The sequence below is a fragment of the Mesoplodon mirus genome (genome assembly GCF_964341445.2).
Source record: "Mesoplodon mirus genome assembly, chromosome: 7".
NCBI lineage: Eukaryota > Metazoa > Chordata > Mammalia > Artiodactyla > Ziphiidae > Mesoplodon > Mesoplodon mirus.
The window spans coordinates 43,221,406-43,365,584 of NC_138983.1; the positions used below are offsets into that span (position 1 = coordinate 43,221,406).

The 144,179-nt window shown below is 39.1% G+C and overlaps 1 protein-coding gene across 1 annotated transcript; it reads left to right on the forward strand.

Annotated features, from left to right (window-relative positions):
• Nucleotides 1–23,446: 23,446 nt before the first annotated feature.
• On the forward strand, nucleotides 23,447–86,242 carry RAB38 (RAB38, member RAS oncogene family). The gene is made up of 3 exons (XM_082628476.1): nucleotides 23,447–23,801; nucleotides 46,831–47,111; nucleotides 85,366–86,242. Exons 1-3 carry the CDS (start codon nucleotides 23,600–23,602, stop codon nucleotides 85,516–85,518), a joined length of 636 nt encoding a protein of 211 aa, XP_082484602.1. The 5' UTR covers nucleotides 23,447–23,599; the 3' UTR covers nucleotides 85,519–86,242.
• The last annotated feature ends 57,937 nt before the right edge of the window (nucleotides 86,243–144,179 follow it).

A 144,179-nucleotide genomic window follows, 5' to 3' on the forward strand; every position in this document is an offset into this window, starting at 1 on the left:
CTTACAAACTGTGTTAATTATGAAATTAAGCTATCCTTTTCTGTGCTTCTTCATTGTAAAAATGTGGATAATACCGTTATTTCAAGGTTAGATTAACAGCTAAATGGTACAGATTTAGTGAAAATGCTTGGCACAGAGTAGGAGTATAATGAACCCTCCCTTTTTTCCTCTTTTTTTTCTTTCTTCTCTCTCACCTTCCCTCTATTTTCTTTTACCTTCTCTTCCTAATTTTCTGTTTTCCTTCCTTCTTTTCCAACACCCTAATTTCCTAACTACCTTTTGCAGGTAAACATGCTAATGGCTAAATTTCCATCCTCCAAGATTAAACTGAAATCCCAACAGATACTCCTCAGCACAAATACTCTGGATTATATGCCCTTTAAATATCTAATCAAGACTATAAATAGAAATATCCCTTATGAAATCTGTACTTCCTTTCCTTCCTAGACTACTGCATGGATAGTTTTTTCTTCTGACTCTAAAAGTAACACATCACTGGCCAAATGGGATGATGTCTATTGCTACTTCCCAGGCATATCATGGGAGGGTTACTGTAGAGAGCAAACAGACATCCAAAATAATAATCACAAAGGGCTAAAAACTAAAAAAAATGGCAGCGCAAAACATTTTAATGGAAGACAGAAAAGCATGAGGATTTAGTAAAGTTTCTAAAACTGTTTATTTATCTAATTGACCATACTTGATAAAAAAATTACTATTTGGATCTATTTCATTTTAACAAATAATTATAATAGGTGAATAATGAAAACAAATAGGTTTGATTCTATTGCTGTATTTTCATCTTGAAACACAGTATTCATTTTAGTGCTCTAGAAATTGAGTATATCATATATTATCATATATTACATGTAGCATTTTATAAAGGATATTTTTGTGTAATTTGTTTGTTGAATATCACCCCAAATTCAATCTTTAACTAAAAAAAACCTTTCAGTCTTTATTAAAATGTGTGAAATGCTTTGATGCATTCAAGATAAAGAGTGCTAAGTACTAAGTATAATTAGATGTAGAAAATTTGCATGTGCTAAAAATTATGTTCAAACACCACATTGATTTTTTGTAAAATTCACATTTGGATGAACTCCGAAAATATATGAAAGATAATTTATATAGCTCAAGAAGACTATTTTTATTACTCCCTATTTAATTTTGAAAAAAAAAAGCAGAGGTTTTATTATCTTTTGAAAACGAAGTGATATTTTCTTAACATGTCATTTCCTGTGATACATCTCTTCCTATGTAATATGTTAAAAATAAGAAAAAAACTCATTAAGACTCTAGTGATGTTATATTTAACAAGCTCTATTTGGGTTGAAAAGTGATAATTTGCTAAGCTTCATCTTAGATACACTTTTAAGGGACAGTGATCTGATTGTTTGGAAAAAATGTATTTCATAAAGTTTGAAATGAAGGAAATCACCATTATGTAAACAAGTAGAATTAAGAAATCAAGGTATATATATAATATTGTTATAACTGTATTTATATATCTACATATTACATATACATTCCAAAAATAGAAATTAATAATAAAATAACATGCAATATAATGTTGGCAGTGATTGTGTTAGATGATGAAATTATGGCTGATTTATTTTTTCTACTTTCTATATTTGCCAAACTTCCTGAAAAATGCACCTATATGAATGTATAATAGAAAAAGAAAAATAGCTACTATTTGTCTCAGAGAGTGGTGAATGAAAATTCAACATTTAATATATGTATTAGCAGAAGCATTTATGATTTTCTAGTAACTCTCCAAAAATAAATTTTCTTTTTGGTAATTATATTTTGTTCCTTCAAAAAGTGGACAATAGTATGTTACAGATTTGTGAAGAGAAGTTCAGAAAATTATTACTATTAAGCAATAATAGTTCATATATTTTGAGCACCTACTAATTTAATGCATTAAAGTAGTACTCAGAACAACCATATAAACTAGCACTATTTTTTTTTTTTTTTTTTTTTTTTTTTTCTGTACGCGGGCCTCTCACTGCTGTGGCCTCTCCCGTTGCGGAGCACAGGCTCCGGACACACAGGCTCCGCGGCCGTGGCTCGCGGGCCCAGCCGCTCCGCGGCATGTGGGATCTTCCGGGATCGGGGCACGAACCCGTGTCCCCTGCATCGGCAGGCGGACTCTCAACCACTGCGCCACCAGGGAAGCCCAAACTAGCACTATTTTTATCTCCATTTTACAGGGGAAGAAACTGAGGCACAAAGAAGTTAAGTGTCTTGCCCATGGTCACATAGCTAATAAATGGCAGCAGCAGAATGAACCCAGGTGGTTTGGCTCCCGGGTCAAACTGAACCAGTATCCTCTGCCTGCACGTACCAAATGTCTGTTCTGTGCTCTGAAATTTTGATTTTGCATCATTGCTTGATGGAAAGGATGGATACTTCAGATCTAGACGGTTCTGGGTTTAAATCCCAGTTCAAGTATTTACATGTACTATATTTTTGGAAAAGGGATCTAACCTCTCAACCTGGGTTTCTTCATAAATAAATGTCAATAATGGTACTAGTCAGCCATAAAAAAAGAATGGGCTTGAATTACATACTGGATACAGACATGAAAAAATCTCCAAGACACATTGTTAAGTGACTTCCCCACGATTATACAGGTAGTGAGCGGTAGAGCCACAGTTCAAACTTAGGTCTGCTTGAGGCAAAAGCAGCATGTGTTTTAGACTTACAGAGGGGCTGGGAAATCAATTCTAGTTGGCAGAGTTCAGTGATGCTTTCTTAGAGGAAGTTGACTTCTTTTTGTCTTTTAGGTTTACAGTATGAGCTATAGAGTTCTTTTAGCCCTATAGCGTAAGCCTTATATTTAGTTTTACAGTAGAGTATTGGTATTCAGTCTTATAGCAGAGTTCTTTTCCTCTTATAGCATGGGCAATAGGAGTACTAAGAAGTTATAACTTATTTTTGTATAGAGATCTCTTCAATTTCCTAAACGATTGCTTAGTCATTTATCTGATTTGATTTTTACAGCCAGGGAGGATGATAATATTCATCACATTTTACTGCTAAAGAATCTGAGGCTCCAAGAGATCCAATGAGAGCTCAAGGTCACACTCCAAGTGAGTTATAGAGCTGAGACTAGACCCAGTAATTTGTCTTTTTCAGTGGAATTTGAAGAAACATGAATGCAAAGTTGAGAGTTACCGCTGGCCTCCCAACTTAGTATGCCCCAGGGATCTGTTATATATGTTTCCTTCTCTCAGCCGAAATGACCATTACTTTCCTTGCTGGGACCCATAAATATAACCTTTTTAATAATGCTTGTCAGCCCAGTGTTCCAAATCTTGTTTTTCCTAGTTCTGCTAACTTCTCTGTATAATAAATGCCAGGCAGCACTAGCTAATTAGCAAACAGCAGACAATGCACATTGATACATAACTCTTATTCTTCCAAGGCCCCTATTTACTGCCAGTGACTTGTGACCTCACTGTGAACCCAGATGCCATAAAGCTACCACTGTGATTGGGGTTAGAATACATGTAATCTTCTTAGCCTTAGTTGAAACTGTGAAAATCCCTTTCATCTTCAATTATTATTTATTTGGCCCATTACTCTAGAGGGCAAGGGGCTGTCTAATCCCCCAGGCTGAGCCTCAGGAGTCGGTTTTAGTAGGAAAGAATGCCAGCCTTGCATACCAGGAGCTTGGAAGACTGGGCCATGGAGCAGCGAGGCCATGACCCCGATAGGGCAGGAGATGGGGAAGCTTCAGGGCCTTGCTTGTCTGATGGATATTTTCCAAGGGAGCTCCTTTAAAAATGACTCAAGAAAAGTTCCTGGCAATGTAAAATTTTCCTAAATGGAAGAGAATTAACAAAATGTAAAACCTTTTATTAAAATAACAATGATACATAAACTGAGGTGCTAAGAGTGACCAAGGAGGCACTGGCTCAGGGGATTCAGCTGATTGAAATACTGCCTTCCCAAAGGATCTCAAGTCGGCAAAGCCAAGGTGTGCTCATTGAAGATGCACAGACTCTATCCCAGAACAGCTGAGAATGTTGGAAGATGTGTTTAGCAAGACCATATGCCCAGATTGAATTACCTCGGAGGAACTCAGCTTTAATGAGTCAGTGGTAAAGGCTTGGCTGAAGTACTGTTTCATCAAATGGAGGAAGCTGCAGCAAAAAAACCTAACACTTGTCCTATGGGGCCTGGAGTTTTAGATATATATGGCCCTGATCTTCCTGAGACTTCTGGAGGTCCTCGTGCCATTTTATTTTTGGAATTTATCATGGAATTATCAGCTTCAAGAAATCTAACAGGCAAGTCTGGGGGGCCTCTGATCCTCCTTGTGTTCCCTAGAGCATAAGCCAATTTGTGCAACAGTATGCCTTACCTGGTGAAGATGATCCCAGCTGTCTAGATAAGCATCTCTTCTCCAAGGCTCACTGGCTGAAGGAGGCTGCCACCAGTCAGTATGACTTCTGACTCAGGAAACCTGCTGCTGACAAAGATCTGGAATCTAGACGCTGATCAACAGAAAGATATTTGCAAACAACTTTACTGGTTAGACTTAGTCTAAACAAACCAAAGCTAAGAGTTTGTTGTTGTTGTTGTTTGGTAAGAACAACAAAAACAAACTCCCACCTTTCCTCATTGTCACATTTTCTGTATTTCCTTTGAGTTCTTCCTAACCCAACTTTCTGAAATAAAGATGGTCATTTGATGCGGTGGGGGGGGGGGGCAAGGGATTATTGGGGAACAGCAGAAACAAGTCACTTTTTCCTGCCTCCCAGCTTTCCCCAAGTTAAGTTTACTTCAACAAAAGGGTCTTCCAACAATAATACAATTTAAGAATTCCTGCTCCCCACAGGCCATCTATTACCTGTTTCACAAAACACCTAGGTTATTGCTGAGGCCTGGGCATGTTAGGGCTTGTGCGTCTATATGCAACCTACAATTCCAGTGCTGTTTAAACACTTCCATTGTGGTGCACTGGTGGGTGGGAAGTGCTGGATAGTAAATTTTCCAATAATTCTTAGGAAGCTGACATGAGATTGTTATGAGAAAACAACTTAATTGATCAAGCTGTATATTTATGTTTTAGGAAGCTGTAACATTCCTTTAAAAAGTAGATAAATAGATCTAAACATCTCTTGGAAATCGACTAATAAAACACTCTCAGTGGAAGACTTGGAAAAGCAAGCTGAGGAAATCTTCCAGAAAGTAGAATGAGACAAAAAGAACAAAACAGTAATTGTAAAAAGTCTTAATAATGCTGGTCTAGAGTTAGATTAGTTAGAAAAAGGCAGAAAAAATTTCTAAGAAATAATGTAACAATGCTTCTGGAAAATCACGTGCATGAGTATCTAGGTGTCAGAAATTACTTAGTGACTTAAACAAAGTATATTATGTAAAATTTCAAAATGCCAAAAGTAAATAAAAATAAGTAGTAAATCCTAAAAGATTTCCAAAATAATTGTACATTAATTTTCACCAATTTTTAAGTCAGTATATGTATATTGTAGAGAATTTAGAAAAGCATAAAGAACAAAAATCACCAATAAGTCTATCATTCATATTTCATTAAGTTTCCTTCCAGCTATATGTATAATCATGCACATATGTTTGCAAAATAAGGATGAATATATATATGTATATATGTATATATATATATATTTGTTTCATATGTAATTTTATACTTTGCTTTTTCCAAAATAATGTTATATTCTAAACATTACATGGCTCTAAATATTCTTCATAAACATGACATTTAATGGGTGTAAATATTAAATTTTATGGATATGACATTGTCTTTTAACCAATTTTCTATTCATTGGTACTCAGATTGCTGCTAAAAATAGTGCTGCTTTAAATAGCTAGTGCATAAGTCTTTGAAAGACTGATTATTTCTTTAGGATGGATTCTTACAAGCAGAGTAACTGTTTAAATGGCATTAACTATTCGTTGGATAATTATGCCTATATTTAGGACTCAATGCATATGGCCAGGTTATCTTTGAGAAGGTCTGAACAATTTAGAGGAGATATTCAAAGGGGGTTGCAGGGGTGTGCGGTGAAGTGACCAGGTTGACTTGGGAGTTAGTAGCAGAGTCACAAATGGAACACAGTCCTTAAAACTTCCAGTCCAGCAGACTTTGGACCCCTGCCCCCTTCCCATTGCTTTCTGTAGAAGCTGACAGCAATGCTCAAGTTCCTTGTAGAAAAAGACAGGCAGCATATAGCACCCAGGACTCAGAGTGTTTGGCAGTAATATGACATGGTTTCACGTCGTTCCTATTTTCCATTCTCATTAAAACATTTACTGAGAGTCTGTGCCAGTCAGGTTGTAAATGAAAGTGAGTTCTGGCTGCTCGCCGCTCAAAAGCCAATAAAGAGGCCAGGTTGGTTGACTCCTGACGAGGACCTTCAAGATGGTGGAGGAGTAAGACGTGGCGATCACCTTCCTCCCCACAGATACATCAGAAATACATCTACATGTGGAACAACTCCTACAGAACACCTACTGAATGCTGGCAGAAGACCTCAAACTTCCCAAAAGACAAGAAACTCCCCCACGTACCTGGGGAGGCAAAAGAAAAAAGAAGAAACAGAGACAAAAGAATAACGATGGGACCTGCATCTCTGGGAGGGAGCTGTGAAGGAGGAAAAGTTTCCACACACTAAGAAGCCTCTTCACTGGCAGAGTGGGGGTCAGGAAGCTTCAAGCCATGGAGGAGAGCTCAGCAACAGGGGTGCAGAGGGCAAAGCAGAGAGATTCCCGCACAGAGGATCAGTGCCGACCGGCACTCACCAGCCCAAGAGGCTTGTCTGCTCACCCACAAGGGCACGTGGGACAGGGAGCTGAGGCTGGGGCTTTGGAGGTCAGATCTCACAGAGAGGACTGGGATTGGCTGTGTGAACACAGCCTGAAGGGGGCTAGTGTGCCACAGCTAGCCGGGAGGGAGTCCAGGAAAAACTCTGGAACTGCCTAAGAGGCAAGAGACAAGTGTTTCAGGGTGCATGAGGAGAGGAGATACAGAACACCGCCTAAATGAGTTTCAGAGATGGGGTGCGAGCCATGGTTATCAGTGCAGACACCAGAACCGGGCATGAAATGCTAAGGATGCTCCTGCAGCCACCAAGAATCCTGTGTGCAAGCACTGGTCACTATCCACACCTGCTGTCCCAGGATCCTGTGCAGCCCGCCACTGCCAGGGTCCCGTGATCCAGGGATGACTTCCCCAGGAAAACACATGGTGAGCCTCAGGCTGTTGCAACGTCATGCTGGCCTCTGCTGCCACAGGTTCACCCTGCATTCCGTACCCCGCCCTCCCCCCAGCCTGAGTGAGCCAGAGCCCCCTAATAAGCTGCTCTTTTAACCCCCTTCTGTCTGGGCTAAGAACAGACACCAGAGGGCGACCTACATGCAGAGGCGGGGCCAAATCCAAAGCTGAACCCCGGCAGCTGTGCGAACAAAGAAGAGAGAAAGAGAAATTTCTCCGTGCAGCCTAAGGAGCAACTGATTAAATCTCCACAATCAACTTGAGGTACCCTGCATCAGTGGAATACGTGAATACACAACGGATCATCCCAAAATTCAGGCTGTGGACTTTCGGAGCAACTGTAGACTTGGGGTTTGCTGAATGCAACAGACTAGTTTCTGATTTTTATGTTTCTCTTAGTATAGTTTTTAGCACTTGTTATCATTGGTGGATTTGTTTATTGGTTTGGTTGCTCTCTTCTTTTTTTTTAGTTACTTTATATTTTTATTTTAATAACTATTTTGTTTTATTCCTTTTTTTCCTCCCTCCCTTTTCTTCTGAGCCGTGTGGTTGACAGGCTTTTGGTGCTCTGGCCGGGTGTCAGGCCTGAGCTTCTGAGGTGGGAGGGCTGAGTTAAGGACATTTCACCACCAGAGACCTCCCAGCTCCACGTAATATCAATCAATGAGAGCTCGTCCAGAGATCTCCATCTCAATGGTAAGACCGAGCTCCACTTAACAATGAGCAAGCTCCAGTGCTGTACGCCCTATGCCAAACAACTAGCAAGACAGGAACACAACCCCACCCATTAGCAGAGAGGCTGCCTAAAATCATAATAAGTTCACAACACCCCAAACACACCACCAGACGTGGTCCTGCCCACCAGAAAGACAAGATCCAGCCTCATCCACCAGAACACAGGCACTAGTCCCCTCCACCAGGAAGCCTGCAAAACCTACTGAACCAATCTTAGCCACTGGGGAGAGACACCAAAAACAACGGGAACTGTGAACCTGCAGTCCAAGAAAAGGAGACCCCAAACAGAAAGTTAAGCAAAATGAGAAGATAGAGAAATCCACAGCAGATGAAGGAGCAAAGTAAAAAACCCACCAGATGAAACAAATGAAGTGGAAATAAGCAGTCTACCTGAAAAAGAATTCAAAGTAATGATAGTAAAGATGATCCAAAATCTTGGAAATAGAATGGAGAAAATACAAGAAACGTTTAACAAAGACCTAGAAGAACTAAAGAGCAAATAAACAATGATGAACAACACAATAAATGAAATTTAAAATTCTCTAGAAGGAATCAATAGCAGAATAACTGAGGCAGAAGAAAAGATAAGTGACCTTAAAGATAAAATAATGGAAATAACTACTGCAGAGCAGGATAAAGAGAAAAGAATGAAAACAATTGACAGCAGTCTCAGAGACATCTGGGACAACATTAAATGCACCAACATTTGAATTATAGGGGTCCCAGAAGAAGAAGAGAGAAAGAAAGGGACTGAGAAAATATTTGAAGAGATTACAGTTGAAAACTTCCCTTATATGGGAAAGGAAATAGTCAATCAAGTCCAGGAAGCACAGAGAGTCCCATATAGGATAAATCCAAGGAGAAACTTGCCAAGACACATATTAATCAAACTATCAAAAATTAAATACAAAGAAAAAATATTAAAATCAGCAAGGGAAAAGCAACAAATAGCATACAAGGGAATCCCCATAAGGTTAACAGCTGATCTTTCAGCAGAAACTCTGCAAGCCAGAAGGGAGTGGCAGGACATATTTAAAGTGATGAAAGGGAAAAACCTATAACCAAGATTACTCTACCCATCAAGGATCTCATTCAGATTCGATGGTGAAATTAAAACCTTTACAGATAAGCAAAAGCTAAGAGAATTCAGCACCACCAAACCAGCTTTACAACAAATGCTAAAGGAACTTCCTAAGGCAGGAAACACAAGAGAAGGAAAAGACTTACAATAACAAACCCAAAACAATTAAGAAAATGGTAATAGGAACATACATATCGATAATTACCTTAACTGTAAATGGATTAAATGCTCCAACCAAAAGACATAAACCAGCTGAATGGATACAAAAATAGCACCCATACATATGCTGTCTACAAGAGACCCACTTCAGACCTAGAGACACATGCAGAGTGAAAGTGAGGGGATGGAAAAAGATATTCCATGCAAATGGAAATCAAAAGAAAGCTGGAGTAGCAATTCTCATATCAGACCAAATGGACTTTAAAAGAAAGACCATTACAAGAGACAAAGAGGGACACTACATAATGATCAAGGGATCAATCCAAGAAAAAGATATAACAATTGTAAATATTTATGCACCCAACATAGGAGCACCCCAATACATCAGGCAAATGCTAACAGCCATAAAAGGGGAAATTGACAGTAACACAATGACAGTAGGGGACTTTAACACCCCATTTTCACCAATGGACAGAACATCCAAAATGTAAATAAATAAGGAAACACAAGCTTTAAATGACACATTAGACCAGATGGACTTAATTGACATTTATAGGACACTCCATCCAAAAACAACAGAATACACTTTCTTCTCAAGTGGTCATGGAACATTCTCCAGGATAGACCGTATCTTGGGTCACAAATCAACCCTTGGTAAATTTAAGAAAATTGAAATCATATCAAGTATCTTTTCTTACCACAATGCTATTAGACTAGATATCAATTACAGGAAAAATCTGTAAAAAATAAAAACACATGGAGGCTAAACAGTACACTACTAAAGAACCAAGAGATCACTGAAGAATTCAAAGAGATAATCAAAAAATACCTAGAAACAAATGACATTGAAAACACAATGACCCTATGGGATAAACCTATGGGATGCAGCAAAAGCAGTCCTAAGAGGGAAGATTATAGCCATACAATCCTACCTCAAGAAACAAGAAACATCTCAAATAAACAACCTAACCTTACACCTAAAGCAATTAGAGAAAGAAGAACAAAAAACCCCGAAATCAGCAGAAGGAAAGAAATCATAAAAATCAGTTCAGAAATAAATGAAAAAGAAATGAGGGACACAATATCAAAGATCAATACAACTGAAAGTGGTTCTTTGAGAAGATAAAATTGATAAACCATTTGCTAGACTAATCACGAGAAAAGGGAAAAGATTCAAATCAACAGAATTAGAAATGAAAGAGGAGAAGTAACAACTGACACTGCAGAAATACAAAGGATCATGAGAGATTACTACAACCAACTATATGCCAATAAAATGGACAACCTGGAGGAAATGGACACATTTCTTAGAAAAGCACAACCTTCTGAGACGGAACCAGAAAGAAATAGAAAATATAAACAGACCAATCACAAGCACTGAAATTCAGACTGTGATTAAACATCTTCCAACAAACAAAAGCCCTGGACCAGATGGCTTCACAGGTGAATTCTATCAAACATTTAGAGAAGAGCTAACACCTATCCTTCTGAAACTCTTCCAAAATACAGCAGAGGGAGGAACACTCCCCAACTCATTCTATGAGGCCACCATCACCCTGATACCAAAACCAGACAAAGATGTCACAAAGAAAGAAAACTACAGGCCAATATCACCAATGAACATAGATGCAAAAATCCTCAACAAAATACTAGCAAACAGAATCCAATAGCACATTAAAAGGATCATACACCATGATCAAGTGGGATTTATCCCAGTAATACAAGGGTTTTTCAATATATGGAAATCAATCAATGTGATACACCATATTAACAAATTCAAGGATAAAAACCATATGATCATCTCAATAGATGCAGAAAACACTTTTGTCAAAATTCAACACATTTATGATAAAAACCCTCCAGAAAGTAGGCATAGAGGGAACTTACCTCAACATAATAAAGGCCATATATGACAAACCCACAGCAAACATCATTCTCAATGGTGAAAAACTGAAACCATTTCCTCTAAGATCAGGAACAAGACAAGGTTGCCCACTCTCACCACTATTATTTAACATAGTTTTGGAAGTTTTAGCTATAGCAGTCAGGGAAGAAAAAGAAATAAAAGGAATCCAAATCGTAAAAGAAGAAGTAAAACTGTCACTGTTTGCAGATGACATGATACTATACATGGAGAATCCTAAAGATGCTACCAGAAGACTACTAGCGCTAATCAATGAATTTGGTAAAGTAGCAGGATAAAAAATTAATGCATAGAAATCTCTTGCATTCCTATACACCAATGATGAAAAATCTGAAAGAGAAATTAAGGAAACATTCCCATTTACCATTGCAACAAAAAGAATAAAATACCTAGGAATAAACCTACGTAAGGATCAAAAGACCTCTATGCACAAAACTATAAGACACTGATGAAAGAAATTAAAGATGATACCAACAGATGGAGAGATATACCATGTTCTTGGATTGGAAAATCAACATTGTGAAAATGACTCTACTACCCAAAGCAATCTACAGATTCAATGCAATCCCTATCAAACTACCAATGGCATCTTTCACAGAACTAGAACAAAAAAATTGACAGTTTGTATGAAAATACAAGCTACCCCGAATTGCCAAAGCAATCATGAGAAAGAAAAATGGAGCTGGAGGAATCAGGCTCCCTGGCTTCACACTATACTACAAAGCTATAGTAATCAAGACAGTATGGTACTGGCACAAAAAGAGAAATATAGATCAATGGAACAGGATAGAAAGCCCAGAGATAAACCCATGCACATATGGTCACCTTATTTTTGATAAAGGGGGCAAGAATATACAATGGCAAAAAGACAGCCTCTTCAATAAGTGGTGCTGGGAAAACTGGACAGCTACATGTAAAAGAATGAAATTAGAACCCTCCCTAACACCATACACAAAAATAAACTCAAAATGGATTAGAGACCTAAATTTAAGGCCAGTCACTATAAAACTCTTAGAGGAAAACATAGGCAGAACACTCTATGACATAAATCACAGCAAGATCCTTTTTGACCCACCTCCTAGAGAAATGAATATATATATAAAAAAAAGAAATGGGACCTAATGAAACTTAAAACTTTTGCACAGCAAAGGAAACCATAAATGGGATAAAAATACAACCCTCAGAATGGGAGAAAATATTTGCAAATAAAGCTACTGACACAGGATTAATCTCCAAAATTTATAAGCAGGTCATGCAGCTCAATATCATAAAACAAAAAACCCAATCCAAAAATGGTCAGAAGACCTAAATAAACATTTCTCCAAAGAAGATATACAGATTGCTAACAAACACATGAATGGATGCTTAATATCACTAACCATTTGAGCAATGCAAATTAAAACTACAATGAGGTATCACCTGACACTGGTCAGAAAGGCCATCATCAAAATATCTACAAACAATAAATGCTGGAGAGGGTGTGGAGAAAAGGGAACCATCTTGCACTGTTGGTGGGAATGTAAATTGATACAGCCACTATGGAGAACACTGTGGAGTTTCCTTAAAAAACTAAAAATAGAACTACCATACGACCCAGCAATCCCACTACTGGGCAGATACCCTGAGAAAAGCATAATTCAAAAAGAGTCATGTACCACAATGTTCATTGCAGCACTATTTACAATAGCCAGGTCATGGAAGCAACCTAAGTGTCCATCGAGAGATGAATGGATAAAGAAGATGTGGCACATACATACAATGGATTATTACTCAGCCATTAAAAGAAACGAAACTGAGTTTTTTGTAGTGAGGTCTATGGACCTAGAGTCTGTCATACAGAGTGAAGTAAGTCAGAAAGAGAAAAACAAATACCATATGCTAACACATATATATGGAATCTAAAAAATAAAAATAAAAAAGTTCTGAAGAACCTAGGGGCAGGACAGGAATAAAGACGCAGATGTAGAAAATGGACTTGAGGACATGGGGAGGGGGAAGGGTAAGCTGGGACGAAGTGAGAGAGTGGCATGGACATATATACACTACCAGATATACACTATACATATATACACTACTAGATAGCTAGTGGGAAGCAGCCGCATAGCACAGGGAAATCAGCTGGATGCTTTGTGACTACCTAGTTTGCCTTACTTTGGATGCCAGCAACCGGCAGGGAGGGTGGACGCCTGTCCAAAGGCCAACTCCCCCCGCCATTGACAATCAGGGGGCAAGAGCTTTTATAGACAGAGGGAGGGGGCTACATGCAGAAACAATACAGTCAGCTCTGACAGTCATCTTGAACCTGGTCATCAGTGGTCTGACCAGCGTCATCTTGATTGTTTTAGGTACAGTTAATATTCAGTTCCAGGGTCGGTTTGTTTCCATTTCTCTGAGAGCAATTCTCGGAATTGTGGCAGCTTATGTCATGGCTACAGCCTGGTCATCATGTAGTTAACTTCTTCCACCTTCTGGGGGTTTCCGTGTCTGTAAGACAGCTCACAGGATATGGCTCAGAATATTACCTATAGCAGTTAAGGAGGAACTAAAGGTCCTTGACTTTGCTTAATGACTAAAGTATTTTTATTTGGTTTCCTTTGGCTGTTTTCCTTCGTTTCTTCATTTTCTCACTTCTCTGATTAAACTTATTCTTTGGTTAAAGTTTTTCCACAAAAGCAGGCTGAGGACTTGGGGTTGGGGGGAAGGACCATAGGGTCCTGCTCTGTTTCAAGGACATTTAATGCAGCCTAGCCTGAATGACAGAATGTGTCTTGAGCCCACAGGTAGGGCATGGCAGGGGTTGTGCCAGGTGCTGGTAAGGAATCGAATTGACAGGATATAGACTGGGAAGAAATCTACAAAAAAAGTGCATACAGGACATAGACAGTGAGAGGGCATATACATAAACTGCTATTACAGTGAGAGGGCATATATATAAACTGCTATTACTTGGGAGGGAGATGACCTCTTCCTGTCTAACTCAAGGAGATTTATCATTTAGGATTTGCTTTCACTGCATAGAACAGAAAACGCAACTCACCAAAGGGTTATACCTCATTGTAGTTTTGATTTGCATTTCTCTAATAATTAGTGATGTTGAGCATTTTTTCATGTGCTTTTTGGCCATCTGTCTGTCTTCTTTGGAGAAATGTCTATTTAGGTCTTCTGCCCATTTTTTGATTGGGTTGTTGTTTTTTGGATATTGAGCTGCATGGGCTGTTTGTGTATTTTGGAGATTAATCCCTTGTCGGTCACTTTGTTTGTAAATATTTTCTCCCATTCTGTTGGTTGTCTTTTCGTTTGTTTGTGGTTTCCTTTTCTGTGCAAAAGCTTTTGAGTTTAATTAGGTCCCATTTGTTTATTTTTGTTTTTATTTTCATTACTCTAGGAGGTGGGTCGAAAAAGATATTGCTGCGATTTATGTCAGAGAGTGTTCTGCTTATGTTTTCCTCTACGAGTTTTATATACAGACTTACATGTGGGTCTTTAATCCACTTTGAGTTTATTTTTGTGTATGGTGTTAGGGAGTTTTCTAATTTCATTCTTTTACATGTAGCTGTCCAGTTTTCCCAGTACCACTTATTGAAGAAACTGTCTTTTCCCCATTGCATATTCTTGCCTCCTTGTCATAGGTTAGTTGACCATAGGTGTGGGTTTATCTCTGGGCTTTCTATCCTGTTCCATTGATCTATTTCTGCTTTTGTGCCAGTACCATATTCAGAATGGCCATCATCAAAAAATCTGCAAACAATAAATGCTGAAGAGGGTATGGAGAAAAGGGAACCCTCCTACAGTGTTGGTGGGAATGTAAATTGATACAGCAGCTATGGAGAAGAGTATGGGGGTTCCTTAAAAAACTAAAAATAGAACTACCATGTGGTCCAGGAATCCCACTCCTGGGCATATACCCTGAGAAAACCATAATTCGAAAATATACATGCACCCCAATGTGCATTGCAACACTATTTACAATAGCCAGGACAAGGAAGCAACTTAAATGTCCATCGACAAAGGAATGGATAAAGAAGATGTGGTACATATATATGATGCAATATTACTCAGCCATAAAAAAGAGTGAAATAATGCCATTTGCAGCAACATGGATGGACCTAGAGATTATCATACTAATTGAAGTAAGTCTGACAGAAAAGGACAAATATCATATGATATCGCTTATATGTGGAATCTTTAAAAATGGTACAAATGAACTTATTTACAAAAAGAAATAGAGTTACAGATGTAGAAAACAATCTTATGGTTACTGGGGGGGAAAGGGGGAGTGGGATGAAATGGGAGATATACACACTACTATATATATAAAATAGATAACTAATAAGGACCTACTGTATAGCACAGGGAACTCTACTCAATACTCTGTAATGGCCTATATAAGAAAAGAATCTAAAAAAGAGTGGATGTATGTATATGTGTAACTGATTCACTTTGCTGTACAGCAGAAAGTAACATAACAGCGTAAATCAAGTATACGCCAATAAAAATAGTAAAAGAAAGAAACAAAGGGTTAAATAAGATAGAATGTATTCCTCTCACACATAAAATAAGTTCAGAGGTTGTGAGTGGAGGAGTGCCCCACTGAAGTACTTTATTTTTAATGACGATTGAGCTGGGAATGGTGACAGGTCCAAATAGGGAAAATAGAGTGAGGGAGATATCCTTAGGAAACAGCTACTTGATGAGATGTCAAGAAGGACTGAAATGAACAGGACAGGATGAATGCAAGAGATTCTGGAGGGAAGAATCAGAGAATTGGTGTCTGAGTGGAAAAGTAGGGCACAAGCAGGAAGGGGAAAAAATGACATCAAGGTTTGGGAGGGCCACTTTGGGGGAAGATAAGTTTCCTTTCAGGCATATGGACCTTGTGGGGAAGGCTTTGATCAGTTTCTTGAGAGCTAAGACTGGGTTGCTGTGGCAGTCACTCCAGGACAGTGTAGGGACCATGTGTGAGGTTCTGGAGTGTCAGCCTGATTATGCCGCCCGTGAAATGGTGCTTTGGTTCTCTTGGGAAGGCACACCTCTCAGCACTGATAAGATAAGTGGGATCAGGATGAGAAAATGTTGGCTGGAAAATTACCGAAACCTAAAACACTGATACTCTGTATCAACTGGAGAGACCTAGAAAAAAATCGTTATGATGATTGCTGGGAATCCTCCTCTAAGACCCATTCAGTGCACATTCTTTTTTTTTTTTTTTTAAGTTTTGTTTTCTTCTTTTGAAAACAATAATGTTACCTGTAAAAATAAAATGAGAAATATAGAAAGGTAGGAAAATATATAATAAAACAACGCAGTAATTTTATCATCCAGAGATCATCTCTGACAACATGTTGGTGTATGATTTTCTATATCTTTATGTGTGTATGTGTGTGTGTGTATGTTTATATAATGGAAATTATGTATTTTATGCCAAACTGGGTATATATTTTGTAATATTTTTTCCAATTTTAAAATACTGTGAAAAAACATTGTGAATATCTTCCCAGGTAACTCAATATTTTTCTTAAACATCATTTATAAAGGTTGTATAATATGCCATCACATATTTAAAACATTGTAATATTTAACCTGATACATATTTAGAAAGTGCCTGTTTTTTTCCAATGATAACCAACATTGTAATATGCATTCATGAAGTTAAATTTTTATAAATCTCTCTGTAATGATTGATTATCATAAATTCCTACAGATAGAATTTTTAGGTCAAGGGGCACATACATTTTTAAGGTTTTTGATACATATAACCAAATTTCTCTCTAACAGTTTTTGTTCAGTTATAATCCCACCAGGATCATGATAGTGTCCATTTCTTTGCATCCTCATCGATATTAGATATTTTTAGTATTAAAACATATTTGTCAGTTTGAAAAGTGAAAAATATCTCATTATTGTTTAACTCTTCTACTCTGTTCCTGTGAAAAATATTGTTTATGTTATTATTGGCTTTTTGTGTGGTCATTTGTTTATTTGTAGCCTGTTCCTTTATCTATTTGGATATTTTAAAATATTTTACAAGAGCTTTTTTTTTATATATATAGTGTATACCCTTTTTGCCTGTCTTAAATGTCAGACATTTAAGCAGACAAAAATCTTCCCCATTTTGCATTTGCTATTTGTCTTGCTTCTGGTGATTTTATATATGTGTGTGTGTGTGTGTGTGTGTGTGTATCTAAAATGCTTTTCCTTTTTATGATTTCTTCCTTTTGCATAATGCTTAAAAATCCTTTGCCCGCAATAATATTGAATGGATATTCACCTCTATCTTCTAATAGTACTTTTAGGGAGTAGAAGAAATGCACTAAGGGATCTGAGATAGAATCAGAAGACACAGTCTGCTGGGATGTGTGGCAATAAGGAAGCAGGAGTCAAGTATGACTGAGTTTCCAGGCTTGGTAGACTTTGGAGAGGGTGGGACCAATGACTAAAACCAGGAATACAGGAAAAGGAACAAGTCTGTTAGGGTAGATAATGACTTCAGCTTTGCACATGTTACATTTGAGATGTCCTCCAGAAAGCCTGGTAGAAATGCCCAAAAGGCAGCTGGAACAAGGGTATGAAATGCATGAGTGAGGCTGGGGTCTTAAGTACAAATATAGAAATCATCAGCAGACACTTGATAGTTGAACAGCATTTTCTTTTCAGTGCATATCCTGGGCCAAACACTATGCAGGGCACTTCACTGCATTACTTCCTTTAGGCTTCTGACAATTTTAGGAGGTAGAAATTATTATCCTCATTTTATACACGAGGGGACAGGCTTATAGAAGTTAGATTACTTGACTAAGGTATTACACCTGGTTAGTGGTGGGCCTCAAATGTGAAATCAAATAAGATGGTCTGATTGCTGAGTTTAATCTCTAGCCCGGTTTTCTCTCCTGTCACAGGAGTGGATGAACTCAAGCAGGCAAAGTTGGAGTCCCAAGGGTGGAGAATTGCCCTCTGGAGTGGTGGGCAGCAAGGAAGGGGAGAAGCCAGTGAAGGGATCTGAGAAGGAGATGGAGAGATGGAGGGCCAGGTGCGCACATGCTGACTGACACTCTAACCAGAATGCCCACAGTTTGGTGACAGGGGCTTATATTTTATGTATTCCTGTAGATAAATGAGACCCCACTCCTGACCCTGACCCTCAAAAAATCTGTCATAGTGCTTTATGCTGAAAATATTTCTTGATTGGACCCTGATGGTGTGTCAGTAACTTTCCTGAGTTATCCTCTGAGCGAGAGATCGTACTAGTCGCTGTGTCCCCACTTGTTATGAATGAGGGGCTCATTCACAGGAGAATCTCAGTATTATTAAGCTATTGACTTCTCCGAGAGTAACAGGGGTAGACTCCTAGGTTTATACCCTCTACACATGCTGGGTAAGGTCACTCCCACGAATGAATAGCATGCCACTTTTTACTTGTGCTGCCCTTTTGCCTGAGTTGTTGAATGAGTGTGAGATATATCCTTGTAACTTTGAATCATACATTTTTCTTTTCCTCCTTTATTAGATATTTCCCTACATACTTAGGACTTTGTAAAATATACAGGTAACCCCTTTTCCTTACAGCCTGAATATTTTTAGCAGTTTAGCAGAAACAAAGCTGGGCCTGGATTTTATCACATGCAAAAGGAATGTGTTAGAGTAGGAAAAGCATAGATTTAGGAATTAGGAGTTATAATTTTCATTCTGTCACTTTTGGGCAAATTAGTTAAACTCGTTGAGCCCCATTTCCTTTATTATAAAGTGGGGATTTATACTAACAGAGTGATTGTGAGGTTTAAATAAATTAGCCAAGATAAGTGGCTCGGCACCCAATACAAGGAAATTGAAACTCTGAGTTCATACGGAATCATTTTGCTCCATGTTCTTCTCAAATGCTTGCCTTTTGCCCATTCCATAGCTCATTTCCACTCATTCATGTTAGGTGGGTTAGGAGGAAAATGAGTCCTAACTCACCATGTCTGTCCAATGCAAATCTAATGTGTGCAGCTACGGTACATAAATTTAGTTGTTGATAAATCTATTGCTGGAAATGATTTAGGGCATAGTCTGGTTTTCTTGGTTTAGACTAATGGAGGGTTCAGAAACTCACTTGCAACCATTTTCTGATGATAATCAATAAATATCCTATTACAGCTTTTCTTTCTGGTGAAAAAGTCCAACATCAAAATTCTTGTAGACTGAAATGTACTCATTTCAAGCACTTCCCGTACAGAATCCAATTTGGCCTCTTTCCAAATAATCTAAAAAGTGTTGTGTACTTCCAGACAACAGCTGCACCTCTGAATCAATACTGGATGTAACTCCCATGGCAAGTTAGCACGGGCTTTAGACAAGCCTACTAGATGAAAGGGGAACTCTTTGAAGATAACAGAGAAATGAGCCTCAGCCTTAACTTGGCAGAACTATTTATTAAAATAGTGATTTAGGAGATTTTTCAAATGCCACTCTTAGTTGTAGATCTCATTTGAGAAGTCTAACCCTCTGCTTCAGGTATGAACATTCTTTAGGACAGCCCTGGCTTGTTCCTGTGGTTTGGTGTAATTATTAATAGTGCCCCCTTTCACTTTCAAGAATCTTGGTTTGGATGATAAAAATTTACGGTCTCCTCTCACAGGCCTTTTCAGAGTAAAGGCCATCTTTTTGAAGACTGCATTAATCTAAGAAAAATTACCTTACCTGTCCTACAACAGAGTATTTGGCACTCTGTCTTACAGTCATGTAAGTAATTCTTCAGAACAATAATTAAGAACTACAAAAGCTAATGAATAACTCCTTACGGCTCTCATTGCTGAAAGCAAATAAGGTAACTTCCTAGGGGCTCACCTTACACAGCTGGTCTGGGAGGGAAACATGAGGATTTCAAGTTTATGTTTGCAAAGCCATTTCCAATGATTTAAATTAGTTTTTCCACTTAATATGTGTGAGTATATGTCCCCACACTGGACAAAAAGGAAACGGAGTCTTAGAGAAATCCGACTCTGTGCTGTCTGGAATACCATTCATCCTTGAATTGTGAGCCTTTGTGGTCTCATTCCCCCTTTAGAGACTTGGGTCACCTGCCTTCCTGTTCTTCAGGAGAGGGTGTGCTGTGGTTTAGCAATCTGAGGGTAGCAAGATTGTCAAAACACCCCTGGAGATGCTTTTAGAGTTACTGCGGAAAGCAGGTTTCCATGGTGCAGGGCGGCTGCTGGGAGGAGTAGCCACATGGCACAATCCCAGGTCCTTTCTCTGGAGAGAAGGAGGCCCGCCTTGTCAGGATAAAGCTGGGCATCCTTGAGGACAGTCTGAGGCAGATGGAGTCGCAGGCTGAGACAAATGGGTTCTTATGAAGCCTCATAATCTGGGAGTACAGGGAGGATAGGAAGACAAGGATGGTCTACCTGTTAGCTAATGCCCTTTTCATCTAAAGAAGCTCTAGCCTGAATCTAGTTTATATTCTATTCCCACTTACCTGCCTTCCTGTTTGCAACCTAGTTCTGAGTAAAGGAAATAAGTTCAAAGCAAAGCAAGGGAGCACAGAAAGGTTTGCCCTCCAAAAACATGAGCTTGGAGAGCCCTTATCTTGGGGGGAAAATATACAGCAGCTGAGGAGAGAAGAGAGCCATGAAAACAGAAAGGAACTATGGTATAATGTTTGCTTTGAAATGGCCCTTCCACAGCCTTTCTCCCAAATCTCCTTAAGTGGGGCTGCTGGGGGGATGGAGTGCTGGATAGAAAACTCCACCTCTCGGGTAATGGTGCCATGGTGGAGGTAGTTAGAAGGCTGGGGTATCACTCTTGCCGGAAGATGTCTAGAAGACCCAGAATTCTGAAATTTTAGAGTCAGAAGTACTCCCCAGAGATCTTGCAACCCAACTCCCTCATTTTACTTAGGGTCTTTCAGGATTTTACTGAACTGCTAGCCTGGGGTGCTCACCAAGCTGCTTTAGTCTACAATATTTAAGAATTATAAACCGAGAGTCATTTCTTCCCACTGTGAAGCACTGTCAGGAGACCTAAATGAGTGACTCTGGAAACGAACTGCAGTACTTCCTGCCTAGCCAGGGAGCTCACTCACCATGCTTGGTGACTGTCCCCAGAGAGGCAGTGAAGGAAAGCTGAAACTTTAGGACCTGGTCCTTAATTTTGCATTCTTTTGCTTAAAGAGTCCCCTCCCCTCAAGTGTATAAGCTTCAGGTCCCAGAAAATCTGAATTTTGGTCTGCCTGCCCCACACAGTAAATCTAAACATCTGATGCTCCAACAGGCTCCTGATCAGAAGACGAGACCAGGTGAGTGAGGATGACTCAGCTGGACTGGCTGGGAAAACATGCTGAGGCCTGTGAAGAAGTTGGATCAGGCACAGTGTTGAGAGTTGGCTCACATGATGTCTCCAACTTCCACCCCCTCCTTGCTTCGACCACCATTAGCTTCTTTGCTTTTCTTTCTTTCTTTCTCTTTCTTTCTTTCTTTCTTTCTTTCTTTCTTTCTTTCTTTCTTTCTTTCTTTCTTCTTTTTTTTGTTAACTTGTGAAAGCTTTACTGTTTTAAATTAATTTTTAAATACAGACCCAATCTCTAATCAACGTACAATGAATGACCTAGTTTTTCCATTTTGGGGGGTCAATTTTGTTAGTTGTGTTTTTCAAGGAATTGCCCATGTTGCTTAAATTTCCAAATTTATTCACAGAAAGCTGTTCATAATATATTTTCATTATTTTTTTATGTCTATAAGAACTGATACTGACAATTAGTGTTTTCTCAAATTAGTTCTTGATCGGTAGTACTAGGTGTTTGTCAATTTGTTGTTTTTTTACAAGGAACCACCTTTTGGCTTTGATGATTTTCTTTTTTTATTTGCTTTTAATGCCATTGTTTTGTACTCTCATCTTTATTTTTTATTTTATTCTACTGTTAAAAATACTAGCTTCTTGTCCAGACCAAACTTGTCTTTCAGATCTACAGAACCAGGATTTTAGATCTGGTGGGGTCTTATTTTGCCATCACCCCTAATTTTTTGCAGGCTCTCAAAATGGCTTAGGCACCTCAGGTTCCTGATCCGCCCACCCGCCCCCATTCGTGAAGCCTCGGTGTTGGCCAATGCTTTAAGTAGGCAGACTACGTGGTCCACTTATTAGATATAACCTGCCTGGTGTGTCCCTGTGTGGGTAGAAATCAACTAATATATTACAAATTGTGTTTATTTTTCAGTTGTCTTGTCTGTCCCTACTCACAAGAAGGTAAAGCTTTTGAGACTAGGAATCTCTGTCTGTGTTATTCCTTATCATCCCAAGCACAAATATATATCTGTTAAAAGAGTAAATGGGAAAAAAACCAAAACAAAACTCTTTCATACTGAAAGATTTAAGTCTGAATCTGGCTTTCTCCTCACTAGCTGTTTGACCCTAGGTACGTTACTTAAAATGTCTAGGCCTTGGTTTCCTCATTTGTAAAATGGGAAGAGTAACGGTATCTATTTCTAAGACTGCTGGGTCGATTAGGTGACATATGTATAAAACCTGGCACATAGCAAGTGCTGGATAGATGCTTGCTAGTATTATTACCATGTAGAATAATCTGACTAGTTGTTTAAATTGTCTTTCAACGCTGCTCAGAGCTTTTAGGATAGGAGAGGTGGAGGCTAAAAGCATGGATGCCTTCAGCATTTACAGCCCAATTATCCTCCTGGTTAGACGATTACTAGTTGAATAGGTGTGAAGGTGCTCAGTGTTCACACTCCCAGGCTGCTGATAGGTCAGGATTACCATTACCAGATTGCCAAGGAAGAAAGGAGGCTGGGGCAGCTCAAATGACTTGCACAAGGTCACTCACCTCGAAAACCAGGACGTGCCGGACCCAAATCCAGCTCTTATGCCTCTTGAAATTGTATTATCTGCTGCCTTGCCTCCACGCTCTCTCTGCCATATGGGATGGTGGCGGGGCCCATGACCTCAAGATCCCTGTGTTCAGCCAGGCTTTTTACTACAGTCTCGGCAATTCACTTAATTTTTTTGACGCTCTCGCTTGCAAAACTTGGAAAATAAAAACCACACCTCCAAGCTTTGTGGCCAAGGTCACAGGCAAGAAAAGCACTTCGGAAAGATCACAGGCGAGAAAAGCACTTCGGAAACTGTAAAGTGCTGTACGAATAACCTCTGAAAAAGGCATTTGCCTTGAGGCCCCCTAACTTATCGGGCCCGGGAGTCGCTCGGGTCTCCACCCCTCTCCAAGGCCGCGCAGCGCGGAGTAGGAAGGAGGATTAACCCCTGGGCTCCTGTCTGGGCGTTTCTCCAGGCGGCCGCGGAGGAGTTCCGCCCCTCGCCCCGTCCAGTCCCGCCCCGCCGCCTCCGCTCTCTCTTGCCCGCACTCGCGCTCCGCTTGTCTCTCCCGCCCAAGGCCCGGCTGCGCTTCCACGGCCCGCACTGCAAAGCAAGGCGCGGCTGGCGGGCCGCCAGGATGCAGGTCCCGCACAAGGAGCACCTGTACAAGCTGCTGGTGATCGGCGACCTGGGCGTGGGCAAGACCAGCATCATCAAGCGCTACGTGCACCAGAACTTCTCCTCGCACTACCGGGCCACCATCGGCGTGGACTTCGCGCTCAAGGTGCTCCACTGGGACCCGGAGACCGTGGTTCGCCTGCAGCTCTGGGACATCGCAGGTGAGCAGCGGGGGAGGGGATCGGGGGCGGGAGCGCTTCGCAGCGGGTTTCCATTAAGGGGGCAGCGGCTTGCGGCCAAGTGGGAGACCCAGATCTCCTGGGCGCTGCGCCGCAAGAGACTTTTCCCGGTGGGCTGGAAACTTGGTGTCAAAGAAAACAGTTTCTCTCTCGCGCGCAGAAATTTCAAGTGCATTCACTGGAGCTTTGGGGCTGTTACTTTATCTCCCTCCCACAGCCTCCCCTGGGATCTCTCGCCCCAGCGCGGGCCTCCCGGGGGACCCAGAGGGAGACTACCGGGAGTTGCATTCAATTCTTGGTCTCCAGCTCATTTTCCGGGCACGGGCAGTCCCTCCGGTGACGCGGCCCAGAGTGTCCTGCCCGCTCTTCTGTGCTCAGGCCTCGACGGGAAGCCCCTAGACCGGTTCACAGCGGGAACCAGGAGAGTTCCAGGCTAGAGGAGTCTCCCAATTCCTGTTTCCAGTCGCTCACTGCATTCCAACTTTTGCTACCCCCCTTTTCTACCGTTCAATCAAGCAAGTTGGAGGTTCTCTGCTTTGAGAAAGCCGAGGAACTTTCTGTGTATGTACTGGGGGTAACGTATTATTTCTCTCTCTCTTTCTTTCTGTCTCTCTCTGTCTCTCCGTCTCTGTGTCTGTCTGTCTGTCCCTCTCTCTCTCTCTGGCTCTCTGTCGTCTATGAAAAGGAGACTGAGTATATATTTTAGGGCCATTTTTGTTTAAGGGTCTATGACATTAGCCACAGATTTCTTGATTTGTCCCTAAAGTTTTCACTGAGAGGTCTGGAAAATGAGAAGCATCTTTACAATGTTTGAAATCAGAATTTGATTCCTAGGGTTTGTACCAGAAGTTAGGCCTTCAGTCTAAGCTTGGGGTATAAAGAGTGAGTCCTTGGATGGAGGCTGTTGGCATCCTGGGCATGTCCAACCCTTCATTACAGTTACTGGCCCTGCCACTCACTTAACCTGCTCAGTGGCTCCAGAGAAGTCCCTTCAGCTCAGCTGCATCCCTGTTAAGTTGGAGAGTGGTTGGACAATGACAGCTCAGGACCCGTCCTGCTCAGAAGTTTTAAGGTCTTCTGAGATTCCCTGTGAACCCCTTCAAATAATCCACTTCACTTCTGCCTATTTCATAGTCTGTGGCACTAGGAACCTTTATAAGTGCTGGACCCAAACTGGCCACTTCTCTTGCAGAAAACAGGTTCATTTTAGCTGGTGCATTTGACTGGAAACTCTTTATCATGGCCTGAAGCGAGAACAAATGTGGAAAATTTTCGAAAGGGTGTTTCTCGTGTTGGGGACTCCAGTGCCTCTTTAATCATGAGCTGCCAGGTCTTATGATAAAACTCTTGGCATCTGAACAGATTCATGCCTTTGGTGTCATTTTTAGCAGCTCTAGTAGCACAGGGGTTATCAGAGACCAGAAGATGTCATTGGCCACTATCTGATTGGGCTTTATACCTAGAAAATCCTGTATGCGTCTGTGCACTTTGTTGCTACTTGTTTCAGTGTCTGACAACTCTTCCGGCTGCATCAAAGTCGCTAGGACCCAGGTTTAGAATTAGCTTACTGTTTGAAGGGGATGTATGTATTTTTATGTGAAAAGCAAATAATGATGTGACCTCAGACATGTTACATAATGTTTGTGGGTCTCAGTGTCCTCACCTAACAGGGACAATAGTAGGTGTAGAGATGAAGAGCCTAAATTCCAGAGTCGAACTGCTTCTGTCTGGATCCCTGTTTTACCCCATATGTCCTGGGCGATATTCGGCAAGTTCCCTAACTTCCTGGTCTCAGTTTCCTTGTCTGTAAATAGATAGAATGCTTTCTCTCAACAAAGGAGCAAACAAGAGATGAACAACCAGCAAATGCTAGCTAAACCCATTTGTACTTACTACTTAGGAGAGCTGCATGGATTGTTGTTACACTAGCTACCAATTTTTGGGAACATGTATAAATGCTAGGCAAGAAGGACATGATATAAACATGCTAATTAAACCTTATTAAATGATAATTCCTAGTAAATGATGAGCACATATAATCTATTCCAAACATCCAGCACTAATTTTCAGCTTTATCCATATTACAACATGCTGTCTTGAGCAATTTCATTCCCAAGCTTAGAAATACCTCCTGAGCCATGAGTCAGTTCTGAAGTTGCCACAGAGGCTATAGTCGCAGAAGTCTGTATAAGTAGGAAATCTGAGGAGCCTTGGAAAGTTGGTCCTATAGATACAGTGGTGTACACCATCTCTGTAGGGAAGCTTCATTTTCCCGGAGCTCTGATGTTCAGTGCTAACCTGTCTTTGGCAGCCTCCAGCTCAAAGGCCCTGTGGGCTGAGTTAGAAGTTGGGCAGCAGGCAAAGCTGGTTGGGGGAAAGTTGGGCCCTTGTGGGAAAGGGTGACTGGAGCGCAGTACTGACATGTTTCAAGCTGCATAGCTGGTCCTGTGAGGAGTGAGTTCATATGGAATCCAGCCTCAACTTCCCAGCCAGACTTCAGTCAGCTAAGTGTATCTTATAGCATCTTCAGATCAGCCGGTCTGTCCAACCTTGGGGAATGCTTCTCTGTCTCCTTTGTGCTCACTTCTGGCGTGTGTCTGAAAAGAACAGGTCGTGAAAGCTGGGGGACTCGCTTTGAGATTGCCGGGGGTGTGGATGAGGTAGAGGGGACATGCCCTGTCTTGATAGGGTATCACATCCATCTGCTAGAGAGGGAAGTTTTGCTCAATTAGACTTTTAATATCCATTTGGTTAAATGCCACGTAGGGTCCTATTTGTCCAGCTAATTCCCATGATGTGTGTCTTGCGGCCACTTAGGCGGGCCAGTCTGCTCTTGAAAAATCTCCAAAAAGTACCTTTCAGGGCTTGTGAAGTAGACCTTTTTTTTTTTTTAACATCTTTATTGGAGTATAATTGCTTTACAATGGTGTGTTAGTTTCTGCTTTATAACAAAGTGAATCAGCTATACATATACATATATCCCCATATCCCCTCCCTCTTGCATCTCCCTCCCACCCTCCCTATCCCACCCCTCTAGGTGGTCACAAAGCACTGAACTGATCTCCCTGTGCTATGCGGCAGCTTCCCACTAACTATCTGTTTTACATTCGGTAGTATATATAAGCCCATGCCACTGTCTCACTTCGTCCAAGTTTACCCTTCCCCCTCCCCAAGGGCTTGTGAAGTAGACCTTTAAACCAGCGGGATGAATCCCACAAACCCCGTAGGGGACAGCAGTTGCCCTGTATCCCAGTGATTCTACCGTAGAGGAGCAGCTGAGTTAGCTCTGGGTTCAGAAACTCTTGATAGAGTCAGAGAAGTTAAGTCACTTTGCCCAAGGCCACCCAGCTAATAAGTGGAAGAGCTGGCTTTGAAGCAGGTCTGTCTGATTTGGAATCAAGCCATGCTCTTTATAACCAAAGGCCTGTGAGCGCCTGGTGCAGAGGTGGCCCACTGGGGTGATGCTTTCTTCCTTTTTAATGGCACTGCTTCTTTAGTAGATAGATTATCCTTGCCTTCTCTCTCCTATTTCTAACATGTTTTTGGATGTTAATCAGTACCACTGTGCAGAGAGTGGAAGGAACTGGAATGAAAATCTATTTCTGAAAATTTGATTCTTGGTTATAGGGTTTTTTCTCTTTATAGAATTATCAAAAAAAAAAAAAAAGAAAGAAAAGAAAAGTTCACACTTGAGACTCTCCCTTCCTACTCCTCTCCAAATCCTGATGCTATGGTTACTCCAATAGCACTTTCAGAGAGAGCTACACAATTTTGTCTAGAACTCTTCATGTGCTTTGGGAACTGGCTACAGGAATTAGGACAGTGATAGTAATAGTAGCTAACATCTTTTAGGCATTTATTCTTACAATTGTCTGTGCATATTTAATTTTTAATTTTCCAGTAAAATAGTTGGTTAAGTGGTAGTACTAGAATTTAAAACTTGGCCATTGAATCCAGCACCCAGGTTCCTAACAGCTTTGCTCTACTTCCCACAATTTAAAAATAGAATATTTTAGAATACTAATAAATATATTATTATTTATTCTATCCATAAATTGTGGATATTCTAAAACTGTAATACTTGACATTGGGCAAATCATGAAACCTTGCTGGATCTGAGTTGCTCCATCTTTAAAATGGCAATTGTTTCATTTTCCTGTGATATCACATATTCATGCTGTGTTATCTCTTGCAGTCTCTATCAGCTTTAATCCTGTGCCCAGTTAGTATGTGGCAGCTTATTCCAACTTCTTTACTTACTAGCTTTGTGACTTGTGCAAGTTACTTAACTTCTATTCCTTGGTTTCCTGTCAAAAAACTGGAGACAACAGCAGAACCTGTATCTTAGCGTTACAAGAATGAAATGAGTTAATTCATATAAAGCTGTGCCCGACACATTCAGAATTTTAGCTATTACTCTTGTTGTTTTAATCGTTATTACAAACTACTTTCACATACATTTTTCTGCTTGGTCTTCCCAACGTTGCTGAGGATATTGACAGAGCAGGTAGTGTTAAGCCTATTTTATATGAGATCAAGAATCAGAGACCCAGGGTCACAAGAGCACGCACGTGGCAGAGGAGAATAGGAACAGCAGGTCTGTTTAACTTCATCTTTTATGCATATATATGAGAGAAATGACCAGGTCTGTTGGTCATCAGAAAACCCAATTCTAGACTTAACAAATACAGTAGAAAATAAATTAAGTTGGCATGTAATTTAGAGAATGCTTCTTCCCCATATGAAAGTTTCACTGCAAGACTCTCCTAAATAACAAATTCCCCTATATAGCTAAAACAAGATCCAGAAAAATATTTCCCTGCAGGGTACATCTATACTAACTTTCCCGACCTAAGCTGTGTGACAAAGAAGCATTGGAGGACATTAATTATCCAACAGGCAGAGTGACAGCGGTGGGTAGCCCGGGTCTAGAGTCAGGAGACGCTGACTGCCCACACCAGTGGCTGTGAGATTCATCTGGGTCACACTGGTGTGTTGTTTTAGTGTTTGTAAAGTGCTTCCACATTGTGAAATTCAACTGAGGGAAGGGTTTGGACTTGAGCCTCTCTTCAATATCTCTTTCTAAAAGACTAACTCTCCAGGAAGTTTTAGAAGAAGGGTTTTAAATATCCACGTAATTAGATCTAAAAATGTAGAAAGAGCTAAATTTGGCAACCACTGTGTCAGGCCGAAAAGTAAAAATGCATGGCAAGTCTGGGCCACTTTCTGGTGGGCACTTTATTGCCTTGTTTCTAGCCTGGCTAATTATAGATTTTCTAAATACCATGTGGATTAACATGCTATGTGCTTACAAGTAAATAGTATGTACACTGAACAAAACAGTGAACTTTCAAAGTGAGGTGAATGATGGGTGGGCAACATACCTCAGGGCTTCTTGCAGGGAGGTCATTAGAATCTCCACGTGTCACAGACACTTGGGCATTAGGCCTGAGGGACAAGTCCCCTCATCTAGGCTTTAGAGGACTAGTTCCTCTAGACAAGAGGGCACATAGCAGCCTGACCAAGGAAAGCTAAGTCATTTGAGAGAAGGAGGGAATGCAGGGAGCACCTCCTATGTGTGTGGTTGGTTTCTTGAGCAGACGTGTATATTAAATGCCTGGTATGTGTTAGGTGCTGTGCTAGGTGAGGGGAAAACAAAGAAGGCTAAAGAACTGAACAAGACTTGATTCCTGACCTCAAAAAGTTCACGGTTTAGTGGGCATGACAGCACAAAAGCAAATCATTGTAACGGTGAGTAAGGTGTATTGATATAGGTCACTCCAAAATACTCTGGTGATGCAGACGGGGTCCTGTCCACACCACATCCATCCATCCTCTGAGCAGGCTGAACAAAGCCTCTAGCTAGTGTGATATTTCCTGTGTTCTTACCTAGCACCAGTTACTCCCTGTGAGGGACTTCAGGGCCACACGACTTGAGACAGAAGTTCATCCTCTGGCCCTTTTTAATTCTGTCTCCTTCTCCTGGGGAGCTCATGCATTCCCGAGGCTTTAAACTCTATGCTTATAACTACAAAATTGTGCTTATGACCTTGCCTTCTCACAAGCTTCAGACCTACAGTTTCATCTTCCTGCTGGTCATTGCCTTTATGATATCTCATATATATTGCAAGATCAATATGTCATAGCCAAGTTGCATTAAAAAAACAAGATTGTTGGCTTTTTCTCTTAATAAAGTAATATATGCTCAATGTAGCAAAAATGGAAAGTGCAAAAGAAAACAACAAAGGAATACAAGCAGAGAATATCTACCATCACACCATCACCCCTTTTAGTGAAAGTAGTAAATGATGCTATTTGTAAACCTCAACTAGACATATCTCTCCACATACTGGTCTTCCTAGTTTATGTGAACTATACTATGTTTTACCCAGTCACTAAGACATGAAACCTCTGCCATCTTTTCTCCTTCTCTTTTGAGCCACACATGCTATCAATCTCCATGTCAGTTGGTGATTATGCCTCTCCTGTCACGGCCTTAGACCAGGGACGGCACTATTATTATATACCTGTCTTGCTGTCATAGCCACCTGGCTAGTTCTAGTCTCTTCCTCCTCCAGTTCTTATGTGTGCTAAGGTCAAGTTTATCTTCCCAGAACATCACTTTGGTGGCTCCCTATTGCCAATAGATTATAAACATCATGGTGAAAAGAATTAAAGTGGTTGGGATGAGGTGACTGGAGGGATGATGACTAGAAGGAAGACAGATTCTAAGTTATAGAGCTATAGAGGGAGGAGTTCATGGGCTCCTAGAAAGAAGAAGTAAGTGGAATCCTTGAGGCCTGCCCAGGTCAAAAGGAAACCCAGGATCTGTTTCATTCTGGCTTTGTCAGAACACAGGTACTCTCACTGAGGGTCAAAATGGTACTTAAATATTTTGTTCTATTTTACTGCATTTCATTTAAAATTATTTTTATTTTTTATTTATTTTAATTTTTTTAACATCTTTATTGGAGTATAATTGCTTTACAATGCTGTGTTAGTTTCTGCTTTATAACAAAGTGAATCAGCTATATGTATACATATGTCCCCATATCCCCTCCCTCTTGCGTCTCCCTCCCACCCCTCTAGGTGGCCACAAAACACCAAACTGACCTTCCTGTGAGATGAAGCTGCTTCCCACTAGCTATCTATTTTACATTTGGTAGTATATATATGTCCATGCCACTCTCTCACTTTGTCCCAGCTTACCCTTCCCCCTCCCCGTGTCCTCAAGTCCATTCTCTACGTCTTACATCTTTATTCCTGTCCTGCCCCTAAGTTCTTCAGAACCTTTTTTTTTTTTTTTTTAGATTCCATATATATGTGTTAGCATACGGTATTTGTTTTTCTCTTTCTGACTTACTTCACTCTGTATGACAGTCTCTAGGGCCACCCACCTCGCTACAAATAACTCAATTTTGTTTCTTTTTATGGCTGAATAATATTCCATTGTATATATGTGCTTCATGTTCTTTATCCATTCATCTGTCGATGGACACTTAGGTTGCTTCCATGTCCTGGCTATTGTAAATAGTGCTGCAATGAACACTGTGGTACATGACTCTTTTTGAATTATGCTTTTCTCAGGGTATATGCCCAGTAGTGGGATTGCTGGGTCATATGGTAATTCTATTTTTAGTTTTTTAAGGAAGCTCCATACTGTTTTCCAAAGTGGCTGTATCAATTTACATTCCCACCAACAGTGCAAGAGGGTTCCCTTTTCTCCACACCCTCTCCAGCATTTATTGTTTGTAGATTTTTTGATGATGGCCATTCTGACTGGTGTGAGGTGATACCTCATTGTAGTTTTGATTTGCATTTCTCTAATGATTAGTGATGCTGAGCATCCTTTCATGTGTTTGTTGGCAATCTGTATATCTTCTTTGGATAAATGTTTATTTAGGTCTTCTGCCCATTTTTGGATTGGGTTGTTTGTTTTTTTGATATTGAGCTGTATGAGCTGCTTGTATAATTTTGAGATTAATCCTTTGTTAGTTGGTTCGTTTGCAAATATTTTCTCCCCTTCTTAGAGTTGTCTAAAAGTCATTTTAAAACCTCAGGATTTGAGAGTTGTAAGATCTTGCCTGGGAAAATTTATTCATTCACTTGATAAGCATAGGGTTTTAGGGGGGAATGAAATGGACATTGGTATGGAATCTGATATTCTGGTGGAGCATAAAGATATTTAAAGATAATCATGGAGATAATTATTGACTGTTTTGATAAGTGCCCTGAAGGAGAAATGTCAGGTGCTAAAGAAGGTCAAAACATGGCATCTGCCATAGCCATGGTATGGAGGTGAGGAGACGTGGTGAGGGCTGTGGGTAGTCCGGCACTGCCGGAGATTACAATGTAAGGAGAGAGGTGGTGAGAGGGAACAGCAGTCAAATTAGGAGAGGATGTATTTGCTAAGCCAATGGTTAAGAGTGATAGTTCCTTACATTTATCAATTTATCAAAGTAAACTTTGCAGTTTAAACAGCACAATGATTCTGCCAAATGGGTCATATTATTTCCAGTTTTATAGGTGAGGAAACTGGGCCAAGGGTAAGTAGAACATGGTGCCTGGTACATTATAGTTGCTCAGTAAAAGTGGTTTGGTGTTAAATAGCCAGTGGGGTTGGACATTAGAGTCATTGCTCACCTGAAAACATTTTGAAGAGAGTTGTCTTGTGGTAGGTTTAGGGCCCGATTGCTCCCTCTTCTGAGAATTCGCTTTGGGAAGCCCTGCTTTCAAACCATTGAGAACCCTTTTTATTTTTTTACTCTTTTTGATTCTGGGATGGATATTCCCAGATGGGTATGGTGGCTCCTGGGGTGGAATTCGGGTTTATTCTATCAAGGGAAGATCCTCATCTTCTAGATGGGTGTACTAGAGTAGTCTCCATAAACTTGGCAAAGTCAAGTCTGAGACTCTAGCCTGGGGTTACAAATTATTGAGTTCCACTATTTTTTTTCAGCTGTTCAAGAGCTTCGTTGAGAAGTTATGTTATCTTAAACTATTCATTGAAAATAACTCAGGTTTTAAATTTCACCATTCCCCACTCCCTTTAGTTTTCTATTCTCACATATTAATCAAATCCTGTCTTTTCTACCTTGACAAATAACTCTATCTTATCCCTCCTTTCAGTAGCCATGTCTTCTTCACAACTTATCTGAACTACTGTAGCATCATCCTGATGTTCATCCCTTCCTCAGGCTTTCCCACCCATCAGCTTGTAATCTACAGAGGTGAGGCTTCTTAGCATGGCATCATTCTCCAGTTAGGTGTTCTCCAGTTTGGCATCCTTCAGTGGATCCTCATCACTTTCGGTATGAAAGACTAAACATTTTAGCATGAAATTCATGGCCTTTCATGATCCAGCCTGTGTCACCCATTCTCATCTCTCATATGTATGATTCTTGACCATTCTGGATATCGTATAGTGCCTTCAGTTCAACTACCTTTCCCTTTATACTGTGGCTCATACAATTGCCTCTGGCTAACTACACTTTCCCTCTTCTTTACTTAGATAGCTTCTATGGGTCCTCTGTCACTTACCAATCTCATCTCCTTCAGGAAGTCTCTTTTGAGTCCCTGTGACTGAGGGAGATACTGTTTATCTGCTCTCATAATATACCATGCTTACTTCAGATTAGAAGTCCTCTACTACTGCATTGGAATGCTTTTTCCTTCCAGCTGTAACCCTAGTACTTGGTACTAGAGGGTGCTTAATGAGTATTTGTTCAATAAAAATTTTCCATCAACTATTTCATCATTGCTCTAAAAATTTCTTTAATAAACAAAAGAAACTTTTTGTTTATGAACAAAATTAAAGTTTTTTCATGCTTGAAAGACTTTGTAATTTTATGAACATTTACATATGAAAAATGCATACATTTTAGAATTGATAAATATGGTGATCACTTTTCTTAAGTTGGCATGCATTTTATTTTTCACCATAAAAACTGGAGAGTGACCTTAAAGACCATTCTTTAAAACTGTGCTTCTTCATTTAACAAAATCTTCATAATACGGAGTAAAATGTCATTCATTTGGAGGTCAAATGACAAAACTTCTTCTTTATGATTTTTGGATAGATTAGATGAAGTAATATAGGTAATTTTCACAGAGTTAAAACCTTGAGGGTTCATCAAACCAAATCCTTCATTTTACAGATGAGGAAGCTATGCTCTGCAAGGGGGCTCGTATTAGTTTCTCAGGCTCAGAGAACTAGTTAGTGGTAGAACTAGAACCAGAATACAGGCTTCTCTGGTTTATTAATGATGGGATATGAAGAATTAAAAACTTCTTTTTTAACACCAGATGTCTTGCTGTTGTCTCAAGTCCTGGGGCACAAAAAAAATGAACTTAGCATTCATCCAGCTATGGGAGTTCATGCCATAAAGAAGAGAGGATGGTGGTATGGAATTGGGGTGAACCAAAGTCACCCACAGTTTGGCTTCAAATGACATGCCTAATATAATTTCCCCCAGTCCTCCCTTATGAGTCTTCCAGTGTGGCCATTTGGACTCCTTGCTCTTCCTTACTCACACCCCGTGTTTGTTGCCTCTGTGCCTTTGCTCCTGCCCTTCTTGCTAGTTCACATGCCCTTCCCTTTATTTCAACATATCCCAAACCTACTTGATGTCTAAGACCCACCTGAAAGGGCAACTCCTCTACAAAGATTTCCTGAATTCTCTCCTTCCAGTGGTAACCTCTTCCTCCCTTGAATCCGACACAACTTTACTCCCTTCTGACACGTCTCCCTTTAGCAATTCATTAGAGTTATGTTGTACTTCTCCAGATATCCTTTCCAATTTTTAGCAGAGCTTGACACAATTACCTGTTACACAATTTAATGAAATGACTGTGGAGTTAGCAAAGAAGTAGAAAAGGAGAAAGTACTATGGAGGAGGAGAACGAAGCAAAAGCAGGTTTTGGATGCAAAGGGAGGAGAGTTCAGAAAGAGGATAGTCAATCATTTCAAATGTCTGGGAGAAATCAGAATTATTACTTTTTGCCCCAAGTCGCTATTTTTTGTAGTCTGTTTTTTGTTATCCTGATACATGATTTAACCTTTCTTCCTCATCAGCCTTACATACATCTGCTCTCTCAGGAAGAACAATGGAAAACTTAGCTTCTTGTGTACTCCTTAGCCTATTGGAAACCAAGAAATTACCTACGGTGTGAGGGATTCAAAGACATTTCAATCTAATTTGTAGGGTGAAGTCAAAAACAAATTGATTTAAATTACTTGTTGGGAGGACTGTTTTCCCCCTGCAATATAACGTGTTATTAATAGCCACCATTTATTGGGTGTTTGTTAGACATGGTGCCGTGCATTTTTATGTATCATTTTATTTACTGCTCACAAGGAACTGATCTGTAGGTACTGTTACTAACCCTATCATAAAGAGGGGAGAGCTATGCTTATACAGGCTAGAAAACAGATAAACGCTCAAAACTTTTCAAAAGTCACACAGAAGGTAAGAGATGGTGCTAGGATATGAACTGAGATTTGTCTAGTTACAAATTCTATTTTGTAACCACTCCACTCTACTATTTCCTACTGTGTAATATAACAATGCAATAGTTTTCGCATATCATGGATTAAGTTGCATTTTGAAGATGCACATTATTTATTTTAAAGGAATATTTATTATTATTTTTAACCTTTCTACTTTGGACAGGGCTAAGAATTGGATGAGCTGAGTTCTTTGCACACATCCTTGCTTAGACTATGTCGTTGGTTTGGCTTAATAAGAACCATACTAATATACTGCTTGAGACAGGAAAACCACAGTGCCTAAGGGACACAGTCTCTAGTTTGAGAATTAAAGATAAGAATGGCTATGATGCTTGATGTTATTGGAATAAAAATTAAGTCTTGTACGGTGGTAGAGGGGTGTGTGTGTGTGTGTGTGTGTGTGTGTGTGTTTTAAACTTAAAGAAAACAATCCTCCAGACTAGACTTGGGAGAGGTTCTCAAACTTCCACAGTTCACAGATCCTTTGGCGTCAAAGTAATTTTTCATGGTGCCTCTAAGACAACAGAAATACTTAAAAGCTCTGTTTTTTAAATAGTTAGCACCAAACAATTTAATAAGTATTATAGTTTAATAACTTAATAGCCCTTTGGAAAAAATAGAAGACATAAATTAAAAGAAAATGATTTTTATTTCACTTTTAATAACTATATTTATTATTGGCATATGCATTGCTTTGGACCATGGAATAGTATCTCAAAGCTTTGAGTCAGAGTGGACACCACCACCCTCATTTCCTGTTTCTCATTAATTTTCACATGACTCTTGCTTTTTATCCCACAAACTGAAAAAATCCCAGCTTCAAAAAGATATGATCACATCAAAGGGAATGTAGTACAATCTGATGTTAAAATTGTGAACTGCCTCTAGCTAGTAGTTCCTGAGGTGTCTGATTGATCTTGAGCACCACTGTGCTTGCCTTAAAATTTAAAATCATCTTGTTGCAACCCTGTGAGTTCACTGAGGCACCCCCAAAGCACCTGGGCACACATTTGGGGAATTTTACCTCTGAAGGAATCAGGAAATTCTTTAAGAGTGAAACCCTTAGAGTCCAGGGTCCCTTGTGAGTTATTTATAAAAGTATCTTTAAAGGTTACTTAGAGGTGATGTCTCAAATGGTAAGTAATTCAAAGATAGCTTTTTATTTAATACATTTGAGCTTGTAATTCAGTGGATGTATTTTTAGGTTGTTTGCTAGGTGTTTGTTTAAGTTGTAATTGGTTTAATTAAAAACATGAGATGCTGATCCTTCTATCTTGATTCTTGCCAATGTCTCTTCTGTGACGTGGTTTCATTCCCTCCCTCCATCCAATATTGCACACTGCATTACTACATGATCTTGTTTCTTCTTTATCCAAGTGAGTTATTTCATTTAAACTGAGTAGTGTCAGACCCTAGTCAAAAATAATTCTGAAAAAAAATCTGAGGTACTGGGATACTCATTTTCACACACACACGCACACACGCACACACACACAGAGCTTTACATTTAAATATAAATTTAGAATTTAATGAGAATATTTTCAAAGTTTAATTTAAAAATAGATCACTATAACCCAGCCACCCTTGCTATCTATAATGCTATTGCTTATGGACCCTAAGAAACCAATCATTACTTTTTATGCCATCCTATTCTCTTGCACACTCTAGCTAAATTCAATACACTGCATCTGGCTTTACCTTCTTGTTAAATAGAGACAAGACTTGCCTATAAGATGTGACAACCAGTAGTAAGATGAAAAGAGAGACACTGTTTATAGGGGAACTAAAGAAATTGTGGAGAGGCGGTTCTGAACTGGGGACAGATATTTTTCAGAGGGGATTTTAAGAATGAGCAGGAGTTTAGTAGGCATGGAAAGTAAATGAGCTGGATTAGAGATCTTGCTTTATTCAGTCCACTCCTCTCCCTGCTGGGGCTCCCTCTCACAAATAAGAAATTAATGTTAATTGCTACTTTATTATGTAAAGAGTACTGGTATTACCAGTTCCATTTTATTTCGCAAGACCATTGTGAGCACCGACAAAGAAGCTCTCAGAGTGCACGTGCTAGGGAGAGATAGGGGACAGTTTTGGAGGAATTCAACAGTGGGCTCAAGGAGTCTACAGTGTAACCGGGGACATGGTCTGCGGAGGTTTGCAGAACGTAAAAAGCAGTACGAGGCAGGGCCTGATTGAATGGGTGAGCAAGTGATACATTCAGTCAGCACTGTGTGAGTATAGGGGAGGAAAGAATTGAGCCTGGGGCCAAGTAGTCAGAAAACGCTACAAGAAGGTAGGGTTTTGTACAACCTTGAAGAATAGGTAGGATTTAGTTAGGCAGAGAATCAGAGGTAGGGTATGTTCCAGTGAGGATGGGAGTGCCATGGAATAAGTGGGAATGAAAGCAAGAGGCAGAACTTAGCAGAGACTAGCAAGGCATAGTTTGGGGCAGGACCCTGACCTCAGTCTGAGGATTAGCCTTTAACTTGTAGATCGAGGTGTGTGCAACGTTAAAAATCCCATAGGAGCCCAGAGGGTAAAATAAATGAACTCTTTTCTCTACCTGGCCAACATTTGTTTATCTTTCAAGGTCCTCTCTGAAAAATCTGTTCTCACTTCTGGACCACACAGGCTACTGCTCCCTGTTTCCCTAGGAAATGGGCACAAAACTTCCCCTTAATCCTGGCTCCCGTTTTGTTTTTCCACAAAACATCACATCCAGCTAGAGGGATGTATTAGGAGTGAGGCCAAGTGTGTTAAAGAGTATTTTGATGCAAAGAAACAATCATGGGATCCTACGTAACCATCTATAAGAGACTTAGCATAAGAAAAATGGATCAATAGCAATGATTTATTTTAAAATAAAACTATATAAATTTCGTTGAATTCTAAATTTTTTTTTTTTTTTTTTTTTTTTTTTTTTTTTTGCGGTACGCGGGCCTCTCACTGTTGTGGCCTCTCCCGTTGCGGAGCACAGGCTCCAGACGCGCAGGCCCAGCAGCCATGGCTCATGGGCCCAGCCGCTCTGCGTCATGTGGGATCTTCCTGGACGGGGTCATGAACCCGTGTCCCCTGCCTTGGCAGGCGGACTCTCAACCACTGCGCCACCAGGGAAGCCCAAATTCTAAATATTTTGTTAGAATTATTTTAATAAAATGGATACAGATACATAAATTTAAATTTAGAGCAGTTTTTTGTGGTATCTAACAATGTCAAAGGAATAGTATCTCAGCCAGCTTTTTTTCTTTAACATTGAGTGTTTGGTATTAATCAGCACAAATGAACTTGACAACATTATTCATATAATGCAGACCCTGGATTTCTGAATATTCTGAGTTTTTAAGACATTCCAATATTTGTATTTATCCTCCAATTTATAACTGTTGGGAAATAGCTCAAATTGCTTTAAATCTTGTGTGGGTCACATAACATGTTAGCCGCCTAACCTCCAAATTTTGGCATCTATTTTAGGCAGTAGTGAGTTTAAGTAGGCAAATGATAGGGTAAAAAGAGGGCTTTGGATGGTGAATCTGGCAGAGGTGTACAGAAATTAAAATACAAAGTAAATCTCCAGTCCTGACCCCCCGCCCTGGAACTTCAGACTCCTATATCCAGCTGCCTATTCGATGTATCTATGTAACAGACATCTCAAACCTAACATGTCAAAGTCCCAATCTACTTCCACAAAACCTGTGTCTCCAAAAGCTTACTCCATCTCAGCTAATGGCAACTCCATACTTTCAAAAATTCAGGTCAAAAGCTTGTGGGTCATGCTTGAATCATCTCATAATTTATAGCCCACCTCTCTTCTCTATCTCCAAATATATCTAGAAAACAACCAATCTAGACCATCTTCACCACTACCACTTTGGTCCACATCATTATCTCTTGCCTGGATTATGGTTTCCCTACTTCCGACCTTGACTGAGTCATTCCTCAATGCAGCAGCCACAGTTATCCACCTGATTCTGTCAGTTCATGTTTCTCATGTGCTCACAATCGTTCAGTGCTTTCTTCTTTCATCCAGAATAAAAGGCAGCATCAGTATAATAGCCTGAAACCATCTACAGTCTGGATCCTGTGATCTGCCTGCCTCATCACAGGCTACTCTTCCCCTTGCTCAGCCCTCTCCAGCCAACAGTCTCCTTGCTGTTCTCCACATGCTGGCCAGACACGTCTGTGCCTCTGCTTGCCGTTCCCTTTGTCTAAAGCCCTCTTCTCCTAAACATCCATATGACTTGTTCCTTTACCTCTTTTTAGTCTTTACTCAAATGATACCTTCTTAGTGAGTCTTCCATCCATCCTGCTTAACTTTACCCTTGCCTCCAGCATACCCGTTTCTCCTTTGCTGCTTTATTTTTCTCCATAGTACTTTTTTTTTTTTTTTTTTTTTTTTTTTGTGCGGTATGTGGGCCTCTCACTGTTGTGGCCTCTCCCGTTGCGGAGCACAGGCTCTGGACGCACAGGCTCAGCGGCCATGGCTCATGGGCCCAGTCGCTCCGGAGCATGCGGGATCTTCCCGGACCAGGGCACGAACCTGTGTCCCCTGCATCGGCAGGCAGAGTCTCAACCACTGCACCACCAGGGAAGCCCTCTCCATAGTACTTTTTACCAGATAATGTAGTATTATATGTATCTTACTTTTTTGTTTACTGTTGATCTCTTTTTACTAGAATGTAAGCTTCATGAGGGCAACGATTTTTAATTGTTTTTTCTTAGTTGCTGATTTTTTCTAGTTGCATGTTTCTAGTGTCTGGAAATTAATTGGAGTTCAAAATTTTTTGTTAGATGAATGAAAGAAATGAGGTGAGATGAGACAAACTTAAAGTGATTTCACTGGGAGTGGAAAGTGATGATTGCTAGTGACATAGCAGAGGATGACTTTTAAAGACTTGTTAAGCCTGCCAGTAATCATTGGGAGGGAGTAAAGAATTAGGGGTTATTTCTTCACTCAGCAAAGAGGTCTTACTGAATACTTACTGGGCACACAGGGCAGTGTTTGTCATGGGGCTGCAGAAACTTGGTCTGGCTAGGGAGAGAGGTTGGCAGTTTTGTAGGGGAAGATTACACAAGGTTAATTCTAAAATAGAAGCCTAGATGACTTGGAAAAATGGTGATCGATTGACACTTTTCTGTTGCTGGTTTGGTGGAGCAAAGAAGTGAGGAGAGAAGATGAAAAAGTTTCAGAACCACTGCCAGAGGGTCAGATGGGCACTTAAAAAATGGAGAAAACTTTTCTGACCAGGTTGTCAGCCTGACTCTGATCCTAGTTTGTGGGTTTCCCTGAGCCTTCAAAACCAGCTTATGCCCCTATAAGTTCAGTGGCCATTTGATCATCATAGCAATTGGATAGTTTTTTTTCCTTCAGATCCTTGTTCAAAACTCATATTTACTTTTGGTTTTATTTTCCTGCTTTTCAGACCATTACTGTCTAGAAAGAAAGAGCATGCCTTGGTGGTACTTTTAGCTCTACTGATTGTGCCATGACCCCAGAAATATATGTTTAGAATAAGCTGATTCCAAGAGATTATTTCTTAAGAGGATGAGAATGATTACAAAAACATAACATTCCAGTCTGAAACTCGTTGCAACAGATATGCACATACCCTTGTTAGAATAATGTTAATTTTCTCCATCAGTGAACATCTACTGATTATTTGCTGAAAACAAGAGCAGAATATAAAGTGCATCAGTATGTGGCATTGGCTTATGAATACAAGACAACGCTGTATTTTAGAGGAAGGAGGAATCTTAATTTCAGTTTATTTCTACTATAGTGTCGTGAGCTATACCATATCCAAAAAGTGGAGACATAGGCCGCAGATTTACAACCTTAAAATGTGACCAACCTGTTTTCCAGGTTTTTCCAATGCCAAGTTGGAGAGAGAAGCCTGAAGACACAGCATGATAAGAGTGAATGGAATAGGATAAAGAAAATGCTATGGGATTGTGAAAAAGGGAGCCATGGTTCCAGCTGGCAGGATGTGTGAGGTTTCAGGGCACAATGATAGGCTGCATAGGATTTGATTGAAGGTGAGAGGGGAGATGGGGAGGCAATTCAGGCTTTGGGAACAGAGCTGCAAAAAGGCAAGAAAAGCCAGGGAGTAATGCAGGATGTGTTTCTGGAAGGACACGTAGTCCAGTGTAGCTTGCCTGTGGAACACTCTGAAGGAAGGGACAGGAGAGGAGTTTGGAAGGGTGGTTGGAGCCACAGGCTCCAAATGTGTAGTCTTCATAGAAATGTAATGTGAGCGTCATTGGAGGGCTAAAAGGGCAGAGCATCATGGTAATATTTATATTTTGAAAGTGGATTCTGATAGAAATAGAAGTCTTAAGACTTCACGTAGGGAGGGCTTTAAAAAACAGTTTCCTGGGGCTTCCCTGGTGGCACAGTGGTTGGGAGTCCGCCTGCCGATGCAGGGGGCGCGGGTTCGTGCCCCGGTCCGGGAGGATCCCACGTGCTGCGGAGCGGCTGGGCCTGTGAGCCATGGCCGCTGGGCCTGCGCGTCCGGAGCCCGTGCCCCGCGATGGGAGGGGCCACGACAGTGAGAGGCCCGTGTACCGCAAAAAAAAAAAAAAAAAAAAAACAGTTTCCTGGGTCCCACACAAAACCAGTACAATAAGAATCTCTGAGGAGGATGCCCTGGGAATGGGTGGTCTGTAAATAGCTCAGATGATTTCTTTTCCCCCCCAAGCTCTGTTGAGATATAATTGACATATAACTTTGTGTAAGTTTAAGGTGTACAACATGATGACTTGATATATGTCTATATTGTGAAATCATTACCACAGTGAGGTTAGTTAACACCTTTATCACCTAATTACCTAATTACCTTTTTGTATGTGTGTTTGGTGAGAACATATAAGACTTAGTCTTTCAGCAACTTTCTATTATGTAATACAGTATTGTTGACTATAGTCACCATGCTGTACATCAGATCCCCAGAATTTATTCATCTTACATCTGGAAGTTTATACCCTTTGACCAACATCTCCACATTTCTCCCATCCCCTAGCCTCTGGCAACCACTGTTCTACTCTCTGTTTTAATGAATTTTGACTGTTTACGGCTTTTTTAGATTCCTCACATAAGTGAGCTTGTACAGTATTTTTCTTCCTCTGACTTATTTCCTTAACATAATGCTCTCATAGCATTTGCCCATGTTGTTGCAAAAGGCAGGATTTCCTTCTTTTTTTATGACTGAATAACATTCTTTTGTACATGTATATAGTTGGTCCTCCGTATCTGCAGATTCCACATCTGCAGATACAGAGGGTGGGTGTACTAGGTCATTTTATGAGGGACTTTAGCACCCTAGGATTTTCGTATCTTTAGTGGGTCCTGGAACCAATCCCCTGTGAATACTGAGAGATGACCACAACACATTTTCTTTATCCATTCATCTGTCGATGGACATTTAGGTTGTTTCTATGTCTTGGCTATTGTCACTAATGCTGCAAAGAACATAGGTGTGCAGATATCTCTTCAAGGCAGTGATTTCAGTTCCTTTATATATACCCAGCAGGTGATTTCTTATGCTGCCTGAATGGCAACTGTCTAAAAACCTGTGTTATATTTACATTTATTTTAAGGGAAAGGGAGTGACAAAAATTGAGATGCTGAGAGCCCCAATTAGGAGCTTTCAGCGGTCCAGATGAGGAGCAATGAGGGCCTGAAGTGGATCAGTGGCAGTGCTGATGGAGAGGAGGGGGCAAAGTCAAGAACCCCTTTTGAAATGGAAGTGTCGATAGGATGTTGGAGACCCTTTGGATATGGGGATGAGGAGGGAGTTGGAAGATGACTTGAAGGTACCACTCTGGGTGGCTGTGTGGATGGTGATGTTGTGAACCAGCGTGGGGAACACAGGAGGAATGGGAGGTAGAGAGCTGGATGCCTACATACTGGGGAGGTTGATCAAAGGGGGTTGTCAGAGGTAATAATGAATTTAGTTTATGTATCCATTCCAGTTCCTTATTTTTACCAATGAGGAAACGAGGCTCAGAATGGTGAAGTGGCTAATCTGAGGTCACAGAGCTAGTTGGTTAATAGAAAACCCTCTTGTTGTTTTTATGCCATCTAGAAGGTACACTGCTTGGTTATGCCCGCTGAGAGCATCTGGATAATACTAATTATCAAGTGAAAAATATTAAATACACACTATGGCTATGTTGCTGGTGTATGCTTTTAGCTGAGTCCATGACACCAAATGGGCCACTTCATGCAGTTGGAACAGAGGACCAGATGTTGATTTAATGGTGGTATCATAGGGGTAGAAGGCATGAAAACAGAAAGGGGCTGTAGGGATCGGCCAGAATAACTTCATTTTACGGATGAGAAAACTGAGTCTCGGGGAGAGAAATATAGTTGTCTAAGACTGCACTGGTAACGAGGCATTAAAATGAAGATGCCCTGTCTTCTGACCCATCAATTTAGTGCCTTCTGTGGGAGGTTATCCAAATTATTACCACAAGCTTTGTGCTAACGTTTGTGAGGCAGTTGATTGCTCCGTCGTTTAATATCCCTTGAGGCTGAGAACTGAATCACTAGCCACATCTACATGGCTATGGAGTGTGTGCTTAGAGACTACAAGAAATGGGGACTTACATGGTGACCTGGATCATTTTTGGTCCATGCATCCAGTATAACACTTCCTAGTTTAGAAGTTCCTCAAGGACAAAAATTCTGTATCTGCAGCACAAAGCACAGAACCTGGATCATATTATTCAGGAAATGTGTGTCGAATCAGTGATTTAACTCCAATGGTATTTTTTTGAACTACAGTCTTTTTTTTTTTTTTTTAAGTAAATCACCTATGATAGTTTCATCAGGTCTGTACTTTGTCCATATGTAGGCACTCACGAAGAGTCACATGGTTCTCATTCTTTTCTTAAGAAACAGCAGACAGGGCTGTCAGCTGACAAAGGCAGGATAAAATGAGTGCTGGAAAGGCCCTGGGCTGAATGTGACCTCTTGCTAGAATGCCAAAAATACAAACTTTCCAAGTCTCCTGGCCCAGTGACCTCAATATACAAAGGTCTTTTCTTTCTAGAAACAAGCTTTTTTCTTCCTGTTTCTGATCTGACACACATACCCTCACAAACTCAAACACACACACACAATCCCTATGAAGGTATAAGCCTATAGTGTGCTTTTTTGCATAGTCTTAAAAATGACCTTTTGCCATATATTGGAAATGTAAAATCTTTCTTCTTGAGGGCTGCCTTACTCTACTATGAAAACCCCTGGACAAGCAGATTATTGAATAACCCATGACTTTGCCCTTCATCTGATTAGTTCCCTGAAAGGGATCATAAGACATCCTTAAAAAGCCTAGAGGCCTTCAGAGTTCTGAATGATAACAGAGGGCCTTTTTCCCCTATCTTCCTGAAATGTCATGGCCACCCTGATCAGTATCAAAGGAAATCACTGTATGCATAAGGAACTAAAAAAAAAAAAAATGAAATTAAGAACTCATTGGAAAAAATGAAAGTTCATCTGTGGGTTTTTTGTCATATGAGGAGTATTATACCACTTTCTTTCATTGACTAGATGACTGTGGGAAATTTTTTAAAATGCTGGTATAACCCATGTAAGAAATATTTTCGGATGGACATGAGCTGGCCCTGACAAAGTGTTCTTCTTTCCAGTGATACATGCTTGAGCACACAGGCTCACTCACTAGGATAGGAAGCCTTGACCTTCATGCATTTTCATGAAGTGCTTACGGATCAGTTTCTCTTACAATCCACAATGCTAATGCCAGTGTGAACATGACCTACAAAAGAATTTGATAACTTGAATTAAAACTCACTGTCACAAAACCTTGAACACAAACTTAAGTGTAAAGCGTTCTTAAATGTTTGTTGACCTATATGTTCTTAGATACATGCCAGTTTCAGCATTTTATTTTTTTAAGATAAGTTGGCTTATTCAATACACATTTAACTTTGTTTTAATTTCTAAAACTTCATAAGACTCTGAACACAAAGAAATTCCCAAATCAGAATTTAAAAACTTTGGTCATACACTTCGGGAGTTTTGGGTTCAGAAAATATAAACCCAGTCTTCAACAGCTCCTATCTTCAGCAACTATTAGTGGATAGATTTATAAGCAATAGGATTGTGTTCGTTTTGGTTGATCAGCTCAAATTCCTGTAATTTTCTTTCATAAACTCTGGTCTAGAACTCTGATTTCACTACCTTTGTCATATCGTCTTTCATAATTTTTAATATGCTGAAGAAAGGGAGGGAAAACTCAAGTACCAACGAGTAGTAAGGGACTGTGCTGGATGTTTCACATGTGTTAATTTAGTTCATCCACATAACAACCCTGTGAGGTGCATATTATTACTGCCATTTTGCAGATGAGGAAAGCTAAACTTAGTGTGTTTAAGAAATTTGCCAGCATTCATTTAGAAAATTAAGAATCAGGGCAAAACTGATTCTAGCTGATTGGTCTAAGACTAATCCATTTATTTATTTCTTTGTTTGTTTATTTCTATGTCAGGGTACTTTCCTTATCCCATAGACTGTAGACTAGTTAAGGGTAAAGGCCCTCAAGTTCACTGTTGTAATCCTAGCATGTAGCTCAGAGACTGGCATTGATGCATAAATATCTGTTATCTGTTCAGTTGAGTTGAATGGGACACTCCTGGTATATAAACCTGGGGGATAGATAGTATAAGACTATGGCTCAGTGGTTAAGTGTATTCAATGTTGGTAAATGACTATGGGCTCTGGATTCAAAAAGCTCAGATTTGAATTGTAACTTCTTAAGCTTACCATCTGTATAGTTTGAACAAGTTACTTAGCCATATTGTTCTCAAATTTGTCACTTTAAAATGGGCCTAATAATTGTACCTTAATGATAATTTATGGGAATCACATCACTGATGGTTAGTGAATATACAATAAATGCTAGCTATTACTGTTATTCTTGATTGACGTTGACTGTGGATGCCTTTGTAACATACTAATCTATCGTCCCACTAAAATGTAAGCTCCACGATGGTAGGGATTTTCATGTTTTAATCATTGTATCCCAAGTATTTAGAACAATGTTGTCCAATAGAACATTCTATGATAATGGAAATGTTCTATCTTGGAGTGTCTAATACTGTAGCCACTAACCACATGTGGTTATTGAACACTTGAAATGTAGCTAGCTAGTGTGACTGAGGAACTGAATTTTAAATTTTATTTAGTTTTAATTAATTTAAACTGAAATAGCCACATGTGGCTAGTGGGATACTGTATTAGCACAGTTCTGGAATGTTACATGGTACACAGACATTTCAATAAATACTTATTAAATGAATGAATCCCCTCAGGACTCAAAGATCAAAAACAGAGCTGCCTGACGGCATATTTAGTGCATTCTTTAAAGATAAGCAATGAAGCACTTTACTGAGTGGTCTGCTCATATGAGGTCTTATTGGGTTCCCATGTATGATTCAGTTTACAACTGTAATGTGTTTTTGATTTCTATTTCTTTTTGGTGATAGGTCAAGAAAGATTTGGAAACATGACGAGGGTCTATTACCGAGAAGCTATGGGTGCATTTATTGTCTTCGATGTCACCAGGCCAGCTACATTTGAAGCAGTGACAAAGTGGAAAAATGATTTGGACTCAAAGTTAAGTCTCCCTAATGGCAAACCAGTGTCAGTGGTTTTGTTGGCCAACAAATGTGACCAGGGGAAAGATGTGCTCATGAACAATGGCCTCAAGATGGACCAGTTCTGCAAGGAGCATGGTTTCGTAGGATGGTTTGAAACATCAGCAAAGGTAATGTGACCTTAAAGGATAAACTTATTGTAGGCATGATTCACAAAGAAAATGGCATATAATCATCGTCATTATCATCATGTTAATAGTATGTGTTCGTTTAGTGATTTATAGTTCCCAAACTGCTTTAAGCTCTTTCTCATTTCAAGGGGATGAGTGGAACTATTATCCACAATTTAAGATGACAGTGGCTAAGGCAGCAAAGCAACTTGTGCCTGATCACATTGCTAATGTTTAATAACCGTGTTCATTTATTGAGGGCTTAATTTGTGTCAGGCATGCTTTTTGTGCATTTTCTCATTTGGTCCTCACAGCAACCCTGTTAGGTGAGTGTGGTTTTAGAGTCAGTGAAAGAAATGGGCCTCACATTCAGTGTCACTGCTTCATTCAAGTATGAATTAGTTTACCCCAGCAACACTTATTATGTTCTTCTGTATGCTGGGGATTGTGCTTGGCCCTAGAAATGAAAAGACAGCAAGAACACAGAACTAGCACATTGGGAATGCCAGAAGAGTGGGGTGAGAGAGTAAATGGCAAATTCCAATGTGAAGAACATAGTGTGGCTTGGTACTGCTCACTCTCCTGGGTGGTAGAGGAGTAGCAGGAAGTGGGGCAGTGTCAGGGCTGGAAGATGCAGAATCCAGTGCGGCACGGTGAGGGGTTTTACACTTCCCATTAGGCCCTATGCTGTGATCTGACGTGTCGGGGGCACAATTTTTTCTCTACTCCGTTTTGTCTCTGTTTATATTTTTGTATCTCAGTATCAGAGAGAAAAATAGTATCATCATGAATGTTGAAAAACTTTTTAAAAAGCATGAATTAAAAGTAAATGGTTTACTACATTTTTCTGTGCACATATAAATATATATGCACATTTTACATTATTAAGATTGCATTCTGCATAGCTTTATATCACTATTTTTCCATTTTTATTTATTTGTGGAACACACATATTGAATACTTGTGGAGCACAGGCACTGCGCTAGTTGTCTGGGATTCAGCTGTGAATAAGATAGGCATTGTCTCTGCACTTATGGAAGTTCACCCTTAGGCCTTGTTGTGAACATTTGTGCACATCACTAGAGAATGGCTGGAAAATATAGCTTGAATGGACATCATTCAAATAGGCTGGGGAGGAGCCTCTGACTGGTTTTACAGAGGGTAGAATGGTCAGATTTGCCCTGGGGACTATGGAAAGGTAGATTGGAGGCAAGTAAACCTGGAGACAGAGCCGCATGGTAGTTATTGTATTCCTACGGGAAAATGACAAAGCCTTGAATTAAGGTAATGGCTTTAGAGATTACAAAGAAAAACCTGATATGAGAATATCACTAAAGTGTAAACACCAGCAGGAGTAAGCAGCCACTTGGGGTGGGAGGTGATGGAGAAGGAGGAAAAGGTGGTGGTGCCTCTTTATTTTGTCATAGTTGGGATGTTCCTTTGTTTCAGCTGTTTCATGGAGAGTCTCAGTGCCTGCCTTCTCTCAGTGCTGTCTCTAAATTGGCCTTATGTTTAGATATTTTTACTTCTCCGTTCCTTGTTTTCCTTCTTGAGGCCCCAGTGTGCTTGTATGTTTTTCCCCTTCTTTCCTTTTAAAATCCTTTGTTTCCCCTCTTTTTTTAGGATTTTTTTTCCTTTGATTCAGAACACAGTATCTGTCATTTTCTACTTCTTGGCTGTCATTGAACTTTTTGGTTTGTTTGTTTGAAGAATTTATTGTTGTAAAGAGAGATTGGTCAAGCAACATTCGCAGATATGATTCAGTTATAGAAATTTAAGAAATATTCCATTTTTAAGAGACTGATTCTTGGATGTTAGTCCGGCTTTTTAAAAAATTCCAAAATGTGGGTGAATTCATCCATTCACCTATTCCTTAGCTCCATACTTTGAAGCCTCCAGGCACAGGGGTAAAAGAGTAGAATTTTGGAGAACTCCTTTTCTTAATTGGTTATCTTACATCTGGAGGGCAGTCTATATTGAATGACATTTATTTTTTATTTTTTCTTGGAGTTTCGTTGATTTACAATGTTGTATTAGTTTCTGCTGTACCACAAAGTGAATCAGTTATACATATACATATATCCACTCTTTGTTAGGTTCTATTCCTATATAGGTCATTACTGAGTACTGAGTAGAATTCTCTGTGCTATATAGTAGGTTCTTATTAGTTATCTATTTTATATATAGTATATAAATAGTATATATAGTGTGTATATGTCAATCCCAATCTCCCAGTTTATCCCCTCCCTTCCCCCTTGGTAACCATAAGTTTGTTTTCTACATCTGTGATTCTATTTCTGCTTTGTAAATAGGTTCATTTGTACCATTTTTTTTTAGAGTCTGCATATAACCAATATTGTATGACATTTGTCTTTCTCTGTCTGACTTCACTCAGTATGACAATCTCTAGGTCCATCCATTGAATGACTCATATTTATATGAGGAGGGGAGTCTTCCATCATTCATTCATTCATTCATTCATTCAACAAATGTTATGGAACACCTGTTATGTACCAGGCACTGGGAATAGAGAAACTTACAAAACAGACAGAATCCTGACTTCATGTATAACAGTAACAACAAAACATAAGTAAAATTGGGGGGTGGGTGGGCAGGGGTGGGCTGATGGATAGCCAGTAAGTGCTAACAGGAAAATAAAAGGAAGGAAGACACCTATACATTTGTGGGGAGGGTTGAAATTGCTTGTGGGACAAAGGACGTTCTGGACTTTTTCTTTCACCTCACTCTGACATTCCTTGCACAACAATTACAGTGTCAAACTCTGCTTAAGGGCATGATGTTCATTAACTTAAGGCCTGGCTGACCCGCCATGTACTTAGATACTGGATTTCTAATCCTTTAAATCCCTGCAAGTGTAAACTTTGAAGAGAAGCTTTGTATGGAGAGAGGGTGGAGGGAATTCCACAAGGCACTGAACTGCTAATACGACCAAGAGGGTACAAGGCCTCATTGTGAAAGGTAGAACCCACATTTCTCTTTCCTCCAAACATACTGCTGTTGAAATTGTCCTTCTGAATGTCTTAATAATGAAAATGGCTTCCCGGTGCCAAGTTAGTATTCAAAGTTGACACCTAGACACGCAGGAACAATACTGCAGCGTTGACAAGCTGGAGTGTCAAATGATTCAAAAAGTCTTTTTTTGAAAAAAGATCTCTGATAAAGCTCTACTTACTTTCTGAGGATAGTATTCCAGCATGTACAAAACAGAGGTCCAGATCAAACCGTCTGTCTGAAGCTAAGATGGCAGCATTTGGAGACAGCTACCAATTCATTTGTTGATTACCTTTGGGATCAGGGAACATTTCCCATAAAGATCTTTCTCTTAGAAAGTGAATCTCCTAACAACGAAAGTCCTCTTGAGTGACATCATAGTCAGTCTGGTGATAAACATCTGATTTCCTTTTTTTTACGTTTCCAAAACTTCTAATGAGCCAAAGTCCACAACGTCTGGCTTTGTCCTCATGGCCACATCCTGGAGAAATCCTGTGGGTATATCAGCTCAGCCATACCTGAAGCTGAAACTAGCAGGGTGTTGAAGGAGTTTGTCACTGAGACCAGCCTCCTTCTTGCTGCTGACCCCACTGCCAAGGGAAATTTACCCTCTTGCTCTTCAATCTTCTAAAGAAACTTTCCACAAGAATTTTCCTGCCTGTGCTGTTGCTGGAATAATCATGGTAGCCTCTGGCTGTGAATTAAGAGAGAAAAAATAAAAAATAAATGTATGCTAGCATCTCTGATTTTTCACATCATCTCTTCAAATATTAAAAACCAAAGGAAAGAAAAGAAAAAGAGTCTCTCTTAAGTCAGATTTTCTTTAGTTTTCAACCTTTGCATTCTTTCCTTTTCTTAGCCGTGTTTAGTTGAATTCTGCCTGGGGATTCACTAGGGCCAGGAAGTATATAACTGGGGTCATCATATGTCCCATTTTATGGAGCATTCCTTGTTTATGCCTGTGGTCCTAGCATAATTATTAATAACCCCCCCATTTCTGGTCCGTAATTTAATTTACATGGTCAGCCTGTAGATCAGTATCTCTGATACGTCTATCTCACTGTCCTCATCATATTTAACTCTAATAATGGCTCTTTTATGCATTCCTGTGCCCAAGCTCAGTCTTTATAATATGTTTTGGCAGATTTGTCTATTTAGAATGAGGGCCCTGGTCTGCTCTTGTTGGTGCATTCCCAAGATTGAGAATCCTGTCTTTTGGGTCCATCTCAATGGCTGATGGGGCCCTGAGACCTTCTGGCCCATTTACCTGGTGCTCTCTTGGTGCCCATTGCCTGAATCTCCACTAGCTACTTCCTTTGGATTCACTCTATGGCCACATCCAACTACCTTTTAGAGTTGTTGTGAGATTAAGTGACAGAATGTACGTGGGGTCTCTGATGTGTTACATCTGATCCCACCATACACACATACCACATTATCTCTGTCACCTGTCCCCACAGCCCATCTGCCAGTCTGGGTGTCCCCATCTGTACCTGGCTCTGGTGCACACAATACATGCACTCAGAGGAAGGGTCTGTTTCTATATCTCAGCCCTTCCCAGGCTGCTCCATCTTGTTCTTATGCTGTGGTTCCCATGTGGTTGTGTTCAGAAACAGGACACCAGGAAAATGCCAGTGTAGATGGGAAGTAATGGGGCAAGTAGGATCTACCCAAGCAGTGATGAGAACAACAATCACAGAGAGAACTGCAGTGCCCTCTAGTCATGCAGCCTCCACCTCATGCCTTACTCCAGGCAGATTTCCTTGTCTGTTTCTACCCTATTTATAGTGACTTTTAGGCCCACCTCAGAATGTTCTAAGATCAATGGGTGCCCTAGAAGACACTTTCTAACATTAAACTCCATTGAAGTTTAGTCTCTTCCCTGGAGCTAAAAAGAAAGATGTTGATGTGTGTCCTGCTAAGGGAAGGAATATACCCACTAGTGTTCTCTGTAAGAAGTTATAGTTTTTTAGAGGGAGGAGTAGGTGTTTCACAGTGTAGTGGACATTTGTCATGTGTTTTGGGTTTCCAGTAACTGTTAAACACATTTGCTATCTTTGGGGAACTTCTAGCCATGGGAGGCTCACCTCCCCAGGAAGAGTCCATAAAACTTTCTTCCTCTGCTTTATTTGCAGCTAGGGCACAGGCATATGACCTAGATTCCATAGATCATACTGATTCAGAAGTGAGCAACTAGAGGAAGAGGGTGCAATGCAGAACCCATTTTTTTTCTGGGGAGGTTGGTGGCAGAAAAGACCTCCATCCTTGGGAGATAGCAGAGTTTGCTGAGTCCTATGCTTGACACAGAAACAGGATCACTGCTGGCCCCAGGAACAGTTGCATTCAAGTTGAATTCCTTGGAGCTTTGCAGATTACAGGACCTAGTGCTCAGTGGTAGCTGGCAGCAGTGTCCTCATCACGCCTGTTCTATGTAGGATCTGAGTTTCTGGAAGCTTAGGCTCCATCCGGTTTCTCTAGACTACTGTTTCTGTAGCCTACTGAGTAATTCTGCAAGCTACCCAACATCCCTTGAATAAATGACTTCATGTTTAGCCAGCATCGGCTTCTGAATCTTGCGACTGAGAATCTGGATTAATATACATGGTCAAATGCATTTAAGAAATCCAGCTTCACTGTCCCCCTTGCTGTAGGACTTCTCAGGCCTTTGATATCCTATGTGCATACTGAATCTCCAGTAATAAAAATGGCTATGTTTCTTGCTGTTTGCTGTACGTTAACTTTATGTACAGATTTTTACGTGTATGAACTCATTCAGTCCTTAGCGTGATCCTATAGAATAGGTTATTATTATTGTTACCATTTAAAAAAAAAGTTGAGACTTAGGTGATTTCCCTAAAACCATAGAGTTACTACCTTATTTCTTTGATTCTAACTTATGCTTTTTGTTCCTTCCTATGTTAACATTTCAGAATCAAGGTATGTCCTCTAGTCAGTGTGTATCTCTAAAATGATGGTGTGTCATACATATAATAGTTTTTTTCACTATCTCCTCCAAAAGGGGACTATACCATGCAGCAGTTTGTAAATGTTTTTGGCCACATAGAACACTTAACAAACTAATAGAACACGCTTAGGAAATACTGGCCTAGAATTATCTTTTAAAGGGAAAGTCTTCTGTCTTCCATTGTTTAGTGAGCTTTTTCCATTATTATTATTATTTTTAAATTGCTATGAAAGCTAAAATATGCAACAGTTAAGTAGCTAGTTTTCTAGAAGCTGCTTGAATGGTAGGATCACACATCATTTCTTCTTATAGGCTTTTAGAAAAAATATATAATGCATTTATACAAACTGGAAATGCATAGATAATTGCACTTGAGTATGGGTAGACAGTTATTCTAAGTCCTTTTTTAATCATTTTTTTAAAATCTTTTTATTTTTAATTTGGGTAGTAGGCCATTTCTGGTTATTCCCAATTTTTAAATGTCAATCCATGAAAAAATTCTTGATAGTCACTGGTGCATTCATTGATTCAACACAATTTGTATTGAATGACTATTCAGGTCTGTGCTGTGAACAATGTGTATTAAGCCTTTTCTGGATTCAGAGAATACTATTAGGTGCCTGTTCCTCTTAAAATGCCAGAATTCCCTAAGGGAAGTAGATAGGCCACGTTTTAGGCATCCATCTCCAAAGACTTTAGATGGGGTTGTAGGATGTGCCTCCCCTGACTTAACTGGGACACAGCACATTTAACCTTATTTTTTTAGCTGATCTGCGTAGAGCTAGTTGTACTTAGGAACATAAAAGGAAGGGCCCAATCTAAAAATGCAAAACCAGAGCAGAGTTAGAAGGTATCATTAAAGGAAATGATGGCAATGGTTAATAGTCATGAGCATTTCATATAATGACCACTAGTGTGTAGTACAGCTGTTTGAATCATCGTTTTTGACAGATTCTTAATGCCCTGCATGAAAAATGGAATCATTTCTTGAAATTGAGAGTAGCTTAGGTACAAGAGTCTCAAATTCAAGCAACTTACCTGCTTAGGAATCAGTATAAATTAAGAATAACATTTTAATTTTTATCTTTAGCTAATTGGTTCTCCAGAGGTCTTCTAGGTCTATGCTAATAATTTGCTAGATAATATGAGATCCAATTATGACTAAGACATTGTAGGAAAATAGAAACAGACCCTCAGAGGCTATAACCACAGCTTGGTGTGCAGGAGGCAGGAGTTGCATTTGTCATCCTCTCCTGCATGGTTCACATTTTCATTACCTACAGCCCAGGTCCTTCCTGTTTCGTGCTTAGACAACTTTAAATAGTCTCCAGACCTCGTTCATGGTAGTCTGTACAGCATGGTGCTAAAAACTCAACCTATCCAAGGAATCACTTTGATTTCATCACAGTCTAGTTCAAGAATCTTCTGTAAGCTCTACTTCTTGATTCAGATTTAGACACATAAGAATGTAAATGGATACAGCCACTATGGAGAACAGTTTGGAGGTTCCTTAAAAAACTAAAAACAGAACTACCATATTACCCAACAATCCCACTACTGGGCATATACCCAGAGAAAACCATAATTCAAAAGGAGACATGTACCACAATGTTCATCGCAGCTCTATTTACAGTAGCCAGGACATGGAAGCAACCGAAGTGTCCATCAACGGATGAATGGATAAAGAAGATGTGGCACATATATACAATGGAATATTACTCAGCCATAGAAATGAAATTGAACTATTTGTAGTGAGGTGGATGGACCTAGAATCTGTTATACAGAATGAAGCAAGTCAGAAAGAGAAAAACAAATACCATATGGTGACACATATGGAATCTAAAAAAAAAAAAAATGGTACTGATGAACCTAGGGGTAGGACAGGAATAAAGACGCAGACGTAGAGAATGGACTTGAGGACACAGGGAGGGGGAAGGGTAAGCTGGGACAAAGTGAGAGAGTAGCATTGACATATATACACTACGAATTGTAAAATAGATACCTAGTGGGAAGCAGCCGCATAGCACGGGAGATCAGCTCAGTGCTTTGTGACCACCTAGAGGGGTGGGATAGGGAGGGTGGGAGGGAGACGCAAGAGGGAGGGGATATGGAGATATATGTATACGTATAGCTGATTCACTTTGTTATACAGCAGAAACTAACGCACCATTGTAAAGCAATTATACTCCAATAGAGATGTTAAAAAAAACAAAACAAATTTAGACATCTGAAAACAGGAGTTAGCAAGCTATTACCTGTGGACCAAATGTGGCCTGCCCTTATTTCATAAATAAAGTGTTGTCAGAACACAGCCATGCTCATTGGTGCACATGTTATCTTTGGGTGCTTTTCCATTACATCTGCAGAGTTGAGTAGTTGCAACAGAGGCCCGATGGCTTTCAAAGCCTGAACTCTTTACCATCTGATCTGGCCATCTACTCATTAAAGTTTGCCACTGATGTCTTACAATAGCATTTAGCTTCTCTTTTGTGCTTGTGGCTTTACATGCAATAGCTCATCCTTGAAACAGTCTTGTAAGTACTTTTATTAGTCGTGTTTTACAGATGAGGGGATTAAAGTTTAAATTGGAGAACATAAATGACTAGCTAAAGATCTCATAGTTGGTAGGTAGTAAAGTTGGGATTTCAAGCTAGGTGTGCTCATAGTACACCCAGCCACCACACTGCACTATCGTATAGCCTTTTCCAATCTGGTCTAATTATACAATAACTATTTATGGAGGAACTGATACACGGTTGACCAGGGATTGGGATAGATAGATAGATAGATAGTTAAGGTAAAATGTAGCCTGGTCTCTGAAAGTTTAAAGTCTAATGACACATACAGAGACATGTAAATAGGTCTTCCAGGAAATGTAACAAAGTAGAGCAATTCACCTGGAATTATTGAAAGGACTGAATAATGAAGGGGCCTTTTCTCACATGTACATTGCCAGTCACTTGCCTTTCCCTCATCTCTGCGCTTTTGTCCTGATATTCCCTTTGTATGGACTGTACAAGGCAGAGGCAGTTGCCATTCTTTGTTCATATTGTTTTGTCCAAACACATCCAGCTCTGGGTGTGAGACAGGAAGGGGAGAAACACCCCTGGATTTAACAATAGGGAGTCTTTAGTAATTAATCATCGGTGGGCTCAAAGATAAGACACTTTACTTTCCAAATATCTTCTACCTTACAGAGATTCATGAGAACAAGCCTACAAGGAATCTTTGTTTTCAGGCAGGATCAAGACAGAGCTCATCCCTCCTCCAGAAAAGACCAGGCCCAATAAGGCACAGGCATATTTTTGTTAAATGATTGTTTTTAGTATTATTTAATTGTGATTCTTAACAGGGGTGATCTTGTCAATGACTAGAACTATTTTTGGTTGTCCTAACTGATCGGGGAGAGGAGGGTGCTACTCACATCAAGTGGGTAGAGGCCAGGGATGCTGCTAAACATCCTACAGTGCACAGTACACAGCCTCCCAACTCCCACCCCTGCAAAGAATGATTTGGCCCAAGACGTCAATAGTACTGAGGCTGCGAAACCCCAGATGTCATGCTTTATGTTAGAATTTTCTAAATCCTCTAAGGAAAAGGCACTAACTGAATAAAAGTTCCTGTTAGTTAGTTGGCAGTTTTAAGAAAAATCAAGTAGGGTGGTCTTTTGAGTTTTGTATGTTTACCAAGTATGCAATTGTATGAAAAAAGTTAGGAGTTAATTCTTGCCAAATGATGACTGCTGTTAGATTGTGGGATTGTGGGTGATTTTATTTTCATGTTTCTGGTTTCCATGTTTAAAAACATGTGATTATATTGCTTTTACAATGACAGAGATAAAATTATAAATAAAGACATAGACAAATAATAAAAAAGAAACTGTTGAGTCTTTGGGTTCAGGCTACTCTAGTCTATTATGGATTCTCTGCCCGAGGATTTGATGCTAAGGGACATGGTCTGACACAAGGCAGAGTTTTGCCTTCTCTGTTCCCCACCCACCTAATACTTTAATCTCTGAATTTTAGCATTTCCAGTACTCATCTCCATGCCTTTTCACATGCAGTTCCTTCTGCCTTGATCCTTCTTTGGTCTTCGCCTTAGGAAATTCCAGATTTTCCACATCTTTGTTCTCTTCCTACCCACACCATATAGCCTCTGCAGATTTCCTTAAGGGACTTCCTCTCTCCCACCTACATGTCTGGGGCACCAGTTAGATAGCTAACTGTTGGGCCAGCTTACATGTTGTGGCTCAGCCCTCTCTTCTGATAGATGGGCATTGCTTAGAGAGACGAGGCAGGGTGAGTCGCTCTGAGTGCTTGTGTCTTTCTGGTTCCAGAAAAACAACCCTGTCCTCAGCTGGACCCAGGCTCTAGCATCACCATGGATTTCTGAACCTGAGAAAGGCCCTGAGAAGCACGGAGGGGCACTTTGGCAGAGTATGGCGAGTGTGGGCTTGGATGCCATGTAGATAGGGGTCAGGCTTTTGCCTCAGACCCAAAGCTATGTGGCTTTGGGCCAAACCCTTAATCATGCTGAGCTTCCATTTCTCATATCAAAAATGGAGATAATACTTTATGGGGTTGTTATAAGAATCAGTGCTAATAAGCGTGAAATACCTGGAAGATTAGTATGCAATAAATGACTGGCCTTTCTAAAGAAAATACACATGCATGCAAAAATTGCTCTCAGTTTCAGGGGCTTCCCAGACAATCCTGCCCACTGAAGCATGGACCCTGTTCTAGAGCCAGCCCATGTGCCTTCAATTGCTTAATTCCTCTCTAATGGTATCTTTAGAAAAATGTGTTAGAATTAGGGGATTCCTGGAGAAAAAGTTCTATTCAGGTAGAGCAGGAATTCTTTGTTGGGGTAGAGTGTCAGAACCTGGATGAAGGGACCAGGGAGCCTTTTCTCCTCAGATTTTTGCAAAATGTCTCTGTCAATGGTACACTGGCTTTCCACCAATCCCCTTTGAGGATCACTGTGTGTGATGAGAGATGTTGCCCCTGGGAATGTGTTGCTCTTCTGCATGGTCTGGAAACAGGAACCAAAAGCAGGAAAAATGATGAGCTTAGTTAGAGGAAATTGGAGACTGAAGGGAGGGAGGTATAAGCTCTATTCTAAAGGACAGAAGAAGAGTTCAGAAGGACTTGATGAGTTTCCTGGTGCCTATAAGAAAGGGAGCCAAAATTAGAGGCAGGGAGAGTCTGAAATCTTTGTAAGATTTCCATGTTTGCACTTTATTTTTTATTTTTTATTTTTGGCCGTGTTGGGGCTTCGTTTCTGTGCGAGGGCTTTCTCTAGTTGCGGCGAGCGGGGGCCACTCTTCATCGCAGTGCGCGGGCCTCTCACTATCGTGGCCTCTCTTGTTGCAGAGCACAGGCTCCAGATGCGCAGGCTCAGTAGTTGTGGCTCACGGGCCTAGTTGCTCCGCGGCATGTGGGATCTTCCCAGACCAGGGCTCGAACCCGTGTCCCCTGCATTGGCAGGCAGATTCTCAATGACTGCGCCACCAGGGAAGCCCCCATGTTTGCATTTTTAAAAAATCGTGTTCTAGCTCCCCATCATAATTATTTCTGTAAAAATCTTTTAAGTAAAAAAGGCCTATCTTTCAGAATTTCAAAGACGGGAGGATGCTCCTGAGGTTCTATCCTATCTTGAGCTTAATCTGCAGCAGAGGTGAGCTGTATGGAAAAGTGTAGGTGAAGGAGGATGGAAAAAGCTAGTAGAATCCTGGTGCCTTTGGGAATGAAAATATTGCCTGGGTGCAGTGGAGTGCAGATCATGACGGAATATGGTCTCTGGTCTTCACTACTAGACCACGGTTCCCATTCCCAGACTCAGGGAATGATTAAATACAATCAGACTCTGCTTCTGGAGTCAGATTTCTTCCTGGATCTCTACCTGCAGCCGTGACTTCTTTCCCAAACTTCAGACTTCCATGTCCCTCTGGATCTCTCCCTGGATCTCACCTAGACAGCTCTTCAAATCCAATATGTTGGAAACTGAATTTATTAGCTCTTCTGCAAATCAGATCATCTGGTTAGGAGAACTTACATCCACCCAGACATCCAAGGCATATACCCATAGAAACAGGTTACTTATCCTTCAGAAACCCCAAGTTCCTGAGCAGAGAAACCCCCATAGTGAGGCTCTTCTCTGCCTCTCCAGGTCTATCCCTGGCTACTTCATCCTTCCGTTCATGCCCTAGTGATACCACACTGCATCAAGTTCACATCTCGGAATTCCCCCTTCCTGGAACATGCTTCCTACACTTATTCACCTGTCTTTCACTCTTCCCCTGTCTTTCACTCTTCCTTCAGAACTAGGCTCAAGCATCATCTGTTACTGGCTCTCAGGTAGTCTCTCCTATCTCTTGCCACATATGTTAAACTTCTTTCTTTATGGACCTGGTCCCTGCGCTGCACTGTGAAATCCTCCTGGTTACCCACCAGCACGTTGGCTTGTACATGGTGGGTGATCACATGGTCAGTGTTTATTGGATGGAACAGAATGGTTTGCGGCACTGCTTTTCAAGCACTTATTCAGAAGATTCCTTTACTGTATTATACTTTTCCCTGCCCCTTGTGAGTTATTTCTGTCCTTAGAGAACTGTGCAGAAGCAGAAAAATTAATTTACTGCTGTATTTCCCAGGAGGACTCCACATTATGTAACTTCTTTTATCCAGAAAGCTCTCTAGACACTTTGCACAGCAGGGAGATTACAGTGCCCCACAGTGTGAAGCGGGAAGTAGAAAAGAAAAATGAAGATGAAGGAATCAGTCCCCCTTAGTGCCTTGGGCCCAAACTGGGAACTGCAGGATTCTTTGCGTGGTGATTCCACATAGCATGCTGCAAGAATCTGCCATCAGCCTGTAGATTTTATTAGCCAGCTTATTCCTCCTTCACACCCGAGGACCAGAATTTAGTGGTTTCCTCCTCATTGAAATTCTCATAATCTTGTTTTACATGTACCTCTTGTTTCAGCTACTGTCATTTGAGCTGCACACAATATCATATTTGTCCTTTTTTTAAACTAATAAACAGAGTTCCAGAGAGGCTTTTCAATGATTTTCATTGCAGAAATGAGGCCTAGACTTCAGATCTAGTCTAGAACTCTGTACAATGATGGGATTCTTCAACAGAGCTGTACATCAGGAACACCTGAGGAGCTTGTTAAATGCATTTCAGATGCCTCGGCCCTACTCTCGGAGATGTCTGGAGGGGCATAGATTGTATGTTTTTGCAAAACAGTCCTTTGGTGATTTTGATGTGCACACTGGTTAAGATGCGTTGTGTTAGACTTTGTTCACTCACTCACTCATTCATTCATTTATTCATTCCTGGTGTATTCCTTGAATACCTACTGTGTATTCAGGTAGGCACTTTGCTAAGCACTGAGGCACTGGTGTTAAAGGGCACAGTTTCTTCTCATTAAGAAGTTCTCAGTCTCCTGGAATAAAACCCATAAAAACAAATAATTACAATACAGTAGGAAGTTCCATTAAAACTGGTGGATTCGCTATATGACCCAGCAATCCCACTACTGGGCATATACCCTGAGAAAACCACAATTCAAAAAGAGTCATGTACCACAATGTTCATTGCAGCACTGTTTACAATAGCCAGGACATGGAAGCAACCTAAGTGTCCGTCAACAGATGAATGGATAAAGAAGATGTGGCACATATATACAATGGAATATTACTCAGCCATAAAAAGAAACAAAATTGAGTTATTTGTAGTGAGTTAGATGGACTTAGAGTCTGTCATACAGAGTGAAGTAAGTCAGAAAGAGAAAAACGAATACCGTATGCTAACACATGTATATGGAATCTAAAAAAGAAAAATAATGGTACTGGAGAACCTAGGGGCAGGACAGAAATAAAGTCACAGACAATGGACTTGAGGACACGGGGAGGGGGAAGGGTAAGCTGAGACGAAAGTGAGAGAGTGGCATGGACTTATATACACTACCAAATGTAAAATAGCTAGCTAATGGGAAGCACCCGCATAGCACAGGGAGATCAGCTTGGTGCTTTGTGGCCCCCTAGAGGGGTGGGTTAGGGAGGGTGGGAGGGAGATGAAAGAGGGAGGGGATATGGGGATGTATGTATATGTACAGCTGATTCACTTTGTTATACAACAGCAACTAACACAGCAATGTAAAGCAATTATACTGCAATAAAGATGTTAAAAAAAACAAAACTGGTGGATTCTATAAGAGCTGTGAGAGCACTTGAAGGAGAAGGTGTTACCTCTACCTGAGAATGAGGCAACTTCCTTGATATTTGATCTGAGTCACCCAGGCTAAGAGAATCCCCAGAGGAAGATCCAAGGGGACCACTGGGAGGAGCTCCTTTTTAACAGGTTTGTGCAGAGGTGCATATGGAAGCCACCTTCAGGAATCTGTGGGTGTCTTAAAATGCAAGGACGAGGCTTTTCATCTTTTTAAAACTTTTTTTTTAAGGTAGAGTTTATTAATTAATTTATTTATTTTTGCTGTGTTGGGTCTTCGTTTCTGTGCAGACTCCAAACGCGCAGGCTCAGTAGTTGTGGCTCATGGGCCCAGTTGCTCCGCGGCATGTGGGATCCTCCCAGACCAGGGCTCGAACCCGTGTCCCCTGCATTGGCAGGCAGATTCTCAACCACTGCGCCACCAGGGAAGCCCAATGAGCTGAGTAGTTGCAACTACTCAGAGTTGAGTAGTTGCGACAGAGGCCCGATGGCTTTCAAAGCCTGAACTCTTTACTTTTACTTTTTTTATTGAAATATAGTTGATTTACAGTGTTGTACTATTTACAATAGCCAAGGCATGGAAGCAACCTAAGTGTCCATCAAGGGATGAATGGATAAAGAAGATGTGGTATATATATGCAATGGAATATCACTCAGCCATAAAAAGAATGAAATAATGCCATTTGCAGCAACATGGATGGACCTAAAGATGATCATACTAAGTGAAGTGAGCCAGACAGATAAAAACAAATATCATCTTTATCCTAAGATATCTAAGTAAGAACATGTCACTCTTGCAGTTACCTAGCTTTATTAGTCATCAGAAAATTGTCAATACAAGACCACAGAGACTTACTATTAAGAATAATAGTAAAAATGTATATTTATGAAATACATTCTTACTCTTCTTACCAGGCCTTGTTTTAAGTGCTTTATTGAAGCATTTCACTTACTTCCCCCAAACCATCGTGAACTAGGTGCTGTTATTATGTCCATTTTACAAATTAAGGAGCTGAGGCTTAGAGAAGTTAAATGATTTATGCAAGATCATATGGTTAGCAAGTGGCAGAGCCAGAATTAGAACCCAGGTCCCTCTGTTTGAAGTTCCTGTTATTTTTTCACTCCCATATGTCTACATAATAGTCTAATATTGCTATTCCTTGATGTGATACATTTAGACATACCCACTGATAACCCACTATACTAAATGAGGATTTACCTTTCTTACTTGACTGCTAACTCTCATCCCATTTTACCAGTAGATTTCTATCACTGCTTGTAGTTGAATTATAATGAAAATCATAGTATGTATCATGAGATAGGAAAACATTATTCACTCCCATAATTTGCCATCTTTCTTCCTTAGGGTTTTTGGAAAAATGTCCACCATATTATTTATTCTATCGAGACTACTTTTGTCCTGGTGGCCTCCATTCCAGAGTCCTCTATTTTCTTCATCCAATTTGACTGCCCTGGAGCCCCAACCCAGCTGTAATCCTGGGACTTTTCTTTGTCATTCTCCTGAGTAGGATAGCTTGCTGCCTGCGTCCCAGTTTTATATTCTTGTTTTACTGGAACATAACTTCCTGCAGCTGCTTAGGAAGAGCTGAATGGGCATTTCTGAGTCCTTGATATCTTCAGGAATGTGTATTTAACCCTCACACAATTTTAACTGTTTATATGGGTATAGAATTCTAGGTTGAAAATGATTTCCCCTATGCCTTGAAGACATTGCTCCATTGTAGTATAGCATTTAGCATTGTGCTTTAGACGCTTCAGACCATTCTGGTTCTTAAAGCTTTGTATGTATGCTATTTTATTTTTTATGGCAGTTTTGGGGATTATCTCTTTACCTCTGGTTATTTCTTTGGTAGTTTTCCCCCCTTCCTATTTTTTTTTTGTTTGTTTGTTGTTGTTGTTCTTTCTTTATGGAACTCCTAGTTTGGTGTAACTTTTTGAATTGAGTCTGTGAACCTACTGCACTTTTTTTCTCATATTTTCAGCAGTTTTTATTTTATTCTTTATATATTTTGACTTAATTCATATTATTTTAGTATAATTTTTTATTTCAGCAATCATAGTTTTAATTTGGAAGAGATTTCCTATTTGCTGATTGTTCTTTTTTGTAGCATCCTATTCTTAGTTAAGGATGTAATAGCTTCCTGTATTTGTGAAGATACCAATTAGTTTCTTAACTTTTTTTTGGTTTGTTTCTCATATTACCTATTTCATTAGTTATTTTTCAGCCCATTTTGTTCTTCTCTTTTATGTTGATTGTTCCCCTTAAACATCTGCTGATTCTTGGAAGAGCATTCATGTTTAGAAACAAGACCATCAAAAGCAGATACCAAGCTCTGTGTGTATAAGTAGGCTTGTTGATTAGAGGCTACGTTGATTACTGACTAGTCGGTTTCACTTTAGGTTAGTAGTCACTGGGGACTCCTAGATGTCAGCTCTCAGAGGTTTTTTCTCAACAGAACTCTTTTCTCTGCTAAGGGTGAAGATGCAAGAGTTCTGTGAGGGGAAAAGTAATAGCCCAGCTGCCATATTGACAGACTTTTAATTAATTCCTTTTTCAATCCCATACCACCCACATGGGGAAATTAGTTGGTATGTCTTTAGTCTCAAGTCTTTTCTCTTTGGTTTATTCAGAAGTTAAACCAGTATTTGAATTGGGGTGTCGATGACTAGCTGCTGGTATTCTACATGGAAGTATGGGGAAGGGATGTGGTTGACATTTCCCATTCTGACCTTCAACTAGTCCTCCTGATTTCAGCCACTCCCAATATTTGAGTCTTGGGACTCTTTTGGATTCTGTGGGAATTATTGAACTCTCTGATTGTTCATATCTCTCTCTACATACCTTATAGACCATGCTATGTACATCCTAGTAAATCTATTACTCTCCATCACTTTCAGATTTCTAAATGTGTTGAAATCTCTTGAATGCTGGTGCACATTTCCTCATTCTTTTAATTCCTGGGATTCTATTTGAAATATTTTGCTTCTTTGAACTCATTTTTTCAGAATTTTTGTAAAGAAAGTAAATAAATATATTCCCTCAGTCTGCTGTCTTTAACTGGAAGGTGCCCATGGTCTTTGACCTTTTGCTAATTGTTTATTTCTGACTCAATCTCAGACATTGTATAATTTAATTCATGACAGTTTCTTTTAAAATTAAGGTTATTTTATCTTCATTTTAAATGTGGAAACTGAAGTACATCAGGATTTAAGTCACTTACCCAAAGGAGTACCAGAGCTAGGATTTAAACTCAGGTCTGATTGATTCTGGATCTAGCTGGTGCTTTCTATCCCAGCTTTCTCCTTCTAAAAGAAAAACCATGGCAAAGGCTCTGTCTCCTCTCTCAAAACCATTGTCAGAACCTTCTGGAAGGGGTTGCTTCCTTGTTTCAGGAGGGGTTTTGTTAATGAGACATGTTTGCTTTCTCCCTTCTTGTGCTTCTTCATTTTCTTCAGTGTTGATTTTGTTTGTCCTTGTTTTGTGGTCCTTCACCTACTTTGATGTCTCTTGTGTGCCATCTCTGAAGCACCCTTAGATTTGTGGGCAGCAGCCCTGCCTTTCCAAGGCCTTGTTTCACCTTTGTCTGCTTCACTGACTAGTGAGGTATTGATTTCTTGGGAGAACTTGATGGGATTGGCGGGTGGGAATCAATAGCCCATTAGACATAAGTGGAAAGTAACAGCAGCCGCTCCTCAGCACTCTGCTCACTGACCTAACGTACTGGGGTGCTGGTCAAAGATAAGGTTAGCTTGACGTGTCCAGGGGTATTCTGAAGTGATTAGATTGTTCTAGGAACAATGTAGCAAAGCCACTGACAGAAAAATCAAGAGCTTTAAATCCATGTCCTTGAACTAAATGAAGTGGAATCATTTTTGAGAATAAATTTGCCTGTCACAGGTTGCTTCAGGGGAAGGAAGTTCTGTTGAGAACTTTTCTAATTCTTGGGTCACTTTGAATTTTCTAGTGTAGGCACAATCTTTGTGAATCATAAGGCAAGTCATTTAGCTTTCATGTTCTTTAGGGTTTCCAAAATGAAAGAGAAGGTGGGTGTCAGCAGTGGATGCCTAGCATTACCTATACAGTGTGTTTCTGAAATATTGTGTGTAAATCCTGTTTTGAAATGCAACCTCAAGGGGCTCATTATGGCAGCTCTCCCTGGGTGAGTCCCTTTGAAGAGGAAGAGTTCCTTTGGAAAGAGAATTATCACTATCTGTTTTATCGGGTTATAAGTGTAGTTCTTATGTTTCAGATTTTTGTAAAGAAGGACATACACAAGCAGTAAATTCAAATTAGCAAACTCTGAAGAGGTCTTGTGTTACCACTGTCATAGAAACCCATACTCAATTCCCCAATTATCGTGTCATTATGTCTTCTACATTGCATGGAAACACAGGAAAATTAGATTTGGAGAGTACTTCCAAATCATCTTGTGTAACTCCGTATTTTATTGTTTCATTTATTCATTCTTTAAAGAATCACTGAGTAACTCTCCTCCATGTGACAGACACTGTGTTAGGCAGAAGGGCTCTACCTAGACAAAAAAGATAAAATCCCTGCCTTCTTGGAGCCTGCGTTGTAGTGGTGGACACAAGTAATAGAAAGATAAGTAAGTGCAATGTATAGTTTGTCTGGTGGAGCTCAGTGCTAGGGAGATCATTAATGCAGGGAAGGAGTCTAGAGCTTAAGTGGCATAAATGCATCAGATTGTAGGGAGGAATTCACAGAGAGGAGAGCAATTTTAGACAGGTGACCAGGGAAGGTTTCACTCAGGTATTTTTAAAATTAAAGATTAGAAAGAGGGACAGTATTGAGTCATATAGATTCCTGGGAAGGGAGTGGTCCAGGAAGAGGGTATAGCACAGGTAGAGGCACTGTGGCTGTGCTTTACGAGGATGACAGAGATGAGGTAAGAGGTGATGGGGTCCTGTTCAGTCTTTAGAACATTGTAACAACTTTGGGTTTTGCTCTGAATCAGAAGGGAAGATGTTGGGTGTGATCAGAGATATGATGTGATTTAAACAGTCATTCTGGTGGCTATATTGAGCTTGGATTATAGTGGGAAAGGTTGGAAGCAGGAGATTAGCTAGGACTCTGTTGCATATCTAGAGAAGAAAAACCGTGGGAAGTAGTCTAACCCTACATGTATTTTTGAACATACAGCAGACAGGGTTAACTGACAATTTGGATGAAGGTTATGAGAGAAAGAGAAGATCTGGGGATGGCTCCACAGTTTTTGTCCTGAGCAACTGGAAAAGTTGAGTTGCCACTTTCTGAGCTAGGGGTCCTGAGATGTGGATGGGTCCATGGGGAGAGAGATCAAGACTCAGTTTTGTGTATGTTAAAATCTGGAAGACATCTAAAAGCAGATGTCAAGTAGATAGTTGTATATGATTCTGTAGTTTAATAGAAAAGTCCAGGCGGCAGGTAAGAGGACAAACGACTGATCTCTGGGCACTCCCAACATTTAGACAAGAAAATAAAGCCACAGAGAGAGGAAGGTGTAGAGAGAATACATACTTCAAAAAAGAGAGTGGAGTCTTCTCAGTGTAGTACAATCCTAATAAGATTACGTTTAATTAGCCTGAGTTTTCATCTTCTTTTCCTGTGCTACTCTTCTGAGTTAGTACAGTGGGAAGATGTTGGACAAGGAAAAAAAAAAAACAACCAAAAAACAGATTGCACAGCAATGGTGCGCTCTCTGTACATATATCGTCAAAAATTAGATTTATTCACTGTGTTTCTGATAGTTAGTTGGTCTGAAAATCAAAGTAGGCAAGTAAGATGACTAAGTGATTGTCTCCCTCTCTGCTGTCAACAGTGCACTTCCTTTCAGGTATCTAAGATATGATTGGAGCATGGATTTCACTAGGTTTTAGACTGGTTGGAGTTATTCAAATCTAAAATCTAGATTTAAGTTTCAGGTCTATGAAAGGGCCAGAATATTTAGCAACCTTGTAAATTAAATTCATCATGTAGATGGAAACTCTGCTGTTGTTATTTGCCAAGAATGTTCAAAATGATAATATTTAACATTTGTAGAGCACTTTCAACTTTAGAATGTTTCCAGCATCTACTTATTTGGCTTTTGCAAATGCCCAGCACAGAATGATTTTTCACTCTTTTGTAAGCCTTCTCTTTGTTAAGAGCTCCTGCCTGGTGTTCATGTGAAATGGCTTTAAGAACACTTACCATCTGGTTCTCCTACCTGGATATTCTGTAATCTGTCCATATGCATTTTTTTAATGTAGTGTCCAGATCTGTTGACAACATACCAGACGTAGAAGCATGGTATAATAAGGCTTTAACTTACCTTGCCTAAGTCACATTTCTATTTTAGATAGTATTGTACTGTACTAATTTCTTTGAACAGCTGGATCAAACTGTTGACACATGATGCACTCATGGACATCTAAAAGTCCCCCCTTTTCTTGCAAATAATAGACTGTCAGATAGGGTCTTAAGCATTTAAGCTATTGATAATTTGAACCCAAGTGTAGGATTTTATATGAATGTCTATTAAATTTTATGCTGAGGCTTCAATCTATGATTCCAGTTTCACTTTTAATCTATTATTTTGCTTATCAAAGTAAAGTATGAATTTCAGGAAGGGTTATGTCCATCTAAATTTGAAAGGGACTCTAAGAACAATGACAGCTGGCTGTTGGCTGGGGGTTGCTTTTAGGTTCTAGAGGCTGACCTCAGTTCCTAGCCACGTGGCCTTTTCACAGCATGGCAGGAGAATCTCTCTACAGTTGGCTACGGTGGAGCCTTATATAAGGTAACGTAATCAAGGGAGTGATGATTCCATCATGTTTCAGGTCCCATCTACACTCAGTGGTCATGTACCCCAGGAGGTAGAAATCTCGGGGACAGCTTAGACTTCTGCCTGCTGTAATGGTTTCTAGGCAGTAATAAGTTTTCTGGAAAGACTGAGAGCAAAAGGCACGTAACAACTCTGTCTGCCCTCCCCCTGTTTTTTGAAGTTCAGAAAATAAGTTTTACTAGAAGCCCCACCCAGTTGACTTCCGCTTATATTTCTTCAGCCACAACTACCCTTAGCACAAGGAAGCCAGGAAAATCAAATTTTGGTTACCTACAGACAATCAGGATTCTGTTAGAAAGGAAGAGGAAATGTTGCATATTATGTAAATAGAATAGCCAGGGCAGGAATGGAAATGCCAAATGGAGAAAAACAAATCTTGTCTAGATTAGGAGAAATGGAAGTTAATGAAAAAAATCACAAAAAAGCTCCCACACAGGATTAATCACTGTTAACATTATCATATTTCTTAACCACATCATATTATATGCAACTTTTAAATTTATCATGAGAACTTTTTCATGGTAAATTCTTTGTAAATATAATTTAATAACTGAATAATATTCCATCTTAAGAATATACCATAATAACTCTTATAATTAATCCCCAGTAATTAACCCTATCTTTGGGTAGCTTTAAACTTTCACTATTATAAATAATGTCATGATACATACTTTTTACATAAAATAGTTTATACATTTAAGATTATTTTATTAGGCTTTATTCTTAGTAGAATTACTGGATCAAAGGGAATGGACATTTTTATGGTTCTTACTACATACATAACTTCATATCTTCTTTCCAAAACGATGAGCTAACTTATACTTGCCAACAATGAATAGAAGTGTTTCTATGAAAACACTCTAAAATCCCAATTTCATCATCGTGTCAGTCTGTTTCTTATCTTTATATCAAAGAAAATTTTGCTAAGTATGCCTTTTTTGACTTCCTCCAAACTTCTGATAAAAAAAATGAGGTTACTTCTTCATGAGGTCAGAGGTTTGAGCTATGTGCCAGTACCTTAGAAACTATTCTTGTTTAATGTAATTAAATAATTAGTAGTCCTCAGGCACCATGTGAGACAATTAAATTTACCCATTTTACTTTGGAGCCAACATATAGCCACCTTGTCCACAGGACATTATGGGGGCATTATACTAAACCTAAGATGCGAAAGGCAGTGTTCTGATCATTCAATCTGAAATCTTTCTTACAGGAAAAAACGAAGTTAGTTTGCTGTGTTAGCTCTGCCTTCTCTAGGTCATCTGTTTGCCTCACACCACATCATTCAAGCATTAGTCTTTCCCTTTGTGATAATACTTTGCTCTGAATAAACCCCAATACTGTCTTCTTCTGCCTTTAGCACGTTCTGCAGGCATGCCCTTAGACTTGGTTTGAGCTTCCTGACCCAATTTGGGTGAGTTCAGACCACCCTTGAATCTGTTCTGAGTTCACTTCCCTTCTCCTTCTAGCTTTTAGACATGTTATTTTTAAACCTGATCTTACCTGAGATATTCCTGTAGTCAAACTGTTTTCTTAAGATCTCTTTCCTATTTCTTTTTCATTGGGTTACTCATGATTGTATAGTTAGAATTTCTGTTTTTGAGCTTCCTGTCCTTTTTTTCTAGATTCAATCTTATGGATAGTTTTTCATCTGTGAGGAAAACCTACATAACTTTCCATTCCTTCTTATATATTTCTATTTTACAGTTCATGAAGTATTTATAGATGTTCTCTTTCCTTCCTGTTGTATGGGTAAAATAAAGATATTAGGACTTCCTACACTATTCATGGTTCAAAATTAATCACTCTCATTTTCTTTGTTCTGCACCTTTGAATGTGAATATTAAAAAATACATACTCCTTATGAAGAACTTTAACAAGAATTATAAAATAGAAGATTAAAATGATCTGTAATCAAACCACCAATTGATTTCACTTTTTAGCATTTTGTCTGTTTCCTTTCTAATCAGAAATGTGTATATATTAAAAAGAATTCCATCCTATTCCTTTTAAGCCATATTTACCCTTAAAGTGTCAACCCATAGAATTGGCTTATTAGCTACAGACCTATAGCTACATATACATAATGCCAGTGGGAGGAGGAAGAAAAAAAAGTAAAAGGTACTCAGGTCAGCAAAAAGAGCTAAATTGTCTTCAGAATAATATTTTATGATGCAAGAAAGCATGTAATACATCTTAAGTAGTTCTCAGGAACAAAGTCAATATTTTTAAAGTTTACATTTGAACCAGAAACATCCTTTATCTGGAAAAGTTATTGTCCTTTTGAATCTATTTAATTCAGTAGAATTCTATTAAAAAAATAGAAAATCAGAACTGAGGTTAAGTTTTAAGCTCTGAGAAGCCTCTTTTGTTCCCTTTTATTTCCAGAAAAAATTATTAAGCAACTACTTTATGCCTTTCTGAAGAGGTACTTCTTGTTAGGTCATTTATGGTTCAACTTTGCATTTCTCTTTTTGTATGTCCAATATAAGAGCCTCAATTGTCCACTTATTCTGCATATGTTGAAGTTATCAGATGCCACTAGATATATATCTGTTTGATAAGGCACAACTTTGTGGAAAAATATTTTTCTATTCCTTTTATAAATCATTGCTTGTACCTGTCTAAAATGTTAATGCATATATCTGCATTGTTGTAGATGATTGCAAATGTCCATAAAATGATAATAGTAAATACCACTGAGGGTTTCCTGATTTTTGCAATGATTCCGCCCTGGCCAGTTTTCTGCTCTTACTCCCACCATTCCCCTTCAGCTCTCCCTAAAGGTTGTCCGAATGTAAGTTTCCATCTCCTACGTATTCTGTCTCTGAAATCACAGAAATTGGCCAATAGTGTCTACATGACCTAAATGGGGTCCCTTCTAGTATTGCTTCTCTCCTGGACTCAAGAGTTGCTTTAGTCTCAAGCTTGAACACGTGACTGAAGCCAAACTTATTAGCGTTCTTCCCCAGGATTCCTCCAACTGAGTTTGACGGTAGGAGGCCATTTCTCTTGGGTGGCAAAGCTGTGAGGATGTAAGCCCAGAGGCTGCTGGCAGCTATCTTCCTTTTTATATGCAGAAAGCTGCTGGGCAGATAGAGAAAATGAACCTGACCTGATGGTGCTTCAGAGTCTAATTTCATTTCCTAGGTTCTTGGTGTGGCCTTAATCTTTTAGCAATTCTGTTACTACTGGGAGCTACCCTTCAGAGGATCTAGGCAATTCAATGAGTTTCTGATTTTTGCAATCAAAAACTTATGGCTAATCATGTAGATGGAGCATACTCGTTCTAGTAAATGACTAGTTAAATAAATGCCTCATATTTAAGCTTTCAATGTGAGAAACCTTTCTTATTAAAAGAGCATTATTCTCAGGACTCTCATGAGTTTAACTACATTAGTCAAGAGCTGGAGATAGTCTCAAGAGTCACCTTCAGTCCTGTTTGGAAAAAGGCAGAGTATAAATTCTATCCTTCTGCTCCTGATGAAACTGAGTCAGAGAGAAGACTTGATCTGTTTATAATGACTGAGCTAATTTGTAGCAACATCAAGGCTAGGACTCAGGTCCCTTAATTCTCTGTGTAAAGCTGTCCTGAGTTTAAGGGAACTGCCCTATAATAGATTTCCCTATAATAGAGCAGCTTACAATGTGTGTTTTGTGATTTTTAATTGGTATTAGTCCATTTTTCTTTCCCTTTTACCAGCCAGTTCATTCATAAGTTACTTGTTGAGCACGTACATGCCAACAGGCCCTGTATCAACAGCTGGTAATATTCCAAGTGCATAAAAGTGCCACTTCTGATTTCAAGAATTTTACTGTCTGGTGAGAAGGTAAATTTCTAGAAATCATTGCCATCATGCATGATTAAAGTTACTATAGGAAATGGCTATGGAAGCACCTAAGAGAGCTTCCCAACCCTACCCAGCTCAGGTTGGGGTGGAGCATTGGTCAGAGAAGACTCGCCTGAGGGGATAATCTCAGGACCTTGTCATTACCAACCAGGCTCTTTGGTTACAACTTGGTTATGAGCATGATCTCACTCTGCTCTGTTAAAGTCATGTTAAAAAAACAAAAGAAAACAAAACAAAAAAAACACATGTACTTCATTTCAGGCGAGGCTCAGAAAAATGGAAAAAGGCAAAAATAGAGGTAGCAGTACCTAGGTAAGGAGTAAAGAAATCCACAAGTATGAGACTAAATCAGTTAATAAGTGTCTCTCTCCACCCACCCCCACAACTGCCATCCACACCACTCCCATTTATCCTACCACTGCTCCGATCAAAAGTTGCCAAACTGTGCAAAGAGGAACACCAGCCCTGTGAGAAAGAGCATGAGATCAGTGTTCTGTGATCAGATAAGTTTATGAAACACTGCACACTCATTCTCTGCTTGGAGATGGGAGGGGGAAAGGGGAAGAGCTTGCTTCTCGCCAAGCCTCCCCACCCAACATGAACCTGCCTTTTCTTGACTCACGTGTTACTGTTGCAGGTCTTTCTCTTCTGCTCCCAGTTCTGCCCTGTTGCTTTGGTTTCCCTCATGTCCAACCCCCATGATGCTAAAGTTCCTCTCCATTTAATGCAAGAAGTTCCATCACGTACCGCATTCTGCGACTGTCTAGGATTCTGAGATAAAGAAACGTTTTGATAAAGAAACATCTTGAATTATTTTTAATTCAAGAAACATTTTGAATTATTTTTAACTGTGATAAAGAAACATTTTGAATTATTTTTAACTTAACATTCCTAAAATTATTTAACCATAGATGCTTTTCTTTTTTTCCTGTACTACCTTATGAAACTTCAGAACCTGCTATGAGATATCGTACTCTAACAAAGAAGGATGTTTGTCCCTCCAAACATTCCCATATAAAACTTTAATAATATGCAATGTTGTTTTATTTCCTGAGTGTTGTATTTTCTTTTCAGGGCCTATCGTATGCCTACACTATTGCTGAGTGCTTTTAAATATCTCATCTCATTTTATACACATTCACAACAACCTTGTGAAGTTGGCATTATTTTTATCACAGATTATAGGTAAAGAAACTGAGGCTCAGAGAGAGGTTATGGTGACTTCCCTGAGGTTACCCAGTTAGGACTGGCAGAGCTAGGATAGTTCTGAGTCTTTCTATTGCAACTTTCCTCTTCAATAAAGAAATATACAAACAGTAAAATTTCAAATTGACTAACAGATTCTAAAACTGGGGAATGTACCTGAGTTTCATCCAAAAATTCAAAGCAGGATTCAAATGAAATCCCAGTGAATCAGGTAGATGTCAGCAGCTGAATACCTCCAAGTGAGATGTGTTTGCTCTGGATGGGCAGAAGAGCACATTGAGGGGATGGCCTGAGGCTTAGTTCGGCTGGAACCTAGCCAAGTAAGGACAGCCAATGGAGATAAGGGAGGAGAGTTAAGTTGTGGCCGTGCTGGTTGGCCCTCAGTGTAGTGGTCTGCATTGATTCTGAGTAGGCAAGGTGAGGCAGCAAAGTTTTTTGAGCTGGGAGTGGGGATGAGGTATGGCCATCACTACACTTTAATGAGAGTAGTCAGGAGACAGTTTGGCAGGAATATGGAGGACTATTGCCATGGGAAGAAAATGGAGGCATGTGATCAGAGAAGAGATCACACAGGGCCTGACTCAAGGTGAAATGTCAGAGTGATTGTGAGAAAGGAGGATGTCACCATCATCATCTTGAAGCAGAGGTGGAAAAGGTCTGAGCTAATAAGATAATCACAGCATGGCGGACTCCACAGTGTATGAAAACGCAGAGTGTAAAGACTTTGATGAAAAGTGCCTGGTCCAGGGAAAGTGCTCAATGATTATTTGCTGAATAATGAATTATTTCATTTAGTTACATGATATTTCAATATTACACGATAGGAACTTCAGATTGATGTATCTCCTCTTTTTTTTCCTATTACAAGTTTGTAGAATGAAGAAAAGTATAGTGTTATTCCATATCAGGGAGAAGAAAATTATTTACCACGTGCTAACTACTGCTTCAGGGAGGTTGCCCAGGCTAAGAATGACTTGATATGTGACTGTGGAATTTAAGAGTTAGACAACAGGTGTTAGTAGGGAGGAGAAGACATAGATTCTAGGGTTGGGGCCAGAGTTCTGGTAGCTAGCTAGCATCATGACATTCTAAATACAAAAAGGTGATTAAAAGATGAATTTGTTTAGTTTTATCAACACATTCAATTTTACTCATAGTTCTTGTTTCTATATGTTTGCACCCAAGATATCATTATAACGGTGGCAGAATGTTGCCTACCATATTAGTAAACAAAGGATGTTGCAGCCATCAAACCATCACATTACAGCTGCCCGGACGGTGAGCCCTGAGGGACTTCAGGATAGAAAAAGGACACCCCCCATCTAGCAGTCAGACACTGCAGCCGCCCCTGACTGTCCACCCTGAGGAGACTCAGGATGAGAAAGCACAGGATACTGGCCCCAGATAGCTGAGATGCATATCAAAGGAATGATTTCAGTGAGCCCAGACACTTGCATCTTCCCATACATAGAAAAATGCTAAATTCCTTACCTTGAGATATCTGGTTTTCTTTAACTAACAGTAATCTTTTGATGGTCTGACTACTTGATCTTTGTTGCAAAAATTCCCATGTATCCAGGCTCCTCCTTTACCTCTTCAGAACAGTGCCTCTGAGCTATCCAAGAGGCTGTGTCCCAGGCTTAAGTTTTGTCCACAAATACAACATAATTCTCAACTTTTTGGTCAACAGTACTATCTGGAAAAGCAATGATTTCAAACTCTCTACTAAAAAGTTAGTTGAGGGCTTGGAAAAAGGATCATATATAAAGAAAAAAAACCAACGAAGTCGTTAAGCTAGAATTGACCTTTCATTCAGTTTCATAAAGTTCTTAAGAGGAAAAGATGATATTAAAATAATTATGTATAATATAATCATAAAAATACATAATGTTACTCAGCTTCTACTTTTGCCCCAAATGAGATATTTCTAATCTTGGTAATTCTGTCAAGTGGGTGTTATTCTCCCTAAATTGTAGGTGAGGCCCAGAAAAATTAAGCATTTGTCTAAGTTCATCTAATTATTAAAAAGCACAGGTCACCTAAAATCATTTTTGAAGCAACAAGATATGAAGAATTATTTTTAAAAGAGTGAAATCAATACTCCAACATAAGTCCACTCAATTGCAAAGCCTTTAGCAGTTCAGCTCAATTTTTATAAACTGGTTCAGTCAGTCTTCCTTCGTTTTACCTAAAAAGAATGGTGTCAAATCATAGCTAGAAAACAAGATAAGAACAGGCAGTTTGACTTGTGAAGTAAATTCTGTTGTGAATATGTTTTCCATTTCACTCCCTACAGAAATCACCCACATCTGAAATTATTATTATTATCATTATTTTTTTTTTTTTTTTTTTTTTTGCAGTACGCGGGCCTCTCACTGTTGTGGCCTCTCCCGTTGTGGAGCACAGGCTCCAGACGTGCAAGCCCAGCGGCCATGGCTCACGGGCCCAGCTGCTCCGCGGCATGTGGGATCCTCCCGGACCGGGGCACAAACCCGTGTCCCCTGCATCGGCAGGCGGACTCCCAACCACTGCGCCACCAGGGAAGCCCTGAAATTATTTTTAGGTTGAAACCTGAACTTGTTACTCTTCTGAGGGCCTCATTGATTGGTTCATCCATCCATTCATTCATTCATTTGTTCATTTGTTCATTCATTTACCCAGTATATTCCAGGTGCCTACTGCATGCAGGCACTGCGCTAGACACTAGGCCACAGCAGTAAGACCCCCAGTAGCCCCCTGTGCTGTGAAGATACAGACAAACAAGCTGTTACATATTGACCAGTGATAGATTCCCGAATAGAGTGGTGCTTTTGTCGCAGTCTGGGGGAGTTAGAGGCAACTTCTTATGAGAGGTGATCACTGAAGAATGACATAAAGGGAGAAGGTGAAGAGAAGCAGACACAAGAAGGGAGCATGTATTCATCTGAGGATGTATATGTAATGTCTAGGTGCTTCATCTGTGTGTAACATTTAATTCTAACACGTACCCTGTGAAGTGTAGTTGTCATTAACCTCATTTTACAGATTAAGCAGGTTAAGTCTCAGGATTTGGACTTGCCCTTGGTCCTGCAGTAAGTGGCAACCGAGTTTCAAAGCTTGACTCCAAAGCTCACTCTCTTTACATTACTTCCTGGGACAGCAATGTTCTAGTCTCAGTTCTTGGATTTGGCACATAGAGGTGTCAGAATGAAAACATTTATCACAGTAGAAATGAATTGTAAAGCATACTTTCTTCTCATAGTTAGCATTCTATAAATATGACTTTGAATTAAGTCCAGCCATTACTGTGGCTAAGTAACTTATCCTATATGTGTTTCAGTTTTCTCATCTGTAAAATAGGTTAATAGTATACCCACCTCCCATGGTGTACTAAGGTTAATGAGATTATTTATATATGAAGTGTACATGCATAGGACCTGAGTGAAATTTCCATGGTAAGTGTACAGTAAATGTCAGCAATTATTACTATTAACATTTTGTGTCTAGTGGGCCATTTATCTTCTCAAACTGATGAATGAGAAAGTATTTTGACTGAAGGCTTTTGGCTTTATTAATAGGGTTTATTAAATCAGGCTAAATGATAGTTTTTACGCTTATGTTTATTCTTTACTCTCTTTTTGAGATGAGACTTCAGTCTTCATTTCTTCAGCAAACATTTATAGAGAGGAGTATGACACAGTAGGATAAGACCAGGGGCTCTGGGCTTGAGTCTTGCTTTGTCATTTAAGAGTTCTGGAACTTTCCGGGGTCATAGTAGTGGCTGAGCATGGGCTAGAGAATCAGGTTCCAAAAGTTTGACTTGCTGGCTGTGTAGCCCTGGGAAAAAATTTTAACCTTTCTATACCTCAGTTTCTTCACCTGAGTTTTCATGAGGATTGACTTAGTTAATACAGTTAAAGTACTTAAAAGGTACCTGGCCTATAAAAAGTTATCAACAGGTATCAGCTAATTTTGGTAACATTGTTTAGAGTTCTCTTATTACACTAGGCTCTGTACTGGGAACCAGGAAAACCAACATAATGACAACAGGCAGTTATGAGTCAATGGTAAGTGCCAGGTGGGTACAAAGTGCCAGGGAGCACTGAAGATACATTTCCGAGTGCTGAGAGATGGCTACTCAGAAGAGATAATGTTTCTAGAAGCAAAGCATTGTGCAAGCAGCAAGAACTAAGAGGTAGCCTATGCGATGCTAGGCAAGTCACTTTCCTTCTCTGTTGCCTTAATTTCCTGATGCATCAAAGATAGCAGGTTGAATTAGTAATGTCTAATTTCCCTCCCTCTTTAATATTGGGTGGTTCTCTCTAAGTTTGGAGATGCTCTACGGCTGAAGTGGGGTTCCAGATGCTGCTAGAGTGGTGAGGAGGAGATAAGGGAAGAGAGGTTTAAGGTAGGTGGCCCTGGGACTGTAGAGAAGAGGGGGAAAAGAGGGTGTGAGATGGACTTTGACATCTAGTGTGTAAAGGACAGGGGCTGAGCTAGGGCAATGGTGGGGATGGGGGAGGCATTGTCAGAGCGACACAGTCTTTGGAGTTGATTTTGTGAACTTTCCTCTTCCTTCCCATATCTCCATGCTGACAATGGGACTCTATCCTGCATTGAAATCAGAGACAATATGGCTCCATCTGTCCTTCCTAGTGCCCATTAGATAGACTGAAGTCTGGTAGCTTTCAGATAATAGGACAGGATTAGGACCTGGTTTGTCTGAATCACACTCTCCATGTCTGTCTTCCTTTCATGGAGAAGTGTGACAAAGTGCAAAACCATGGGCTCTGGATTTAGGTAGACCTTCGCTTGGGCACTTACCAACTGTTGGCCAGAGACTCTAAGACATCAGCAAGGAGAAGAGGAAGAGAAAATATAGAACCTTTGAGGATTGGATTGGGAGCCCTATTTTTCCCCTGACTCTCGCTGAGACCTTGAGTCTGTCATTAGCTTCTCTGAACCTCACTTTCCTGTTCTGTCAAATAAGGGCAGTACCTCCCACCTTGGCTTTATTTTGAAGATTAAATGAAGTGCCAACTTCTGAGAACAATGTCTGAGATATAGGACTCAGTTTGGAGGAGCCCCAGTAGAAGCTCATGATTGCCAATGGGAGGAAGCAGTTACCCAAAGGAAAGGAGGAGTGATATGGGGGATACGGGAGGAAAAAAAGTACCATACAGACAAAAATAAAGGTGTTCACTGTGCTTGCCCCACATTAGACTTGAACTACAGTAAATGAGAGCTAGCAAAAGGTTTGGCACTTATGTGCTCCATAAACGAGTGCTGAATCTTCTTAGAGAAAGTATTTTCAAAACACCTGTTCTGTGTGAGACTTCTTACACCGGTGTTATTATCTAGTGGGCCACCTTCTCTAATTAAAATTTCACAGCGCTGAAGAATTTAGTGCCCTAACCTCAGAGCTTCTGGTACACTTGGTGTTATGTTGGAGGTTGATGTCTTTGGAAAGATTACAGGAGGATGAATGCTCTGCCAGCTTCTAACTAGGCAGATGTGAAGGTTTTCTGCTAGGATGTTTTTGCTGTCTGGCACCAGGGGTCAGAGATTAAATAATTTGCCACCAGACAGATGTTCTGAAGAGCTAATTAAAAAACTGACACGTACACAAGACCTCAGATAGATTTATATTCCTTCTTCTCTGGGAAGATCAGAATCACCACAGCTTAAAATCACTGTATTAAATGTTATTTCCGGAGAGTTCACAATTGAAACAAAAAGGAGCATCTTTCAAGGCATTCTTAATTATATGAGTGTGTCTCAAATCTGGATGCACATTTTAAAAAAATTTTATTGGAGTATAGTTGATTTAAAATGTTCTGTTAGTTTCTGCTGTACAGCACAGTGAATCAGTTATACATATATACATACTCACTCTTCTTTAGACATTTTCCATATAGGTCATAGTATTGAGTAGAGTTCCCTGTGCTATACAGTAGGTCCTTAATAGTTATCTATGTTATATACAGTAGTGTGTATATGTCAATCCCAATCTCCCAATTTATCCCTCGGCACCCCTTTCCCCCCTGGTAACCATAAGATTGTTTTGTACATCTGTGACTCTATTCCTGTTTTGTAAATAAGTTCATTTGTACCATTTTTTTAGATTCCACATATAGGTGATATCATATGATATTTGTCTTTCTCTGTCTGACTTGCTTCACTCAGTATGACAATCTCTAGGTCCATCCATGTTGCTGCAAATGGCATTATTTCATTCTTTTTATTGGATGTACATTTTAAAGAAGTGGAAGATCTTTTAAAAAATGCTTATGCTGAGCCTCATCCAAGACCAATGTCTGGGATGAGGGTCCTGGTAATAGATTTTTTTGAACTCTCCAAGTGACTTGAATATGCAGCCAGGACTGAGAACTACTGATTTAGAAATAAAACTATTTTAATATCTGTTTTGATCCTTGGAGGTATGGTCACGTAAGGTATGGGAGCAGAATAGAAAGTGCAGTTAGGGCGCTCTTGGTTGGAATGACAGATTGACCAAGATCTTGTTCCGCTCTGGTTAAGTTACTCAACCTTGTTAAAGGTTAAAATTTCCTTACCTTTAAAATATAGCTGTTAGTTCTTAAATAGATTTTCGTGAGGATTGGATGTGAACAATATCTCATAAGTAAAGCACCTGCTGTATGCCCAGCTGGGAGTAGACACAATAATACTCTGGTAGTTACTACCATTTGTTTTTACTAAAATGCTTTGTTAGGCATTTTAAGCTTATTTCTCAGGCATGCTTACTGATATAAATTAAAAGATTCAGAGCAGAGACATAAAGATGAGCACACATCAACCTAAAGTAGTCAGCACAATAGACCATCTTGTCATATTGCAAATATGTAAATAAATCACAGTCAGATTCAGTCTAAGTGTACGTGTCTTGAAAGCCATAGGATGTATGATTTACCTTTACAGCAAAAGATGCTCCTGGAGGTGTTGTTATAGCTCTCTAGAATAAACATCAATAAAAATACCCAGGTCGTATTTTGCACTTGTACCAGCAGCTCTGCTTCTTAACAGTCACCTAGAAAATATGGGCTTGGCTGTGTCTGCTTGGCTGCCAAGTAGGACAATCAATTATATTGGAATCTAATTGCCCAAAAGGTCCAAACCTATAGTTTTATCAGGCAGGGTTTGATTATTCATGCTCACTTTGCACAGAAGGGGAGAGGGACGTTAGTTCTGTTATTAATAGTTATTGCTATTCCTTCTCCTAGCCTAAGTCTTGGCTGTGACTTCAGCGGTGTACGGAAAGACAGAAGGACCAGCAATGCACAGTAGCCTTGCCTGAGGCCCTGACTGCAACTTCTTACCCTTTTTTTTTTTTTTTTTTGCGGTACGTGGGCCTCTCACTGTTGTGGCCTCTCCTGTTGCGGAGCACAGGCTCCGGACGCGCAGGCTCAGCGGCCATGGCTCACGGGCCCAGCCACTCCGCAGTATGTGGGATCTTCCCGGACCGGGGCACGAACCCGTGTCCCCCGCATTGCAGGCGGACTCTCAACCACTGCGCCACCAGGGAAGCCCTTTCTTACCCTTTTAATGCTGGAAACACACACACCCTGCCCATGCTGTGTTCCTTTATTTATTTGGGGGAAATATTTAGGGGGACTTGAGATAAGGGGCTCCAAGCATGTGCCCTAAACACTATACATCTTGCCTTTTTGTAGTGAGTATATAGTAAAGGTCACAGCAAATATTAGTGTTTACTGTTCTCCCTGGACTCACACCTGGCCCTGCCACTTACCAGTGTGTGTCTTGGGACCAGCCACTTATGCCTACTCAATATGTTTCTTCAGCTGCAAAGTGAAGGAATAGAATACACACATTATCATGCTCTCCTGACAATTAAATGAGGAGAATATGTGGATAACATTTACTGAATGTATGCCCTATCCCCTTCACTGTTCTAAGTGTCTCACATGTTCTAAATATTAACATGTATTAACTTTAAATGGCCTATAAAGTAGATCTCTTGATTCCCTTTTTACAGAGGAGGAAATTAAGGTGTGGAGTGGAGTGGTTGAAACAGTTTTCCCAAGGTCACACAAGCAGAAAGTGGGAGCTGAGATTAGAGTTTGGCTTCAGACCTGTCCTCTAGACACTATACATTGTACCCTTTTGTAGAAAGCATGTGATCAATATAAGTACTTGCTCCTCTTCCTGGCTTCCTCTTGAAGGTTCCAATCTGAAATAGGTATACCATGGCAACCAGCACCACGGTGCACATGATAGGTATTTCCTAAGTGCTCACTGAAAGATTAAGTAATTAAAAAGTGCTAAGGGTCCATATAGTTTTGTCTAGTATCAGATTGTGTTTATTGACACTTCAGTTGCAAAAAAGCCTCAGTGACTCTATCTGGCCAACTTAGCATTGAAGGCTCTACAGTAACCTGGCTCCAGGTGCCCTTTCCAACCTTATACCTCTGCTGTTTACCTTGCTAGTATAAGCTCAGTCAAGGACAGAGCTTATTTTAACCTCTTTATCTTTGTATGCCTCATACTTAGTGGGACTCTAAATAATATTAATTGAATGACTGTGACTCAGTCATCATGGACTGCTACCCTGTTCCTATATAAAATCTAAAAGCAGGTACAGCCACTCTTTGGTTCTGATGGTTTCCTTGGTCCAGAACCGCATCCTGCATAATCTCCTGCCTTAGTCCTAACACCAGCCAGCCTTTACTCAGTGGGTTAAAGGTCACAATTTCACCAGGATCATCTTATCTTTTACTAAAATGTTCCTGCTAGGCTGCCACTAATTGGGCTTAGGCTTTAGTTGTTTTTCTCATAATGATAATGGATTTTCATTCATTTGTTCACACTTCACCCTCTTTGTTAGTAGATTTTGCCAATTTGTACATTAATGAAAGAAAACCCTATTTAACTATGATGTTAATATTTGAGTGGAGGTATTAAATATACTACTGTCAAATCTAACTGGTATGTGAAGGAAGGCCCTTTTTGATGCTTAAAACTTGCTTTATGAAAGAGAAGGGGACTAAGATTTATTTTGCACCCACTGGGCCTAACCCTGTAGTAAGAACTTTTATTTGTTATTGCACTTGATTTTCAAAACAGTCTTGGAAAGGAATATAGCTTGGTAAGAGCCAGACTTTGATGTCAGAAACACCTGGGTGTGAGTTCTGGCCCTCAAACCCATCTGCTGCATGCTTTTGTGGCGGAAGTCTCTTAATCTCTCTAAACTTAAGTTTTCTTACCTGTAAACAGCTACGATGATATCCTGTGTTTGGTATTTGGGGTGGGATATTGTTGCTCGTTCCCCAACACACAAGCAATAGCCAAAAGAGAATCAAAGTATATGTTTATTAATGGCTAGGAAAGCACCTTCAGACCACCCAAATGTAGAGCTTCTTTAGTGAGATGTGCTGGCCCTAGAGGCCAAGGCCTGGGAGGCTAAGTGAGGCTACACTTCCCCACTTTCCTTGAATAAGAGGCAGTGGAGGACCATGGGCCAGGCTTCTAACGGATCACGTAAACAAGTGGCTGGACCCGAGAGCCAAGCATTGACCTGGGTCTGTCCCAAAGATCCAGACTCTGCCTACGTCAGATTACTTCCTGGGAGCAGGTAGTTTAAATGTGACCCCTGGGCCTGATACTAGGAAGAAGAAGAGTGACAGAAGGCATGGTGAGCATGAGCAATGGGAAGAGGGCAGAAGGATGGCTGCTCTCTATGGACTGGTTTCCATGGCATAAGGCAGATACTTCAGCTGAAGGGAGAGAGGTCACGCTCACCTCTACCCCAACAATAACAACAGAATAAATAAGAACAAAAAACTAATCCTTGTCTTATAGGGCTTTAAATGGGTTTAAATAAGATTATGTATATGAAGTGCCCAGCACTGTGAAAGCACCAATAACCCCTGCATCCCATAAAGAAAAGCAATTTTTTATTAGATAACTATTCTCATCGAGAACGTCATATAGATCAGGAAAGGGAAGCTCAGAAATGTGAATTCTGGTCTGGTATAAAAACGAGTAACAGCAACATCACAAACAAACAAAAAAGCAACCAGAACTTCACCTTGTTTTAGATTTAGAAACCCTCAGAGGAATCTTTATTAAGGCTCTGTAAATGGGAGAGGTTTGTTGTTTCTGGAACTTGAAAAATTACCTTAAGCTTTCGTAGCAAGTGAGCTCAGGGTTGGGCTTGAATGATCTGAAATGTGCTAATGAATATTTACACCTAATTGCATTAGCCATAGATACCATTTGGAAAACATCACTACCTCTTACATTTTCCATGTAATATGATTTCATGCAATACATTTTCCATGTAATATGACTTCATGCAGTGATCTCAAAATATATCAGCAACGCTGACATACATACAAAAATTAGGTATAAGTAGTTATACTTCAGATTGGACAACAAGGCCTTGGAGCAAAACAATTTGACAAAAATGTCCTTCTCTCTTTCCATTGAATATAAGGAGACACATCAGAGAAATTCTACAAATTGTGATAAAGACAGTCAAATCTGAATTTACAAGAGATCAAGGTTTTTTGTTTAGTATATTAGTAGTAAATATTCTGTATTTCTGTTTTCTGACTAGCAGAGAAAAGGCAACTTAACCTATAGTTACTGAATAAACTATGTATATATATATATATATATATATATATATATATTTGACCCAGTAATCTCATTCTTTTCCTATAACGCTATTGAGATGTAATTCACATGCCGTATAATTCACCCCTTTAAGGTGTAAATTCCAGTGGTTTTTAGTATATCCAGAGTTGTGCAAGCATCACCACAACCAACTTTAGAACATTTTCATCACTCCAAAAAGAAACGCCACCCACCCTGCATCCACTAGCAATCATTCCAATTCTCTACAATCACTCTCCCCACCCGGCCCTAGCCAACCACAACAATCTGTTTTCTGTCTCCTTGGATTTGCCTATTTTGGACATTTCATGTAAATGAATCATACAATATGTGGTCCTTCGTGACTGGCTTCTTTCACTTAGCATGATGTTTTCAAGGTTCATCCATGTTCTGCTATTGCATAATATTCCATGTTGTGTGTATTCCATTCCTGTTCATAAGCGTCCTCAGGTTTTCCAGTTTTTCTCTTTTCTTTCTCTTCTTTTTTCTTTTTTATTGGTTATGAAAATTTCTACAATAAACATTCTTGTACATCTTTCCTGAGGCACAAATGCTTTTATTGCCATGGAATGGATTCCCAAGAATGAAACAATATATTTTAGATTCAAAGGTTTGCTCCATATTTTCTCCAAGTTGAAGTTTAGTTCATTCTTGAAACTAGATTGATATGTCTGATTTCATATTTTTCTTTGAAGAGTTATGTCCACCTGGATTGTCTAAGTAATGTCACCATAATGAACAACCCCAAATCTCAGTGGCTTAAAGTCATAATTCTCATTCATCCTTCATGAATCACCATAGGATACTTGGTTCTTTTTGAACCTCATTCATAGACTTAGGCCAAGAGAATTTCCATCTCTGTGCTTTCCATGTTTGCAGAAGCAGAGAGAAAAGAACATGGTGAATTGAGCATTGTCTCTTATTGCTTCTACACGAAAGTGAAAGTGAGACACATCATTTATCCTCCCGTTTCATTGTCCCATGAAAGTCACGTGTCCATGCCTAACTTCAAAGAGGTCAGAGCAGGGCACTCCTACCATTTGACTGGAAGGCAGAGAGCCAGAAGTACTTGTGAAACCACTAATGACTGCTTCAAGAGGTGTCTTATTATTCCTATTTCATATCAAGGTCACAAAGGTAGTATGTGGCAGAGTGCAATTATGAACCTAATTTAGATTGAAGACTTACTGTGTCTTCTACAATATTATGCTATAATGTAAGAGTACATAAAAATAAGAAAATTGCCCTCTAATTTAAATTCAGTCTATTAAGTGAACCCACCAAACACTATTCCTCCTAAGTGATAAAACAAATACATATTTTACTTTTGTGAAGGACTAAAGAGTAAAGTTCTTAGAGGTAATAAATGAGAGTGAAGGGAATAGAAAGAGGATGCATGGAAAGGGTTTAGGAAGAGATATTTAAATACTGCCCTTTTGTCTCATATACATCTCTGCCATAGCATCATTGTAGAATATTGAATAAGAGCTGTTTTCTCCCCTTAGGAAAATATCAACATTGATGAAGCTTCCAGATGCCTGGTGAAACATATACTTGCGAACGAGTGTGACCTGATGGAATCCATTCAGCCTGACATCGTGAAGCCCCATCTCACATCTCCCAGGGTTGTCAGCTGCTCCAGCTGTGCTAAATCTTAGTCGGCTCCTGTGCTGGCATATGATGAAAGTGATCCAATCATCTCATGAATTGTGTCTCAGTTCCTACCATTTTGGGCAAATATCAGGATAGGGATACACCTGGGGCAAGCCAAAGATCTATGCCTGTATCTTTCCTCTAAGAGAAATAGCAAATGTTCTTTTCATGTTTTTCTCAGCATCAGCACAGTGTTTACAAGCTTTTAAAATATTTAGTGTGTTACAAAATTCTGTCTTGTAGCTGACCATAATTGTGCAGGGCCAGAGTCGGCCCGGTTATTTGCTTCTTTGAGTCAGCCAAGGCCTCAGGTCTGAAAGAGAAGGGGCAGAAGAACAGGCTAGCTGTCAAGTTAAGCATTGGCTTTCACTTTGCCCCCTGGTGTCTTTGTTCAGATTTCAGTACATCCTCTGCTGGTCTGACAGGCCTACTAAGTAGAAACAGTATTTTCTCCAGAGATGACCTCCATTCTCAACAGACCTAAAGTTGTCTCTGATTTAGCTCTTCAGAGTCATGTACACAGGCCTCCTGTGCTTTTGTTGCTTTTATTGTCCCTTGCCATGCCCTGAATGTTGGTTTAACTGAAAACTTTATGAAAAGGCTGCCCCTGGTATGTGCGTTTCTTTTAGCTTTCTCTGACTCAAGCTGTGGGACTCTTCTGTGCGTGTAATACATATTATATATATTTTCACAAGTGAAAATAAAACATTAAAAGATGCTGTTTCCTTATTTCTGCCAGTGCTTTAAGTTTCTTAGTATTCTAAACTTTTTTGTTGACTGTGTGTCCATAGTTCTCAAGACCCATTTCTAAAATTTAATTTCAAAAAAGTGATGTGAAATATGCACTCAAAGGAATGGTACTATTAAAACAGAGATGAGGGCTTCCCTGGTGGCGCAGTGGTTGAGAGTCCACCTGCCGATGCAGGGGACACTGGTTCGTGCCCCAGTCTGGGAAGATCCCACATGCCACGGAGCAGCTGGGCCCGTGAGCCATGGCCACTGAACCTGCGCATCCGGAGCCTGTGCTCCGCAACGGGAGAGGCCACAACAGTGAGAGGGCCGCGTACCGAAAAAAAAAAAAAAAAAAAAAAAAAAACAGAGATGAATCCAAAGCATCTATATCTACAGTTCACATTGGCATTTAGGTCAGGAAAGCAAGCAGTACATATACACATTTTTGGTTAAGCAGAGGAATATATCCTCATATAGTCTGGTCAGGAAAAGTGCCAAGCTAATCAACATATAGAGAAACAACTAAACTATGCATGGTGATATCTTGCTTTACACAATGGCTGTGGTGCAGGTATGCTGCAGGTAGCTACTACTGTTTAAAGGCACTATTTTTCATTAATATTCATAATGCACTCACAGGAGCTTTGTAACTGATGTTTTTGGGTGTCCTCTCCATATTATCTTGGCAGTCATTGTTTCCATAAGTACCAACCACACAACTTCCCATTATTTGTCTTTGTTACCCTTTCCCTAAGGGCATTCTCTGGCCTCTGGAGCACATGAGGCAGGCAGGCCAGTGAGTTAATGTCTCCAGAGCAGCCCAAAACCAATGATAGCAGGGACTGGGGGATGAATACCTTAGGTTCTTTGTCTCTTGGGAAGACCAGTTCTGAGGCATGCTCTTTGCAGCCTCTTAGACAACCCCAGTGGTACTAATAGTCCTTGGTTCCCACAGGGGAAACCTTCCCACCTGCTGCATCCTTTATTGGCTTCATTTCCTTCTTTCCTCACTTCCCCACTCCTCTACTGGTGCTTCCTAGGTCACTTTCCAAATAAACTACTTTCACTCAAATTCTGTTTCAGGGTCTTATATGGGAATCCAAACCTCACCTAAGTTAGTTGGGACAGAGGTGGTTTAGGAAGCAGATCCTCAATACCAGCGTGTGAACTGAATGATTCACTACCAGGTGGTAGCAGGGACCCCCTTGCTGGTTTATAATGTAGGGGAGCTAATCCCTGGCAGGCTATAGCACCATAATTACTAAGACTCTCATGAGGTGGATTGGGGTAGAATACAGACAGAAGTAAAATCCTATTGCTCTTGTATTTGAAAGACATGAGATCGCAGAGTTAACTTCCATAAAACTCCATAGGGAAAAAAATTACAGACTTGAGTCAGCCAACACTCAACTCAAGATTTGGTGTGAAAGTTTAAAGACCTCCAAGCAACAATCAAAATGACCTTCATTTCCTTCAGCTACAGGATAGACCATGCTGAAAATCGGGCCTAAGATTTAATTTTAGGAAAAGTAGAGTTATAAAGGAGGCCGAATTCACAGAACTAGCAAGTCTTCTCCACTATAATCAGGATCTTTATAGGGAAAGAGTCAGACACTGATACATCGGAGGAGATATTTGGGTAGATGTTCTTAAGAGTCTTGAACCCAGAGAATCTTCTGAAACTCTGCTCCAGAAAAAGAGCCCCTTACCCTTTCCAGTTGGAGAACAGTCAATTACCCTGTTAAAGCCTCAACTCAGTAGGATGTTATATATAGTGATATTTCCCTTCTCAAGCTCTGCTCCCACCTCCCCTCATTGCTGCTGGACAAATAATTAGGATCAAGTCTCAGTATGACTTGAGTGGAAAAGTACGATCTCTGTTGTAGGATGAAATGGATGATTAATCAAGTGAACTACAGAACCTGGCTAATAAATGCTAGTAGGAGTCTGGAAAACATTCAGAAGAATTGGTCTTGAGATGCTAGATCAAGGAGGACAGAATGTAAGACCAGATCGTTATTTCTGTGAGAGCACTCTTTCATGAGTTAATTTTTAACATTCTGGCAAGTATACCTGGAGCTGATCCCAATGTGCTACTGGAATAGCTCCTTGAAGCTTGGAAAGGATATTGGCCTAAAATAAATGATGTGAAGTTGCCAGAACTACCTTGGCAAAGCACTGGAGAGGAGTACCAACATCTCAGAGAGGCGGGCATGTTATAACGCATTTATTCTGTAATGTCAGAGAAACTACAGGTTGATTATGTTTCCCAGGAGGGTCCAGAAGACACTCCTTTCACTAAAGCAATAAAGAATGTCTCCAGAGAGGTATGGCAGCTTCAGTGAGAAGCTCAGTGGTGACTGTTCTCTGTAGACCAGGTTTGAGATTGTAAATATGTTGTTGTGTTTTGCTGGGAATGACACCCTACATGGTTAAGGTTCAAGATGTGGTTGTACTATTAAATGATGTTAGTATATGTAGTGCTGAGTCCTGAATAGCTAGAATCAAAAGGTGGAAGTAGGAATGAAGCCTCCCACTAGCTCTTTAAATAATCCACTTAAGCAAATGGGCTTCCTGTCCTACTGTATAGCCCAGGGAACTATATTCAATATCCTATGATAAACCATAATGGAAAAGAATATGAAAAAGAATGTGTATGTATTATATATATATATAATGGAATCACTTTGCTATACAGCAGAAATCAACACAACATTATAAATCAACTATACTTCAATAAAATAAATTAAAAAGAAAAAGAAAGTGGCTTTCCCCTTTTTACAACTTCCAGTTCTGTAGAGTTAGAAGCCTTGATATGTCTACCAGGGCACACAGTAAATCTACAGCTTCAGCTGCTGCCTGATTCTTCTTGACTCTTATGCCCACAGGCCAGCAGTCAGAGAAGGCAGTTACTATACAGACAGGGGTAATTCATCCTGATTATGAGGAGGACATAGGGTTGCTGCTAAATAATGGAGCAAGGAGGAATATGTCTGGAAATCATGCAACTCACTGGCCTGTCTGTTGATGCATCCCTGGTGAGAAACAAAAGGGCAATGGCAGCAACAATATCTTAATGAGGACAAGTAACCAGGGACTCATTCTCTCAGGGATAAAAGGCTGAGTTATTGCACCACATGATGAACCTAAACGAGAAGCAGTTTGGTTGAGCGCATGGAGGTAATAAAGGAGGGAAACGACAAATATCGATTATGGTTTCAAGATTAACTACAACAGTTGAGACTATAGGCCTCCTCTTGTAGGTTCTCTCTTTCTTTCTTTCTCTCTCTTGTGGAATTGTGACAAGTGACCTCCTAAAATAATCAGTGAAAGGACAGAATGAACTTAACCTGCAGCATGAGTGAATCTGGGTAGTGCAAAGTATGGGCTATGATAGGCCATAGCAAAGGAAGTGTCCATACGCCCTCAGCGTATGGCCTCCATTGCAATCCCCTGAAATCCCCGCAGCTCTACCTTAAAATGTCCTCTGCGTGCATGAAGCATATTTGTCTTGTATGCTGGACAGGCGGGAGTGCTACAGAGTTGACACCTCCAGGAGCAGCCTCATCTGAGACTGACATAAACTGGTAGATAAATACTCCACGTTCCTCACCCCTCAGGTAGGGTGAATCTGAGCCTTGCTCTATTCACTCAGAGATCCCCAGCGGGTGGGATTAAGGCCAAGTTTCACACAGTGGTAACCTGCTCATTATCACACCCTTTTTGGTTTCCTTTCCTTCCCTGTCTCACTTCTCTACTCCTCTACCAGTGCTTCCAAAGATCACCTCCCAATTCAGAGATTTTCTTTTTTTTTTCTTTTTTTTTTCTTTTTTGCGTTACGTGGGCCTCTCACTGTTGTGGCCTCTCCCGTTGCGGAGCACAGGCTCTGGACGCGCAGGCTCAGCAGCCATGGCTCACGGGCCCAGCCGCTCCGCGGCATGTAGGATCTTCCCAGACTGGGGCACGAACCCGTGTCCCCTGCATTGGCAGGCGGACTCTCAACCACTGCGCCACCAGGGAAGCACGAGATTTTCATTTTTGATTGAGTTACAATTACTGGTCGCTTTTAAAACATCTGAGCATCCGGACAATAGCTCTCATTACCATGGAATCTCTAGTCAATGATATTGGCTTTTCTTTCTAAACATATACTGAAATGTGATGTCTAAGATATGTATGATAAGATCAGAACTAAGTATCTTCTAACCCTCACCTATCACAGAAAACTGTTATGTATACAGTCTTCAAAATGAATACTCATTGAGTCAGTGATTCCTTAATTCCCTCAACAAATATTTATTGAACAATGACTGTATTCCCAGCACTTGGCTAGGCACTGTTGTGGAGATACAAATGACTAGGTCATGGTCTCAGAGCTTAAGGTGTTATGATCAGGTAGGAGACTCAAACACGTAAACAATTTACCATGTGTCAAGAGAGAAGTCGAATGTTCAAACCAAGATATCTCTTCTGAAAACGTGATTTGTTTCTAAATGTGGGGACTGCAGCTCCAATTGTATTTAAGGAAATAGAATATATGTTCCTACCATCTTCTTCCTGGAACACTGGGATCTAGCCATTTTGGACTACTTTGTTCAGCTACCTCTTCCTACTATTTGTGATATTTTTTTCTTTTCTTTGCCTGGAAACCCACCCATTCTTTAAGGATCAGCACCATGGCACAGCCTTGTTGATCTTTGTAGGTAATACCAATTTTTTCCAATTTGCACAGCTCTTGATTGATTCAATCGTCAAACGCTGCATTATAGTGATATATCAACTGTTATTTATAGAACACATACTATGGGACAATCACTGATCTATAACTTTACCTTTAGTATGTCATTCAATTCCTTCAACGACCCTCCACGAAAATACTCATCTCCTCAATTTATATATGAAGAAACTGAAGTACAGAGATATTGAGCAACTTGGCAAAGCTCATGCAGAAACCAACCGGCAAAGCAAGGATTCCAACCCAGCAGCTTAATCCTTTAAATGGGTGACATGTCTAGTGTGCAAATAAATAGGAATAAAGCTATGACAAGGAAAAAGTAGGGCCATAGGAGAAAGCAGTATGAGGTTCTTGTTTCCCCCATTGCAATATGTTAACCCCACTATGGAGTACAGTCCTGGTTTTATTCCAGAGGAGGAATCCTAGGAGGTACATTTATATCACTATTTTCATCTACCTATTTAGTCATCACTTGCACTCAGATGTTGGAACTAGCATTATACATGTGTTTAAATTCAGCTGCATCTCAGCTTTTTCTGTCTGAAAATATTCTTGCCTTTCTGGGATCTCCAAGCACCACAAACTCCCCAATATTATAAGAGAAAAAAGCATGAGAAATCCCAATAAACAGGTCAGAAGTGCTGATGGACTAAGCCAAAGCAACTCTCAAAGATGAGGGCAAATAACTCTGAGAAGCATATGTACATTATTTCACTGCATTGATGAGTCTGAAATTTCCCATTTCAACAAATCATTATTGAATTTGATTGTTCGATTTGATTGCTTTTTCAGAATATTAATCCCCAGGCACAAGCCTTAGTATAGTCCTAAGTGCAGTGTCCTCACTGAAACTGTAATGGTAGACATAAGACTCTGGAATTCAAATTTCCAGGTGGCCCAGATTATGCTTTCTATTAGGACAAAATTTCCTTTCAAAAGAATTTAGAGAAACCTGATGAAAGTTCTTTTTTTAATGTGAAATATCAAAGAGTTGCTACTACTTGTAATACAATACGTGTTCTGCTTCGTCTTGAACTTTTAAGAAGTTACCTTATGCCAGATGTATAACATCAATCAATTTGCACTTATTGAACAAATAGCTATCAAATGACTGCTCTGAGCAAGTTGCTGTGTTTGGCGCATTTAAGTAGATCACTTGTCAAGGTCTCTACTAAAATGCATAATGCTTAATATATGTTAGTTTCTTTCCTTTCTCTGTGTTAGTTGTTGTCATGGAAACATGAGGACTAAAAGTCATGAGTCTCTGCTCTTTAAATTTGCTCTTTCCTTGGGGAGAGGGAGGTGGGTTAACAAGACAAGCAAAAGATACCTGTCTAGATCAAGAAAAGAAGGTTGTTTCTGTTTCTACTACATAGCAGTTTTCATTTTTATTTTACTATTATAATAAATGTTAATAGTTATCATTTATTGCTCAGTTCTATATTATATCTTTTCCAAACATAATGTCATTTCATCATCACTACCACCCTATTGAAGGGAGAGTGATTTCCCATTTTATGGATAAGAAAACAGAGTGATAAAAAACAATATCCACATGTATTATGTGATTCTGGCAGGATTCCTAGTCAGTGTATCTGCCTTTTTGGTCTCCTAATCAAAGACCCTCATTCTTCCCAGCTAAAGTGACAGATCTAGACATGAGATTGTGATCCAACTGAACCATGCAGAGTCTTCTCCTGTGCCTTCCCCCTTTCCCTACCAACACTTTAGGAAAGGGGTCATAGGAAATGGCCATTATTTTCTTACCCCATGTGACATGTGACAGTTAGATGGATACACATCAATACATAGAGAGATGAAGAGGCAAACTTGAGAGAGAGAAGGGCAGGGAGAAGTGAAAAAAAAACAACCCATGTGACTTAGATGGGACTTGGTCCAGCTCTATGTGATTCCTGATTTAACTTTAACTTGCTAGTTTACATGAAGCAATAAATTCCTCTTTGGTTTCTTTGTTCATCTGTTTAAGGCATATTGAGTTGCTTTTCTGCCACTTGAAATTCAGACTCTACTGACTAATACAGCCACACAATTAAAAGTGGACTTAGATTTGTACCCATGTATCTCTGTACATGATCCTCAAGGTCCATGTTTTTTTTAACCATTTTTTATTGGGTTATAACATATAAGTTTTATGTATACAGTATTATATTTTTATTTCTGTATACACTACGGTGTGCTCATCACCAAAAGTTTAGTTTCCATTTATTATCATACAGTTGACCCTCATTACCCATGCCCTCCCCCCACCCCCTTCTCTGATAACTACTGTTCTGTTCTCTATATATATGTGTTTGTTTTGTCCATTTATTTATAATTATTTTTAGATTTCACCTATGAGTGAAATCATGCTGTATTTGTACTTCCCCATCTCCTGGTTTATTTCACTTAGCATAATACCTTCAAGGTCCATCCATGCTGTTGCAAATGGCAAGATTTCATCTTTTTTAAATGGTTGATTAGTATTACATTGTGTACATAGTATTATACTGTGTCTGACACATCTTTATTGACTCATCCATTGATGGGCACTTAGGTTGTTTCTATATCTTGTAGTATCTAGTAGTAAATACTGCTATGATGAACATAGGGGTACAGATATCTTTTCAAATTAGTGTTCTCATATTCGTTGGATAAATACCCAGAAGTGGAATAGTTGAATCATATGGTAGTCTTATTCTTAATTTAAAAATTTATTTATTTATTTATTTGGCTGCATCGGGTCTTAGTTATGGCACATGGGATCTTTCATTGCAGCACGTGGGCTCTTTGTTGTGGCGTGAGGGCTTCTCTAGTTGTGGCATGTGGGTTCTAGAGCATGCAGACTCAGTAATTGTGGTGTGCAGACCTAGTTGACCTGCAGCATGTGGGATCTTAATTCCCTGACCAGTGATCGAACCTGCGTTCCCTGCATTGGAAGGTGGATTCTTAACCACTGGACCACCAGCGAAGTCCCTATTCTTAATTTTTTGAGGCAAATCCATAGTGTTTTCATAGTAACTGCACCAATTTACATTCCCACCGAGAGTATATGAGAGCTCCTCCAGGTCTGTAAAGTGTATTTACAATAATAACTCCCACTTAAATAGGAGATTTTTATAAGCATTGGAGGCTTTACTTCAAATATTCTCAAATATTCTATTAGTAGGGAAATATGTAAAGACATGACTGATAGAAGAATGATGTTTTATGCTAATAGTAACTAAACAGTCAGTAACTCCAAAATAAATAGGTAAATAGTGACAAGAGGTTTAGAGAATAAAAATAAAGCTTACAAATGCTTTTTGGTAATCGATGACATTGTGAAGTTACTGTAGAGGAAGTTCTAATAGGCATATCATACCACATGTAGTATTTAATTAATGTTTAAAAATTAATACTAAAATGCTCTTTTTAAAGTTTCTAATTTAAATTAGGGATTTGGGATTAACAGATACACACTACTATATGTAAAATAGATAAACAACAAGGACCTACTGTATAGCACAGGGAACTCTATTCAATACCTTATAATAACCTATAATGGAAAAGAATCTAAAAAAGAATATATATATACATATATATATATACACATGCATATATAAAACTGAATCACTTTGCTCTATACCTGAAACATTGTAAATCAACTATACTTCAATAAAAAATTAAAATTTAAAAAGTGCTTTAACCAGATGGTGTTTTCAATCAAGAATCAGGAGATAGTTATTCCTAAAATTCCATAAAGTTGTGGGACTCTCTACTTTAGTGAGAGAGAGAGAGAGAGAGAGAGAGAGAGAGAGAGAGAGAGAGAGAGAATACTGAGAAGGATCCAAAAAAGATGGAAAATAAAAATTTTGTGAAAGTGCAAAACAGTGTGGGATCATGGAATCTCCCAAAAGAAGCATCAGAAGGAATTTGATAAATGACTTAAATCCCGGTTAATTTTAAGAAAAATGGTATTCAGCAATCCCTTTGGCAAAGGAAACAAAATTAGAGGACCAAGGTTAAGCTACATTCAGAAATGCTTTGTTTGAACATAGTGCACAATGAACCACAGAGAGGATATGGGGGAACACAATCACTTGAATAAAACAAGTAAATGAAATAATGCTAAATCATAGGTACTGAAAAAATAGTGATTTAAAATATTATTTATTTACTACTTACTTTGTACCAACTGCTGTACATATGCTACTTAATCTTCATAGCAACACCATAAGATCATCATCGTTAACCCAATTTTACAGATGAGAGTCAACCCAATTTTATTTTTAAAATTTTTATTGGAGTATAGTTGATTTACAATGTTGTGTTAGTTTCAGGTATGCAGCAAAGTGAATCTGTTATACATATGCATATATCCACTCTTTTTTGTTTTGTTTTGTTTTCCTATATAGGCCATTACAGAGTACTGAGTAGAGTTCCCTGTGCTATACAGCAGGTTCTTATTAATTATCTATTTTATATTTGGTAGTGTGTATATGACAATCCCAATCTCCCAATTTATCCCTCCCCCCCTTATCCCCTGGTAACTATAAATTTGTTTTCTACATCTGTGACTCTACTTCTGTTTTGTAAATAAGTTCATTTGTACTCTTTTTTTTGATTCCCCATATAAGTGATATCATAAGATATTTGTCTTTCTTGGTCTGACTTACTTCATTCAGTATGACAATCTCTAGGTCCATCCATGTTGCTGCAAATGGCTTTATTTTGTTCTTTTTTATGGCTGAGTAATATTCCATTGTATACATGTACCACATCTCCTCTATCCATTCATTTGTTGATGGACATTTAGGTTGTTTCCCTGTCCTGGTTATTGTAAATAGTGCTGCAATGAACACTGGGGTACATGTGTCTTTTCAAATTATGGTTTTCTACAATTATATGCCCTGCAGTGGGATCACTGGGTCATATGGTAGTTCTATTTTTAGTTTTTTAAGGAACCTCCATACTGTTCTCCATAGTGGCTGTACCAATTTACATTCCCACCAACACTGCAGAAGGGTCCCCTTTTTTCCACACCCTCTCCGGCATTTATTGTTTGTAGATTTTTTGATGATGGCCATTCTGACCGACGTGAGGTGATACCTCATTGTAGTTTTGATTTGCATCTCTCTAATACAGATGTTGAGCATCTTTTTATGTGATTTTTGGCCATCTGTGTATCTGCTTTGGAGAAATGTTTATTTAGATCTTCCATCCATTTTTTGATTGGTTTTTTAAATTTTTATTTTTTTTTTTATTCAGCTGCATGAGTGGTTTGTATACTTTGGAGATTAATCCCTTGTTTGTCACTTCATTTGCAAATATTTTCTCCCATTCTGTGGGTTGTCTTTTTGTTTTATTTATGGTTTCCTTTGATGTGTAAATGCTTTTAAGTTTAATTAGATCCCATTTGTTTATTTTTGTTTTTACTTTCATTACTCTAGGAGGTTGATCAAAAAAGATCTTGCTGTGGTTTATGTCAAAGAGTGTTCTGCCCATGTTTTCCTCTAGGAGTTTTAGAGTGTCTGGTTTTATATTTAGGTCTTTAACCCATTTTGAGTTTATTTTTGTGTATGGTGTTAGGAAGTGTTCTAATTTCATTCTTTTACAAATAGCTCTCCAGTTTTCCCAGAACCACTTATTGAAGAGACTGTCTTTTATCCATTGTATATTCTTGCCTCCTTTGTCATAGATTAGGTGATCATAGTTGGGTGGGTTTATCTCTGGGCTTTCTATCCTGTTCAACTGATCTATATTTCTGTTTTTGTGCCAGTTCCATACTGTTTTGATTACTGCAGCTTTGTAGTATCTGAAGTTAGGGAGCCTGATTCCTCCAGCTTCGTTTTTCTTTCTTAAGATTATTTTGGCTATTCAGGGTCTTTCATGTTTCCATACAAATTGTAAAATTTTTTGTTCTAATTCTGTGAAAAAATGCCATTGGTAATTTGATAGGGATTGCATTGAATCTGTAGATTGCTTTGGGTAGTATAGTCATTTTCACAATATTAATTTTTCTAATCCAAGAACATGGTACATCTCTCCATCTGTTTCTTTAATCTTTGATTTCTTTCATCAATGTCTTATAGTTTTCTGAGTACAGGTCTTTTGCCACCTTAGGTAGGTTTATTCCTAAGTGTTTTATTCTTTTTGTTGTGATGGTAAATGGGATTGTTTCCTTAATTTCTCTTTCTGATTTTTCATTGTTAGTTTATAGGAATGCAAGAGATTTCTGTGTATTAATTGTGTATCCTGCAACTTTACCAAATTCATTGATGAGCTCTAGGAGTTTTCTAGTAGCATCCTTAGGATTTTCTAGGTATAGTATCATGTCATCTGCAAACAGTGACAGTTTTACCTCTTGTTTTCCAATTTGGATTCCTTTTATTTATTTTTCTTCTCTGACTGTTGTGGCTAGGACTTCCAAAACTATGTTGAATAATAGTGGTAAGAGTGGACATCCTTGTCTTGTTCCTGCTCTCGAGGAAATGCTTTCAGTTTTTCGCCATTGAAAATGATGTTTGCTGTGGGTTTGTCATATATGACCTTTATTATGTTGAGGTAGGTTCCCTCTATTCCTGCTTTCTGGAGAGTTTTTATCATAAATGGGTTTTGAATTTAGTCAGAAGCTTTTTCTGCCTCTATTGAGATGATCATATAGTTTTTATTCTTCATTTAGTTAACATGGTGTAGAGAGTCAACCCAATTTTAGAGGTCAGAGATATTTAGAGACTCTTCCCAGGTCACACAGCTGGCAAATGACAGAGCCAGCACTCAAACTCAAGACGGGCTGACTTAAAAGACTTTGTTTCACCATGATTTTATGTGACCATAGTTTAGATGGCACCAATTTTTAAGATTGTATATTTATTTTGTGTATGTATCAGTTAAGGTTCAGTAGAGAGATAGTCATCATACAGTAAACAAGTAACATTTAATACAAAGAATTATTAGCTAGCAAAAAGAGATTAATTAAAGTTAAAAATAACCTTAAAGAATACAGGAGTAGCAGGTGCAGGTTAAAGCCACCACTTCTGTGGCTGAGGAAGAGCATCTGAAGAAAGAAAACATTTGTCAGAGCCTCCCCACTTCCTGCCCTTGCCCTTTCTGCCTTGTGAGGTTGCAGTTAGAAGTGGACCATCAGTGAGGAAGTGGGCTCTCACCAGATGCCGTTTTGGATGACGCCATGATCTTGGACTTCCTAATCTCCAAAACTGTGAGAAATAAATGTTTATTGTTTACAAGCCACCCATTTTATGATATTTTTGTTATAGCAGTGCAAATAGACTAAGACACTGCCTAATAACTTTCTCTCCTTCTTCCATGAGAATATATATTTTTGTTGGGCATTTGGACACTCAGATAAATACATTTTCCAGCCATCCTTGTAGGTGGGCATGGCCATGTGATAAAAATTTGGCCCATATAAAATCAACAGAAATTATGTAGGTAACTTCTGAGTGTTGTCTTTCAAAGAAAAGAATGTGTTTTTCCCTTCATCTCTGGAATGTAGACATGAAGTGGGGAGCTGGAGCAGTCACCTTGAACTCCAAAATGGAAGCCTCATATGGAGAAGAGAAGAGTAAAAAGATAGAAGGATTCTGGGTCCCAGGTAATGTTGACTTGCCCTAAGAATCGTGAACCACCTACCTGAGTATTGTTAGAACAAAGGGAAAAATTCTATTCTGTTGAGACTATTCAAGGTGTCTGGTAAACTCTACCATGTATTCTTATAATCCTCTGCTTTTTCTAATCTTTAAAATTGAGATGATGATAATAGTACCATACTTGACTGTTCTTTCTTGTAAAGATTCAATGACAGCAACAATAGCTATGTCAGATGTTTACATGACACTTACTCTGTGCCAGGTACAGTTCTGAGTGCTCTACTTGTAGAAAAACGTCTGGCACATGGTAAGTGCAGATGTTTGCTATTGTTGTTTTCTTACTTTCTCTGTGATCCCCAGGTTAACCACTGCAATTTATATTTCATTCTATTTTCTCTGAATCTCATGGGGAATTATAATTGTCAGTGTCCAATTATTTCTATATGGGCAGAAATAAAAATAGTTATATAAATAAATAACTTAATTAAAAATATGACTATAGGGCTTCCCTGGTGGTGCAGTGGTTGAGAGTCCACCTGCCGATGCAGGGGACACAGGTTTGTGCCCCGGTCCGGGAAGATCCCACATGCCACGGAGCGGCTGGGCCCGTGAGCCATGGCCGCTGAGCCTGCGTGTCCAGAGCCTGTGCTCTGCAACGGGAGAGGCCACAACAGTGAGAGGCCCGTGTACTGAAAAAAAAAAAAAAAATATATATATATATATATATGTATATATGACTATAAATCATATAATTTAAGGAACAGAATTATATATATTCTTAAATTTCCTTATTGGTCATCTGATAACCAGCTGATAAAACATTAACAAGCTTGTGTCCATGGGAGTCAAAACATTTTTTGCTGTGTGAAAGATAGCAATCTCTTTATAACATGTTGTCTCTCATAATGAAATTAAACATATGTATTATAGAAAATAAGTAAAACTAATATAAACGTCATGAATGATTCCACTACCCACAGTAACTAGGCTTTTTCTCTGCCTACATGGAATTGTTTTGAATATGATGTTTTTTGTCCTAAATTTCATCTCTTAATAATTGGTAGTAAATACTTTTAAGTTCATTAAATATTCTATACAGCATAAATTTTGAGGATGAATAAATATTCTGTTGTATTACTATATATCATGTGTTTTTTAACCAAACCATTAATGATGGACATTTAAGTTATTTCAGTAGCTTTGCCTTTATATAGTGCTACAAAGATAAATTTTTATGCACACCCATGATCAGTTCCTTAGAATAAATTCCTAGGAGTGAAATTGCTGAATCAAAAGTTAAGTAAAATTTTAAAGTGATCTTAAAATTGCTTTTGGAAAGTGTGTACCAATTGCTACTCTCATCAGTGATGTTTTGAAATACCCAAAGGGCACAATAAGATATGATCATATCTCCTATTTAAACTCACAAGCATAGCAGATCCCCTGCAGAAGGTCTTCCAACATATTTGGGGGAAGGGTGGTAAATATATGAAAAGAAGAGAAAGCTTTGTAGACACGAAACACATGATGTCAGATTACAGCAATGTCACTTTCAATTGGAGGAGATCAGATTAAATTCAAATGTGAGTCTCTTCTCTCCCCCTCTTCTGCAATACCCTTGAGAAAGATCAGTTTGCTCTATAATAGTCGAAAAAAAGTGTTATGGCAGTAAATAAAAATAAATTTAAGAGAAAACAGGGTTTCCTAAGAACTGTTTTGTCTACTTGAAAGATAGAACCTGGGGGCTCTTGCAAAACCTGCTTGCCCATAATATCAGTATTACTAAAATAAATAAGTCGTCTTTGTGATTTATAGTTAGTGTTATAGCACATCTATGCTACCAGAAGTGCCATTACAATTTTGACTACTGAATTATCTTAGTTTGTTTTAAATCCATGACCATAAAAGGTACTTCCCAAAACTACTGAGGTTGTTCATAACTTAACTTTGCAAAAACTAGAATTCTAATAACAGAATAAATACAGACATGACAGTTTCCTCCCCCGAAATGCTCAGTCTTCTATTTTAATTAAAAAGGGAGTCAGGTTCTTTGATATATCGTATTCATGGAACATAAAATATGAAATATCAAGGACTATTGTGCTATGGATTATAATTTTAACATGCCATTTTAAAGTACTTTCTTATACTATTTTCTTATTTTTTTAAGGCTACATGCCATCTCATTCCCCCCTTTCATTTCTTTTGTTCCCTCTAAAGAACGCTAGACTCCTATAAAAGAGGCATTCTATAACTGCTTTTTAATTTACCTTGACCTTAAATCAGAGTTTAGGACATTTGTCAATACTGTGCTATCCTCATTCTTGGGGATTTGGGTTAGAGGATGGGGTGGGTTTTTTACCTTAAATACTTTCTAATAAAACAGTAAGAATAAAATTCCTAATCATGGAGTTGCTGAACGGATTGAATGAGAGAATCTATTTGAAGTAGAGTCCCTGGAATCTTGAACTAAGGGAATGTTAACTATTATTATTCTGATATGAATTAAAATTGAAATTATCACAAGGCAAAAGTCATACCTTGACCCTGTGTGTCAAGGGTCTGTTCTGTGGCAACCATATATTTAGATTTAGAGAGATCAGACTCCATCACTCTTGTTCTAAGAGAATGTCAAGCACTACAAGTATGGAGGAGGCTCATCTGGCATATCTTAATGTATGCCTCCATTCATTAAGCTCCCTAGATGGGAGCTCTGTGTTTGTGAGGTGTATGTTTGTGTATGGGTATGTGTACCTGCACGTGTGCTGCTGTATTGTGTTTTAATTCAGCTATGCTTACACTTTGGATTAGTTTGCTCGCCTTAGGAGATTCTAATTGATAGCAATGGAATGTTAATGTGATTTAAGCAGAATTTCCACCTGTGTCCATTTGAAGGTCTCTCTCTCTCTCTCTCTCTCCCTCCCTTCATGTGATTTCTGGGATGTCACACACACAGAAAACTTGAGAGACTCAAGAGGAGGTAATGAATTCTGTGAAAATTGAAAAACAAAATAATATAACAAGGAAAAGGATTTCCTTGAACTCTAGAGCATAAAAGTCACTGAATATTTAATAATAAACCAGCCTTTATTTTAATCCCAGAGTCTATTTTTCATCATGTTATTGCACTTTTATATATTACACATTGTCAGTTTGCATAAGAGAAAATTGCATAGACAAATTTCTTATTCTATTGAGATTGCATTTGATTTTTTAGATCTATTTGGTTTTTAATAATCATTAAAACAAATAGAAATTATTAAAGAGCTTTATTTGAAACAAAATAAACACTTAGGGAAGCATTTTCATTTCTATTGTTCCAATCTATGCTCAATTAAAAACAACCACCACAAAAAGATGTAGGAGAGACAGCTTCTCCAAAGAATCTATTTTCTTACAAAAAAAATTTTTTTAGTATCATGCCTGTTAAGAAGACACAAATTGAAGATGGACTATTTTTAAAGAATGTAGGGGTCTGTTCTGTTCTCTAGGACATGATGGAGATGCTAGGAATAAATACAATGCATATGATGCCCTGAGTCATTAACTGCTAAGTCAGAATTTTAGCAGGAACAGCCTACTGAGGTCAGCTAAAAAGTACACTAACGGCCCTGGCCTTGGGTTTGATTTTCTTGTTGCAGCCCAGAGGTGCTTTTGTAAGACATTAGTAAAAATAGAAACTCCAACCTTCTTTGTACGTCGTCCCCCAAAACGAGGCTGCTTTAAAAACTTTGAGTGAAAATGTCTTTAGGTTTTTACCCAAGCCACTCATTTTACAGATGAAATTGAAGTTCAAGGAGGTTCAGTGACATATGTGAAGTCACGCAACTAGCTAAGATATAGAATGATGGCCAGCTGTGTTCTATGTGATCATGAACATGTAATCACTAGTCATGAAAACAATAACGAAAGAGTTGGGGGAGTTGGAGTTGGAAAAACCTTCTCACGTGAGGTAGCAAGGAGCCCTTTGAAGGATAAGTGTATCCTTCAAGACAGATAAAGAGGTTAGAACATCTGGCAGAGACAGAAAGTGTATGAAAATGAAGTGAAATGTGAGGGGAGAGTTAATTGGCAGGTCACTTACTGTGTAAGTAGTATAGAAGTTGTCAAGCTGGGTCTGAAACGAGTCCAAACCATGGTAAGGATGTCTTATGTTGTAAGCAGTTGGAGTCACCATCGGTTTTAAACAAAGGAGTGACCACCAGGTCTAGATTTTAGAAAGCTCTGCCTGTCGTATGGAAGATGGATTGAAAGCAGCACTGGAGATGGAAGACAAATTAGGATGTTATTATAATAATCCAAGTAAGAATTGGTAAGGGTCTCAGTCAGCAAGAATAATGGCTGTGAGTGTATAAAGTTGCAGCAGATATTTTTTTGAAGTGTATCATTAAATGTTTTTCAGTATATCCACAAAGTTGTCTGACGATGACTACAATCAGCTTTAGAACTCTGTCATTACCCCTGAGAGAAACCCCATAACCATTAGCAGTCACCCCCAATTGCTACCCACCTCCCCATTCCCTAGCAATCACTAATCTACTTTCTATCTCTGTGGATTTGTCTATTCTGCACATTTTTTATAAATGGAAACATACAATATGTGGTCTTTTGTGACTGCCTTCTTCACTTAGCATTCATGTGCAAGTTTTTTTCTGCACATATGTTTTCAATTCTCTTGGATATGTACCCTAGGAGTGGAATTTTTGGCTTGTACAGTAACTTTATGTTTAACTTTTTGAGGTACTGCCAAATTCTTTTCCAACATGGCTGTACCATTTTACATTCCCACCAGCAATGTATGAGGCTTCCAATTTCTCAACATCCTCATCAACAATTCTTAGTCTCTCTTTTTGACTATAGCTCCCCTAGTGGATGTGAAGTGGTAACTCATTGTGGTTTTGGTTTGCATTTAACTGATTTCTAAGGATATTAAGTATCTTTTCATGTGTTTATTGGCCATTTGTATATCTTCCTTGAAGAAATATCTATTCAGATCATTTCACCATTTTAAATTGGGCCCCTTTTCTCTTTATTATTTAATTGTAAAAGAGTTCTTTATATAATTCTATATAAAAATCCCTTATTGGATATATGATTTGTAAACATTTTCTCCTATTCTATGGGTTCTCCATTTACTTTCTTGATGGCATCCTCTGAAGCATAAAAGTTTTTTATTTTGATGACATCTGATTTGTTTATTGTTTCTTTTCTCTCTTGTGTGGTTGATCTCATATCTAAGAAGATCTTGCCTAACTCAGGGTCCTGAAGAGTTATTCCTATTCTTTTTTTCCTAAGAGTATTTATACTTTTAGTTCTTATGTCTAGATCTATCATATATTTTTAGTTAATTTTTGAGTATGATATGAGGAAGGCATCCAGCTTCATTCTTTTGCATGTGGATGTCCAGTTGTCCAAGCATCTATTGTTGAAAAGACTATGCCAGCACTTGATTTTGCCTGAGAGACTAAGCCTCCACAGAGGGTGACCCCTAGAGCTGGGACTCATTGCATAACCAGCCTCCATGCCCTCAGAGGCCACCCACCTCTGGTGGCTTAAGGGGATGCTGTTGCAAGGAAATGTTGGAAGAAAGAAGAAAGGGGTTAATACAGGGGTCCCTGACCCCTGGGCCATGGACCGGTACCGGTCTGTGGCCTGTTAGGAACTGGGCTGCACAGCAGGAGGTGAGTGGTGGGCGAGTGAGCAAAACTTCATCTGTATTTACAGCCGCTCCCTATTGCTCATGTTACCACCTGAGCTCTGCCTCCTGTCAGCATTATGGTAAGTTGTATAATTACTTCATTACATATTACAAGGTAATAATAATAGAAATAAAGTGCACAATAAATGTCATGTGCTTGAATCGTCCCAAAACCATCCCCCCTGCCAGTCTGTGGAAAAATTGTCTTCCATGAAACTGGTCCCTGGTGCCAGAAAGGTTGGAGACCACTGGGTTAATGGAACAGAAAAGGAAGCACTTCAGAAGTAACCCTCTCCATATTTCCCCCCTCCCTCTGGGTTAGGGGGTTGCAGAGAGCACTAGCCCAGGAGATAGATGAATATGGGAGAAAATGGACACCAAAGTGACCATATAACACTTGGACACATCAGTGGAGCTAGTGGAGCAAATTCAAGCTCCAATGATCTCCTATCCCTTCTGAGATGGAGAAGTTTTCTCTAAGTAGGAGAGGATAGTCTTGGACCAATGGGGTAAAAGAGACCTCCTGGACTGGGTCCTTGCTGTTACTGTTTCTTTTTCTTGTTCCTCTTGCTGGCCCTTATTTGTCCCAATTTTTAATTGTTTGAATTCTGACTTCGGAGTTGTAAGAGTGCTTGAAATACTCTGAACACAAGTCCTTTATCAATTTTATGAATTGCAAATATTTTCTCCTAATATGTGGCTTGCTTTTTCACATTATTTTTAGTGTTTTTGGAAGAGTAAAAGTTTCCAATTTACTTGAAGATCAATTTATATTTTTTTCTTCTATGTTTTATAACCAAAGAAATGTTTGCATAGCCCAATTTCATAAAAATTTGTTTTTCTATGTTTACTATGAGTTTTAGCTTATATTTTTAGGCCATGATCTATTTCAAGATAATTTTTGCCAAGGGTGTGAGGCAAGAGTGGAGAGGAAGAAAAGCAAGTTTGTGACAAAAAGTCTTTGCTACAATAGACAATCAAAAGAAAACATTCTATAAGATGTAGTCCTGTACATAGATGATAGAAACCCTGCTGTTTTTGCCTGAGGAGCTGAAAGGGGTTTCATCAGGCCAGGTCAGCTGGTGTCTCTTGGTGGGAAAGTAATGCAGTGGAGTTCCACTACCAGTGCCCCTAATATACACAGATGTTCATAGCAGCCTTATATGCAATAGCAAAAATCTGGAATCAACCCGGATGTCCTTTAGGTAAGTGTTTAACCAATCTGTGGTTTAGCCATACCATGGAATACTATTCAGCAATAAAAAGGAAACAACAACTGAAACATAGAACAACTTGGATGAATTTTCAGGGAACATGCTGAGTGAAAAAGTCAATCACAAAGGTTACATAGGGTATGATTCCAATTATATAACTTTTATATCTTTTATTTTATTTATTTTATTTTTGGCTGTGGGATCTTTGTGTCCTGACCAGGGATTGAACCCGGGCCCTTGGCAGTTAAAGTGCAGAGTCCTAACCAGTGGACTGCCAGGGAATTCCCCAATTACATAACTTTTAGAAAGTTATTTTAGAAATGAAGGACAAATTAGTGGTTGCCAAGGGTTAGGGTCAGACATGGGAGAGGTGGAGGTGGGAGAGGCAGGAGTGATTATAAAAGGGCAAAGGAGTGATGGATACACGAACCTACACCAGTGATATAACTGTACAGAATTTCACATACACACAAACAGGGGAAATCTGAATAAGATTGGTGGATAGATCAATGTCAATATGCTGGTTGTGATATTAACTATAACTTTGCAAGCTGCTACTGTTATCAGAAACTGAGCAAATTTTACAAGAGATCACTATATAATTATCTCAGTACAAATTTCAATTAAAAATGAGAAAATTGAGCTAGGGATTTTAACAACCATTATCTCACCAAAGATATACATATGACATATAAGTACATGAAGAGATAGTAACATCACTAGTTATTAAGAACATGCTAATTAAAACCACATGAATGTGTTGGAGAGGATATGGAGCAACAGGAATTCTCATGTATTGCTGTTTGAGATGCAAAATGGTACAGCCACTTTGGAAGACAGTTTGCTAGGTTTTTCATAAAGTTAAACATACAGCTGTTACATGAACCAGATATCTCATATCAGGGTATTTACCCCAACTGAATAAAACATGTCTAGGCAAAAAAAATGTATGCTAATGTTCATAGCAGCTTTATGCATGATAGCCCCATTGGGAATTGGGAACCCAATTATCCACCTACTGATGAATTGGTAGACAAAGCATAGCTTATCTATAGGATGAAATACTACTCAGCAATATACAAAATGAATGAACTGTTGATAAATGCATCAACATGAATAGATTAGAAAATCATTATGTTAAATGAAGAGAGCCAGATGCAAAAGACCTCATACTGTAGTTATTCTATTTATACAGCATTTTAGAAAATGCAAAACCATATTGACATGAATCAGATCAGTGGTTACTAGAGGCTGAGATTGACTACAAAGAGACATGGGGACTTCTGGGGCTGTTGCAGATGTTCTATATGTTGATTGCAGTAGCAGTTACATAACTATATGTATATTTGTCAAGACATATGAAACTGTACACTTAAAATGGATGAAATGTGTTTTATGTAAGTTGTCCCTCAAGAAACCTGATTTTATAACATCTTTCGGAAAACCATGAGTAGATTCTCCTACAATTAAATTGGAGATTTCTGAATGTTGTCTTATTGGCTTAGTTTGCTTTAAATCTCAGAATTGGAAGGGATCTTAGACATAGATATTTGGGTCACTCTCTTGTTTTACACAAAATGAAATTGAAATCTAGAGAAAAAAGTCTTTCTTAAGGTCTCACAGCTAGTTAATAAGAAGCTTGGACTAGAAACCACTCTCCTGAATTTCTAATGTGTATTCTGAGGTTTTTCATTATATAGCGGTCTCCTCTGAGGATACAAACTACGCCTTATCAATCTTTTCTCTTGAACTCTCTTTCCACCTGCAGTCACCCAGCCTGGGCCTTTTGTATATGGCACAGAGTGTTGTATTTACTTTTGAATTAATATCAAAGCCTGAGACAAGGCTGAGAGGAAGGACACTAAAAGGGGGAAAGGTTAGTTCATCATCATTCATTATACATCCAGTACCACAATTTCACTGCATACAAATGCCAAGGAAGGTGTCTTAGTTCTATTTTTTAAATTTTGATTTAATCCAATCAATTTAATTTCAGATATTATATGGGTCAATTCTAGAATTGTCATTTGATTGCCTTTTATAAGATCAAATTTTAGCTAATTTTAAAAATCTTTTTGTCGTTCCTTTTCTCTTCCTTAGTTGTGTTAATCAGAGTGAAGTTCCCATTACCTCACTCCAGCAGCTGAATGACTTGTGGGTCTGGTTCTGCTCTCTGATTTAATTATTCTATTGTTTTTAGTCATGCAGACTGTACTTTGTTGGTCTTATTAATTTTTAAAGAATTCTGATTGCCTATTAAAAAAACAGGGACTCCAGATGGTGTTATCTTTCACCTTTTTCTTTCTAGGCAGTTGGGGGGGTTCTTAATCCAATCACGAGCAGTTCTAAGGAAAGGCTAGGTTGCAGCGCTATTAGGGGTTAATGATTTATCCCGGTTCTCCCTATTCCCCTAGGATCTTCAACTGGGCACCAGATATATTTTTTACTCCTCCTTCTTGTGAGTACAGAAATCTCATTTCTGTTTTTGAGACTACCGAAATCCCCTGCTCAGCTTTTCAGACACTTTCCACGTGGGTCTTAGCCCCTGCCCCACGTAGCCTGGTATTCAGCACAAGTCTCAGGGAGAAAGCTGGAAGTGAGTTTGAAGCCCTTCAAGTCTCCTCCAAATACTTTGCCAGTTTTTCTGCGCCCTCCACAGTTTCAAAGCCTGAATTGTGAGCCTCCTGTCTGTGCTCAGAATCAACAAATGTCCCCCAGGGTAAAGGAAGTAAAAGAGGGTGAGTCCACGTGAATGGGGCTTTTTCATTCCAGAATTTCCGTCCCTTTAGTTCTAGTTGCATCAGAAGCTTTCTAACAGACATTTGCTATATTTTACTGTGTGTTTTATTTTTTTTAGTTTCTCTTGTCCAGAGCCCTGCCTCACCATTAGCTAGTTCACTGCACCTCAAAATGCAAGTCTAATGCATTGAAGTAAAATTCAACAGGTAAAATGTCTATAATTAAAGCACTTTAAAGAAATTTGCAGAAAACTGACTCTGGGATTCAGGATTTAGAAGATTAATACAGTGACTTTTCTTTTTTTTTACAAATCAACATTTTGTTTACATCTGTATTAGCAATAATATTTACCATTTTTGCTGATATTTATTGCACACCTGGAAGCATTCCAAGAACTTTATATACATAATCTCTTTAATCCTCTATCAATACCATGGTGTGGGATAACTATTCCCATTTTACAAATACTGTTATTGAGACATGGAAAGGTCACACAGCTATTGAGAGAAAAAGCAGAGATTTGAGACTGAATCTTCTCCCAACCACTAAGTCAAACTACCTCACATGTGAACCATTTTGACAATGAACTGCGTGTTGTGTGATTCACAATTACTTTCCTAATGACATCGTAAACTTCCTAAGACTCATTAATTTGTGGTTTGTCTTAGGTGCAAAGGGTTTCCTGCTGTTCCTGCAGGGGTAGCAGAAATCTGCTTTGTATTGGTGCAGGATCCTAAACCCTAGAGAATCCCCTGCCCCTTTCCCAAGGTTAGATGTTTTTTTTCTTCTGCCATGTTCCAGAAGCAGCAAGTCTTGCCAGGCCTTGTGCACCTGAGGGTTTTCCATCCCTCCACCACGGGCAGATGATTTTGATTATATCCCTCTCTACGGAGTAGTATATCTCTGCCTGAGCCCAGGTGGGCTGTGTGTATATGTATGTGCATATGTATGAAAATATTTTTTCTACTTCTCTCTCAATGATTTAAAGCTTTTGCCTTCTATAGGGGACGTGTCCTGGAAGACAGGAAAGATTTTGTGCTTATCTTTCAGGGGCAGCGATCGTGACTTGCATGCCTGCACCACCTAGCAGGGCTGTTTCCACTCTCTTGCCCTACTTCCTTCTTTCTTTTGAGCATCTAGTCAAGGCCCATGAGAAAGAGCTTTTAAGTGTGTACTTGTGAATTCTTCTTGAGTCTTTTGGGCTCCGAGGTATTTTAAACTTTCATGCTAGCCCACGTTTGGCCTTGAAAAATTCATTTAAAATTTAGCTGAAGTTTTTTTACCCGTTTTATGGCAGCCACTTCTTCCTCCCGTATTCTATAAACAGTGACATAGTTCCTGTGTCCTGTCTCTCCTTGAAGGAGCTTCTCACTCTTCGAAATTCAATCCAGGTCTTACGGTCTCGGAACCTCAGCTATCTGATGGGCTTGAGAAAAGTTATAATTTTGTATATTGCTTGTTTTTTTCTGGTTGTTTGGGTGGGGGGAACATTCTTTTTCAGCTTTCTCCACCCAGAGTGAAAGAGGAATTTTTGTCCATTGTACTCATCTTGATATCCTGATGTCTGGTAACCAGAGATGACTACTATGTCATTTTTTATCTTAATCTTCAGTGTTTTTTTTAAAATTCTCTCCCTCTTTCTATCTCTTTTTCTCAGGTGATATTAAAAATTAGGAAAACATTGCCTGTCATATAGAGGGCATTCATACTTTTAATTTCTGGAGAAGTTTTTTAAATGGGTCAGGTTCATGTTGCTTCCTAGTGCCCTACTCAAGAGATCCTTATATGAACTGAACTGAATTGTCTCAATATATTTATTTTCATCAAATTTAAAATGAATTTGTGCCAGAGTTAAAGGTGTTTGATTTCAATTGGTCCCCCCAATTTATTGATTTTATAATTCCTTGATATAGACAGCAATATTTTGTTTAGCCAGCCTGATTAAAAAGGTTGACTTGCCATTTTAGGGGAAGCTTATAGTAATATAAAGTGCTGATTTGGGTCAATGTACTTCTGTAATAGCTTTACAAAATTTTTTGATTTTTAATATAAAAAGTGTCACTCTATTTGGTTTTGTTCATATATTAGTTGAATGAAAAGGAAGAAACTTAAAGCTTAAATATAATGACATCTCATAGGGTCTGGAAATCCCTAATATTCTGTTTCAATCCTAGTTTGTATCCTAGCCTTAAAATTTACTGTTTTAAGATGAGGGTCCTTAAGGTTATATAAGTTGTTAAGTTATTGATTGCTTTATTTCTAGGTCACAATATCAGACAATGCCTTTATATATTAAAGAAATAACAGAATTTTAAAAACAGTTACAAAACACTCAGGGTATAGATGATATATTATCCAAAGTAAATATGACTCAGTTAGCAACACCTAGATATTTTATGCACACCCACGCATGGCTTAAAATGTGTATACAATAAGTAACAGTATATCTGTCTAGATCTGGCATCATACCATAGCTGACATCATACCATATTTTTCAACTTTAGTCTTGGGTCACATTCTTTAACCTCCAAGCTAAATACTGAGATTTCAGTTGGCCCTTTTGTTGAGTGTTTTGGGACCTATTTTAGCCCAAGTCTTCTTTCTTTTGATAAACAGTGGGAAGATACTGCCATTTGAAGTTAGACTAAAATTTTAACTCTGCTTCCTCAAAAGTAAAGTTGGGAAGGGGGTGGAAATAACCTCTCTGAGGATTAGATGAGATAACATGTGAAAAGCATGGAGGTTAATATGTGGCCATTTTAAGACTTGATGTTATTTTCCTTTCCATTTACCTGTCTTTAGTATAGGGATCACAGCGGTGAGAACAAGTATAGCTCTAGAGTTGGACAGAGGCTCGAATTCCAGCCCTGTTACTTAGTAGTGCTTTGTGATATTAGGAAACTACCTAACTTCCCTGAGCCTCTATTTCCCCATTTATTAAGGGGGCGTAAGGAGGAATACTGTCTATCTCAGAGTACTGTGAAGATTAAATGACAAAGTCTTGGCACAGTATATAGAAAGCATTCAATGAATGTTAAAGAATACCCTGCTTTTAGATATTTATTCCAAATTTTCTCCTTCCCTTTTCTTAATTTTTAGATACAATTCATCCCCTGTCAATTTGGACCTTTCTCTTCTAGCATCTTCTGTGATGTCAGCCCAACCATAACTTTGTGTAGAAATATTAATAATAATAATTGGTTCAACTTTTTGAATACTTATTAGATACCCAAAAATATTTTAAGCATTTTATATACATTATTTTATTTCAAATTTAGCCCTCCTAAAGGAAAACTTAACTTATAATAAAAGAAATCAGTATGGTGTTTGCCTCTGGGGTGAGGAAGGCAGGAATTAACTGAAAAGGCACCCAAAGGAACTTTCTTCTTTTTTTTTAAATGAACTTTCTGAGGTAATAAAAATGTGCTGTATCTTGATGGAAGATTATATGCATCTGAAAAACTCATCAACTGTACACATTAAATATGGCTATTTCATAGAAGACAAATTACACTGCAATGAAAAATTGAGAGGAAAAAGTAATCTTCTTAAAAACATCCTAAGGAATAGAAAACTTTATATCTACTTTTTCAGATGAAAAAACCGAGGACCTGAATGTTCAGGTAATTTCTTTAAGTTCACATTTACCGGTGGCTGTACTGAAGTCAAATCCAGGTATGTTTAAGTGCACAGCCCAGAAACTTAACCAACAGCCTCCACTTCCTCCAGGGAGACTGACACAACCTGCCATGTTTTGCAATTCAAACTGTATTATTTTATTCTTAGTAACCGTATGACACAGACTAAGACAGAGCAAGATTCTTAAAAATATCCTGACTTCTTATAGGGATATGTGTTACACAAAACTCTAGAAAGAAAACATACCTGTTCCAAATGTTTATGTAGGGTGGTGAGACCCAGGATACATCCAGTGGAATCAGTTTCTCTCCCTCATCAGCATGCATTTCCAAGCATTTTGAGAGTACTAATTTGGTTGCGATAACCTCAGGCAGCATATTCTGCCCAGGTCTGCTGTGCAGTGAGCCAGCAAGGAGTCAGGAGTATCTCAGAGACCGAGCTTTAGCAATCAAGTAAACGTGTTATCTCACCGTCTGTTAGAAAGCATATGTTTAAATTTCCAAGTCAGAAATGTCAGCAAAGGTCCCTGGCTGCTTCGGTGATTACAAAACAAAGCAGTCTCCATGACTGTGCAGGGCTTAAGTCACTTCAGGGTTATTTTCTTCCTTAAATGAGGCAGCAACTTCTAAATTTACAATCACCTTGCTTGATACTTCTCCTACCGACTTTCCATTAAAACGCCTATAAAAAGATACAGAAAACTGAATCTGAAATGTAAATTTTCAAAAGGACAATTGATCAAATCAAAGGGACATGTGATTCAGTTATACATACATATATATTATTTTTCACATTCTTTTCCTTTATTAAAAGATATTAAATATCGTTCCCTGTGTTATACAGTAGGACCATGTTGCTTATCTACTTTACATATAGTAGTTTGTATCTGTTAATCCAAAACTCCTAATTTATCCCCACCTCCCCATTCAGGCCTTTTTAGCTACTCATTTTCTCCCACTACCAAATATTCTATCCTGTCCTCACTTAAATTAGAAAAACTTGTTTATCTATTGTCTATACCTGTTTCTGAGGCTGCATTGACCCAGGTCAACTAGTTTGCAAACTATCCAATAAGACTGAGAAAATAAATGTGTTCAGATTCTCTAGGGGCATAAAGTATGTGATATTCAAGATTAACTAGATAAAAATACTAGATTGAAATATTCTTAGCCACAAGTGTATATATTATAGTATAAAATTTTTCAAAAACATTTTAGAACATCATTTAATATAACTTCTTAATTTTCTTCAATTTTATGTGATCTTTCTAAAGCTACAATTCACAAAACATGTGCACAAGTCACTTGTTCTACTAAAGATGATTTATGAAAACATGATTCTGTAGTTAAGTAAGATTAGAAGTCAGTGCACCCTATAGTTTTCCTATGAAAACTAACATAGTACGTCAGTAAATAATAGCTCTGGTAAGTACTGCAGTAAAAGGATCTGTTTAATGCTTAACCACAGTTTCTCTAACTTACTTGAATACAAAATTTTCTTTTTCAGGCAACACCTGTCAAAATTCCATAGACGTCTGTTCTAAACGTTTAAAATGCATAGTACTTTGAACATATTGGATTATCACCAAATGGACTTATCATTTCAGTGGGTCCTCCTTGAGGCTCTATATTTCAGACCTTTTTTCTCTTCATGGCAAAACAATTATAATTCCATTATTTATTTTTGTTCTCTATCTCCTCAATATTTGCAACATAGGTCAGAAACCACATCTCTCTGTTTTCATCATCATGTCTTAGTTCCTAGAACAGTGGTAAATATATAGTAGGTGTTTCATAAATGTATACTTAATTATTTTCTTGCTGGACCCGAATATCTGAAAGCAAAAAAGTATTTGGAGTCCTCTTCATAAGAAAGTTATCTGATACAAAGATGCTGCTGGAGTGCCAGTATTGGCACTTTTCCACACATTTGTCAGGAATAATATACATGGAAATGGTAATTCCTCCTTACTTTTGCACTGAAATCATCTTTCCTCATATGATCCCATAATTAGGGAGGAGGGAAAATGTTAAAAAGTGATAGAGGTCAAGGTTGCCACTTATATTAAAATCTTTTTAATAGCACTATCACTATTACTGATGCTACTAGCTGACACTTATTGAGCATGTTGTATGTGACAGTCTTTAAGTCACATGGCAACCCTTTGAGTTAGGTACTATTATTCTCAGCATGTAACTGCTGAGGGAATTGGAGTTAAACAAGTTTAAATAAAGTCTAAGATTTGACCAACTTCTGTGACTCCATTGTCCTTCTGTTACTGTTGACTTAGGGGAAATCGATTATGTGTGGAATTGTAGAATTTTAACTTTAATTCGTCTAACACTCATTTAACAGGTGAGGCAAATGCAATCCAGAGGAGCTCAGTGACTTGCTGAAGATCACCAACATATTTAGTGTGAAACTTGGCCCTAGAAGCCAAAGTTTCTGAATTCTTAGTCCAGTTCTTTTTCTGCACAGCACTTTTATCTCACTCGGGTTAATTAAGAGCAATTAAATTAAACAGCTACTTTTTAGGGAAAACATCCTTACCTTCGGTAAGTAGCTTAAAGATGCTTCTCGAGAGATGAGATTTACAGAACAGAAATAATTACAAAATAGATACAATTGAAGCACTGCAAAGTTAGTATTTAATTGCAAAATCTATTTATTTAAATATTTTTACTATACTTTTCTTTGGTTATTGAACTTTTTCCCTCTTTAAAATTATATTTAGTAATGGAAATATATGAGGATATATTTATCTGACAATTCCAAGGAGGTGGGAATTTGAAATGAAAAAAAAATTCTAGAACAGCAAGATTGAAGAGGGCATTTAAACAGAACAAAGACCCTGTTTTGTTGCATATATATATATGCACGTATATGCATGTATATATGCATGTAAGTATGTAAATATATATAATTATAGCAAGATAATAAGTAGAAAATGTATCTCATTTTAATTTTTAAAATTTGTGATGGTGAACATGTTTTCCTTATATTTATTGGCCAATTGCATTTCTTTACGTGAAATGCCTTCTTGTATATTTTGTCTAGTTTCTATTGAGTTAATCATCTTTGTCTTCTTGACTTATGAAAGTTCTTTATATTTGAAAAACCTTAGGTCCTTTTCTGTCATAAGTATTAGAAATATTTCTCAAATATTTTATATACTTTCATGTCATTTTCCCCAGTACATTAAACACTTTTTATGACATCTATTTAAATGATAAAAAAGATCTTCCCCTCACTGGAACTATAAGAATTTTCCAAAAAGAAAATAAAGACTGTTGCAGAGTGGACTGAATCAAGTCATCCTGCAGTCACTGAAATGAAGACTTGCAGCCATATGAAGATGGCAACAGAGTAAGCCTGATCGTTCGCTCTCACTGTGACAGCTCTGCATGACGCCAGATGGGCTCCCAGTGGAGTGACTTGGCAGGTCTTCCTCATGTGCTGTTATAATCACAGGAGAGGAAATCAGGCCTCACACCTGTGCTGAACCATTCAGAGGAGTTCTCTAGAGCCTGCAGAAATGTCTCATAGACACAAAGGGCAGAAAAATCTCCAGAGTGGGTTCAGTCTATGAATAAGCTAGGATAAAATATTGTATCATTTGAGTTTCTTCTCCTGTGGGCAATTAGGGTTATGGTTTTTTGTTTGTTTGTTTGTTTTTTTGTGGTACGCGGGCCTCTCACCGTTGTGGCCTCTCCCGCTGCGGAGCACAGGCTCCAGACGCACAGGCCCAGCGGCCATGGCTCATGGGCCCAGCCGCTCCGCAGCATGCGAAATCTTCCCGGACTGGGGCACGAACCCGTGTCCCCTGAATCGGCAGGTGAACTCCCAACCACTGCGCCACCAGGGAAGCCCCTAGGGTTATGTTTAAAAAAAAAAAAGAGTGTCTTTCCATTGTCCCAATGTTCGTAATTTGCCGTAGTTAAATATGTTACCAGTTAGAAGCAGCTCTCTTTTTAAGGCAAACACATATTGCAATTTGATTCTTAAATTATTATTAAACAAAGCAATGACTTCATTTATGATACACAAACAGGCTAATGTCTCTAGACATCTGGGATGTCTTTTCCAAATGTGTATGATTAGTGTTCTCATTTTACTCAGCACTGCAACTCATGCTTAATTTGCTATTTTCACTTTACTTCTGAAGCTTCTGCCAACTGCTTGCACTTGGGTCTTTCGCAGCATCTGTGACTGTCCACCCTTGGTGATCCCATGAATGCCGGTCTGAACCAGACAGAAATGAATGCCCATCCTGGCATTTCCTCTTCACAGCTGGCTGATCTGAGGTAGGCTACTTTATTTCTCTGTTTCATTTTCCTTGTTCGCAATATCAATATCCCAAGTTTGTTGTTATAACTGTGATTATTACTATCCATGTTATCATCAACTCATTATAGGGTATTGATAATGTTGGACAGATCAGTGAATAAACAACCATTCTTTAATAGCTCCCTCCCCTGATAAAGCAAATTATTGTCCCCACAAGCAATCCCAACTTCTTTTCCTTGATTCTACAGGCTTTTTATTAAGCTCCTAAAACGTAAATGCTTCATGCTTCTTTGCAGTGCTGTAGTCCCTAACATAGTGCCTTATGTAATTTGATCTTTCAATAATTTGTCAGGAGGAAGGACCACTTAGGTTGGATAAATGGTTTCCCTTAGTCTATTGCAAGGCAGTGGCTTTTAATGCAGGGACATTTGGCAATGTCTAGAGAAATTTTGGCTGCCACAAATGGAGAGTGCTACCAGCAGCTGGTTGGTATAGGTCCAGGATGCTGCTAAACATCCTAAAATATGTAAGACACGCAAACGACAAAGAACTATCTGGCCCTCAAGTGTTGATAGTGCCAAGGTTGAAAAACCCTGATATAACAGAAAATATGGCTTTGGAGTCAGAGTTAAGTTCCAGTCCCAACTCAGTTGTTCTCTTGCTTTGTGGACTTGGACAATTTGCTTGACTTCTTTGCACTCCCAAAGTTCTGTCTAATGTAAAATGTTGTAAGAATCTAGATCCAGAAAGTTAGATGGGAGCAGAAATTCTTAATTTAGTAAGACCCAGAGATCTTTGTGTTTTTAAAAAATTTTTATTAGAGTATATTTGATTTACAATGTTGTGTTAGTTTCAGGTGTACACAAAGTGAATCAGTTGTACATATACATATATCCACTCGTTTTTAGATTCTTTTCCCATATAGGTCATTACAGTGTATGAGTAGAGTTCCCTGTCCTCTACAGTAGGTCCTTATTAGTTATCTATTTTATATCTAGTAGTGTGTATGTGTCAATCCCAATCTCCCAATTTATCCCTCCCTCTTTATCCCCTGTTAACCGTAAGTGTGTTTTTACATCTGTAACTCTATTTCGATTTTGTAGGTAAGTTCATTTGTACCCTTTTTTTAGATTCCACATATAAGTGATATCATATGATATTTGTCTTTCTCTGTCAGACCCAGAGATCTTTGGATCTTAATAAGACTCAGGGATCTGGCTATTCTTTGGAGACAGAAAGTAGGGCGGTCCTGATCAAAGTGTGTTTACAGAAAGAGAAGGAAAATGAATATTCTGCTTTCTCCCTTTTGTAGCCCCTCTGAATAACCTTTGCTTTTGCCTTTCAAAGGCAGACCACTTCAACAGAAGCTGAAGCATGCCAAAGCACTAACAGAGAGGATGTCGATGTTCATTTGCTGAGCTCAGTGAGTAACCACACAATTCAATGTTTGCCTAATTGACTGCATAGAATCACAAAGGCTTACTTTTACAAAGATTATCATAGTGAGGCTAGAGCCTCCAAGGAGACCGTGAGCATCCAGAGAATCAGGGCACAGCCTTGGGGGGAGGGGCGAGTAGCACATGTGCACCCACTGTAATTCACTGGCCAGTCTTCAAGCTCAGGCCCAATGCTGGCTGGCAGTGAGCCAGGCCAGGCTCTTGGAGATACATCAACCATGTGTCCGGTCTGTGTGTCCAGCTTGTGTCCAGTTGTGTCCAGACTTGCTGACAAAAACGACATGACTTCAGGGATGCATTGACACCCGTGGCACCTGGGCAAGCCGTGTGGCAGTTCTGTGGGTGGAACATGTTTTCTACACAGAAGGGCCCTGATGAGGAGTCTTCAGTGAAGTGAGACCAACCCAGGCATATGAGATGTTGGAGGGACCACCGGACCACTTACCATTCGTTTGAGGTTTCAAAGAGGAAGGAGGGTTTCCATTTTTAAGGTAAGATCAAAAAGCTCTTTTAAAATAGATTGTATTTTAGAAAACTTTGAAGTATGTGGGGAATAGGAGCCAAGGAGCCTATCCAGGGGCTGTGTGAGCACGGATGCCATCTGTTCACTATAATAAACTCTGGAGCAAACATGGCACATAGTAGGTGCTTAATAAACAATTACTGAATGGCTCCACAGAAGCCCTGAAACAGAACACTCTTGAGTGAGTCTAGTAACATTTGACTCTGAACTCTGAGGGGAACACTCTGGGCAGAGATGGAGGCAGCCTCTTCCCTTGAGGGTATGTGGCCTGTGTGGAGGCCTTTGAGCTGCATGATTCATAACCATTTTAGGAACATTCCTGAAAGATAATACCTCTTTCAAAGAAGTGAGGCTTAAGTTTTCACATAAAAGAGGTAACTGCAAAATCAAGTGGATTCCTTTCCTCACGTTAGCAGAGGCACTGCAAGGAAACCTCTATTAGAAATGAATAGAAATTATAAGCCAGAGTGAAATGTAGCCAGACTCAACTGAAGGAAGTGACAAGTTAGGAGAGTTAATGATTTTTCCCTTCATAGCATGTGTTAATAACTAATATTTATTAAATGCCTACCATGTCCCACACATTGAGCTAAGTGCTTCTCCCGCATTTTATTTTGTGCTCACAACAACCCTATGATATGGATGTTATTGCTATCCCCACTCTATAGATGAGAAAATCGAGGTTCAGGGAAGGTAAGTGATTTGCCCAAGGCCACAGAATTAATAGTAAGCAGTTGGGTAAGTATGAGTCTAGAACCTGGACTCTTAACCGCCATGCAATGGCAGTGCTGCAGCTGTACTGTTCAGTGAGCTCGTTCTCAAAGTCACAGATGCTCTGTGCTTATCAAATTGGCTCTGAGAAAACAATGTTTATGCAGGACTATCTAAAGACTATACTGTCCATTTGTTCCTCTAGGTACTGTAAAACCTATTTCTAGATTGCAAATGACCAACTGGAATGTCCCTAGATTTCATGGTTATGGCCTTTTTGTAGCATGCTGTATTTACAGCAAGGATGCTCTTGTGAGCATTGTTAATTACACAGTGTCCTCTGAGGCCCCAGAGAAATGATTCTCTGGTTTTAATATCAGAGATGATTGTGCTTTTCCTAATGCCTTCAGCTTGCCTTCCTTATACCTTCAGTTTGCCTTCCTCTTTTGCACATTGAATCATGTAAATATTCACATTTCCTTCTTTGTTTTGGCTGCAAAAATATATGGCCACTCACCTGGAAATTCATAGGACCTTGCACTGCAGGTAAAAACATCTGGCTGAGGCAGAGATTTGCCAAGTAATATTTTCCATTTGAGAGGATGCTCCAAGGTATTCCCTGACCTCCTATTGTTTCCATCTCCTGTTAATGAGAAGAGTCATGGTAAACGTCATGCAGATGGTGAAGGCAGAGAGTAGTTAAAGGGTTCCAAGCACTGAACTAGGATAGGGGGCTATGCAGAAGACATATTCCCTACCCTCAAGCAGTTCATAGTTTAAGAGGAAAATATGCAAATTTAATTTTTATAAAATTGCATTCAAGTTATAGAAATTCTATAGAGAATTTCTATATAGAAATTCTACATATATTCTGTATACTAAGATATTTCTCATCCTAGTCACTAATCATTTTGAAAGTGATTCAAAAATGTCTTTTCATACCTATCTCAATTCCTAGAACATTTTAGTATATTTCCCTGTGCTATACAGTACGACCTTTCGTAGTGGTAATCATATCCTATATATTAATATTATTTGGAGCACTGTGTATTTGTTGCTTTATAAATATAGCTATTTAAAATTATTATAATATGGGTGATTTATAAATGATCACACCTAAAGTAATATCCATAGTAATAAACATCTATAGAGATTTACAGTTTAAAGAATGCTTTCATATTAGCAAATCATCACAGTCATATGAAGTAGCAGTGATCTTTAACCCATTTCATAGATGAAGAAACCAGTGCTCAGAGTCATTTGTCCAAGATCAAATGGCCAGCCTAAGTCTTTTGCTACATATTATTCCCTGCATTATATCACTTGGGTGAAACTTAGAATCAGACAATCCTGATTCAGGGAAACAGTTTCTCATTCCAACTGTTTTGTTCCAAGATCATGATAAACCTGATAACTCCCTGAAATCACTTGGTTCTGTGCCTTTGTACAAGCTCTTCCTCCTGCCTGGAAAGTCTGTTCCCAGGTCCAACCTAAAAATCCTACAGACTGGGAGAAAATATTTGCAAACAATGCTACTGACCAGGGATTAATTAAACAACTCATATAACTTAATATAAAAAAAACAAGCAACCCAATCAAAAAGTGGGCAGAAGACCTAAATAGACATTTCGCCAAAGGAGACATAAAGATAGCCAACAGGCACATGAAAAGATGCTCAATATTGCTAATTATTAGAGAAATGCAAATCAAAACTACAATGAGGTATCACATCACACCAGTCAGAAGGGCCATTATTAAAAAGTCTACAAACAATAAATCCTGGAGAGGGTGTGGAGAAAAGGGAACCCTCTTGCACTGTTGGTGGGAATGTAAATTGATACAGCCGCTACGGAGAACAGTATGGAGGTTCCTTAAAAAACTAAAAATAAAGTTGCCATATGATCCTGCAATCCCACTCCTGGGAATATACCTGGAGAAAACTCTAATTTGAAGAGATACCTGTACCCCAATGTTCATAGCAGTACTGTTTACAATAGCCAGGACATGGAAGCAACCTAAATGTTCATCAACAGATGAATGAATAAAGAAGATGTGGTACATATATACAGTGGAATATTACCCAGCCATAAAAAAGAGTGAAATAATGCCTTTTGCAGTAACGTGGATGGACCTAGAGATTATCATACTAAGTGAAGTAAGTCAGACAAAGACAAATATCATATGATATCACTTATATGTGGAATCTAAAAAAAATGATAGAAATGAACTTATTTGCAAAACAGAAATAGACTCACAGACATAGAAAACAAACTTATGGTTACCAAAGGGTCTAGTGATGGGGGCGGGGCGGGGCGATAAATTAGGAGTTTGGGGTTAATATATACATACTACTATATATAAAATAGGTATACGAAAGGTCATACTGTATAGCACAGAGAAATATACTCAGCTATACTCAGTATCTTGCAATAATCTATAATGGAAACAATCTGAAAAAGAATATATATATATATATATATATATATATATATATATACATACATATATATATGTATATATGTATGTATGTATAACTGAATCACTTTGCTGTACACTTGAAACTAGCACAACATTGTAAATTCACTATACTTCAATTTTAAAAAGCCCTATCTATCTTTGTGTTCAGGTACCACATTCTCTGTGAAGCATACCTGTCTTCCTGAACAAAGTTAGCAGCCTCCTTCATGTTCATTCTGTTCCTTGTATATCTTTCCATTACCAGATTTATCACACGAGGATGTCCAGTGAAATTTGTGTCCACCCAGATATGCTTTAGCAGCTAGAGGGCAGAGAACATGTCATATCCAGTAGGTGCTCAGTGAATCCTATTTGAGCTGAACTATCAATAGGGTTTTTAGCTTTCAAACTGTGTTTGAGGCATTCTCAGATGACATTTATTACACTTTTGCTTTTTTCTAAAATTCATACTGATATTCTAGGTGACCTACTTGCTTCACCGAGGTGTTTCAAAGCCAGGAAGTTGAAGTATTATGTATTTTATTTCTCCATCTAATATATAAAGCTTGAGACTGTTGGAATGCAGGAAATTATCCAGTGATATAGTTAACTCAAAGAGATCTGGTTTTATCCTGGCCTGGTTCTTCAAGCCTTACAGAACATGCTGAAGTTGGAAGGCCTTTCAAATGAATGTTACTGCCACTCCAAATGCAAGGAAAGTGCTTCCTTCCAAATACTCAAGCTCTCAGAGATGCGGCCTGGTATGTGCAAGATACTTTACATGCAGTAATTCTTTCAACAGTCATGTGAGGCCCTATTATATCTTCATTCTCCACAGTTTATGAAAGCGAGGTCAAGAAAGAGGTATAATGACCTGCCCACATACAATGGGAGATGTGAGATTTATGAAGAGTTCTGATTTCAAAATGGGTGCACTTTATACTATACCACATGGTATAGGATACTTGCTCTATGAGAAGCAATGACATAAATAAGAATGTTTTTCTCATTTAGTTGGTCATTCAGATTTGTTTTTCCTAACCAGTGGCTTTGTCAAGCATTCTCTAACAGTGCACCTGGTTGAAAACTAAATTGGCTATTTGTCCTTGGCAAACCTCTGTGTAATTAAAGCTTTTGACAAAACTCATTTAAATTCTCAGGCTTGGTCTCATGGCCCCAACCTCTTGATTTCATTTGGTTTTAACTTGTTTTTTCTTTACCATTGTGAGTGAAACTCCACTTTTCTCACTGGACACCACTGTCTGGTGACTTTCATGTTTGTTTGTGTGATGGATTTCTCAGAGGTAGTGGTGGGAAGCATATAATATTTACATTAACCTCCCTCTCCCTTTTTCTTTTGTCAGCTAAAGGCCCAGCAAGTAAAGAGACTCCACACACTGAAGGCATGCCATGCTGATTTTCAGAGGGGTGGCCTCAATTTCTTTTAGGCCACTGGATATTTTCATCTATCAAAAAAACTGGCTTTGAGGGAAATTGTCTGAGTATAGTTGTTAATGCAGTATTGATAGATCAGTGTCAGGAACTTCTGAGAATGGAGGAAATTGTGAGAGCCAAATACTAATACCCTTCCCTGGATATTTTTAAAAAGAGCATATCTGTTTGGAAAGTCCAAATGCAGACCTCATGAAGCGCAGGAATGGATCCGAATAAGCTTTTGAGTAAAGAAGACCTAGGTTTGAAATCCAGTTTGCAGCAGTGGTTATATGATTCATTAAAATCTATTAAAATTTGTGATTTTATATGATTTTAAAAATACATTAAATATATGATTTTATGATTTTTAAATCATATAAATTTATCAATTTATATGATTCATTAAAATCTATTAAAATTTATCAAACTGTGTAGCAAAAACTTGCAAGTTTTTAGCTATTATTTCATCAAATTTTTTTTCAGCACCAAACTTTTCTCATCACTCTCTGGGACTCTGATGACACAAATATTAGACTTTTTTATTGTCCTGCTTGTTTTTTCTTTTTTTCCCCAATATTTTTTGTTCAAACTGGGTTATTTTTATTTATCTATCTTCAAGTTTTCTCGCTCTTCTCTCTATTCTCCTCAATTCATTTCCATTTCACTGTTGAGTCCAACTAGTGAATTTTTTATTTCTTATTTTTTCAAGCTTTATTGAAATATAATTGACAAATAACATTGTGTAAAGTTAAGGTATAGTGAATTCTTTATTTCTGATATTGTATTTTTTAGCTTAAAGATGTCTATTTGGTTCATCATTACATCTTTTAATTCTTTGCTGAGACTTTCTGTATTGTCATTTGTTTCAAGAGTATTCATGATAGTTTGTTGGATTGTTTTACAATAGCTGCTTGAAAGAGCTTGGAAGAGTGTCAGATAACTCCAACATCTCTGTCATTTTGGCCTTGATATCTGTTGATTTTCTTTTACAATGTAAGTTAAGATTGTCCATATTCTTCATATACTGCCTAATGAATAGTGTTGATATTTTGTTTCAGGTAGGTTCAGGCTGCAAGTCAATCCTGCCTTCTGTGGGATGGTCCATCTGTGGTTCTAATGTCAGTTAAGGTTTCAAAGCCTTTGCTTCTTTCTGTCCTGTGTACTACACCTAGTGGCCAGTCTGTGTCCTGGACAGTGGTGTACCTTGGTTCAGTACTAAAGATTTTGGTTTGCTGGTTAGCATCAGAGTTATGCCTGCACAACTTGGGGTTTAGCCCAGGAGTTTATATACAATTTTCATAGGGTCACTTTCCTGAGCTCCTCTCTATTCATCTCCTTGGCAGATTCCAGTTTCCTGGGGCTCACTTTTCTGGTTCTCCAGCCAGAAAGCTGGGGTTTTAGTTACCCCACATTACTACAGGCCCGGGACTAGAGTGAAACAAGTGAGGTACATGCCACAAGTGCAAAATTTAAGGGGGCACCAAAAATCAATAATAAAGTTAAAGAAAAATTTAATGTATAATTTAAAAAATCAAAACGAATGCACAAATTCATAATGGACAAAATATTACAATTTTAAATAAAGACAAGCTCTGACTCTGCACTTTATAACTCTGCATCACTCATCTCACCTTAATTCCAGCCCTGCTCTGCTGTATGTTTCCACACCTGGGCCTCCACCTGTCACCAAGTGGCAGGAAGAGTGGTGGGGAAAAATGGTAAATACCACAGTTTGGTGGCCCTTTGAATTCCAGTCTTCTTCCTCAGCCTGTCTGCTATCATTTATTTCTCAGGGTCCTAAAGCATCTGCTGTATGCATTTTGTCCAAGTTTCATAGCTCTACTCAGTGGGAGAGACAAGGTGGAGGGTGCTTACCCCATCTTAACTAGAACCAGAACCAGAGAAGATTCTTCTTAAATTGCTATAATGAGCGAGATAAAAGTCAAGAGATAGACAAAAGAAGCAAGTTCTAGGTAAAAAAACAGTAAAGTTTAAAAAAAAAATTCTGTCACATTATTCTTCCTAGTAAATCTTTGAGTGCTTGAAAATAAAATTAACTTTGTAGACTTTCCAGGAATTACCCAATGTGCTCCTTTCCTTTCTTTCATCACTCAGGGGAAAGTACATACATGTGTGTGTGCTTGTGTGTGTGCACATAGACAGACATGTATACATTCACATTCCAGAGAGAGAAAGAAAGAGAGAGATGGAGGCAGAGGGAGACAGATTAGGATGCTATAGATTTAGATACATAGAGGTTCCCCATGTTTCCCTCAAAATTAATGAAAGAGAAAACATTAGGATTGAGAACTTCTGAGTTCCTGTCTTGGCTTCCTCTTTCCTTATAGTTTTGGGGAAATTATCAGGGGGTAAACCTCTCTCATGGTTACGGTATTTGCTAGCACTGACCATGTTGCAATCTGTCCTATTTATAAGAAAAAAGGACACTTACGTAAAGGGTAGATCATTGGTTTTTAGCAGGTGGATCAAGTTCAGTGCTGTCATTCCTTTAGCTATTGGCACATCTACCTTGAAAAAAGCTGAAAAACATATTCATATGCCCTGTTTGAACTCCTTTGTTCAGGATTTCTGCTTATTTGCTCCTGGGCTTAGGAGTTTTATTTATTGAATCTGGGCAGCTTCAGGCAAAAGAATGTAAAAAGCAGTAAAGAATGTATCCAAATATTGTTTGATCATGAATTTGATTGGAGAATAAGAGCTGTGTACAAACACTGTTGAATGCTTTTTAACTTTATGGCCGCTGGACATTTTGCAGCCATTGCAATGAAAAAAAAAAGTTTTTAACCTATATTTTGGCCCAGACAGTGGATTTTTCTATAATTCTGGAAAACCCTGAGACATCCCTCATATACTTTCACCCTTATCTCCTTTCCTGCCTCCATCATGCCAGTGCTGCCTTCTCCCCCTTTTTCCTTCCTTTCTGGAGACACTGATTTAGCACTTTCTTTATGCCTGTCACTTTACTAGACACCATAGGCTATACAAAAGTGGATGAAATAAACACTGATCTGGCTAGGAACATCATCATCTATTTGAGGAAACAAGCAGGATCACATGAAAGAGTTGAAACAATTCTGGAACAATATACCTTCAGGAGTAGAAACATCTCAGAGACATGGTCCTTCTAGATGATTTCTGATCTCTTTAGGGTCAGTCAGTGTCTCTCAGATTTGTCACTTTTGCACAGGCCTCCTCTTTTCCAAATAAAAAAAATTCTCTTGTTGCTCATTGTGTGTGTGTGTGTGCGTGCGCGCGTGTGTGTAGTGGGAGAGCTTTTATTTAAAAACGCATGTTACTGGGCTTCCCTGGTGGCGCAGTGGTTCAGATTCCGCCTGCCGATGCAGGGGACACGGGTTCGTGCCCCAGTCCTGGAAAATCCCATATGCCTGGAGTGGCTGGGCCCGTGAGCCATGGCTGCTGAGCCTGTGCATCCGGAGCCTGTGCTCCGCAATGGGAGAGGTCACAACAGTGAGAGGCCCGCGTACTGGAAACAAACAAACAAACAAAAAAAAACACATGTTACTTGTGTTTCAAGTGCTTGTTGCTACCCCAGATTTAGCTATTGCTTTATTAAGTTGAATTTTCTTATATTACCTTCTGTAGAAACATTTCTGTCCATAGCTTCTGAGCCGAGGCAGGTGATAATTACTCATCATGCAATTAGTCCTGAGTCCTTGGTCAGGCATTCTGAGGGCCACAAAAGAAGACCACCTGAGTGTCCTATTTCCCTGAGCTCTTTCTTCCTTCCAGGCAAAGCTGCCCCATGAGGTCTCAGCTCTCTCCTCTGACTTGTTCTCTAAGGATGATGCTGTAGGCAGCCAGTATTCTCTCAGATCTGCCAATCTAGATGGTTTCTGTCTGCTCCCACTAATTAGGATGAGGAGCAGACAGGGACCTGCCTGGGATTTAGCAGTCTCCTGTGTATATTACCTGGCTTCCCCAGGCATTGTGCCTGGGAATTAACCTCCAGCTATATCATTCAGGAGGGAGGGTTTCCCATGGTGACATCCCCTGGCAGGACCGATGTGGGGTGCTCCAAGGAAACCTGGAGGCTGCTAGTGTCAGCGAGGGATAATGAGTGCAGGAAGGGAGCCCTCAGGAATCCCCTCAGGATACTGCCAGCCATCTTCTGTACCAGCTTCTCAACACATCCCAAGGAAGCAATTAACACTGGTGGTGGAGCAAGGCTGAGTGCTGAAAGTGGCTGCTCTATTTAGCAAGGAGCGGGTCCAGGGCTGTCTCCCAGGCAGAGAGAGCTATAGCTGGGAGACTTTGTTACCTGGGAAAAAGCTGACTTTTGCCTTCTCCTGGGAAGCCTAGGATTTGATAGAAAAAAAAATTTTTTTTCTTGTGAAGAGACAGATATTGAACGTGGATGTGATGAAAAGACTTTAAAATTTTAGAACCTGGACTAGCTTTTCAATTTGTTTGAAGGGTCTATTATATGTCTCCCTAAAACCCCACTCCTTTCCCTGAGTTATGAGTTTTAGTGGATTTCGTTTCCAGGATTGGGTTCTCTATCTTTATAAGAGGGGAATGACAAGTCCCTGCCACCTGCTGGCTTGTAACAGCTCCCAGCAGAATCAGGGAGGGACAGAGCTGTCAGGTGTCAAGTGAAGGCTGTACTCATGGATCCTGGAGCCTGTCATCCACACACACCACAGCCACAGAAGGAAGGCAGCAGTATCATGAAAGTCTCAGTAGGAGAAACAATTTTTGCAAAGTACGTTTATCTTTTTTCCTTATCTAGGTGTTGCTTCTGTTATTGGAACGGGGACTTGGAAACACATTATTTTCAGATTTATTAGTCTGTCATACAGAGAAAAACAAATATCATATATTAACACATATATGTGGAATCTAGAATAATGGTACAGATGAACCTATTTGCAGGGCAGGAATAGAGACGCAGATGTAGAGAATGGATGTGTGGACACGGGGGGAAGGGGAGGGTGGGATGAACTGAGAGATTAGGTTTAACATAATACACTACCATGTGTAAAATAGCTAGTGGGAACCTGCTGTATAGCACAGGGAGCTCAGCTCGGTGCTCTGTGATGACCTAGATGGGTGGGATGGTGGGGGAAGGGAGGTCCAAGAGGGAAGGGATATATGTATACACATAGCTGATTCACTTCACTGTACAGCAGAAACTAACACAACATTGTAAAGCAATTATACTCCAATAAAAAAAAAAACTAAAATTTTTTCTCAATTTCATGGTGCAAGCATGGGTCACCAAGGAGTATTACAATCAAAATCATCAACAACTAAATAATTCATTTAATTCATCATTCATTTAACAAATCTTAGTTGAGCTAATAATATTCCATGTGCCAAGCCCTAAACATTAAATTGTGAAAGGTTCACTCCTTATATTCAAGGCACTCTGAATCCTTTGGGTAAAACATGCAAGAAAACTTACAATTTTAATCTGATATAATGTGTATTGATTGTGGGCAAAGGCATTATTCAATGATACAAGAATATAAATGAGGGACACGAAACCAGATGGCAAGAGGTAAGGTCAACTTAGGCAAAGAGAAGAACATGTGCAAGGGAAGAAAACATATGAGTGCAAATGACTTACTCAGCTCACCATTGAGTAGGGGAGCGGCTGTGAGTGGGACTGGAAAGGCAGGTAAGGACCAGTCTTTAAGGACTATGCCATGCTAGGGAGTATGGAATTTAGTCTGAAGTTGATATTTATGTAAGAATATTAAGCAGATCTAATGGTATTTTCTACTTCACCAACTTAGAGTACAGGTAAGTTTACAACATAAGAATAAAAACATCCATAGAAATGTTTTGAGGATAAATTTTGATGACTTCTGTGGAGGGACAGATGTGAATGGGAATGCAGAAGGACTCACAGGGAGCCCCAATGGTGTCTTCTATATTTATCTTTTTAACAAAGAGTTCTGAAACAAGTTGGCATAGCATTATATGTGATAAAAATTGATGGGTGATGGGTATTGATTTAACAATAACTTTTAAAAACACTAAAAGTTGTATCTTTTTAGCATTCAAATTCACTCAAGTCTCCATTTGTACTACTTGGCAAACGTTATAGACTGAATTGTGTCCCCACAAAATTTACATGTCGAAGACCCAATACCAAGTATTTCAGAATATGACTGTATTTGGAGATAGAGTCTTTAAACAGGTGATAAAGTTAAAATGAGGTCCTATGGGTGGTTCAGAATCCAATATGACAGGCATCCTTATAAGAAGAGGAGATTAGGACACAGACACACACAGAGGGAAGACCATATGAAGACACAGGGAAAAGATGGCCATCCACAAGCCAAGGAGAGAGGCCTCAGAAGAAACCAGCTCTGCTGGCATCCCAATCTTGGACTTACAGTCTTTAGAACTGTGAGGAAATATTTCGTTGTTTAAGCCATCCAGTCTGTGAGACTTTGTTATGACAATCCAACAGACTAATACAACAAGGATTTTAGAGTATCTCTTTTAGGGCTGCCTCAATACCCAGTAATTGTCTAAGAACCCTCTGGGGAATTTTTCAGCCTAGAGTGGCCAGTCCCGCTTCTAGACTAAAAGGGAACTCAAGAATTAGACCTGGCTGCAGGCAGATGCTAGCTTTTCGAGTGCTTTCTCTTGCTGCCAAATGGTACAATTGATAACTAGTGTTGCGCTACTGAGTGTTTCCAGATTGACTTCAGCAAAGACATCTTTGCTGTTCCAGATCATGCTCTCCTGAGCATTCCCTTCATCCAGAGGTGCTCAAGGTTGGATTTAGAAGGTCAGAGTTCTTTAACTTATTTTGAAGTCCCAGCCATTGTCCCTAAAGTTTTCCTCTGGGATAACTTTCCTCTGGGATAGAAATAGGTTGGGATCTTAATATCTTCCTTTCTGGAGGTTCCTAAGTCCCTGTGCACATTTTCCCCATACCAGAGTTCTGCTTATTTAGGATATTAGGTGCCTATTTGATTAATATTTGCCCAAGGGACCTGTTAGGTCAGTCTCTGGCAAATAAATAAATCTGATTTATGATGCTTTGCTGCTCCACCATGAAAAAGAAGCTGAATTTTTTTTAAATGGTGAGTTTTCTTGCTTAAGTCTCAGATAATCTCTATAGTCATACAAAAGAAAAAATGAAATGATCAAAGTGCTCTAGCTCCAATATGGCTCAAATTGTCACTAACACTATCTTCTACTAAATATACAAGTAATAGATAGGGTTTATGGCCAAAATGGTGGAGTAGTAAGACCCTGACCTCACCTCCTCCCACGAACACACCAAAATTACAACTATTTACACAGCAACTGTCTTTGGGAACAGGCTGAAGACACGCAAAAGAGATTTTCCACAACTAAAGATATAAAGAAAGAACCACAACAAAATGGATAGGAGGGGCAGAGATGCAGTATAGTTAAGACCCACATCCCTGGGTAGGCAATCCCAAAACAGGAGAATAATCACAATTGCAGAGATTCTTCCCAAGGAGTGAGGGGGTCTGTGTCCCACATCAGGCTGCCCAGCTTGGGGGTCCTGCACTAGGAAAATGAGCCCCCAGAACAAAATGCTGGCAAGCACCATTTTGGAGTCCTCCCTCTAGTGTATTAGGGCCAGGGGCTTACCCACCCACTAGCAGGCTGGCACCAGCTCTTGGACCCCACCCACCAAGCAGCCAGCCATACCTGGACACAGCTACAACCACAAGTGGGCCAGCGGCCTCTGCCCTAGGTAGGACATGGCAGCCAACCAGAGCAGGGGCTGGGGAGTGGGCAGCCCTACCTATCAATGAGTCCACAGTAGTGAGCCCAGCCACAACCGAAGGGCCCATGCACGTGCATATGGGGGCAGTCGTGGAGGATATAATTGGTTCCAACTAAAAAACAAAGGAATACACAAAGAATAAACAAATTTCTTCTCTTCCTTTAAGGTTCGGCTCAAAAATTCACTCTTATTTATGTGCTCCTAAATAAAGTGAGTCATGGTTTTGGTTTTTTTAATTCTTTATGATTTTTTTTAAGTTTGTCTACCCTACTTGTAAAAGTAAAGCCAGGGCCTCTTCCTTTTTCATCTTAACCACCAGAAAGCATAGCAGAGTGCCTGCATATAATAAATAAATAAATGAATGAAATAGATTTGTGGAAGGACTGCTGATTGCCATATAGAGGATGTCTTGGATGTGACTTTAATGATTCACCCACTAAAATCCAGAAAACAAAGTGAAAATGATAAATTATTTAAGGAAAAAATGGTGCATCTTGACTAAATAAATAATAGTGGGGATGGAGAATAACAGATCTTAGACATAAACAATTGGCAGGGCTTGATGTTTAATTGAATAAAATGTATAAGGGGAAGGAAATGATTCCTAAACTGCTGATGGGGAAAAACGAGTAAAAGTTGCTGACTTTTGCTGATAGAACACCAGAAAAAGAACAAGTTTAGGGCACTCAGGATTTTTTTTCAGGACTTACAAGGGTGGTGAAATGTATTGTGCTATTAATGAATTCACAATCTTGTTGGAAGTTGAGACATACATCTAAATTAATAAAGAAAATTGAAATAGCTTAGAAAAAAATATCATATTTATGGGGAAAGAACATTATGGGTGAAAATATACCATCTGCTTCTCAGAGAAGAATAAAAGTCAATGTTGCAATTGCTGTGTGATCTGGAACCAACTACCTCACTACTCTGAGTTGAGTTCCCAAATGGCAATACTAAATATTTTTATTGATTTGACAGCTTGACACAAGGAAAGCTGTTGATAGATTGCCTTGAGATCATTAGGCATTACTGAGGCTTCTTTCTGCTTGTCAGGAACCCAGCTTACCCTGGCTGTACGTAGAGGGAAATTTCTTGGGTTACATAACCTAAAAGAGCAGAGATAGTGGGATAGAGAGGTAGAGTTTCAGGCAAGACTCTTCAAAAAGTACCATTACTAAAATAAAAGAGCAAGTCATAGATTGGCAGAAAATACTTTAAATTTTCCTTTTGTATAAACACGCACACAATATTTTATTTCATGGTTATAATACAATTTGTATATAATTTCACCATATATTTTATGTATCTTAGTGATTTTTTTAGTATCTTTGTGAATGAGTATTCTTACAATTCTTTAATAAGAAGGCAAACAACACAATATACAAGGGCAAAAGACTGGAACCTTCCAATAATATATTAAGAAAATACATCATCATGGCGAAATGAAATTTATTCTGGGGATCAAAGAATGACCTAGTATTAAGAAATCTATTAATATAAATTATTATGTTGATAGTTCTGAGGCAAATAATAGTACATGTGTCTCCATTGACATATTTTCCAAATTCAACACAAAAGAGAAACAAGTGAGCTTATCTGTATATCACTTGATAACACATCCACATAGAAAAAAATTAATGCAAGTAACTGGATCACATTATTGTGAATGTACATCCTTAATAAAATATGTACTAAGAAAAAAAAGAAATACAAAGATATCTTGAACTTTACTAAGTTGTGTTGGTAGTCATACACTTTTGAAACTATGTGCTTTGATATAAAACAAATGGGTAAATCTGGAATGGGAAAGGTAAGAAAGAGCACTATGGTGTTGGATTTGAATTTTTATTAGCATAGATGATTAAATAGATGTAATTAAGCCACAGAAAGGGCCAGAAGCAATGTCACATTTCCTCCTAGATCATGATTTCTAAACAGCATTTATCGCCAAAAAGAACCTGGGATCCTTGGTAATATAACCGAATTTAAGCCTTTAGCAGAGTGAGTCCAAAATGAACTTGAAACATCTTGTTATGGTAGAGAGTAAGAAAAAAATAGTGTCATAAACTGAGGATACATATCAAGTGTTTCAAATACAGCTGACCAAAGTATAAAGTTGGTACAACCACTGTGAAACTGGTTGTCAGTATTTACCAATGCTAAACATATGCATATCCATGACCCACAGTTCTCCTAGGTATATAATTTTAGGTGAACTTAACACACACCAAAGGCATGAATAAGAATGTTTATAGCAGCATGAGGCAAAATTATCTCACATCAGAAGCAACCTAGGTATCCAACAATAGCAAAATGAATAAATAATTTGTGGTGTCAAAAATAATGATTTACTGCTACATGTGGCAACATGGATGAATCTCACAGATATAATGTTGAGTAGAAACATTCAGACACAAGAGTAGATCTTTACGATTTCATCTATATCAAGTTAAAAAATGAGCCAAACACATTTACTGTGATAGAATTCAGGATAGAGGTTACAGTTTTGGCTGGATGAAGATTGGGTAGGATCATGAGAAGATTGCTGGGGGGCTATTAATAATCTTTATGTCGATTTGGGTGATCTTTACTTGGCTGTGAATAATTTGTAAAAATTCATTGATCTGTATACTTAAGATTTGTGTACTTTAGTGTATGAATGTAATACTTAACTAGAAATTGTTATAAATAAAACAAAAAATGTATAAGTGAAGAATAATACTAATGGATTAAAATCCATTGATACCACTACTACAAGTAAAAATGAGTCAGGACTTCCCTGGTGGTCCAATGGTAAAGAATCCACCTTGCAATGCAGAGATCGTGGGTTCCATCCCTGGCTGGGGAACTAAGATCCCACATACCTCGGGGCAACTAAGCCCATGCACCACAACTAGAGAGAGAAAACCCACATGCCACAACTAGAGAGAAGCCCGCGCGCTACAATGACAGATCCCACATGCCTCAGTGAAGATCCCATGTGCTGCAACTAAGAACCGATGCAGCCAAAAAATTAAAAAAAAAAAATCAGTAGTGATACTCTTAATAAAAAGAAAATGGATAGAAAACTGTTCTTTACAGAATGTCAGCTAATAAGTGTGGAAGTTTGTAAAACACAATTCTGCAAGCACCAACTGTCATAACTGATTCAGAGAAATCATCAATGGGTACTAAAACCATTGGGTGAAAGTTAATAGGGAAATAGGATATTCACATGGTTCTCAAAAATATTAACTTAAATTAAATATTGAGGCAACAAATCAGGCAAATCTATATCGTGAGACATTTTACAAGACTATTGGTTTGAGCTTTCATTTTCCAATTGTTCAGTGCCTGTATATACAAATATAATTGATTTTTGGATATTGACTTAACTCTTTCTAAATGGACTTTGAATTTGCTACTTAATTCATTAATTCAAAAATATTTTTATTACCATTATATCCATGTGTATGATAATAGATGTAGATTTTTGTAGGTGCTCTTTACCAATTTGAGGAAGCTTCCTGTCTATTTCTAGTTTGCTGAAATTTTTTTAAATAGTGAATGCATATTGACTTTTGTAAAATAATTTTTGCATATATTGAGCATATATTGAGAGGATATTCCATTTGTGTGGTAAAATATATTGATTTATTTTTGGACATTAAACTAAACTTCATTTCTGATATAAAACTCATGATTTATTGTTCATGATTTATTACCCATTTTTATTACTCATGATTTATTACCCATTTTATATATTACTGGATTCAATTTGAAGTTGTAAGAAGTAATACAAAGAGAACTTGTGTACACTTTACACAGTTTCCTCAGTGGAAAATTAACAATAAATATAATTCACAGGATATTATTCAGCTGTCTCCGGTTTTACATGTACTCGTGTATGTGTGTGCGCGTGCATATCTTTAGTTCTATGCAATTTTATTATGTCACGATTCTGTGTCCACTATTACAGTCAAGACACAGAACAGTTCTATCACCACAAGGATCTCTCGTGTTACCTTTTTATAACCACACCTACCTGCTCCATCCCCTAACTCTTGCCATGTTTATAATTTTGTCTTTTCAATAATGTTATATATGTGGAATCATACAGTATGTAACCTTTTTGAATTGGCTCTTTTCATTTAGCTTATTCCCCTTTAGATTCCCCTTGAGATTCATCAATAATTTTTTTTTCTAATTGCTGAGTAATAGTCCATAGTATCGAGGTACCACTGTTTTTTAGCCACTTGCCCATTGAAGATTATTGGGTTGCTTCCAGTGTTGGGCTATTACACTTTGCTGTTATGAATACTTACATATAGGTTTTCATGTGAACAATAAGTTTTCATTCTATAGGATAAATGCCCAAGAACACAATTGCTGGGTTATATTAGTTGCATGTTTAATTTTATAAGCAACTGGTAAATTGTTTTCAAGAGTGGCTGTATCATTTTACGTTCCCAATAGTAATGTTTGAGTGATCCAGTGTTTCTTCATCTTGTGTTTGGTGCTATCTTTAAAAAAAATTTAGCCATTATGATAGATATGTAGTGATATCTTATTGTGGTTTTAATTTGCATTTCACTTATGGCTCATGATGTTGTACATCTTTTCATGGGTTAACTTACTATCTACATATCTTCTTTCATGGAATGTCTCTGTTCATGCCCTTTGCCCATTTTCTACTTGGATGATTTGTTTTTCACTGTTGAGTTTTGAGAAATCTTTACATATATTCTAGATATGTCCTTTGTTATATGTGGTTTGCAAATATTTTCTCCCAGTCTGTAACTTATCTTTTCATTCTCTTTACAAGGTCTTTCACAAAGCAAAATACTTCTCTCTCTCCTTCTATCTATCTATCTATTATCTATCATCTTTTATATGAATGAACTTGCATATATAAATATTTGAAGCCTCTGTAAATAGAAAATTTTTATTCATTTAAAAAACATAATTAGGCAAGTGATGACAGATTCATAATGATTGATAAAACAACTCAGAATAAGCAGTCTTATCCTGAGATTTTTGGTTTTGTCAGCATTGTATAGAAGAAAAAGAATCACAGAGTAATTGAGAGACCCCCTAGCTCAAAACCTGTTTTTGTCACTTACTAGTTCTGTGATATCTCTTGCTCTTTTATTCTTCACCTGTCAAATGGAGAACTTAAGAGTACCTTGCTCATGGTAATGTTGTGAGGATTACCTAAGGTCATACCTATAAAGCACTTAAAATAGCATGAAACATACAATAAATACTCAGGATATATTAGTGTTACCATTATTAATAGTATTACTAGACACTCATACCAAGGTGTCTGCTTTTATTGAAAATTATTGCTTTCTCCAGGTTTAAAGGCTGATTTCTGCCCAACACATTATTTCATCTAGGTAAAGTTTACTTACCTATGAAAATTTCACATACTCTGGATACAGATTAGCTGGTCCTTGTCAGTAGCTTTAGTTAGAGTTCCTTTTTGGACTAGACCTGTGTGCAGGTTGTCACAAAGACTCATTTACCTCTGCTCTCTCACAACTATTGCATATATACGTACTACATGACAACCAGGTACTGGTCAGTGTTCTGAGAGTAAGTATACGGTGGTGAGTCAGAGAGAAGTCCCAGCTCTAAAGAGCTATGTGTGTGGAGGGGACAGATTACAAACATACAAATACATTTATTTTCATATCAGGTATGGATAATTCTAGGAAGAAAACAAGAGAAAATTGGGGTACTATTTTAATAGGTCACAGAAGACGCTCAGAGTTACATTTGGACAAAGACTAAATGAAGTGAAGGACAGTGTCATAATTATTGGTGAAAACATTGTTCATACAGAAGGCTGTAACATAAAGAAACTGAGACAGGAACACATTTGGGGTATTCAGGGAATAGGAGGGAGAGTGGGGATGTGGTAGAAAATGAGTGCAGAGAAGAATGTAAGGGCTAGATTTCTCTTTGTAGCTCATTATAAGGACTTTAGATGGGAAGACTTCTGAGTGTTACTAGCAGGGAATGACATCATATAATTTACATTTTAAACGTTTTACACTGGTTGTTGTGGATTAGGGAGGAACGAATGGAAACAGAATGGTTAGAAGTCTATGGCAGGGGACCTGGTGAGAGAAGCCATGCCTTACGTCAGGGTGGTGGTAGTAGAGATGGAGAAAAGAGGTTGGATTCTGGGTATATTTCAGAGGGGAAGCTGGCAGGATGTGCTGACAGATTGGATGTATATTTCCACGAATGAAAAAGGAGAAGCTGTGGCCGACTCTAACTTATTTGGTCTGTGCAACGTGGGGAATAGTGATACCATTTACAAAGATGGAAAAAACTGGACATGGAGCAGCTTTGTGGGTGGTGGTGTAGGTGGAGAATTAAAAGTAACTGTTAGTCTTCCAAGCAAAGATGTCAAGAACCAGTTGGACACGATTCTGAAATTCAAGGCAAAGTCTAAGCTACTCATATAAATTTGGAAATATTACTGAATGGAAATTGTTCCAAATCATTTATGGAAACTATCCAGGGCGTGAGTATAATGTGGTTAGAGAAAAGAGAGGAGGAACAAGGCATGAACTGTAGAGCACTCCATCATTTAGAGACGGAGAAGATAAAAATAATCCAGCAAAGAAAATAGAAAGAGTGGACAGTGAGGTAGGAAGGAAAATGGGAAAATGCACTGTCCACTTAAAATGAAGAAAGTGCTTCCATAAATGGTAATGATTGAGTATGACAATGTTGCTGTTGAGTGAAAAAATATGAAGGCTGAGAATGTGTGACTGTATCTCGTTTCTGCTAGGGACTGAGATCTGTCTGGAGCAGGTTCAGATGAGAAACAGAGGTGAGGCAAAGGAGACAATTCATATATATAGACAACTCTTTTAAGGAATATGGCTCTAAAGGAAAACAGAAATGGGGTGGTCATAGAAGAGGGATGTGAACTACCAAATGTAAAATAGCTAGCTGGTGGGAAGCGGCTACATAGCACAGGGAGATCAGCTCAGTGCTTTGTGACCACCTAGAGGGGTGGGATAGGGAGGGTGGGAGGGAGACACAAGAGGGAGGGAATATGGGGATATATGTATGCATATAGCTGATTCACTTTGTTATACAGCAGAAACTAACATAACATTGTAAAGCAATTATACTCCAATAAAAATGTTTAAAAAAAAAAAAGAAGAGGGTTGTGAGCTTAAAGTGGGGATTTTCTTTTAAGATCAGACATATTTCACTGTTTGAATGGTAGTGGAAGAAATCCAGTAAAGGGAGAAAAAATGATGAAACAGGAAAAAGAATGGACAATGCTAGAGAAACATCTTTATATAAGAAGGAGGGTATTCGGTGTTAAGTGGAGGGGTTGACTTTACATACTAACAGGAGAGCCAGCAGAGTAAACATGTGCAGATGCAGGTGGACGGCGGCATGGGAAAGTCCTCTTCTCTGTATTTCCATTTTTCTCCCTGAAGGAAATAGCAGGGTTATTGGTTAAGAGAAAGGAGGTGATAGAAAATGTAAAGCTTTGAGAAAAGAGGAAACCATGTGGAATTGTTGTCACCTTCCTCTCTGCTGTTTAGCCATATTTTTAAAACTCATTGGTCAATTTAGTTTTAATATACAAAAAAAAAAAAAAGAAAGAAAGAAAAAAAACAGTCTGGGTAAAATGTAGAGGTAGATTTGAAATTGCCCAAGAGTGTTGAAAGCAGGAATCCTGGAATAAATGCAGATTTCAAGGGAGGTTGGAAAGCAGCCAAGATAAGACATGAGTATGTAATAGTAGCTTAAGAATTGTTACATTATTAGGAAGGAATTGCTTATAGATGCCCTTGAGACACAGGTATAGTTTTATATGCACGATTTCTTTATTATAAATAAATACCATAGAATGACAGAGTTGGTTATACAAACTGAGGGATTATATAACTCCTTAGTTTTCTATATAAGTATGTATGTCTTTATATATACATGTATATTATATATTCTCGTATTACCAACCAACTTGGGAATCTGATGAGCTCAACAAATGGATTTCCTTCACAGAAGAATGGAAAGAAGCACATATGTACAATATCACGCATAAAGAAATATTCATGGACCAAAGGGTAAGAATCCTGATTCTACCCCAAATGTGTCCTGAGTTAACCAACCTTCCTTCTCTCGTGTCCGTGCTTGTGTATTTTATCCTCTCTGCCTGCAGTACCTATCCTTGTTTTCTCACCTACCAAACTGCTGCTTCTCCTTCAAATTTGAAGTTAAGGTTTGCCTTGTCTGTGAAGTTGTTTTTTTTTTTTCTGATTCTTCACAAACCCTAGGGGCTTCCGCCTCCAAGCTTATTCCACAGTAGCATGTATTACTTTGTAACTGTTGGTTTGCAAGTCTGTTTAACTATTGATACTGTGGATTCTTTGAAGGCAAGGACTAAATCTTTTCACTTCTGAGTCGTCATTACCTAGATTAGCACTTTGTAAGTTTTCAATGAATTTTACAAATAAGGAAAAATGAGATCTGGAAGAGTGTAGGTGACTTAACTAAAATAGTGGCTGCACAAGGCAAGCCCATGGTGTTTTTCTTGCCCAGGTTAGGTCTCTCTTTAGTCTTCCTGTGTCTATCGGCTTTTAGGGAAGAAAATATTTTACACCAGGAAATGGTGGTAGTGTAGCCATGAAGCCAAGGGCACATCCAGAAGGATAAGTGCTCCTCCTTGTGGCATCTCTGGGAGGTGAAGGTGAAAATGACCATGGACTCACAAAGCCCTATTAGGAAGCAGGATGGATCTTGAGTGGGAGGGAAAAATTGTATCCCTCACCCTGTTCCCCAGGAAGGAGTTAAGATGAAGATGTTTCCTTTCACTATGAGCAAAAAATATCTTCATATCAATTATCACTACTATTTTCGCTGGATTCCACAGGCATCTGAGTAGGTTCTTAGGGCAGGTACTCTCATCTCTATTATCTAACATAAGTCCTCACTACCCTATTGAAACAGATTTTCTCATTCTAATATTACAGATGAGAATGCTGAGGTTCAGAAAGTTAATAAAATTATCCTAAGGGTGTGCAGCCTGGAGCACTGGTCTTTGAACTCTTCCATATAGTGCACTTTCCACCACAGTCTGCTGCCCACTGGGGCAGTAAAAGTGTGGGTAGCTACAAAATGAGTTAGCCTTCCTTGTTACCAGAATCATATCGGCTACCAAAGAGGCAAAAGAAGCTGACTCTTGGCTGGCAGTTCAGGTACAGAAATCAAAGCTCCTTTTTCCTATACCAGGACTCCAAGGGGTCAAAATATGAGGTGAAGACAAGGGCTCCTGTTAGGGGTGGAGGGATGATGCTGAGAGGCAGCTGGATTTCTCTCTCTGATCCACAAGCTCAGAACTCACAAGTAGCCAGCAATGTTTCCAATACTTGACCTGCAACAGAGGTGAGTGACGAAGGGAACAAATCTTCAGATGCCTCAGACAAAGGCCCCGATGTTTCCAGCCAGAAGCATTTTTCTTGTTTAAGACTCAAGACATTCTTTTAACCAAACCAACAGCTTGGGGATAAGCAACAGCCCACAAGGGACCTTTTAGAAGGACTGGATACTGTCTTTATTGGAAGAAGCAATATTAGCTTTGATTTGATGGATGTTTTCATAAGCTACTCTCCCCTGCTTCTTGAGACTCTTCCCTCTTAATAGATCTAATAAACACCCAAATCACCACAATGGCATGATTAACACATTTTCATATCCCAAACCCCTGCAAGGCAATGATCATAATAATAGCTAACACCTATTGATCACTCATTATGTGCTAAGTGCTTTACTGGCATGATTATCTCATTTTATCCCCACAGAAAACCATATTGTATTGACCAAGAGAGGCTGGGAGTTTAATTGACTTGCCCAAGGTCACAGTGAGTAGTTGGTAGAGCTGGGATTGAAAGCAAACAACCTGACCCTACAATATATTGCCCGAAGGACTAACATACATGATGATTATCCTGAGTATCTGGGGAACTGAGTCTCCCCCTGTAGGGCTGCTTCCCTAGTTTACTCAGCACGTTGGAGATGGCATGAGACAGCGAGCATCTGAAACTTCCTCTTTCCCACTCTATATATCTGGTCAGATGGCTGAGGAATAGCCCATGATCTAGCCAGCCATGTGTTTCTTAAGAAAAACAATAGCAATCAAAATTCTTACCTTAAGAAAAACAATAGCAATTAAAATTCTTACCAAGAGTTAACATTGCAGGGAGAATTTATAACTGACAAAATGTGTAAAGGAATATAGGCAACTGGGTGCAACTTGGTACTTTGATTTTAAAGTTGACCTATTATTGATTACTAGTTTGCTTCAATTGTCATTTTTACTTTCAGAAATCCGTGGATGCTGGCTCTTTAACTTTCTAGAGATTGCCATATCTGTCTGTCTTCTTTCCCACAGAAACCCTGCGGTCCTGCTGGCCCTGACACTTGTGCCTCTCGTTACCCTGGTCACTGCCACCTGGCTCATTGCTGAGCATCAGAGGCTCCAAATTGTCTCCTCCCACCATCACACCAGTCACTATGCCTGTAATAAAGCCCAGCAGGAAACCAAAGAATTGAGGAAAAATCCTCCCCAGACCACATATTTGTCAGGGTATAGAGGCAGATTTGTCTGCAGGGTAGGTAAAGGGGCTGGGGAGGGCAGATATGGGATGACCACCACCACCCACAGGACTTGCTACAACCAAAGCGTGTATGATGTGAGGATAACGGAGCACTGAAGTCAGAACTTCAATGGTGGATCTCAAGTGGGGATAGTAATACCTTACTAATAGCAATGCTGCGTGGCAAAGTGAGTAGCAGACCGGCTATTTCCCCTCCTGTAATTTGAGGATATAGATGAGGGGGCCCTATGAAGCAGATGGTGGAGCCAGGCATATCTGGGTTTTCATCCTATTTAGCAGCTGTATGAATTTGTAGAATGTTTATTTCATCTTTCTGACCCTCAGCTTCCTCATCTGTAACACAGAGTTGAAACTACCTACCACAGGAGTATAGAAATAAGATAGTGTATGTCAGCAGCTACTGTGAGCCCTGGCATCCATACTCCGACCCTCTTCCTTTCTTCTAGTGGAACGCCCGTTCTCCTTGACCACTGAAAGAACAAGGAGAGGAGATTGCCCCCAGATGTGCACTTACCTTCCTCCTCTTACTTCACAGCGTAACGATAGCAACGACTGCTCCAATCACCACTTCTGATATGACTGCTTTTACTACGGCCACTGCTGCTGCTGCTATTCTGGTGTTATTTATTGTGCACAACTATGTAGCATATGAAAAGGATACCGTATTATGTACTTTACCCATGTTATTGATTTTAATCTCAATGTGTCTGCTTCCTATCAAGTCTTCATTACATGGTCTTGAAAAATAAGTATTCTATTATAGCCCAGGGTGTTAGCAGAGCAGGGTTAACACACGAGGCCCTCATTGGAAAACCGTAAGCTCCAGAGATTCTTGGAGACTAGGACTTGGCTGTGCATCATTTCTTTTCACCACCTCACCCCAACACCTCGGCTGAATCCCTCTTTGACTGATTTCACAACTCACCATGCTAACTGTTCTGTGCTCCTTTCCTGGTGTTTCACTGCAGCATTTTGTAGGCAAGCATCAATCTCCAAATCCTTAGGTTCTGAGTCAGGGAGAACAAAATCTCAGCATTGCTTTTCATGCTGTTAGTCATTCTCAAGCAGTTCCTTTCCTTTTGTTCCAGTCATTCTAAATGCTGGAAAACAACAGGAACAAAAAAAGCAATCGGGAAGCCACATCCTTGGATATTATTACTAGAAAATAAAACAACATCCATTTTTATACTGTTGAACATGCACTCGCTCTAAACAAAAGAAATTGATGAACTAACGTGAATAAAGTACGCTTTCCTCAGCCCTGCTTTAGACTGATAAGAAAAGACAATTAATATCAGGGCTGTTATTTCTTGGTTCCAATTTTCTATCCCTGTTCCTAATTGACATTCTCAAAGGTACCTGAGATTAGATAACTATTTAAGATTTCCTTCTGGATTATTTTTGGTACTCCGTGAAAGTTTATCACCTACAGGTATTCTGAGGTAAATGAACTCCAACACATGAATAGACCTACAGAATATCCAAACTAGAAAGAACCTTAGATACAAGATGTGTCTAGAGCACCTCACTTTGCAAGTAAGGAAACTGAGGCTTTGCGATGTGTGTGCTTTGGGAGTTCAGAGGGGATCTTCCTTGTAATACAGTATTCACCTCTCTGTGTATTTGGTCCTTTGAAATTATTTTAAAATTGCACATATTGAAAAAGAGGTTCCCCCTCTGAGTTTTAAAAAATTAGATGCTTCCAATACCCTAGTGGAGCAACATTGCTTTGATCAGATTCAGCTTGCTTCTTCCAACACTCACTGGGCACAGAGGAAGTGTGGAAAGTAGAGTGGGAGAACTATACTAAATCAAAAAATAAATTAACTAAAAATAAAATAAAATACTACCATGTGTAAAATAGATAGCTAGTGAGAAGCTGCTGTATACCACAGGGAGATCAGCTTGGTGCTTTGTGACGACCTAGAGGGGTGGGATGGGGAGAGAGAGAGGGAGGCTCATGAGGGAGGGGATATAGGTATACATATAGCTGATTCACTTTGTTGTACAGCAGAAACTAACACGACATTGTAAAGCAACTATAATCCAATAAAGTTTTTAAAAAATAAATAAAATAAAATAAGAAATAATCTACTTTCTTCAACACAAAGGAGATTTCAGAACGTTATTGCTTCCTACTTGGCTGGTCGGGATTTGCCATGTGTGTCATTCCTGTCTTAGGGCCTGGGTCCATGTGAAAAAGGACATAGATTACTTTGGGGGACCTGTTAATTCTTCTTCCCGCAAGCCCCCAACCTGAAAAATACGCTGCCAGATATGCTAGCAGTCCAGGCTTCAAAACAGTTTATTTTGTTTATTTATTTTTAAATTGTATATTACTATGTTTAGTTTTTTTAGATTAACAATGTTGTATTAGTTTCAGGTGTACAGCAAAGTGAATCACTTGTACGTATACAAGTACCTATTCTTCTTCAAATTCTTTTCCCATTTAGGTTATAACAGAATATTGAGCAGAGTTGTCTGTGCTATACAGTATGTCCTTGTTGGTTATCTATTTTAAATTTAGCCGTGTGTGCATGTCAATCCCAAACTCCCAATCTATCCCTCCCCCTCCCCATTCCCCTCTGGTAACCATAAGTTCATTCTCTAAGTCTGTGAGTCCGTTTCTGTTTTGTAAATAAGTTCATTTGTATCATTGTTTCAGATTGCACACAAGTGATATCATATGATATTTGTCTTTCTCTGTCTGACTTACTTCACTTAGTATGATCATCTCCAGGTCCATCCATGTTGCTGCAAATGGCAGTGTTTCATTCTTCTTATGGCTGAGTAATATTCCATCGTATATATGTACCACATCTTCTTTATCCATTCTTCTGTCGATGGACATTTAGGTTGCTTCCATGTCTTGGCTATTGTAAACAGTGCTGCAATGCATATTGGTGTGCATGTATCTTTTCAAACCATGTTTTTCTCTGGATATATGCCCAGGAGTGGGATTGTTGAATCATATGGTAGCTCTACTCTTAGTTTCTTAAGGAACCTCCATACCATTCTCCATAGTGGCCGTACCAATTTACATTCC

Bases quoted from the DNA above. Each gene is read 5' to 3' on its own strand.
- RAB38 (XM_082628476.1), top strand. From the start codon at position 23,600: ATGCAGGTCCCGCACAAGGAGCACCTGTACAAGCTGCTGGTGATCGGC. The intron at 23,802-46,830 runs GTGAGCAGCGGG...TTTTGGTGATAG, and splicing joins GCAGCTCTGGGACATCGCAG to GTCAAGAAAGATTTGGAAAC. The intron at 47,112-85,365 runs GTAATGTGACCT...TTCTCCCCTTAG, and splicing joins GGTTTGAAACATCAGCAAAG to GAAAATATCAACATTGATGA.